Raw genomic sequence first — 144,179 nt, 5'->3', positions numbered from 1 at the left:
AGGTAACTCGTCCACTCAAAAATATGTAGAGACTATGTACCTAAAATATTTGTAATATGTGTACCTCGAAAAATCTAGATAAAAAAGGCAATGACCATAACCCTAGCGAACCCTCTCCATGAGATTTGGCTCTCCTTGATTAAATTGTAACCCAATTTAAAGAATCACAAAATAGAATTAATGAAATTTAATTTTGCATATTTGTTTCATGTTTAAAATATATGTTTCAATTGAATATACTCTGCAAGGCGAGACATCTTCATATATAAGTTATGTTTTCGGAGAACCAGGCACTTTCCGAGAGTAGAAGAACGTCGAAAGCAGTGAACCAGGATGCCTTTCTCCAGCCCAGATGCACCAATCCCTGATGAACAGGTAACTAAGAGGCCTACTTGCCTTGCAATTGCTAAACCTTTGTTTCAAAGCTATTTAGTCTCTCTGTAGCATGCAAGGTTCCTGTTAGGCGCACTGACACTTGTCGATACCATCCCTTAGTCTCCCATGATAGCTATCTAGCTGACACGCATTCCTCCTTCTTTGCTGAGCTATCGTTCTATATTAGCAATTTTATGTTTGGGGTGACGGTTTTTGGCCTGTTTCTCCCTCAACACCCTCCTCATAATCAGAGGCAAAACTCTGGTGTCACCTTTTTCTGGTTTTGGTTCTGCTGGAGGCAAATGGACGCTCCCCTCGGCAGGCGCCTGGCACGAGGTTAGTAATTTTCATTTCCCTCTCAGTATTTAGTGTTTGTTTCTCTGGTTCTGTTTTGGTCTTTAGCCCCTGGAAGTATTATTGCTACTTCACTTCTAGAATGCATAAGCTTTTGTGATTTCGAAGAAGTTCAAATTACCAAAAATCTATTTCTTCAAGTTCTGAGATGGAAAGGATTTAAGTATTAACAGGGTATGTAGATATTAGCATTATTCATAAAACTCTCAAGCTATGAATGGAAACACATCACTATGGTCTGGGCAATCTTTAGCATCCTGAAGAAGCATTTTGTAATTCACAAGCCGTGCACAGACTTACGGTTTAGAATAGGGGGTGGTGGTGTATAGTTGAATTATATTGTTGCTGCTTACTGTGTCATGATACGTCAACCAGTTAATCCCTTTAGGAAGACGGTTTACCTTCTCTGAGTTGCATTCAAAAGCTACAACTAGCTTGATCTATTTGAACTAGAATGGTCATGGCCTGCATCCAGTAGCCACAGCCATCAACCGGAGACTCCAAATTTTTCTTGGACCGGAAAATTTTTCCGGGATCGGATTTCTTGGCCTCATCTTCAATATTTTTTCAAAATCTCATAGGGATTTGAACTCTGTCCTTAGACGACGTGTATTGGTACTTGAAGGCTCAGGCATTTCAGGATTATCCATCCATAGTAATTTCCTTTCTGCAAAACCGTATCCCTAGAGTTATTATCTATGTCCCAAAAGATGGTACTTTTCTCCAGGCCTGCCTCGGATCTTGAATCCTTTCTTCACGAGTCTTCTAAGTGTTAGTTTCATTGTCAGAGCTGGTGTAACATCATTCAAATTCCCTCATCTAGCATTTACTCTATCCAGGCTTTATGCTCAGAGTGTGGACAAAGCCTGACTAATTCTCTGACTCCAAATCGATCTGCAAATCCTTTTGAGGACAAAGGTACTATCCCTTATTTAGTGATTGGGGATTTACGAGGCGCATGGAGGGTGAATCTGACGAGGGGGCCACGGAAGCTATGGTCCAGGTGGCTATCCAGGATGAGAAGGCTTGGGTGGATGCCTCGACATCAGGAGGATGGCAATCCACCCTGGATGACGTGGTGGTCAACCCGACGATGTATGATGGTGAAAGGGATCATAAAGGCATGCACAGAGACAAGTCATCTAGGGATGATGATAGGAGTGGCGTTAACCAACAGGAAAAGTTAACGCGCGAACATGCCAGCAGTTTCAACAAATCCCGTAAACCGGTCAAAACCTCTCCCCCACCCTCTGCAATTTCTTTAGACAACATTTTCCTGACTGAAAGAATTGAGAGCTTACAGGACCTTGCCTTGGTGGGTAAGTGGCATTTCCCAGAAATGGATGATGTCGAGATGAGAAAGTGGCTGGAGATACAGTGGAAACCCATTATTGGATATATCCCCATCATTTCAAACCTTATGAAAGAGTGGTACTACTTCCACTTTCTGAAGACCAGAGATGTAGAATCCATCCTGAAATGTCCCTGGGTTTACAACAGGAGCTTTCTCGCCCTCTACAGGTGGTACATAGGATTTGATCCTTTAAAAAATACTGCATCAAATAACCTTATCTGGGTAAAGCTCCCAAACTTTCCCCTAGAGTTATGGTCCAAGGAGACACTAGCTGAAATAGGAAATACAATTGGAAGTTTTGTTTATGTCGACCCAAGATGCCTGGGCTATAAGGACAAGAGAATTGCGTGGATTCTTATCGAAAAATCCTATAGGGGGGTTCCCTAAACATGTCGAGATTTCTTGGAGAGACCAGAAGATCAATCAAAGGCTTGATTTTTGGGGCATCCCCTTCAGGTGTTCTGCATGTCACAAAACAGGTCACCTCATTCAAAACTGCTATCGGCGCCAGTCGTCAAAAAGCAGATTGCTACATCGCAAAAACAGGGTAGACTCCCCCTTGCTCACGGAAAAGGAGATCCCATCTCCTTCAGCCTCCCTCTCCCTGACTGAACTTGTAAACGGGCAAGGCTCCAAACATACGGTAAACACTATCTCTGATTCTCCGCAGTCTTTAGCTCAGGTAGTCTCAATTGATCAAGAATTACGACCAGAAGACCCCAGAAAGTTGAAAGACTCTCCCCACCCCATCCTTATTTCCTCCTCTTCATCGCCACCCAAACCGACCAAAGGAAAGGAGCCAAGAGAGGTTGTTACCCCTCTAAAATCTCTGAACTCCTCCCCAATTAATCCATATGACAGTGACCTCGACTTCCTCTTAAACAGGAAATCTCTGGAGCTGGAACTCCTGACTATCCATAAACCTGATAACCCTAGCACGCCTTTTATCAGCCCGACCTCAGCAAGGAACATTACTGTCAGAAAAAAGCAAAGAGGGGGCAACAGACATTTTAGGGGGAGAACAACTGTTACAGATGGTGGCATAAGGAACCTATCCCTGACCGAGGTTCCCATTATCGACATGTCAGAGACATAGCCTCTTAGAGCAAGCATGGCTGGTAACTGTTCCAAATGACCTTTATGATATCCATGAACATTCGGGGTCTGGGAGCAGACCTCAAATTTTTGGTGCTAAAGGATCTTTTCTATTCTCTCAGCCAAAAATCATTTTAATTCAAGAAACGATGCACAGTATTCATGTGTCCATTGCCTATTTTAGGAAAATGTTTCCCTCGTGATTCCTGGTAGCTTCAGAGGCAAAAGGCCTATCGAGAGGGTTCGTAGTCCTGTGGAACCCTGACTGGATCAGGGCAAAGGCATTTAAGTGCTTCGCTGGTATTCTCATTTTAGCGTCCATCAGGGGAAAAGACTGCCATATTAATATTTTGAATACCTATGCTCCCTATAAGAACAGGCTAACCTTCTGGGATAAACTCTTCGCTTCAGAAATTTTTGATATTGAATCATTGATGATTGCAGGAGATCTTAACGTTACCCTTAGCTCTGAAGAAAGATGGGGAAATTGCAGAAATAGAGACCCGCTGGTTGATTGCATAAAGTATGAATTACTGCAGAGAAATTTTGTTGATATAGATCCTTCTAAAATGATGCCGACGTGGGATAACGGTAGATCAGAAAAAGCTTATATTTCAAAGAGGATCGACCGATTCATCGTTCATGGCAGCATCATTGACAAAATAGGAATGCCACTCTCATCCATTGGGACTGTTCTTATTTCCGACCATAAACCAATTTTCTTATGCTGGAAGGAAAATGGTATCAGAAAAGGGTTCCCTTTTAAATTCAATAGATCATGGCTACAGGACCCAGAATTCAATGAAGTGGTAACTAACACCTGGAAGGACTTCTCTGCAAAAGACTTGGCCCCCCCATTTATGACATTCAGAGACAAGATGTGCACCATGAGAAATGTGGTCAAAGATTGGCAGTTCAAAAAAAGACAGAGGGATAGAGCCTCCCTTCAGGAAACGCAGTGGGAGCTGGACAAGAAGCTTTCTGGAAACTCAAAAGCAGAGTAACTTGGCTTAAGGAGGGTGACAGGAATACGAAGTTTTTTCATAAATATGAAAATTCCAGGCGACAGAAAAATACCATATGGAGGATAAGCGATGGTCAGGGAGGCTTTTATGTCTCTCAACAAGATATCACAAAGGAAGCTGTAAGACACTTTAAAGGGAAATATAAAAGAAGAGAAGGAAGCAGAATCCAGGACATTCTGTGGGGTATTGACCTGATGCCTCAAATGTTTGATGAGGAAAAAAATGAGAGTCTCTTTCAGCCCATAACAGAGGCTGAGCTTATGGGGGTTCTAAAGGCCTTTAAAAAGGATAAATGTCCTGGCCCGAATGGCTGGACAATCAAATTTTACATCCACTTTTTTGACATTATCAAGCAAGACCTGCTGAGGATGGTTGAAGCATCAAGAATTTTGGGCAGTATTCACCCAATCACATCCTCCACTCCAAGGATAATTTTAGGGGCGAATGTTCGCCCTTTGGCGAAATTAAGGGGTTTTAAATTTTTAGTGGGCGAATATTTTGTATCAGAGTACATTTTTACAAATCACCTCAAATAGCCCACCTTATTTTAAGGGAGAGGGTAAAAAAGGTAAATTTAGCCCTTGAAATTAGGACTTACAACCTTCCATTCGCCCATTTTCAAGAATAGGCTTTATTTAAGTGAATCCATTCGCCCATTTTCGAGAATAGGTTTTATTTAACTGAATCCTATGGGCCAAATACCATATTTATAAAAGAGGTATGGTAAATTAATAAAAATATAAATAAATGAGAGGTATGGTAAATAAATAAAACATTTTTTATATTTACTCCATAAGTCACCTTATATACATGTAAGGGTGTAAACAAATAAAAATATAAGTAAAGTGGAAGTATGGTAAATAAATAAAACGTCTTTTTATACTTACTCAAAAGGTATGGTAAATAAATAAAAATATAAATAAACTAGACGTATCGTAAGTAAATAAAACCTCTTTTTATATTTAGTCCATAACCCTCATTCTATTTATGAAGGCTCAAGAAAGAGGTTTTATTTAAGTGAATCCTATGGGCCAAATACCATATTTGTAAAAGAGGTTTGGTAAATTAATAAAAATATAAATAAATGAGAGGTATGGTAAACAAATAAAACAATTTTTTATATTTACTCCATAAGTCACCTTATATTTACGAACACTCAAAAAATGGCTTATATTTAGGTGAAACCTACGGCCAAAATACTATGGGACAAATACCATGGACTAGATTGTTATTAATACCATGCAAAAAACCATTATTAACCCTAATATTAGAATTAACAAAAATAAAGATGGCACATGGTATTGACCCATGGTATTCACCAAAATGGCACATGGTATTGACCCATGGTATTCACATGGAATGTAGCCTATTTAAATGGGGGAATTAAACTAGCATGTAGCCTATGCTAAGATTCACTAGGACTTTACAAAGTTTTATTATTTAGTGAAAGACTCGCCAAGATCTTACAAGATTTTATAATTGAGTAAAATATTCGCCATGCCTGGTGAGAGATTCGCCAAAAAATTATATATACATATTATATTATTGATAAAATCGCCTTCCATTTTTCCTATATACCATGGAGATTCGCCCATTTATTATATTTATAAATTTAAGGGGGGTTCTTAAAATTTTCCCTGCTCCACTCATATTGCTCTTATCCCGAAAAAAATAGAGGCAGTTTCCTTCCAAGATTTCCGGTTGATCTCCTTATGCAACATATCTTTCAAAATCATCACCAAAATTATTGCAGAAAGGATAAAAGAGACTCTGGCCACTTTTCTCACTAAGGATCAACATGCTTTTTTAAAGGGAAGGAGCATATTGGATGTTGTTGCCAATACTCAGGAGTGCTTGTTTACTATGCTCTCGGAGAAAACAGGCGCTGCCATAATGAAAATAGACTTACAAAAAGCTTTCAACTGCTTGGACTGGGGATTTCTAAAATGCTTATTAGCAAAAATTGGTCTGAAATCAAACTCCATAAGCTGGATAATGTCTTGCGTGGAGAATGTGAACTATGTGGTTATCATAAATGGCATGCCCTCTCCATTTTTTCCAGCTGAAAGAGGACTTCGTCAAGGGTGCCCCCTATCTCCTCTATTGTTTATCATGGAAATTAAATCACTGAGCCTTCACATCAACAAGGCGGTCTTAGAAAACATGTGCAAGCCCATCAAAATTTGTAGGAATATTTTCATGTCCCACAATCTATTTGTAGACGATGTGCTTGTGTTCGCTATGCTCTGTAGGGCATCGTGGTCCTGCCTCTTTGATATCCTTAAAATATTTCAAAGTGCAACTGGATTATATATAAACAGATCCAAGTCCATTCTTTACCACAACGACTCCAACACCGAACTGGTTAATTGGATCTCACAGTTATTTGGTGTAGAATCAAGGTCGATCAAGGATGGTGTAAAGTATTTGGGGTTCCAACTAAAGGTAAAAAGTTACTCAAATGCGGACTGGCAGTGGTTGATTGACAGATTCTATAAGAAGATCTCTGCGTGGGAGTTCAAATGCCTTTCCTTGGCGGGCAGAATTATTCTAACTCAAGCTGTCTTAGCGCAGCTAGCTGTTCACTGGGCTCACATTTTTCTCCTTCCCGCAGATATAATTAACAAAATGAATAAGATCTCTGCAAATTTTATATGGGGTGGCAAATCTCACCAGAAGAAATACCACCTATCGAGGATGGAAAAGATTGTCGTGCCAAAAAGCTTAGGAGGCTGGGAATTACTAGATATGAGGATCTTTGGTAAAGCTCTCCTTTGCAGGTCTTTGTGGAGGGGGATCTTCGGGGATGGGCCGTGGAGCAACACTATAAAGAACAAATATATGAAAGGAAGGGATATAGAATTTTGGTACAGGAAAGGTAGAATTGGAACTAAATATGGTTCGCCATTTGGCTCAATTTTCGGAAAATTGAGGAATTCTTTCTAAAGAACTTGAAGTGGAAATTTCAAACAAGCAACAAAATGTTTATTAGAATCGATCCCCTTGTAGGAGGTCGGGAGAGCATCTCCATTCCCGAGCAGCTTCTCTGTTTCTTGCACAGAATTGTATTTTTACTTGCGATAAGCTCATCTTCGCCTGGCACAGTCCTATCCCCCAATGGAAGGAGGCCTATGATCTCGGCATGCCAGCTCCCCTGGATGGCCTTTGGAACTCCGTCATCTTATATCTGAAAGGTTGTGGTTTCCATCGTTCTAGGACTACAGACTATCTGGTATGGTCAGTTCCTAATGCAAAATTGGCTGTACAAGTAAAAGGCATCTACTCTAACCTGATTAGTCCTAAGGCCCTTTACTGCAATTCGACTTTTCCTCCACTCTTTTGGAAGTCAAGCTGCCCTCCGAAATCAATTTTTTTTCTCGTGGCTTGTGTTCTACAACAAAAATTTGACATGGGAGAATTTGAGAAAGAGGAACTGGCACGAGCTGAGCAGGTGCGCGATGTGTGACTCTCACAAAGAATCCAACTTTCACATGTTTTTCCAATGTCAATCTCTACTGCACATCTGGCAAGTCTTGGAAAATCTTTATGGTTTTCATCTCATTGCTTTCAGTTCCACTCAGACAGCGTTTGAGTGGTGCAACACGCAAAAAGCATCATGGAAACATTTGATTATTATCATTTTATGGTGCGCCTGGAAATGGCGAAACAGCAAGATATTCAAGGAATCAAAATCCCCTCTCATGTCTATAATGCAGCACATCATCTCGGTCTATGATTCTATTCCAAAAAATCCACCCAAAATGCAGAAAGGCCACAGTACTGCAAATATATGCCCACGCTTAGAGTTTCCAAGGGCGTTTTTTGACAGTGCAGAACAACAAAATTTTTTATGGATGCAAGGTTCACATCATTATGGACAAGCATATGCAATACTTCATTTCATGGAATGGAGGAAGGGGCTCAAATAGCTTAGCGAAGGTGCGAGCCCTTGCAGGTCTACTTGCTTTTTGCACTTTTTTTGATATCCAGTCTATTTCTATCTTTGGTGATTCAAAATCTGTGATCGATCATGTCATGGGTTCTAGCCACATCAGATGCTCCCACCTAGCAGGCTAGTTGGACAGGATTAAGTTTTACTGGGGTCTCATGAAAGACAACTCAATTCAACACATCTGCCATGATCAAAATCAGCAAGCAGACTCTCTGTCAAAGGAGGGCTTGCTTCTTGGAACAAGGTCCTGGTCCCTGAAGGTTTCTCTCGACGAAAATTCCTGGCTCATCTAGGATTTTTCCATTCCTGGCTACTGACCCTTTCTACATCTTTTCCTTATTATCATCTTTGCCTCTTTTTGTTTTGATCATCTCATGATATTGATGCCCAGTGGTATCCCTGATCTAGTTTCTCTTATTTGAATAGATCTAGTATGTGCCGCTTATGCTTGGTATTGTTTTATGTATGATACTCTTTTTGGGAACTTTTGTTATCTGTTTTTGCATCCTAAAAATCAGGATCACACAGCTACTGAATGCTGTCATATGTACAATCTGGAACTTATATTTTCTCAATATAATTAATATGATGCTTTTTCATTCTGAAAAATATATGTTTCAATTTTAAATAGATAATGAACATGTGTAAGAGTGAAAAAAATTTTACAGATTGGGCAACTAAAGATTTATTTTAAAATTTTATCTATATTCGTTATGATTCCAAAAATTATGTGGAAATGTATTTTGTATTTAATTTTATATTTAACGATATTTTTTTCTAAGCTATATTCGTTATGATTCCAAAAGTTCGTGGAAACATATTTTGTATTTGATTTTATATTTAATCTATTTGTTATAAAAAAATTATGTATTTGTATGATAATAATGTCTTAATTTTTTTAGCTATGATTCCAAAAGTTTGTGGACACATATTTTGTATTTGATTTTATATTTAATATATTTATTATAAATTCTTATGTATATGTGTGATAATAATGTCTTGATCTGTATATGTAATATGCAAGGAAAATTTTAAGGATAGAAAATTTTCTTGAAGTTTAGAAATATTGGCGAATCTCACTAATCCCTAATATGAAAACTATAAAATGTTTATTGATATAAATGTAAAATTATTCAAATTTATAATGGTTTTATATATAACCTCTATATAATGTTGGTGATTTTTAAGGTAAAATAATTTTGTATTCTAAAATTTGGGCGAATCGTCTTTTATAAAATTGGAAATTAGCGAATCTTTTTTGTGGAAAAATCATGGAAAATTAGCCCACTGGGCGAACATTAGCCCCTAAAATTTTCCATGGTAATATGGATATGGATATACCTAGAAAAACTTAATCCCATTGAATTTATCCATTTCCACAAATTTTCAGTTGTTTGTGGTACAAAATGTAAATATAATTAGTTAGTTCTCTGAGCTTAGTGAAAAAATCACAAAGTTTACACAAATTTTCACATGCAATCTAGCACTTAATATATTAAATGTTATCTTATAATGATAACATTATATTAGCCCCAAGGGATAGCTCAAATGGTCGAGTTCCCGTTGCTAAGCACATTCCCAGTTGGGAGGTCACGGGGTCAAATCTCCTCGACGCCCTCGGGGTTAGGCCTATTAAGATTGGCCAACGGGCAGATCCCTTTGGGTGGAACTGCCCCGATATTTACCGTGGATGTAGCGGCCACTCAGTGACCGTGAACCACAACTTAAAAAAAATGATAGCATTATATTTTATATTATGTTATATTTAATATTATATTATATTCAATACTCTTCAGTGTTATATAATATATTAATATATTATATTAGTATTGGCTAGATTGCATTTAATATATTTCTTTTAGCAATATAATATGTAATATATTTTATATTAATAACATTATATTTAGTATTATATTATATTTAATTCTCTTCAATATTATATAGTATATTAGTATATAGTTTAGATTCATTTTAACTTTCGATTTATTAAGCGTTGAGAAGGATTAAATCTTTCAAGGTGTAAACCATTCCTCAAGTTTTGCACTCAAAAAACAAGTTTTCACCTCTAGATATTTGATCCCTCTCGTTGCTTGATAGATTCGGAGTTAAGATGGATCTACATTGGTGCATAGTTCTATGTCTAGTGTTATCGTCATATGTTATGGATTGGTTATCTCTTTATGGAAAGAAGGGATGAGTATAGTAGGAGAAAGGAAATAGTAGACTACCAATCCCACTTGGTATTGCATATGTCATTCAAAGGGACCAAATGTATGGGTTCGCAACAATGTGTCATAATACCAAGGAGTGAATTGGGCTATAGTGAACAAATGCTCGTCGAGATGAAATTGGGGTTCAACAACATAATTATCAAAGGGATTGTATCATTAAGGTAGGAAGTAGGAATGACTAAGTGGATCATCATAAGGGTCATCTAGATTAATATGGGACTCTAGAAGTTCTTCCACTTTGATTAGGACATTATGGAGTCATCTAGATTAATATTCGGGCCTGAAATCCTCATTCTTATAGCAGAGAGAATTGCTAGTTAACTAGGGAATTTGCATCACTTGTTGAGCTCAATTTTGGCTTAGAGTTGGGCCAAACCCTTTCTGCATATTTCTGGGGTTTTGGAGGGGAGTCTGTGGCTACGATTTCAGGATGATCCGAGCATTCTTCAAAGCAAAATCTTCAGTTCCATTCCAACAACAGTTGCTGTAACTTTTAGGGTAGTGCATGTACCAACGTGGGTCAGTATTTCCTTAAAATTAGACTTGTACTACATGGGGTTTGCATAGAATTCATAGCAAGCCCGGGTTCCAAAACTTCAACTCATTTTATGTACTCTTTTTTCGTAAAATCAATAAAATGGCCTAAATTGTGTTGTTGGACATTTTGGTGTTTTAATTATTGTGTATGAATTCCAATTTGTTTATTTTTCCTAGTCCATTTATTGGTATTAGTTGTTAAATTCCAATTAGGAATATTACAAAGACTAGAATGTGAGACCGCGAAGTACCACATGATGTAGATGATGATGGATTATTTGAATCATCATAATGAGAGACATGCTTCACATGCATGGTATTTAACAATATAGACTAATGACTAGTGGACTGAAGTTCCTCTGATGTTTAGACTAAAGCAACATTGGATATAGAGGTATGCCCAAATGTACTTAATCAATCACTCCCATGGGGTCTAAATATCTCGATCCCATAAATAATAATAAGGAAAGAATATGTATGGTATATTTTGTCATCTCCACATTAAGGGGGCTAATATCTATGATGGATATATTGGCTCCCTGCCCTAGCATAGAAGAGGTGTCGGAGGCCATAAGTAGTGGTGTGGAAACTCCATTACGAGTTTCTTTGATTTCGCTAAAGATGATGAGTGTGTCCTGAAAAATGTGGGAGTTGAGTCAAATGGCGTGAATAATGTCCATACATTTTGAAAAAAACACATCGGTGGTTTGTGTTTAATTCCTTATTTTTCATACATGACTCAGGGAGAGTGACTTGCACTACAGAGACCAATAGGTTTGGATGAAGTTCATCCAAGGTAATGATACCCTTTAACTCAAGGATCTTGGGATAGTTGTTGGCAGCATGGCTTTGAATATTTCATAATTCAAATGGATGTAGAGGCCTTAGCGTAGGAAGTTGGGTGATCGTGTTTAAACCTATCTTGTTAGTCCCCCGCTTCTATCGAGTCCTTCACGTCTTCGTAGTTTCTTTCACAACAGAAGTAGACTCCTATTGAGGTTGCAATGGAAATAAATTAATAGAAGGGGTCATCAAGATAGTTTGGATAGGCATTAAATCTGTATATGGTTTAAGGTGGTTACGAGGAGTTGAAGAAGGAGGATCCAACTACCAAAATAGAATCCCAAATGTAAGGTTAAGCAAATTCAACATAGCCATCATGGGTTATGTTGAATACTCTTCGTGATGGGAATAAGAAAGATATTTAGCAAAATAGATAGTGACTAGGGGGAACATCACCAGTTTCATGGGTTGAAGTTGCATAAACATGCTTATGATAAGTTGGATTCCATAAGAAGGGACCAAGTTGTTGAGCAGCTTGGGACCCTAACACCATGTAAACCTATGAGGTGCTAGGTGTGGTATGGATAGGAAGTGAGCCATAATATTACCCAAGCAAAGAGGAATGTTTATATCACCCATGAATATTCTCATTTTGAGAAGCAAATGTGTTTTTTCCAACCATTAAGGAAATTACATTGCTAGGATGAACCTAAAGATGTCGATCATAGTATGTTAAGTGGTCGATAGTGATAATATTCCCACTATCTGGGAAGCAAATTGTATGATAAATGGATGAACAAAACACCTTCATTATGTACATAAAACTACATTCTAGTAGGAGATTATAATCTAAAGGTGCATAAATAGCCTCCATGTTGATCAAGACTTGCTTGTTGGCTAACTTGATAGGTTAATTTTGATACAAGCCTTTGGGTTGTGAAGGGTGACCATCATATGCTCTAAGTGTTATCATGGATGGTTGGATGATCTAGGTGGATACTGGTAGCCACTTGCCTATTCCACTTGGACCCCCACCATTATTTCTTTTGAATTTCCTTAATTGTAGCACAACTTCATATTTTTTGCAGTTTTTCGGGTCCTAAACTTTTGGAGTTGTTTTGAGGGTATGAAGATGTTTTTAGGAAAAACAGAGAGAACAAAAAAGTGCCAAATTGGTTTACCTATTTATTTTTAGCCTTCTCTTCGAGCTCTTCAACATGAGGTATTATAATAACCAAACGAAGATTGTATGCCAAAGTTATGACCCTAGGAAGTTGACGTTCCAATTTACCTAGACAGGGCCCACAAGCTTTTGTTGCTTCATCTCCTAGGGTTAGGATTTTAGATGTTTATGGTTTCTCATTATTTCTCAATGATAAAAAGGCCACTGAGTCTCATTGTAACACATTTCAGAGGCATGTAGCTGCCACATCTCTTCTCAGAGATAAGCTACCATCACCCAAGCTAGTTTATTTCCATTTTGTATGTAATAATATTCCAGTTCTTTGATATTAATGAAATGAAGTTTTATTTATGCTGCATCTCGATTCTTATGTTTGTACCTATATTTTGTTGTGTTCTTATATAATTCTGAATCAGTGGTATCAGAGCGGTATGTTATTTCTCTATTTTTCTTTGTATGTCCCCAACGAGCTTAGGACGTTATGAGTTAGGGCTCGAACTAGTTGAACCTTTGGAAGACCAGCCTTGCAAACATCGACAACCTCCCATGGTGGAAGAAAATAAATACGAGGGAGAGGGAGATCCTTTCAAAATATTTCTTGAGGAAGTCCTCGAGCAACAGAGGAACGCGATGATGGATAAATTTTCACAAATCCTTCGACGGCTACCCACATGTGACACATCTTCATCCAGCAGACACTTTGGAGGTGCCACTCCCTTTAAGTTAGAAGCCAACTTTAGCATCCCATATTTGAAGGCCAGATAGATGCACATGTCATAGATAGATGGTCAAATCTGTTGGAAGGATATTTTTCAGTTCATGAATTTTCCAATCGGGAAAATATTACTTTTGCACTCCTCAAAGTCGCCCCCATGTTAAGGAATAGTGGGAAACCTACTATGGACAAAAGGACAAGAGGGAATACTTACTGTTTTCAGCCAAACCTACTTGGAATTCTTTCCAAGATGCCATCAAGGAACAATATTACCTTATCAAGAGCTATGAAGATAAATACATAAAGTGATCCATGTTGCGTCAAGGAAGGGACCAAGACGTGTCGAAGTTCACAAATATGTTTCATACCTTTAGCACGAGGCTGGGTATCAAGGATTCTGAGCAGAATTTGGTACTCAAGTACCATGGTTGTCTGCAGAAATACATTCAAGATGAGATGGAGTTCCTATACATCTCCTTGCTTGATGCTATTTCTCAATATGCCATCAAGATCGAGCATAAATTTAAATAGAAGAAGTGAGACTTTGAATCTATGAATTTGAAGCAAGGGAAAGGTGCCCCCAAACTAGAAAACAAAGGATAAATCCAAGGCAGGACAACCTAGGACAACCCCCCAACCCACAAGCAAAGAACAACACCATGAATAAAAATAAGGACACAAGGAAATGATGTGAGTTCCATAAGAGCCCTACTCATAACACAAGTGAGGGTCGAGACAAGGAGTCACTAGTGGCCAAGATGAAAGCTTCCAAATCAAATGCACATTTTGACTCTGAGTCAGAACCCAACAAGGGGAACTAAAAAGGGAAGCATATTATTAATGTGGATCCTAGTGCCACCATTACCACCACCAAGCTCTAGAAGATTGTGCCCGAAGACCCAGAGGAGGGGGAGCGACTCTTCCACTCAAAGATGTGGGTGAAGGGTTCACCGTTGTAGTTCATTGTCGCCAACAAAAGCCAAAAGAACCTCATTTCAGTAAATTTTCATGAAGCAGTTAGGCTAACCGACCACACCACACCTAGAGTCATACACCATTAGGTGGCTTCACTAAGGATTAGATCTTCACGTCAACCAGTAGTGTCACCTTCCCTACAAAATCAAGTGCTTCACATATGAGGTATTGTGTGATGTTTCTCCTCTTGAATTTTTTGATGTATTATTAGGCCGACTATACTTGTGGAAGAGTTATGTTGTGTATGAGTCTAGGTCTCGCACTAATATTATTTCTTTGGGAAATACATTATACAGCATACCAGAGGTAGCACCACCTATTTCTATCTCTTTGATCTTTGTGAAGTAATGCAATAAGATAATTTCCCACATTGGGAAATGTGTCTTCCTTATGATTCGCCTTTAGGGAAAGAAGAAGGTTGTGGCCACATCTGCATCCTCTAGACATGGCTTCTCCACGTGGAAGTATCAAATGGACAAGGTTATGGCAGAGTACAAGGATATCTTCACCTCACCCAAAATGGTACCCCTACACTGTCAGATCAAGCACTCCGTTGATATAACCCCGGGCGAACCACTACCAAACAAGTCGATCTATCAACGCTATGTTCTGGATAACGATGAAATCAAGAGGCAGATTTAGGAGTTATTTCATAATGTCGAGTTCATCACCCTGTGGGAGACCGATCTTGTTGGTACAGAAGAAGGACGCGACATAGAGACTCTGTATTGACTATCAAGATTTGAATAAGATCATTGTCTAGAATAGATATCAAATCCCACAAATTAATAACCTTTTGTAGGAGCTCAAAGGGGCCAAATATTTCAGCAAGATTGACTTGAATTCTGGCTATCACTAGGTACCAATCGAACCCTATGATGTGTGGAAGACTGCCTTCAAATCCAAGGAGGGCCTTTCTGAATGGTTGGTCATGCCTTTTGGGTTGACGAATGTCCCCACAACCTTCATGAGGATGATGGATGAAATCTTTTCACCCTTCACCAACTAATTCGTGATAGTGTTTCTAGACAACATCTTGATCTTCAACCATAGTTGGGAAGAGCACCTCCACAATATTCGATAGGTCCTCTAAACCCTGCGACAACACAAATTGTGTGCCAATTGGAGAAATGCACTTTTGGTATGAACCAAGTTCAATATTTGGAGTACATCATTTATGAGCGGGGTGTGCATGTGGACTTGGCCAAGATACAAGTTATTAGGGGATTGGCTAGCCCCAACCACTTTAAGAGAGCTCTATAGCTTTTCATGTCTTGCCAATTTCTACCACAAGTTCGTGTTGGGATTCTTTCATATCACTTGGCCTTTGTTTCAAGTCACCAAGTGTGGAGCGAAAGAAAAATTATTTTGGTATGAATATTAACAAAAGGATTTTGTCAAGTTGAAGCATCATCTCTACTCTGCATTAGTGCTCACATTACCAAAACTACAGCAACAGTTTGAGATTGAGACGAATGCATCTAACTATACTATTGGTGCAGATCTTACTTAGCAAGGGCATATCACAGTGAGACACTTTCAGACATGGTATGAAACTATCCTACCTATGATGAAGAGATGTATTCCATTATACAGGTCTGCTAAAAATGGAAGAATTACATTCTGGTGAAGGAAACGACCATCCACATAAACCACCGGCCCCTGCAATTCATATAGACACAAGGAAAGTTTCAGAATGATTACCATCAGAAATGGTCCACATGCTTGCAATAGTTCCATTTCAACATTAAGTACAAGAAGGGCATCACCAATAATGTTGCAGACTGCCTTAGCCGACCATTGGTCATGACGCTGACCATTGTGGTCAACTCTTGTGGACACGAGACTTTGGTGTGGTTGCATCTTTACAAGAGCGATCCATAATTCGACAACACATACCATATTCTCCTACAAGGTAAGAAAGTTCTTTATTTTCACCTCCAATGTGCACATTTATGCCACCTAGGAGACCTATGTGTTCCTTCAAGAGAGTGTGCCAAGAGGATTTGGGAGGCACACTATAGTCAGGTCATCGGGCATTTCGGAGTAGAGAAATAGTGGCAGTGTTGCAGAAGTATTTTTATTGGTCGAACCTTTGAAAAGATGTTAGGAAGTACATAAGATCCTATAATTCTTGTGCCATTTCCAAACCAATCATTAAGAAGCAAGGCCTATATACTCCTCTGCCTACTCCTAGTCTGCATTGGAAATCCATCTCCATGGATTAGATGTCGTGCCTTCCTTCTACTAAGCATGGAAATGACTGTGTTTTCGTGGTCGTTGATAGATTCTCTAAGATGGCCATTCTGGTGGCTTGCAAGAAACATATCAACAACAAAGGCCACTACTAAACTCTTCTTTGAATGAGTGTGGGTATACTTTGGGATCCCACAATCCATTATCTCAGATCGAGACAGTAGGTTATTGAGTACATTTTAGTCAAGCCTCTGGTCATTGCTGGATACCAAGCTCACTAAGTCCACGACCTTCCACCCCCAAACTGATGGCCAAATAGAGGTCGTCAACGTGATGATCGTGCACATTTTGCACATGTACAACTCAAAACATCCACACACATGGGATGAAAGCCTCCCCTATGTATAGCACAGTTACCATAGATCTCTCTATAGCTCAAATAGAAACAACCCCTTTAATGTGGGATTCAGATTCCAGCCACTATATCCCATTGACATGGCCATACCATTTGCAGCTACTTAGGTAGATTTGGCTCATGTCCAGATCGAAGACGACAGGGCTAATAACTTCATTGAGTGCATTCATCACACCCGCCAGTAGGTCCATGACATATTGGATGAAGCCAATGCTAAGTACAATCAGTGTTATGATCAACATCAGGTGCCACATAGGTTCCAGTTGGGCGTCCAAGTTTGGTTACATTTGTAGAAGGAACGTCTCAATGGGGTCCATCATAAGCTTCGCCCACTCCAATATGGGCTTTACACCATCACTAAGATTATGGGAGAATATGTTTTTAAGCTCAACCTTCCCCCATTCCTTGGCCTACACCCAGTGTTCAATGTGTATTGACTTCAGCCATACTTTCCACCATTATTGGACACATCAGACATTGCAGAACAAGTCACACCAAAAGAGCTAAACCTAGACTACATGGAACATGCCATAACTGATCGAATCATGGACATGCAGATCAACAACATTCACCAACAAAATATCTGATTATATCAGGTTGTCAAAGTTGGCCAACTCCTGCACTAAGGCAAGTGTCTCACCAGGGACCAAGTTCAGCAAAAGTTTCCTCATCTCATGGAGGCACTCAAAACAGTGGGGACCATTACTTCCTAACGGGGGATGAATGATATGGGTGCGTACTATTGGCCACCTTCCTATTCCATTTGGACCCCCAGTTTTGTTTCTTTTCAATTTCCTTAATTGTAGCACAACTTACTATTTTTGGCAGTTTTTCAGGTCCTAAACTTCCGGAGTTGTTTTGAGGAGATGCTTTTAGGAAAAACAGAGAAACCAGAAAAGTTCCAAACCATTTTACATGTTTATTTTCAGCCTCCTCTTTGAGATCTTCAAAACAAGGTATTATGATAGCCAAATGGAGATCGTATGCCAGTTACAACCCCTAGAAGTTGATGTTCCAACTTACGCTAACGGGGCCCACAAGCTTTTGGTGCTTCATCTCCTAGGGTTAGGTTTTTTTATGTTTAGGGTTTATCATTATCTCTCAATGATAAAAAGGCCATCGAGCCTCATTGTAACATAGTTCAGAGGCATGTAGCTTCCACATCTCTTCTAAGATATACGCTACCATTGCCCGAGCTAGTTTATTTCCATTCTGTATGTAAGAATATTTCAATTCCTTGATATTAATGAAATGAAGTTTTATTTTTGCTACATCTCAGTGCTTATGTTTGTATCAGTATTATGTTACGTTCTTGTATAAGTCCGGATCATTGTAGTTCTAGCAATCGTATTTGTTTCTAGACCTAAGTGGACATCGCACATGTGGATGTCCCTTCATTAATGATACACCACTACATAATGACATTCTTAATGGATATAGGGATCTGGAAAATGACATATGGCATTAAAGAAATTTTGAGATCTAAAATGGGCCTCAAAACAAAAATGTACAACGAAAATTGACTTTATAAGAACTGATAGGATTCAAGATGATGATGTCAACCATGGGGGATGATTACCATTTTTGGAGTTAAAAAACAAAAAGATTAAAAAAAAAAAACTTTTTAAACTCATATTTTCAACTGAACTCCCTATAGTTTTACTCAAATTTAAAGTGAGAGCACTCATTGGATGCATAATTTAATTCATCATCCAACAAGTACCCATGTTGTATACTTTTGAAAAACATGATCACAATCATGTTTCTTTCATGTATTTCTCATTTTCCTTGTAGCAGGGTAGATTGAAAGTATGCACCATGGGTACTTCTTGGATAAAGAATTAAATTTCACATACAATGAGTGGTCTTGCTAAAATTTTTAGTAAAGCCATATGGAGATAAGTTGAAAATACAAGTTGAATGGTAGTTTTCTCTTTTTTCCCTCTAAAATTTGATGATGTAATCTAATCTTATTTTATTATTTCCACTATTATTTTATAATATTCCTTAGGAGGCCCATTTTAGACCTCAAAATTTCTCTAATGGGGAAAATGAGGAGACTCTACTTTATCAACATCAAATATAATCATATGAAGTGTTGGATGGGTCCACAGTGTCTAAAGCAGAGAGTATATCCTTTTTCTATGAAGGGGATGTATGAAAGACCTCTAGCACTGACATGGAAGCATGGGACTATGCCAAGTGATCTGGAATGCTATAATGAAGGGCAGTTTGTGAAAGGGAATTGATAACATTTCAATGTAATGTATTCTTGGTTATCGTAGGAGGAACATTAATCATTAGTCAATGGATCTATAGGGTTCAATTTATTGATGATAAAGGATCTATGTTGGGAGTTGGTTACATTTCAAAAGGGGTATTTATTAACACAACTGAGTGGAGAGGTTGATGTTAGTAGAATCCATCATTAGGATATGATATGTCCCATTCCTAAGTTGTTGGGAGGTGGAGTGACAGGGAATTTTGGCCATCATGAATGGCCACATACCCTTGGTTAGGGAACAAGTTCTAAAGCACAACTGGTTTTGAAGGGGATGGAGTGGAGGTACAAAAAGGTTAATTAGCCCACTTTGAAGTCTCTTGATTTTCCCATAGCCTATTCATTTTAGGGAGGATGAGATACTCATGATTTTAGTGACCATATGTACCAAAACAAGCACAACGTTTGTCTTCTAGGATGGAATTAGTATTTTGACCTTGGTTACCTTGATTACCTTGATTTTTGGCATTTTTCTTTCCCTTTCCCTTGTTCCTTTCCTTTGGATTGGGAGAATTGGCAACATTTTGTCAGGCATACAACTGACCTTGCTAAGAAAGTGCATGTTGAGGCATGATAGATTGAAGTACGTGTGCTGGATTGTCTAGGGAACTCAAATGTGGATATGGATAGTAAGGGTTTGGCACTAAATTCTCATAGGTAGGTGACGTACACAATTTCCCAAGTATAGGTTGATGTGGATGGGCATAGGAATTAGAGGTACCAGTGCCTACTTGTGTGCAACATTAGAGGGATCTAAGGGAGGATAATTGTAAGAGGTAGAAGGCCCACCTAAGGTTGGCCATATCCCATGTGTCCTAATGGGTATGGAGAAGGTTGGTAATTTTATATAGACCCAATCACAACATTAGTGGAATGAGATTCCCCTCCTATTAAATAATCACCTCGGTGACAACGTGGAGTATTTGGGGAGAAAGTGTATCAATATCACAGTTGGGAATAGATTAGACCATAATTCATGGCATTTTGAATGGCCTCTTCCCTTATCAACATCCTTATTGATGGGAGGAAAGAGTGATTTAAAAAACCAATCCATGAAAAAGTGGTCATTGAGCTCCAAAGATTTTTACAAGCTTTTTCATCTACGCTACTCTATTTATGATCAGTGATGTGAGTGGTGGTGGTTTGGAAAGAAGTATTTAAGATTTTTATATCGATGTCATGGTGGAAAGGTAATTGAAAATAATACAGAAAAGCATTTTCAATAGTAAAGAACACCCAATGAGTTCCATGGGGTTGGTCGACATACCATTTTTCCACAACACTAGTCAGTGTGCATTGAAATAGATAGAAACGAATGTATAATTCTATTATGGGATTTGATGAACACCACATATGAAAAGAAAGGATATGGTTAAATTCCCCCCAAACTTAAGGATGTTCGATAGAAGTTGGGTTGGCATTGGGGGCCATGTTGGGTCCTAGATAAGAAGATCATCAATGAGCTAACTTATAGATTTAGGTAAGCCATGAGAGGGAGAAATGGTTCGGCAAAAATTCTTCTAGTAAGTGATCCTACATTGGTTCTAGGATTAGGTCTGATATTATTACTAGCATTAGCACTAGAATTTCCACCACTATTAGTTCCAATAGTGGGACCAACATTTCCATTGGGGTTAACATTAGCCATGGTAGCAGGTTGGGGTTGGATGGATTCATAAGAAAAGTAACTACTAGAACACTCAAAGGAGTTATAACCAAAAGGTTAGTTAGGGTCAGAGACTCTAACTCCTTGAGTAGGTGAGATGGGTTGTCCTAAAGAAAATTAAGGGTGAAGACATCTCAATCTTTATGACCGGTGCTTGATGAGCACTATGGTGTTGGGATGGGTATGAATCTAAAGGGAAAAGGGATGAAAAAGTGAATCAAATCAATAATCAACAAGATGAAAATGGTGTACAGTGATGCAATGTGGTTTTCTAACTAAGAGCTTATGCTAATATAATTCAAGAAATCTTGTGTTATCCAAGAAAAAGAGTTTTCCTAGATGATCAACTATGCCTCAAACAAATCATAAACTATATTTAATTTAAATATGTCCTTTCAAACAACCAAGCTACAAGATTATCAAGGCCATGAACAAGGTTAAGTGAAAGTATGAATAGGTTTGGTTGCTTCCCACGACCATCACCTATAGGGTGGGTTTACCTATAATAATGGTTACTATGGTTGCCTTCATCCAATGAAGGTAGGAGAATCTCAGCTTCTGGGTGTCAACTTTGGACCCAAATTCTTGACCAAGAGTTGGGAGCCTTAAGGATAACTGTCAATATGCACAGTCTAAGCCTTACCCCCTTCATGTCTTTCTTCTATGCACAAATTTTTTCCATTGGATGGTGAAGGATATTAAGTTCATTATAGAAAAGCACTATGTTTCAATGTATAATTATTGATGGGAATTATTTGGATTCATATCCCACTAATCCTAACCTAAATAATATATTGTTTTGATGACCAAGTGGACTTAATCAATGTGTGTTATGTTAGGGTTGATTTTAGGGGCTCAACTTGGGGTCTTGTGCCTAGTGTTTTTAATACTTGTATGTGTGATAATACTTGAAATTAAATTACTTTGCATTGAAATAAAAAATAATAAATTGCATATGGCAGTAAACAAATTGTTGCAATAAACAAAATTCACTTTATTCACTAAAACAGTTCATTGCCCACCCTTTGGAGGTTTTTGTGCAGAGAGAAAGAGACTAAAAAATGGGCAAAAAGGAGGTGTTAAATGGTGAAAAATAAATCAAGGGTAATAATTAAATCTGATTTGTTTTCCTACAACTAAATTTATGCAAAGGTTGCAACTGGGAAATAGAGGTTTTAGGAATACAAATAGGCCTTTAAGAAATCTACCAAAATGGAGGTTCAAATGAGAAAAACAAAGGGAAGTTCAATACTAGTGAAAAGAGGGCTTTCTTAATATACAACTCTAATGAGGAAACAAGTTCTTAGATTTGTAATAACAATGGTGACAAGGGTTTTCATAGCCTATGATAATAAACTACCAATTTAACTTATCAACTTATCTTGGTGGCGAAATACTAGAATCCCTCAAGGGGCATCTTTCTTCCTCCTAGGGTTTAGAAAGTGGAGATATCAAGGCTTACTAATTGCTTGTAAACAAGAGGGAGCCCAGAAACCTAAAGCCAAAAAAGGGAAATACCCAGAAAATTCAAAAACTTTCACCAATGTAGAAAAGTACCTATGTTTGGATTGGGTCCCTTGGGACCATTTTGGGGCAAAAGCCCAATTTTTGATGTAAAAAGATGTAAAGTCTTGCAAATTGTGAACGCGGAGCATGGAGTTAGTTAAGAGTCAAAAAGGGTTTTTACCCTCAATCATGTAAAGTTGAGTCAGCTTTCGAGATCTACCCATGGTCTGCAGACCATGGGATTGTATAAATAGGTGTGTCTCAGAGAGTCTAAGGCAGATCGATGTTTTTGTCTATGGGTATGAACGAAGAAGTCTAGCGCAGAGAAGTAAGTCTTAGAGGGGAAAAAGTATCTATAGCTGAGTGCACTGAGGCCTAGAGTAGTGTCTGTAGCTGAGTGTGTGGACCCCTACAGCTAGGTGCACAGGGAAGTATTGAGTCTGCGAACCTATACTGAAGATCAATAAAGAAGATTGTTGCAGAAATTCCTGTGTTTTATCTCTTTATTTTTGTTATGTATGATTGCGATATATGTTGTGATAAAATGATGTCTTTATAAAATAATGATGTATTGATGCGTGAATTTACTTGATCCTTCTTATTATCTGAATTCAATTAATGTTAAGTGATTACGCGAAGATCATAACACTCTCTGTTAAATTTAACGACCAGTTAGGTAGATCTGAGTAAATATTGATCTAAGGGTAATCTATGGTGCGTATAAGTAGTTAATTTTCCTATTCAAGGTCCACAAAAGCCAGTCGTAGACCTTCGCGGAGGTCTAGAGGCCAATTGAGGGGAGTTGCAGCGCTAAGCCTTAAAGGCTTAGAAATCTGCACGAAGGAAGATCTATGTCATAAAAATACATCACACTGATCTCTGGATGCGAAAACTTGGTTCCATCATCCCCCCATACTGCTTCAGGTGAGACTTCATTCCACGCTACACAGATTGATGCCGAAAGGTCCAGTAGTGTAGGGATTTGTTTGGTGAAACTAACTCTGAACCTGGGTTAGGAGCCCCTAAGCCAACAAATGGTTTTTTTGCTGTGACCGAGATCTGCATAGAGAGATGTGTGATGTTGCATTACTGAAATATGACCAAGAAGAAAATTAAGAAGTAGTTGGATAGAAAGATCCACGAATTTGCGGCACAAGAAAACAAGAATCCATGCAAGACATAAGAACAGTGGTTGGATAGATATTTGTACATAGAAATCCACAAAATTTTCTTATGTACCTTCCCGATTGAACTATACGAGTGGATAGATAAATTGACATACGACCAAGGAAGGTGGAGGTTGGATGGTCCAATAGTGTGGACTCCAGAGCTAGTGCGGAGGTTGGAAGCCTTTAAAGATAAGATCACGCATGTTGTTAACTATTGGCTTGATCGGGTTATAGGAGGATTTGTTACAAAGTTCGTGGTTGATACCTCGGTCAGTTACAGTGAAGCAGAGTGATGCTTCTTTAAAGGACCGCGAGGTAAGTATTTGAGATCTTTGAATACCTGGATTAAGATGCTCTTGTGTGAAAAATAGGTTATGTCATTACCTTGATGTTTGGATCTACGTGAAGTGGACAAAGCTTTAGAAACCAAGAAAAAGTAGGTCCTGAATGCAGCCCGCTGATTGGACCTCCTTCAAGTGATGACGAAGGAGTGGTGTAGGCCTCGCCACGAAGTGCTGTCAAGTTGATAAGGTAGGGTTTTCTGCAAATACATCATCCATCCACACCACCTCCACCTTCACCTCCACCACATACACCTTTGCCCACACCGCCACCACCACCACTTCCATTCAACATGTCGAATATAATGAAGTTGTCAATTTTCAAGGGCTTAGGAAGTGAGGGTCCAGATCAGTTTTGGTTTGTTGCGAACGCTGTGTGGACAGTACAACATATTACATATGATAACATAAAGAAGGCACAATTGGTTACCGCTCTATAGGATCACGCGCTTGTTATCACTCAGAAATTTTCCCTAGAAGTTATCAGAAGAAGGAAAGGACCGAGGTAACCTTAAACCAATATCTTAGGCATAGGCTCTAGCCAAGCTAAGTCCAGAGAGGGCTCTCTCTATATAATTTAGCTTTGTTTCTATGGGATTTCAGGCTAGTTCTTAATGTCCATTGGAGTTTTGGTTTTGAATTGAAGGTTGGGTGGTGGAATTCCTGGAGCCGATGGATAGAGCTAGGTCTTTAAGCCATTGGGCTATGGAGTCAACAAATGGATAGCATAACTGGACCAAATCATTAAAGGGAATGTTCACAGGGCAGGCTAGCAAAGAAAAATGTAAATCTTTAGGCCTAATGGGTGAAGTAACTCTAACCAAGGTGAAAGGGCACTTAAGAATCCTTGGACCGGGATCAGAATGAAGAATAGAGGATGATCATGAACAAAGGGCAATTAAAATCCTTTGATATAGACCAGAGGAGAAACTGCAGAAGCTAAGGAGCAATTAAGAATTCCCTAGCTAAGATAGTGAAGAAAACATAAAATCATGCATAGCCGTCAGGATAGAGTGTATTTAAGCAATTTCTAAAATATCATTCCTGGCTATACATTTATATTTTAGAAATTCACACAAAAGATTATGGAAAAAAAATAAGGAAAAACAACATTGAACATGGGAGAACACTTATTTGTATTTCGCTTTACACAAGAATCCTGTAAAATATCTAATCTTTATTCCTTCATCTAGTAAGCCAATCCAATCATTGATACAATAGAACTTTGATTTGAAAGAAAAATTCTATAGAAATGTCTTGGAATCCACACAAAATACTTCAAATGAATAAGTATTTATACAAATTCTAAACTAAAATATTTTGAAAAAATATCAAAATTGGTTTTACAAATATCTCAAACTGTTTTACATTAATAGAACTCAAATAAAGGACACTGTTGTAGATCTAACCCAGAATATTATAGATCTGATATAAAAGTATAAGATAATGCAAAATAACCCAAGAAATAACAAGATCTGAATATAGATAGAAATGATTCTTTATTATCAAAACCCTTATGGTAGGGCAACACCATATATTCACTCCTTAAGGAAGGAGAACACTCCACAAGCCATATGCCTGTTCATACAATAATTCTTTTCTTCTTCTTCCTATGTGGAGTCTCTAGCCTTTATATAGGCCTCATACATACAATACCATGTACCATTACCATGGTTTCCTTATACCATCTACTAATACCATGAGCCCATTACATTATTATTAACTACTTGTGGTCCCTTACATGACATGGGTTAACCACCTTATTTATTACTATGGCCCATCCCATTATTACATTATTACCTTGGGTACCACCCTTGGTACCCCATATTATCCCCCCTAGGTACATAACATTCCACCCCCCTTAAACATGTTTCGTCCCCGAAACATGGGAAGAACATAAATAATAAGATCTACTCAAAAGAGTAGTCCACTGATACCATGCACGTGCATCTAGCCATCCAAGAGAAAGGTGAACCTTCGATCTCGCTGGTGCCTCGCTCGCTTGAGATGGAATTTGACCGTGGCAGCTCTTCTGTGTTGATGTGTTGTGGGTGGATCTTCTCTCCTTTATATCCATCATGTGACTACTTGGTTTCCATGATGGTTGTCTTGCGGGGTGATGTGGGTGATGATATGTTGAAGTTTTAACCCACGATGGCTTTTGCTTGACTTCACCCTGTTGTGGTGCCTGTTGTGGTGTCTTCTTTTTCAATATGACTTCAACCACTGAGCCCTCCTCTGATGTATCATCACCTGTAACCTTTTCTTCTGCAGCCTCTGTTTGTGTTTGATTGTCGATCATCAAAGGCTCATCATCTGATATGTCAGTCCCTTGAACATCTTCTGCTACAGCCTCCATGTGCTCTACCTGTTTATGGATGGAAATATCCTGTAATGTAATTTTCTTCTTTTTATACCAGAGCTTCAGGAATTTCTTCTGCACATTAATATTGATAGTACCCATGGATTCCATCCAAGGGTATCCCAAAACAACATCCATGTTATCCATCTCTGAAGCATAAAAATCACCATGCAACACATATTTATCCATAGAAATCTTCAAATCCTTGTACACTTGAACATCCTTATCATCAACCTGTGTATGTTCAATTTGTTTTGCTGGGACTTGCAATTTTTTTGCCAAATTAACACTGATAAAATTATGTTTACAACTAGGATTGATAGAAACAATGATGTTCTCTTTCTGAATCAATCCATGAACCTGCAATAAAGATATACCAGTAGGAAATAACCCTTTACGTGGCTCATTCTCCTTTTTTCTAGCACGAGACCATTTGTCTAAAAGTACTTTTTCAAATTCTGCATCTGAGAGTTTGGTCAACTGTTTGTTATCAAGTGAGAGATACCATTTGTAAGCCTCATCTTTGAAACCATACCACCATGAATTCCTCCAATTTTTTTCCCATGCCCACTTCTGGTGTTTTATGTATTCTTCAATAGTAGGACCATCATCTTTTCCTGTAAAGTATAGAACCTTGCTAGAAGCCATGAATGGTTTGGGAAAAAATTCAGTTACTTGGCGAAAATTTGAAAATGTCACAGTTTCGTCAATATTGCTCAGAATCCCTATTATAGCCTATTTTTAGAAATGGAACAACCATTCTGCATCTTCCCATGTGATAGAAATCCTGATTCAGACACTGGAATTTCAGATCTGCGCTGCTACTCTCCCGACGTCACCCAAAATTTCTGCAAAAAGAGCTAATTTTAAATCAGCGATATCTCCCTCATCCGGACTCTGATTCGACTGATTTTTTTTTTTGAAATTATGTGTTTTTTCCCAAATATTCCAGATCTACAATTAGATCTTGCAGATCTGGCACCAGGACTTCTAGATCTGCGCCGCAAAATCGCTGCCCTGAAAATTGTCTGCAACCCCACTGATTTTTAGATCAGCGATATCTCCTCCATCCGGACTCCGATTCGACCGATTTTTTTTTTGAAATCGGGTGTTTTTTCACAAGTAATACAGATCTGCAATTAGTTTTGGCAGATCTTGCACCAAAACATACAGATCTGACCTGCAAAGTCGCCGCCCCCGAAACCCTGCAAAAATAAAAAATATCTCCACTTTTGTGCCCAAGAAAGAGCTCTGATACCAATTGTTGTAGATCTAACCCAGAATATTATAGATCTGATATAAAAGTATAAGATAATGCAAAATAACCCAAGAAATAACAAGATCTGAATATAGATAGAAATGATTCTTTATTATCAAAACCCTTATGGTAGGGCAACACCATATATTCACTCCTTAAGGAAGGAGAACACTCCACAAGCCATATGCCTGTTCATACAATAATTCTTTTCTTCTTCTTCCTATGTGGAGTCTCTAGCCTTTATATAGGCCTCATACATACAATACCATGTACCATTACCATGGTTTCCTTATACCATCTACTAATACCATGAGCCCATTACATTATTATTAACTACTTGTGGTCCCTTACATGACATGGGTTAACCACCTTATTTATTACTATGGCCCATCCCATTATTACATTATTACCTTGGGTACCACCCTTGGTACCCCATATTATCCCCCCTAGGTACATAACATTATACCAATTGTTGTAGCTCCGATACCAATTGTTGTAGATCTAACCCAGAATATTATAGATCTGATATAAAAGTATAAGATAATGCAAAATAACCCAAGAAATAACAAGATCTGAATATAGATAGAAATGATTCTTTATTATCAAAACCCTTAAGGTAGGGCAACACCATACATTCACTCCTTAAGGAAGGAGAACACTCCACAAGCCATATGCCTGTTCATACAAGAATACTTCTCTTCTTCTTCCTATGTGGAGTCTCTAGCCTTTATATAGGCCTCATACATACAATACCATGTACCATTACCATGGTTTCCTTATACCATCTACTAATACCATGAGCCCATTACATTATTATTAACTACTTGTGGTCCCTTACATGACATGGGTTAACCACCTTATTTATTACTATGGCCCATCCCATTATTACATTATTACCTTGGGTACCACCCTTGGTACCCCATATTATCCCCCCTAGGTACATAACAGACACTCAAAACTAATGCATCTACTTGGCACTATATTTATGGATTTATGGTGATAAAAGAAGAGAAATTCGAATTTGATAGCAACTCTTAATTGATGATCAGGCATCCAAGTCATTAACTACATCCTTTCTTTGTGCATTCTGCCCCAACAATTCTGAAAAATAGGGTCCATTGATACCTTTTTATATCTCAATCCAGGATATATATGTAAAGAGTGAAAAAGGTTATTGTAGATACTTATGTTTTTGAGATAAACCTCTCTCAGTTTTTGAAAATTCAGCTCCAGCTATTCACAATATTCTCTTCAAAAATATGTCAAAAACAGGACTTTGCACAGTCCGAAAAATAGGCTGTGAATACATGCACTTATCTCACTTTTGGTAATACCTGTTTAAAAAGTGAGATAGGTTTTTGTATATTAGCATTTTAGGAACACAAGTCTCTTCTAGTTTCTCAAAATTCATCTTGGATTGGCCGAACTAGTTTTTGAAAAACTATAACTTAAACAGGAAATTTCTGAAGAATGTACCATTTCTACTCCGATTGCATCTTTTAACCTTAAATTTATTTTAACTGTTTTTCACTTTTACTTTGGATAAACTTCATTGTTGCTGGTGAAAGTGTTTTCATATCTGTTTAACCATTACTACCTCCATTTTTACCTTTACTATTTAGTTTTACTGTTTACTTTTACCGCACTGTTTTTTCATCTATCTTCACTTTGACATGAATCTATATGCTTTGTAATTGTCTTCCCTTTTATTTATCTTCATGCTAGCTACTTTACTTGACTTCTTCTTCAATCTGGTACTCTTTAACCCTTATACACTTCGACTATTCTTTATTGTGTCCTTTTACCTTCATTGTATATTTTAGGCTTTTACTGTCTATTTCAACAATAAATCATTTAATTTCATGTTTCCTCTGCTTGTCTTTTAACTGTATGTTTTATTTTCCATTTCTGTTTGAATAGACTTGATAACAATCTTAGAGTAAACAGGGCTTATGACTTGTATTAAGACTATTTATCCAAGGGCACGGTCTTTTGATCGTCTGTAAAATAAAACAAATTGTTAGGAAAACGTTGGGTTGACAAGGAGGATCATTAATGGCTCTATCGAGCTTTATAGGTCTATGGAGTGAGTCCAAAGTGATTTTGGGAGGTAAAACCTGCTTGAATTGGTTAGAAGAGGCTTCAAGTGGCACAGAAGGGTTACACAGGGTTTTACTACACAAACAGGCAAAAACGAGCAAAACTGGGGTTTTCGTGTTTAAACGGGTAAACATTTGATTTTTTTGAATTTTAGCACAAAGTGAATAGCAGACAGTTTTTTCATTTAGTGATAGGATGGTAAGAGGTTTATTTCACACCACTTTTATGGGCTTGGTGGTATTCGAGAGGCATCGCCCGATTCCATTCAATGAATGACATGTAGCATCGGGGGTCGGGCGGAAAACCAATTTTTTGGGTGGGTATCATTCAATGGATGATCCCACCCGAAATGGCTTATGAGCATTGGATGTGGGCCTTCAGATCGGATGGTGATCGTGCTACGAACGAGTGTGGAGGGTAATGGGGGAGGGGGGCGATGGGTTAATTGTGGCGGTATGGTGATTAAGCATGGGTTAATGATGAACTTAGGCGGTGGGGGTGATTTGCAGAGTTTTACTTAACGTAATCATGAATCGATCAGTTAATGAACTTTGTTGGGGTTTGGGTGAAATTCGTAGTTTTATAGTTAAAACTAGGTCTAGGGATATTAATGTAAGGGATTTAATATATACATACGGGAAAGGGTATTAATGGGAATTAATATATAAAAGTTAGAAGTTAATATGAAAATGGTGGAAATGAATTGTGCTAAGCATAATGTATTTTCTGTGATTTGTTTGCTTTTCGCATATATGCATTATAACTTAGGCTAAAGTGTTTTTGTGGGTTTTTGGGAAAAAGGGGTTTTACATGGGGGTGATTACTTTCCCTAGGAAAATAGTGTTTTAACCTTAGGAAAAGGGGTTTTATTAGGTAAATGAGGGGGAGTGAAGGGAGATGAATTTTTGATGAGGGGGAATCTAGTACTTGTTGTCCTTAAGTCATTAAGCCGAGGGTTCGGTCCTTCCATAAGTCAAAGAAATTCTCTGAGCCTATTTGACTTAAAGAATTTAAGTACTTAGAATTTATATATGGGAAATTAGTAAAGTAAAGGGGTGAAATGAATGGGGGAAGTTAATTAATTGACTTTGTAAACCTTATGCATGCTTAATTGCCCATTCACATTTGAAATACATGTTGAAAGATGATAAATGTGCTTTTTTCTAATCAATCATCATACTTCTGCAACCTTTCTTCTACTTACCCATCTACTCATCCTACCATTTTTTCTTCATTTTATTTTGGTGCATTTCGGCTAACAAACCCTTATCCATTTTCTTTTAAAGCAGGAAACTATCTAATTCTAACATTATATCATCCAAGGGCTCAGATTAAACTGATGAGCTCTTTTTATTTACTCTACCTATCTAATGATCTGCCAAGATTAAACAATTTGGTCAGATTTTATTCTCTAACTATCAACATGAAATTTAAAGCATGGCATACTCAAGATTAAATAGTTTTATTACCATGGATTGTGGCATGAATAACAAGCTACACACAATCATTATTATGCATAAAAGTAAATAGTAGTGGCATTTTGACTTGCACACTTTCATGGTCTTTTGTTTTTGGGGTTCATATTTTTCACTTTTTTAGACCTTTTCTTATTCTTTTTGTCCTTTGATTTTTCTTTTAGGACATACCCTCTTTTCATTTTTTTGATTTTTTTAAATGGAAAACATTTGTAGAAAGCAAAGGTATGTACATATTACAAGCCTTAACCTTAGCCATTCAAAATTATGACTCCTATTGGTATAGGAACCTAACGGCGCTGACATGGTACATTAAGTACTGCACTGATAATTCGTTGGCATCATAAGTAGATACTCATACTGGTTTGAACAAAGAATTCGATAAGTCTAAGTCTGCCTCGCAATCGGGAATTGGATTTAAGGAAATCACGATGAGGCCTGGTGAAACACCCTAGGAGCTATATCAAAGACTAAAGTGTGGGATCCACGAAGCTAATATGAATCTCACAGATAGTTAGCACCGTGACTGGTTTATAGCCGCGCTCCTTCCCCACCTAAGGATTGCATTATCGTAGCGAAAGATAGAAAGTCAGGCGGAAGCTCTAGAAATCGCGATGAGATTGTATGAAACACCTATTCAGGACGCGTCTTTGGGAGTCCAACAAATTCACTCGTAGTTGCAGAACCTCTGTTTGGAATTGGAGAGCTTGAAAAAAGAAAAGGAGGTTAGGACAAAGGTGCACGAAGAAGTCTGGTGCCTCAAGTGTAAGAGCCAGGGGCATGATAAGGGTCATTTCCCTATCTTCACGAATTATATCATGGGGGGGGGGGGGGGGGGAATGCCTGTAAGGAAAGAAGCTCCAATAGGACCAAGTATGGGGCCCGCGCTATGGTGCGCTATTTGTCAGGTGGTAGGGAAACATGTCACAGATAATTGTCATTTGTTGTGAAATTTTGTACATACACCACAAAAATTGCTCTGTGATTTCTGTAAATTAGTGGGCCACAATGAGCACCACTGTCGTAGCTATGAACTAATGATGGAAAGGATGCCTATGTATCAATGCAAGCATAAAGTTGGCCTTTGGATCAAGGCGTTGGGGGAGCGTGTGGAGGATATCAGGGGCGCGGATGAGGCTAAGGAGGAGGAGGACCTGGTAGAGGTTAGGGACAGGTCATTTGCTATAATTTCATAACATCGAGGTACTACACATAGGAGTGTATGAGTTAGACACACCCATCATGTCAATGTTGCACTCAATTTGACCACACAATAGAAGAATGTCCTGTGTTGATAGCTAAGATGCAGGAGAAGAAGGTGCAGCCTCAGCATCCTACCCAGAACTTACAGATGATGAGGGTTGAGCCCTGCAATGAAGATCCAAATGTCAATATCATGTTGCGAAGCAAAATAACGACTGGTGATGATAAATGAAAACAACTTGAAGAAAGTAGGTGAGTCTGTCAAGCCCCAGAAAAGGAGGTTGCATTTGATCTGGAGTGTGCAAAGGAAACGTTTATGGAGGTGAAGAAAAGCTTTGTTGATGCCTCTACCTCTGGAAGTCAGGATAAATTTCTAGCAATCAACGCACCTACAGAGGTTGACCCCTTTGTGCTTACCACATTCTTGGAGACTTGTATGAAACTACTGCGTGATATCAAGGCTGTAAAAGGGCTACAAGAATTTATAAATAAGTGTGTTGGGAAGGAAAATGCTCCTGAAGGACACCATGTAGTCAGAAAGATTGGTAAACATAAGATAAGGACAGGGTGCGAGATGAGGCTCACTGCGCAAATAGGAGACTATGAGATGGATCAAGTTATTTTGGATCTGGGATCTGATGCAAATGTTTTACCTAAACAGACATGGGAGAGGATGGGGAGACCTACATTGCAGTGGTCTCCAATTCAATTGAGGATGGCGAACCAACAGAAGATTATCCCTATGGGACATCTGCATGGAATTATCATAGATATAGAAGGTGCGAGTGCGTTAGCTGACTTTGAAGTGATAAAGTTTGTTGATGACAACAATCCATACCCCATGCTCTTTGGTATTGATTGGGCTATTGACATGAATGGGGTCATCAATTTGAAGAAGCAGACGATGTCGTTCGAAAGGAAATCACTTTGTGTTGTAGTACCATTGGACCCTACAGAAGGACCATGCTATACTGAACTAGTCTGCGACTATGAGGAAAGTGATGATGATTTGGATAAAATCAACAAATCATAGTGAGAGACCAAGATTAGGTTAATACAACAGTCGATGGATGGATTTAATGGGACTGCGAAATCTCTTTTACCTCAAACTCAGATGAATAACTGGAGCATTGGAAAAATAGGCTGCATGAAGCATCTACATTATGCTGCAATATGATTACTAAATCACTACGTTGTGTGTCATCGGAGGTAATAAATTTACCTTATTACGATGGTTTAACTGATGTAGATAATTTTTTGGAAGCTTTTGAAAGAGAATTCCTGGAGGCTCATCGTTTTCAGACATTGGATTTGGCACTGCGTGCTACGACCGCTTGATGGTGGGGTACGCACAAGGACAACTTTGATGAATGGCACAATTACAGGAGGATGATGAGGATGTGATTTGGTCATCCTCAATTGTGGTTAACTGAGAAATATGATGGGAGAAATGATCTGCGCAATCATTTAGCAAAGTGGGCTAAATTCTATGGAATGGATCCGTAGCCAAAGTGGGTGCACTTATTCTGTCACACTCTAGATATAATCCCTATGAATTGGTACCTGGAAACAAAGCTGCGCCAAGGCACCGCAAAGTGGGATATCTTAAGGGAAGGATTTTTTATGACCTTCAATTTTGAAGATAAATTTGAAAGCATTGGTGAGGCATTGCAGGAGGTTAAGGTAGCGATCCTCAGAATTCCTCAGGATCCTTTGGAATTGGTTCAACCGGATTGGAGCACCTAGCAGTGCCATGCACTAGAATGTTATAATGTGACTGCTGAAGGGGAGGATGAGCATCCAAGGAATATCAATATCCCAAAAACAGAAGGTCATCGTGAGGTTGAAGGTCCGCATATAGAGAACCTAGATATCACTACGTCGTTGAAGACTAGGCAAGTAAACATTGATACTAAAGCCAAGTCAAAATTTGCGAATATTGGAGATTACTAGGATGATGCCATAGTAGATAAAGTTGTTGAGTTACTCCACGAGTACCAAGACATTTTTCCTATGAAATTTTCGGACTTGAAAGGCATCATAAGTGATTTGGGTGTGATGAAAATAACTTTGAAACTAGACATGAAGCCTGTCAAGAAAAGGCCGTATCGCTTTAATCCCAAATATAAGGAAAAGGTATACTTGGAGTTGGACAAGATGCTTGAGGTGGGCATTATCGAACCTATGGAGGAATCCGATTGGGTGAGCCCAATTGTGGTCCAAGAAACGAAATAAAAGGGAAAAATACGGATTTGCGTAGATCTTAAGAAACTTAATGATGCTTGCATCCATGATCCTTTTCCAACACCATTTACTGATGAGGTATTGGACAATGTTGGAGGACAGGAAGCCTATTCATTTACAGATGGGTTCTCTGGATCCATCAAATTAAGATCACACCAGAAGATAGGAGTAAAACAACCTTCACGATGGAATGGGGTTGTTTTCAGTACACGATGATGCCATTCGGACTTAAGAATGTGCCAGCGATATTCTCTCGCGTAGTCATCGCAACATTCAAAGTGTTCATTCACAAATTCTTCGAGGTATATTTTGATGACTGGACAGTGTTTGAGTTAGTAAAGTGCCATGTAGTCAGTCTATGCTTAATGTTGGATACGTGCCGAAGATATCAGATCGTGCTAAACCTGAAGAAATGCTTATTTTATGTCCCCTTTGGAATTTTGTTGGGTCATGTGGTGTGCAAGAAAGGACTGATGGTGGATCCTACCAAGATTGTGGTAATAGTCAATTTGGAGGCCCTAAGGAGTGTTAAAATATTTGTTGGAGTAAATCAAGATCTAACCAATTTTGGTATTTTATTATTATTTGTCAGAGGAAAAGGTACAAAAATATGAGAATAACATAAAAATAATGAAATTAAGGGTTATTCTCATGTGGGTGAATTAATTAATGGAAATAACCTAGGAAAAGTGGTTCCTTATGCTATTTTCATAGGCGAAAGTGGGTTTAATGTGTAAAACCCAAACTACATGGTGTATTTCAATCCACCTAATTAATTATGGATAGATGATCACTATTTATGTGATAACATATAAAATGCCTCAAATGGGTTCATATTCAAAGATTCTTGGTTGATCTGAAAATGAGATCTTAGACAATTATTAAGGTATTACAAACTCATGTGTGTGGATTTGCCTATGTTACTTTGTGCAATGGATCAATAAGATTGCGAAATACATAGAAAATGAAGCATTTAAAGAACATAATAGACAAACACACATAAACACAACAAGTTTAATAAGGATTTCACCCAACACTCCTGGGCTACATCTCCTGGTCCAACCTTTAGTGGTGTCCTCTCTATTATGTCTTTAGAAGTAGAGTTTTTACAAAAGTGAGCTCAATTTGAGTCTCACACAACAGATACAAAACAAAAAGGCTTTAATTGGAACCCCCAAGTCTTTCTGAGTACACAGACTCTCCTCACTGACTCTATGTCTCTGTTTGCTCTCTGTCTCAGCACTACTTGCCTCTGTCTTCTGTCTTATGTGGCTTTAAAGCCAATCGGCGTTGTCTGTTCATTTCCTCTTCTCGGGCTTTCTATCTCCCAGCCTCTGTCCACTCGACTCCTCCTTCTAAGCATTAAATAATCATTGCTAACACCTTTAGGGGAGGTGGCCACCTGTTATGCAACGGAAGAGTGCATCGGGCCTTTGAAATCCCTGAAACAACCATTCTCTGTTTACACAGAGAAATGCATTCAAGCACGAGAAAAACTACCAAAACATTGTTCATCAGACATCAAAAGTCCTCAAATCCACTCTATACTCCTATTGGGTCCGCTTGAAATCGCTTATCGCATGTCATAAATGCCCGTTCCATGGTTTCCCTTTGTATTTTTAAAATATATTAAAACATTGCAAAAATCCAGCAAAACGGCCCATATCGGACTTGAAACAATATATATTTTCATTCAAAAAACCTTTCGGGTCTAGTTTTCATTACAACGACACTTCCCTTCGTATTTCGTTTAATAAACGAAATATTCGAAATACATAGAAATCTGTCTTTTGACAGATCTCAAATTTTATGGAATATCGTTTATAGCTCTATCGGGTCAGGCTATCGCATCGCATATATATGTGTGTGTGTGCGTGTGTATAGCCCCACTCCTCTATGGTTTGCTGATGTGATATTGTGATGCAACGTGGGCATCGATCTGCGCACTTGATCGACAGTCCTCATTGATCCCGCTGATCGTTGTTGCATATACCATGTGGTCTTTGCCAATAGCCTCCACTTTCCACTAGCAATTGAAATTTTCCAATCGAATCTAGACCGTTGATCGGCCAGATCTGATGGCTCCTATGCATTGCTCCTTTGACCATCGATAAGCCTATTTTCCACTATTTCTTTGTGTTTTTGGCTCCCGATAGTGTTTTCTACCTTTTCTAAGGATTTTTCCTCATGTGATAGTTTTGATCTTTTAAATTATTTCGAAGACGTAGAGGGTGTTTGAATCTGTTTTGGATCATTGGTACCCATTATTATAGAAAACTCCACAAAGTGCAAATACTCTTTCCACTTGCATGTTTTTCCCATCATATATATTCTTAGCATATCTTCAATCCCATGATTAATTATTTCTGTTTGACCATTTGATTTTGGATGGTATGTGCTAATGTTTAAATTAGTTCCAAATCCCTTAAATAAACCCTTCTAAAATTTTGATGTAAAATTGGGATCCCTGCCTAAAATAATGGCCTTGGGCACGCCATGTAGCCTGGAAATTTCCTTCATATGAATTTTAGTAATATTTGCTACTTTTTGTTTTGACTTTATTGGAATAAAGTGGGAAAATTTAGTGATTTTTTCCACCACTACCATGATGTAATCATGTTGCCTCACATTTTTCAGTAGATTTGTAATAAAATCAATAGAAAAAACTTCCCATTTCTAGTTGGACGTCTATGTTCATCTTTAACTTATTGAAATTCAAAACATCTAGTTATATAATCAACCATCCCCTTTTTCTTACCTAGCCAAACTTGTATTGCTTCTTTACTATTGAGATCGTCTTTTGTTACCCTGGATGCCTAGCATTAGGTATCTTGTGCATCTCATTCAACACTAAATTTTTTTTCCCCTGAGAATTTGGCACATAAATCCTACCGTTGCAAAAAAGGATTCCATCTTTTTCCATTTCATAATTCTTGTAACTTGGCTATAAATTACCTTGTTGTAGGTTTCCTTTTATTTCCATGTATTTCTAATCTGAATTTTTAGCCTCTAAAATTCGAATTTTTAAATTAAATTTCCATACACTTAGGGTTATAGCATGCATTACATGCACCCTCCTGCTGATTGCATCAACCACCATATTTTCCTTACTTTTTATATGATTAATTTCAAATTCATAATCATCCAAAAGATTTAGTTGTCTAATTCATCTATCATTTAAATTTGGTTGTCCAAATAAGTTCTTCAAGTCATTGTGGTCGGTTCTCAATTCATACCTTTTCCCCATGAGGAAAAGCCTCCACATTTCTAAGGCATGTATAATGGCTTATAACTTTAAATCATGAGTGGCATAATTTATTTCATCATCTTTCAACTTCCTTGATTCATAACATACCACATGACCATTTTTCATGAGAACCCCTCCAAGACCCTCCTTACATGCATCAATGTACACAATCAAACCTTCATTTGGATTATCTACTTCAGTATAGATGCACTTGTCAATAAAAATTTTAAATGTTGAAATGCCTCTTAACATTTATGAGATCATTCAAATTTCACAGGTCCTTTCTTTTGAAAGTGATAACATGGGATATTTTTGAGAATCCCTTAATAAATATGCTATAGTACTCTACTAAATCCATGAAGGATCTCACCTCTATCATATTTTTGGGTGTTGGCCACTCTTTGATTGATTTGGTATTTCTGGGTCTACTGCTATCTCTACCTCTAAAATGATATGACCCAAATAATGAATTTGACTTAGATAAAATGAAGATTTACTTAGCTCGACATACAATTGGTGTTACCTAAGTACCTGTAACATCATCCTCAATTACTGTTAATGCTCTTCATCATATTTGGAATACACCAAGGTGTCATCCAAAAATAAAATAACAAACTTATCCAAATTATTCCAAAAATATGTCATTCATAAGGCACATGAAAACACATGGTGTATTAGATAACTCAAATGGTGCCACCACAAACTCATAATTCCCATATCGAGTTCGAAATGCTTCCTTAATGATATCTTCTTACTTAATCCATACATGATGATACCTTGATCTTAGATCAATTTTCGAAAAACCTTATTTTCCTTGAGTTTATTAACCAAGTCATCTATTCTTGGCAAAGGATATTGGTTCTTCATTGTTACTATGTTTAGCTACCTAACATCAATAAACAATCTTAGTGTACTATCCTTTCTTTTAACAAAGAGTAATGGGGAACCCCAAAGGTGACAAAATTGGGTATATGTACCATTTCTTTATCGGTTCTTCTAACTGCATTTATAATTCTTTAAGTTCTAGTGTGCTCATCCTATGTGGTATTTTGGGCATTGAGGCAACTCCAGATACAAGGTCTATAGAGAAATCAATATCTATTTTAGTTGGTAACCTTGGAATTTCGGAAAATATATCTTATAATTCCTTAAGTACTCGATGATATCCAATGCTTGGTGCTTGATCCTCGGCTATCTCATCTAAGTGGGTTGCATGGATTTGGCACGTTTCTAAAATTTCTCTTCAATTTCATGGTTAATATTTCCCTAACAGAAACTGGCCTTGGAATTTTGTGCACTTTTATTTGCTTCCCTTCTTCATCAAGGAAAGAAAATGATTTATTGTAATAGTCTAGTATTGCATGATATTTTTCCAACCAATCCATTCCAATTAGGAAATGATGTGTTCCTAATGGTATTATGCTCAAATATGAAATTGTGCTCATCCCATTTATATTAATTTGAAATTATTTTACAAGTTTGGTTACTATTCTTTTAATTTCCATAGCTAACTGAACTAAGCAACTTCTACCATGCTTGGTTTTCTTCAATTTAAATATTTCCATGGGCTTAGAATCAAGATAACTATGGCTAGCTCGAAAATCAATTAAATGGGAATGGGTTGGTTGTTTAAATGGCTTTCAATTTCAATCATATGTGTTTGATTATCATCTTCCTATTGTCCAATGTTGCATAGATCCTTGGAATTCTTCTACCCATACCCTCCATTGTATTGGCTCCTTGGATGTGATGTGAAATCCTCAGGTTTCCTTATTTGTGAGGGAAGTCCCTATACCTTTGTATCCTCCATAACCCCAACACCTAATGGTTCGTTGAGTTTGTTGATTTCCCTCAGAATCGTTCTTGAAAAATAAAAGTATAACACCTTTTTTTCCTTTATTACGCCTTAGCTCTTTTCTTTTCATCCCAATTTTTTAGAAAGTTGGTTTCGTTTTTACCTAATCGTAAAGGTACATTTCCTTCCTCATAGATTCATCCAAATTCCTTGATTAATTTAATTTAATTATGTTACCATAAATTTATTTTTTTCCAAGGAAAAAAATCATAATTTTATTCAACTTGTAATAAGGAACAAAATTACATTTTGTATATACTAAAAGCATTTAGTAAGATAAGCCTTTCGACTTATGAAAAATAAAATGGGAATAAAAAGCCATAAAAAATTGCATAACAATTTCAAAGCTAAGTGTGATAATAATCAATCAGCTTCTATTTATTTTCTTTCTTTTTCTAGATGTTTTGCCAACCCCTTGAATTTGGGACAGCTAGGACCATTACCTAAATTCATTGCTTGATGTCTATGGTGGAATTTATTTTTCTAATTCTAAGCTCTTAGAAACATGAACTCCCTTTATACCTCCCATCCCATTTGTGTTGCATGCCTCCTTTTTCTATTGTTTTAGTTCTTGGATCTCTTCTAATTCAATACCCTTTTGCATGTGGGTCATGTTGTCTTTCTGGTCTGAAGCACCCCCTTCTACTTTTTTTGTAGGGGTATCTATCATTTCTTCTTCTTCCTCTTATAAGAGGTATGGATTTGAAGATTTTCATCCATTTTTTTTTATGGTCTACCCTTTTACTTTTTCGGTATCTTTTTTGCCTATGGGCATGTGCTCTACAGGTGTCCAGTTTGGTAACATATATGACATTTGAATGTTGTATTTTCATAATCTGAAAATTGGGTTCACTAAACACTTTCATGTTTCAATTGAATGTGATATGGGAAACCTTTGTTAAGGTACATTTCAACACATATTCTAGCAAAGGTGAAAATACCTTGCTGCATTCTTTCAAGGTCCATCTTTTTGAATTTTCACAAGGTGTTCCTAATTCCCTCTAGGAAGTTGTGGTGCTAAAAAGAAAGAGGGAGCTCTAGTAGTCTCCCCCATATTGAAATTTTTGAGACTACCATAGTTGTGGCATGAAAATATAGGAATCGGAGTGTGACCAAGAGGCTAGCTCTTCCCCAAAACCATGGCCCCTCATTTAGCGCTTTCTCCAAATATTCATGAGTATCAAATTTCACTATAGAGAAACCCTAGGAACATAAGTAAATATCACATTTTTTGGTCTAGGTTGTGAAGACCCATTGATATGAAGCTTCAAATATGGACCAAAATCCATTGAACCTACATATCACAGCCCTAGATTGGAGAGTACAAAAAAGGAGGGTTAAATCTTGTAAATTAACCTCCATGGCTAGCACTTGTTCCATTTTTTCTACAATATAAGGCCCTGGGATGATGTGAGGTAGGTTCATAGGTTTATAACCCTTCCCTTGCACTACATCCTTACAAGAGACAAATCCACCCAATTTTTTGGATCCTGGGACACCTCCATCTCCACCATGCAGCCTTGGGTTCAAAATAATGGTAGAATTATGTGTGATATCATAGTCCTTCAACTAGCAGGAGTTGTGAAGCAACTTCGCTTTGAATAAAATTAATTAATGAATTGCATAGATGCCTAGTCTATTCTCAATATATTGTTTCAAAATTTATACCATATCTGACTCCCCAATTGGGAATAAGGAGGAATTCCCATTAAAAATTTAATGAAAATGTAAATTTGATCCTTTTCTGGCTCTATCTGTCTTTTGTACAGATCAAAATGGGGGGGAATATTGTGAGCAAGAAAATAATGGCTACTTTGACATAAATCACTCAAGTATGGGCCTATATGTTGGAGCCTTCATGAGAACTCAAGCTTAACCTGTGAGGTTTCCGAGCAACCGTAGATTGTTAGAGTTTTGAACATGATCGACTCTGTTGAAAATAGCAACAAGAAATGATAAAAATAGAATCCAAAAATTCCAGTTTAATTTCTTTTTGAATTAAACTCAAAATTAAAATCGAATTTTATTCTCATAGCAATTTGTAATAGTTAACTAGAGTGAGTTGACTTAGTTAACTTAGGAATTTCGAGTTGGAAGTCTTTCTGAAGTCAAGTATATATTCTCCCTATATTATAGGGGTCCAAGATGAGTTAAGTATGACTGGTAATTAGTTAACTCAATTTACTGAGTTAAGTCGAGTTAAATTAGTTCCAAAGTGTTTGAGGAACTAATAGTGAGTTAACAATCAATTGATGCGTTACTACACTCAACTAGTGCTACTCCAGTTAACTAAACATTCACTCATTAGAAACCCATCCATGTCGATTTTGAGAAAGACCCAGTTGAGACTAGAGTGCAGGGACAATGTACTATTTGTTGTATATTTTTCTTAGTTGTATAGATGGTGCATGCAATCAAGAACTGAACCTAGAAGGGATTGCATAGTTATGGATGAGGAATTTCTCTTTAAATATGGGCTAATTCTCTCAGGAACTGTGCAAATAATTAGAATCTTGGAGGCTTGGAAATTTGGCTAAGTACTGACCAAAGTAAGTCATCATGCGAAAGATAGGAAATACTTTTGCAAGTTAAGCTCAAGGTTGAGCAGAGCATATTGTATTCATCCAAATTATTTGACCAAGGATGCATTGGAATAAAGACTTTGAGAGCTTGTGAAGAGGCTAAGCTTTGGCCTTGAGCTTGCTTATGATTTGGAGAACGAATTTGTTGAGTGTTGGGATTGTTCTAGAGAGAACAAGCACTGTAATTTCATCTTGATTTTCTAGATTAATACAAAACAGATAGTGGGGTTTTGAGCTGTGGTTTTCCCCAGATATTTATTATGTTATGTGCCTTTGATTCTATTCCTATATTGATTATTTTTTTCTCAATGTTTATAGGCTTTTGCTGTAAAGAGTAGAAGTAGATTCTTGTCTCTTTCTTTAGAAAATTGCATTAGCTTGTGAATCTACAAGATTTTCTACATGGTATCAGAGTTATATTTTTTTGGGCCGTGATTTTGCATAGCGGATATGAAAATTTTCTGAAAAAAATTTAGAAATAAATAACATATCTGGATTTCTTTCAAAAAAATACCCAAATTCAAAAAAAAGTCGACTGAATCAGAATTTGGATGAGGGAGATATCGCTAATTTAAAATCAGCTCTTTTTCTAGAAAATTTCGTGACGGTGGGACAAATGAAACAAATTGGTGTGCTAGCCAAGATCTTGTATGCACTTGAGGTAAAAGATGCATGCAAAGCCTTGATGAGCAAGGAAAAGGTTAGAGACTTGGTAGTTGAAAGGGTGAGTAAATTACCTCTCAACATGCAGCCCCAGAAGGAGCAGTCTCAGAAAATTGTGGAGCAGCGACAACTAGAGAAGCCAAGAGGAGACCGAGAAGAGGCATCTAGTCATGCAGATACCTCTAGTAGGGGAAATTTTGATCCAAATGGGAAGATGTATCACATGCAACCATACCTTTAGGTGTGAGGTGGGGCGATCTGAAGTGATAGTCCCAAGAGTGCTGAAATTGGGTAGGGTCCATTGAGTGGTTTTATCTCATGGATCGTACCTTGCTACGGGAGCCCAAAGTACATAGTAGCGATAGGAATTAGTCAGAGATGAAAGTGAAATAGGCTATAACAATCAGATACTGAAGAGCATAGAGATGGTTGACAAAAGTGTAGAAAGACAGAGCCAACATAAGCACGGAGTTTTCAGTTGACAAAGGCAATAGTAATCAAATACTTTGATGATAGAGGCATCATTTCAATTCATGTTGGATGTTTTTTTTTTGTTTTTGGAGTTGTTGGAGCAACAACACTAGAGAGAAGTGTTGCATGTAGAACATTGCAAAGGTTTAGGATCGGAATCAAGTTGAATTCCTTTCTTGTTGAGAGGGAGTGTTGAAAATAGATAGCAACTTGTAATAGTTAACTAGAGTGAGTTGACTTAGTTAACCTAGGAATTTCGAGTTGGATGTCTTTCTGAAGTCATGTATATGTTCTCCCTATATTATAGGGGTCTAGGATGAGTTAAGTATGAGTGGTAATTAGTTAACTCAGTTTACTGAGTTAAGTCCAGTTAAATTAGTTCCAAACTGTTTGAGGAACTAATAATGAGTTAACATTTAGTTGATGCATTAGTGCACTCAACTAGTGCTACTCTAGTTAACTAAAGATTCCCTCATCAAAAACTCATGCATGTCGATTCTGAGAAAGACCCAGTTTCTCCTTAGTGCAGGGACAATGTACTATTTTTTGTATATTTTTCTCAGTTGTACAGATGGTGCATGCAATCACGAACTGAACCTAGAAGGGATTGCGCAGTTATGGATGAGGAATTTCTCTTCAAATATGGGCTAATCCTATCAGGAATTTTGCAAATAATTAGAAGCTTGGAGGCTTGGAAATTTGGCTAGGTATTGGCAAAAGTAAGTCATCATGCGGAGGATAGGAAATACTTGTCCAAGTTAAGCTCAAGGTTGAGCAGAGCATATTGTATTCATCCAAATTATTTGACCAAGGATGCATTGGAATAGAGACTTGGAGAGCTTGTGAAGAGGCTAAGCTTTGGCCTTGAGCTTGCTTATGAGTTGGAGAATGAATTTTCTAAGTGTTGGGATTGTTTTAGAGAGAACAAGCATTGTAATTTCATCTTGATTTCCTGGATTAATACAAAACAGATAGTGGGGTTTTGAGCTCTGGCTTTCCCCGGATATTTATTTTGTTATGTGTCTTTGATTCTCTTCCTCTATTGATTATTGTTTTCTCGATGTTTATGGCCTTACATTGTAAAGTGTATAAATATATTCTTGTCTCTTGCTCTAGCAAATTGCATTAGCTTGTGAATCTACAGGATTTTCAACAGAATCTAGATTTATCTTATGATAATTAGGGGCTAGAATGTTGGCAATGCAAGAGGAGTGGCACACTGAGATAATACCCCTCTCTAGTTTTGGTGTTTGCAGCTTAACATCCTTCTAGGGGGTTGTCTTGTGTGCCGAATTACACACCACAAAAAATTTATTAAAAAGTTCTATGAGTTTCATCTCCTTCAGTCACTTCTTCTTTGCTTCTCAACATTGCTTGCAAGATTTCTCGTAAATGTTTACACTATTGTTTGGACCTGTTGCTACCATAACATGTCTTAGTCTATAGCTGTCAGTGTTCCTAAGAAAACATAGCCCCAAAGAGTTGAATATCATTTTAAGAATTATGAATCTGACACCATAAAGTTATGGCAACCCACTCATAAATTTGTTGGAATTATTATTATATTGAGAGAAGGGGATGAATTAGTATAATTGCCAATTTAACAATGTAAAATAATTCAAATCACTTAACAAATTGTTCACATAAGCAATGCATGAGAACACTATATGTACATGGAAACCCTTAAAGGGAGAAAACTACAAAACTTCTTTATATTAATATTCTTGTAGGCACCAATCTACAGTCACACCAATTTACTGGCACCAACCAGAAGGATACACCAAATCCCTAATTTATAGGCAACAACCTAAAATAGACACCAATCCACTAATTTATCGGCACCAACATGAAGGAGACACCAATCCTCTTATTTGTAGGTACCAACTTGAAAGAGACACTAATACCTTGATTTACATATAATGTGTAATAATGATTTGTTGTAGTTTGTTTTGTCCTTCACAACCCTTTACACTGCTCTATGCTCTGCAATTTATAGCTCTCCCACCTCTTTTTCCATCATAATAACTTCACATCTCACACTTCCATAACAAGTCTATTCAAAGCTAATAAACTTCTATTTTCAGAGTTTCAATCAACTTCTTGTTCATCCAATCAACAACACCCTTAATTACTATAACATAGACAAATTCTTCTCAGTGTGTGCACTTCAAATGACATTATTACATACCTCATATTTCTTCAACATTGTTCTTCTTACTAGCCGCAACACTTGTCTCTCTAATAGTTGCACTCAGTTTCATGGATAGGCTCCCTATGCCCTAAATGTCTTTATCATATTTCATCCTTAAACTCATTCTTATTCAATGTCACATATTTTTAAACTTCTTGTCTCTTTTGTTCTACATATCTCACAATTCCATTTTTTCACGCTTACAACTTCCAAATTTGGTTATTTAGATATGAATGGTTTAATCAAGGTAAACACAATTATGATTCAAATATGGGCTGAAGCAGGTAGAAATGTGATCTAGGCATACAAGATGCCTTGGAGTCCCTTCTAGGGCTAATACTGTAATCTTCCAAAAAAACCATGGGCTAAGACAACAAGCTTAAGAAATTTTGGGGCCCTAAAATTAAAATACCAAAGTGGCCAGATATCTTAATGACTCATATTACTCTGATTACCCAATTGATGACCCTATCTCCAAGGGCTAAGTCACCAAGCCCTCATGACCATGTGTCAGGACCACTATTTAAACAACTATTTCAAAAAAATCGTAACTTGGGTCCCTTTTAGAGGACACTATTGCAAACACCCAGATTCTGAATTCTCATATTACTTTACATTATTTATGTTGAATTTAGAGTTTGGATTCATCGAAGGGGTTCCATTGTTGTATGTCCAAATTTTTCAACATCTAGATACCAAACCCAAAGCCTACCACATCATATACTACATGTCACACTTTTACACTGTTGGATACCTATAGTAATAGGTTTCATATTTCATGATTGACTATAGAAAATCCAAATATGCTCTGCTTTGGTACTACAAAGATCCCATATTTCCCAGGAAATCAGAGGTGTGTGAAATATTCCAAATATTGAGGACCTTATTTCAAGTTTGGTGGATGATTCAACAGTCTAAACTGGATCATGCCATGTTTCAATTTTGAGTTGTAGAATAGAGAAAGAGGTCTATCCAAACAGCTTAATCTTGGCAGACAAGTAGTTCAGGTAGAGAAGCAAAGGTTCCCAAAAGTTTAATCTGGGACCTTGGAAGACATAAGGGTAGAAGTAGATAGAGAGAAAAGGAAAAAGCCAAAGAAAAGAAAAGGCAATTGAGGGTTGCAAGTCCAAGTGCCCCTCCAAGAAGAAACAAAAAATGCTAGGCAAAATAGTTGGGTAGGCAGTTGTGGTTGCAGAAAGAATATGATCACCATCACACAGGTATCAATAGGTCTCTTGCCAAGGCAATAAATCTATCAGCAAACAAAGTGGTGAATTCCATGAACTCACAGCAAAGAGGATCACTAACTTCTTTTTTTTCCTCTCTAGTCCATCACTAACACCCCCTTTCTAATTCCCCTCCTTCATTCATATTAACTCCTAATTCTACTATATAACCTCCCCTATCTTACCCCCACCCCTAATAATACTAACACTAAGGTGTATAAAACCCCAAATCTTATGTATATTCCCTCCCCTAGGCATAATAGCCGTGTATTTTTCAAAAGGGACCAAAATGGCATCTGGCCACTTTGGTGAACCTATTCCACCCTATTCCCCCTTTGCTGCAAGTTAATTTACCCTCAAATCACCTCTGCATTGATAAAACCCCCTCTCCAAACCCCTTTTGCCTATAAAAACCTTTGCAAAGGTTAATACCCACCTCTGGCACGTTCCCCAATCCTACCACATTATTGGTTAAGCGAAAACATTTGAAAAACCCATAAAAACCCTCAAAACTTTAATCTTTTCCGCCCGCAGTATGAAGCGCGCATCTTTCTCCTTCGCCAGCCGTCGGATCAAGCCCATCAGATCCGACGGTCCACATTAATATCGGAGCGCATCCGATGGCGGCACTTTAACCTCCGAGAAAGTGACGTTGCGCCTTGTCACGCCTCCTCCACGCGTCAATCGATCAACCATCTCGGAGCCGAGTCTGACAGCTTCTGCGCCGTACCTAAACCGCCCCGAGAAACCGCGGCAGTTAAGGCCTTAACCGTGACCGCTGCGGTTTGACTGCCACCTACCCGTCGCTGACTCGCCGCCACGTCCTTATCTGCTCGTACCTGCCTTTGTTATTGGTCCACCTCACTGCTGACTGGGTTGCCACCTCACCGCCCCTTTGACCAGTCACCCACTGCCACGTCGCCCGATGACGTCAGCAGAAAAAAGCGCCAAATTGGTAAAATAACCCATATTTACCAATTTTCCCGTGTTTTTTACCACTTTCACTGTTATTACTGTTGGACGCTCTGCATGACCGTTTGCACTCTAATTTTCGCCAACCAGTCTATTAGCCCGGGCGACCTCCTCAAGCAGCAACTGTGCACCTTTGCTTCAACCTCTGCTCATCGAATTACAGGTATTTAGACCGTTTCGCCCTCCATACGACCTTCATTAAGCTTGAAATTGCTCAGAGGGATAGTAGAACCATAAAAACGGTATTTACACCGTTCATTTCCATTTGTTCATCCACCATTGTCATTGTGAGGGCCAAGAAGTACCTACAGAGCTTTAGAAACCTGCAATTCACATAAAACCACTGTAATTCTGCGTTTTCCCGGCAGAGTTCCTAATAGATATAATTCACCCGATTGGAGAGTTCAGTTAGACCACAGAGAAGTTCTGTCACTAGACTCCAGTAGTATTTCAATTGCTATTGAGAGAATTCCCCTTGGATACTCAAAACATCAACTGTTTCCACAGAGAACTGCCTCCAGACTGTGTTTTTACCATTCCACCTGTCCACCTGCAATTCTTGCAACTTGAAGAGCTATGGAGACCCCTATTGCACTGAATATTAAGCCCATCAATGCTCCTCACCAGGAATTAGCATGGAAAGCCCTGGGAGACATGGACTACCAAATGCTGGATTGGTTCCCCATGGGAACCAAGTACAATATTCAAATGTTGAATGAATTAAGAGCCCAGCACCTCAGTGGGGCAGATATCTTGGGGATTTGGGAGTCAAATTTGCCCATATACAACCTTCCCCAAGTCAATCCTATGCCAGAGCTCATTTATAGCTGCCAGGAATGCTATGACCCCAGCCAAAGAGCAGTCATTAGCCCCACAGGCCTAGTCCTGTTCCAAATCACCCCAGAGAGCATAAACCAGATGCTGCGCTTCAAAACAGCCAAGAAATTGACCCCTCTATCCATGCAGAATCTGATTAACAGAGGGATCAAGCTGTCCAGTGACCAGATTGTCAAAATCAACCAACTGTTTGTCACACCAGGCTCTGAAACAGTCAGAACCCCTCCTATTGGGTACCAATATCTAAATGAGTTGGGCAGAATGTTGGTGGATCTAATTGGCTATGTCCTAGGATTCAAGGGGTTGGAAGATGTAGATGACAGCATAATGGCAATGTTGTCTATATTTGCCCCTGGTAAGCCTCCAGCTGTGCAGTATGATTATGCAACTTACATAGCAGAGAAAATCCATGAGCAGTTCATGAATTTGAAAAGGGAGAGACTGTTCAGGTACACCTCCTATATATATCATTTATTCCTTTTCAACCAGCCAGCTACCTTCTCTGTTCCTTTGAGGCCACTCAATGCCCAAGGAAGCCCAAGATCAGTTGTTTTCTGGACCTCTGTTTTTCATTCTACCTCAGTATCACCCTATACATACTGTGAGTTTATTGATTTATTTGTTCATCCAGCCCTAACAGCGCTGCAAGGTACTCCTCCTCCTAGATTAACCGATGATATGAAGAGGATTCTACATTTGAACAAATCTTACAATATTGGCAACTGGTACTTCTACCAGAACCACACAGTCATTAGGATATATGGCTGTGAATTGAACCCATTTAGGTTGCCGAGGTATGTCCCCATGAGGCTTTTTGCCTTAGAATATTTCAGGCAGTTTGGGAACTCAGATTACCTTCACTTTCAGAGTAGAAACAAGAAGTCACAATTGAAGGTAAGAAACCAGCTAGGTTCCTTCCTATATAACAGGAAAGAAGAAGGGTGGAAAGAGGCAGACAGCATCCTGGAAGGCCTCAGATTGCAGACCAGTTTTGAATGGATTCCCTATGACCCCAATCATTCTATCTCCCTCAGGAGAATTAGATACAAATTGGGCAACTATGCACATAAAAGACAACCTGAAATTGAAAAGTATGCCAATGCACTAGATTGGGAAGAGGGTACACTAGTAGAACAAGTCACTAAGGAAGAATTACTTGAGAAAGAAGCTAGGAATGTGCAAAAAGAAGCTGACTTGGAAACTTGTGGACAGGTGCCCCTCTCCTACAGAAAGCAAATTGGAACAGCTGCTAAATCTTCAGCAGCACAGCAGCAAACTACTGAGAAGACACCCCAGGCAGCAAGCAAAGACAAAGGAAAACAGGTGGAACAGCCACCTATATTGACAGAAGAACAAGTTGACACCTTGCTACAGCAGCAAGAAGAAATGGAACAGCAAGAACTGGGGCAGCAACAAGAAGAAGCACAGTCCAGTGAACAACAGCCCTTGCAGCAGGAAAAGGGGACAGATCTACCTAGTTACACTGAGCAGCAGCCCCAAACAGAGGTGCCTCCCAGGACAGACACCAATGTAGACACCTCAGTCCTCCAAACACCACAGAAGGAGGACTTGACCAGGAAAAGGGAGAGAGAGACCCCCCAGACCTCATCCTTCATCAGAGGAGAGAAGAGACAAAGACTGAATGACTCCCAAGAGGAGGACATAGCAGTAAGGCAAGCCATGGGCATGGGCCCACCCAGTGGAGAACTTTCGGCCAGCTCATCTCAGCGTGGACATGACATGACTATGGGAGGAGAGGTCAGCTCCTCCGGTCAACATAGAGAAGGGCAGTCAAGTATAAAGCAGCAATTCATTGACATCAAAAGGAGGAGTGATCCCATAAAAGTGCAGCTGTATAATCACTTGTTAAACCTGGCTCCTAGCAACCAGCAGAGACTCATGTCTGCTTTCGATGTGAGCGAAGGCAAAATGATAATGAGCCACTTCATGCCCACAACTTTGCATCCTCAGTCCACCTCGGACTATCTAAGAACCAACATGGAGGTTCTTGCCAAAGACATACACCCTATGGACAAGATTGAATTACATAAACAAACTGGTGAAATGGTGTATGCCTCCCTGGCAGATGAGACATTGGAGAACTACAAACTAAAGAGCAGCCTGGATAACACAGCTTCTCAGCTGGAATTAGAAAGAGCATCATCACAAGCCAAGGACAATAGGATCAAGTCCTTGGAAGAGGTAATTATAGATATAGGGCATGATCCTAAAGATGTCAAAGGCATCCAAGAACTCCTGAAGATAAGGGATGCAGACATGGCGGCCCTAAGAAAGAAAATCAAACTCCCGGCCACCATCCATCCACAAACAGATGAAGTTGCCCAGCAAAGGCAAGAAAAGGATACTACAGACCTGCTGGTATCCCTATACAAAGAGCTGGTTAGGATTCAAGACCAGCTAGGACAAACTGAAGCTGCAAAGGCAGCACTACAAGAAGCACTGAAGCAAAGAGAAGAGGGCCAACCATCCCAGCCTCCTCCTGTGATAATAAATCTTGAGGAAGTCCCTCCAAAGACTACTCCTCCTCCTCAGCAAACAGAAGCTACAGCACCAACTACAGCGCCATCCACAGCAACAACAACTACAACATCGGAACAGGCTACTAGTTTAGACATGCAAAAGCTGCAAGCTGAGATCCAAGCCATGGAATCTCAAATGAAAGAGCTGGATGAACTTAAGAAAACCTTGGCTAAGGTAAATGAAAAGTTTGACAAGAGAAAACAGAATGAGGCAGCCAAGGAAAGAGAGGTAAGAGCTCTTAAGAGGAGAATTGCTGAACTAGAGAAAGAGCTTGCACTAGAAAAAGTGACAGCTCAGATGAAAGCAGTGCTATGGAGAAACATTGGGCGGTCCATTGCCAACCAGTGGCAATATATTGAGACCATGGATGAGCAAATGGTGCTCATCACTAAAGCAAACAGAGAAATACAGAGAGCCAGGGCAAGCCTTGGACACATGCCAGAAGCTGCTACTAGGATGATCAATATTCTGAACTATAAGACTAGCTCTCAATTAGCTGTCATGGGAATCACCAACAGGACAGAAACAATTGTTGTAGCCAAAAGAGTCATAACATTGAGGAACTTGGTTGGAACACTGGAGAGGAGGACACAGGATATGCAGACTGAAATCAACAGATTCCTGGAAAAATTCGTGGCACTACAGAACAGAGGCCTCCCCAGCATTTTAAGCAGTGTAGGAAGACTGCTCACCCTAGACAATTACAATAAGAGAATTGATGCCCATGCAGGAGCAGAGATTGCAAAACCGCCCAGCACTTCAGCAGACGCAGGGCCAGCCACCGGGCAGACTATGTATGACAGGGTGGAGAACCTATTTTTCCTCATGAATGAAGTTGAGCATCTGTTTGATACACCACCTAACTTCTTCAAATTCACAGAAGCAGATGAAACTCTAGGGGAAATCTTAGCACACCAACTGCCCACACAGGATGTCTGGAGAAATTTGACACAGACAATTTTGTCAGGCCAGAATCAGTAGCGCTAATTCTCCAGGCAAATGAGCATACATGCGCAGGCACAATTTTGAAGAAAGATATCTACAAGGAAGAGGCAGAGGCTGAGCCAACTCAGCAGGACCATTGACTCACCACAAGCAGCAGTCACAATCACAGGTGACAAGTCCAGGATACAGTGTACAAGCCTTAAAGACAGGTCTTCCAGCATTTATTCAGAATACTCGACCGACTTAGCTGTTTCCAAAGGCTAAAATATCTTCTGACAGAGCATTAAAATGCCTGTACTCTGTAATCAATGCTGTATTAAATTTTGGTCATAATATCTTAAGTGGTTGGTAAGAATGTAAAATCTGAGATAACTCAGAACTCAGATATTTTGTAAATCACCGCAAGTATATATTCACCCTTCACAGCAGTTGAAAAGGGTTGTTGTAATTTTCTTTTGAGAACTCTCTCTTACTGTAATATTTTCAGAGAAGTAATACAAAGGAAGAATGGAATTTCCAAGGCTTGGTGCACTTTGATGTATTGTGGTGAAAGATGAATGTTACAGGATTCCAGGGTGTTGCATAAAACAATAAGTATTCTCAAATCTCTTTGTTATATGTTTTCGAGTCTTTTGTTCTCTTTTGTTGTTTAAATGTTTTACACTTGATAGCAAGGTGAAAGGATAGTTCCAGGACTTAACCCATGATTACCCTGGACTCAAACTGAGCTATTATACATGTTTTCCTCAGATACAGTGACAGAATTGTAATTCTTAATTGCTGCATTTCAAAACTGTGTCTTTTACTGTGATAGGCATTCTCAGGGATTCAATTTTTGCCCCTGAGACCTCTGTCTTTTCCTCTTAAACCTGTCTGTTGGGAATATATAAACAATAAGTGAAAATTCTTAAATGCTTTCACTGTTTGTGTTACCTGTTTCCAGTCATTTAATCAAAAAATCTGTTCTATTAAGCACTCAAATGGCCTTGTAAGTTCCATCTTTCATCTCAAAGTTTCAAACACATATAGCCACAGACTCCATTGCCCAATGGTACTCAACCTCTCTGAAAACTACATCATTGGAATCTAAAAGGAGTTTCATCAACCAAAACATGAACAAAACCTATGCTCAATACCTAGCCTAAAACACTATCATTGTAGATACAAAATCATAAAGAGAGAGCCCTCTCTGATCACAGTTTGGCTAGAAACAGTGATTAAAAGATTGGTTAGTGGTTACCCCGGCCGTATTCCCTTGGGAGTCATAGGGAACAACCTGGGTGTTAACATAAATGGCGACCCCACTGGGGAATTAACATTTTGCAATTACTAACTATCTTCCAAAGCTACCATCAAGCCTGAAACTAGCCAAGAGGCCTTAGGACTATTTCTCTAATACAGGGACAGCTTTAGGGAAGAGCTAGCTAGGGAAACTTCATCTTAGCTTTGAGACCTATATAGTCATTCCAGAATGCTTGTTCAGTCCTTGTACATATAAAACTTCTGTATAAAGTTCTAAAAGAATACTTAGAAGCTGGCTCCCAAAAGAAACCCAAGGCACACTAGGGCAAACCCTGACCCTAATCAACCCATCATTGTCGATAACCCAAATATCATACCAAAGAACATAAGGAGACAGCAAAAGCAGGACAACCCTACTGATTCAAATATAAGTTCGGACCAACCTATCCTCATTCCCACTCCTTGCAAAGTTCTTTTCCGTTCCACACCCAATTCCCCCAGTTCACCATCAACCCCTCAAAGTCCTCTCCTTCCATCTTCACCATCTGCACATACTCCCTCAACCAGTTCCCCACTTATTACCCATCCTCTTAACCCGGTTACACCTGTAATCCCTGTTGTCCCATTTGTTCCTATTAACCCTATAAACCCCATAAATATGGCTAACAGATATGCACCTCTGCAGATACCAGCCAATGCTCCAGCTCTACCCCAAGACTACCAAACTAGACTCTCATTTTTTGACTCCCATGGCCCTTTGACAGCCATCCAGCATGCTAAAAAGATGCAAGACCACTTTGAGACCTATGAAATAGATGATGACAGTGTCAGGATGAGAATCTTTGTTCAAAGCTTAACTAGGGATGTCAGAACTTGGTTTAGATCCTTAAATGCAAATTCCATTGCAACCCCTGAAGTTCTATACCAGGAATTTACCAACAGATGGGAGAAAAAGAGAGATCCGCACCATATACTTGGTGAATATAACACTATTAAAAGAGGTCCCCAAGAAACGGTTTTGGAGTATTGTGCTAGGTTTAACAACATATACAATGCTATCCCCCAGAACTTAAGGCCCCCTCCTGATTTGGCCCTTTATAACTTCCCTGATGGTTTTGATTCTGATATGGCCTATCAGTTGAGAGAAAGAGACCCTCCAACCCTTGCAGAAGCCCAAAGGGTTGCAGTCACTGTAGAGGCCAACCTAATTGCCAAAAGAAACAGGGCAAAGCTGGAAAAGAAGACTGGTTTCAAAGAAGAACCCTCGGGTTTTGATCAAAAGTTAGATGCAATTCTAAATAGCATGAAGAGATTGGGAGAGAGAGTGGAATCAGTAGAAAGGAAATCATCATGGGAGGCACCACAAAACAACCCTCCTAGAAACCCAAATTTTAGGAGAGTCCAGAACCCCAATATAGGAAAGACAGGTGCTGACCAAGATATCAGACCCCCTTTTCAAGAAAACTATGCAGAAACTTCCTCAGCAAATCAGCTCAATGAGGATCTTGAAATCAACCTAATAGGTCTGGATGGCAAAAGTCATGTATTCTTAACTCAGGAGGACCATGAGGAGGATGAAAGCAAAACATTCCAAACTCAATCAGGAGAATCCTTTGACTTTAAACAAGGATATGATACTGCTGTCTATGAAGTCCATAAGCAATACAAACTAAGGAGTAGGACTGTGAACGTGAATCAGCCCGAAAAGATAAAGGAGAAACAACAATCTAAAGAAACCTTAGTCACTGAACCTAATGACAAAACAAACTTGCCTACAAAGGAAGTAGTGGTTGAGGAGGTCACTGAACTACTGTCCCCACCACAACAGCCCATGGCAGCCTCGTCCTCTCACCCTAACCCAAACATTAACCCACAAGACATCAATATAAGGGGCAGGTTCCAAAATCAGGATGAAATCCACCAAGAAGATCTAATGAACAGAGAAAGAACTGCTACCCGTGACTCCAAAATCCAAATTGATAAACCCTTTGACCTAGGAATAGAGATTGGCAAGTTAAAGGTAGCAATCCCCCTTTCAGAGCTAGCCAAGCATGACATATACAAACAACAGATCAAAAAATCCCTTCAGCTCACCAATAGCAAAGATGATGTAAATGTGTTAGATGACACTCCAGAATTACTGTTTGGCCCAGAGGTAGATGGAAAAGCAGTAGTCACAGGGGTTTTACCGTTTTATGTCAGCTTGCATATACATGACAAAACACTGCACAATGCAATGTTTGACTCAGGTGCCTCTCATAACCTGATGCCAAAAGCAGTCATGGAAAGATTAAACTTAGACATCACAAGACCATACAAAGACCTGTTTTCTTTTGATTCTAGTCAAGTCAAATGCTTGGGCCTAATTAAGGATTTATGTGTGTCCTTGGTTCAATTTCCCAACAAAACCATTTTAATGGATGTTGTTGTTGCTGATATCCCACCCAAATATGGGATGCTCTTATCAAGATCATGGGGAGCGAAACTCCAAGGCTCCCTGCAATTAGACATGTCATATGCAACCATCTCTGTCTTTGGACAACCAAAGAGACTTTATAGGGAAACACTCATGAAATATATGGTCAGCAGTGAAGAGAAACCCCAAAATTTCCCAATATACGCTGTTCATTCGGACATAGACTCCTTTATCCTCTTTAATGACAGTGCAGGCCTCTCAAGCAGTGATATTAAGACGGAGACACTTATACAAGAACAAAACCTTGATCAAACAAGTAGCACCTGTCAAACATCAATCAGTTCAACAAGACACTTTAGCTCTCCTCTAGTGGTCAAAGATGGTCAAGCAAATGATGAAGTTATCCTAGAAAACAAATGGGAGAACAAACCCCAACTCATGCTCACACTACCATCCCATGAACAGAATTTGAAATCTCCTGACCAGCAAGGCATCTGGTGGGTCCTAGAATTTGATGGCTCAGTTAACAAGTTAGGAGCAGGAGCTGGAGTATGGATACATAACAAAGAGAAAGGCTATGCAGAAGGCCGGGCTTATAGATTGAACTTTAAATGCACTAACAACATGGCAGAATATGAAGCTCTGCTACTAGGCCTCAAGATTGCAAAATCATTACAAGCACATAGCCTCTCAATCATGGGGGACTCTGATCTAGTAATTCAACAAGTAAAAGGGAATTTTGTCACCAATGACAAAAGGCTGAGGTCCTACAGATCTGCTGTAATTGAAATATTAGAGACCTTTCCTGAGTTTGTTATCACAAAAATTTCTAGGGGCCACAATCTCCATGCACATAGCTTGGCAACATTTGCCAGCACCTTCAAATTTCCATTAGAACCCAACAATTGTTTCATGACCGAGGTCAGATACAGACCCTCTATTCCAAACAACATCAGAGAATGGCAAGTATTTGAGGATGACATGCAAATAAACAATTTTTTAACCTTGCAACAAGAGTTCACAGGATTAAATATCGATCTTGAGACAGCAAGTCAATCACAAATGCTTGAGACAGCATGTCAATCACAAATACAGTTTCAACAATCTGCTCACCCAATGTCACCTAGGACAGCAAAACAACTACTCAGTCCAACCATTTTTAACAATGAAAACATTCATCAAATTAACCAAATTGACTGTGAAGAGATGAGTAACGTTGAAACTGAAATCATACAACTCAAAGACAATTTCCTCCCAGTAGGCCTTACCCCATTAGAGGATATTTTTGACTCAAATGACATCCCTAGGAAGCCAAAGATGCAGCCATTAGATGCAAGAGTCGAAGAATGCAATATTGGTAATATTGACAAACCTAAGATAGTAAAGCTATCTGCCTCTTTACCCCCTGATCAAAAGCCCAAATATATTGATCTCTTTAAAGAGTTCCAAGATGTCTTTGCTTGGGGTTATGAAGATCTAAAGTCCTATGACACGTCTGTCATCCAGCATACCATCCCCCTCAAGCCTAATCAAAAACCATTCAAACAGAAATTGAGAAGGATCAATCCTGTGCTCCTCCCTTCCATTGAAAAAGAGTTGCATAAAATGTTCAAAGCTGGTATTATAGCACCAATCAGGTTCTCTGAATGGATTTCAAATTTGGTCCCTACAAGAAAGAAAACTGGTGAGATCAGGCTTTGTGTAGACTTAAGGAATCTGAATCAAGTATCACTCAAAGATAACTACCCCTTACCCAAAATGGATCACATTCTTCAGAGGGTAGTAGGGGCTTCAAGGATATCACTGCTTGATGGATTCTCAGGCTTCAATCAAATTTTAGTGCACCCTGATGATCAAAACAAAACTGCATTTACTACCCCATGGGGAACTTTCAAGTATGTGAAGATGCCCTTTGGATTGAAAAATGCAGGGGCAACGTTTCAAAGAGCAATGGACATTGCTTTTGCAAAGGAAATTCATGATTTCTTGGTCATTTACTTAGATGATCTTACACCCTTTTCAAAATCTGACCAAGAACACTTGAAACATTTAAGACAAATCTTCATAACATGCAGAAAATATGGCATTTCCTTAAACCCCAAGAAGTCATTATTTGGTTTGGAAGAAGGGAAACTTTTAGGACACATCATTTCGAAAGATGGCATAAGAATTGATCCAGATAGGATACAAGCTATCCTACAAATGCCTCACCCAAGGAATGTCAAGGAGCTGCAAGGATTCTTAGGAAAAATCAACTTTTTAAGAAGGTTTATCCCAAATTTAGCTGAGTTAATCAGATTACTAAACAACATGCTAAAGAAGGATTCAAAGGTTAAGTGGACCGTTGAAGCAAAGCAAGCCTTTGAAAGTATAAAATTGGCCTTGACTCAAACCCCAGTGTTAACTAATCCTCAGTTTGACAGAGACTTTATTATTTTTTCTTTTGCCTCCCAGCATACTATTGCTGCTGTATTATTACAGAAAGATGACCAAGGGAATGAAAAGCCCATTGCTTTTTTCAGCAGAGCTCTTAGAGATGCTCCTCTAAAGTACCAAATAATGGAAAAACAAGCCTATGCCTTAATCAAAGCTATCAAAGACTTTAGGATTTACATCCTTTACTCCCATGTTGTGGCTTATGTACCAAGTCCTATTGTCAAAGACATTCTCACACAAGAAAACTTAGAGGGTAGAAGAGGAAAATGGATTGCAAACATACTTGAATTTGACATTGAAATAAAGCCTACAAAGCTGATAAAAGGGCAAGGTTTGGCCAAGTTAATGACAGAAGCAAATTTCCAAGCCTTAGATATCAACCAACTGGACAGTGAAACAGAGCTGGCGACTCCAAAGATCAATGTAGCCTTTGAACAATCTCCTTGGTATTCTGATGTCTGTTATGTATTACAAAACCTGTGTGCTCCCCCAGGACTGTCCAGAACTAAGTCTAGGTTCCTAAAAATGAAAACATCTAAATTTTGTGTGATAGATGAGAATCTACTCTGGAAAAACCATGAAGGTATTTTGCTGCACTGTCTTCTTGAGAGTGAAACTGACAATATCATGCAAGAATTCCATGCTGGAGACTGTGGTGGACATTTGTACTGGAAGTCCACTGTAGACAAGATATTAAGGGCTGGTTATTACTGGCCCACTATGTTCTCTGATGTGAAGAAATTCACAACATCATGCCACAAGTGCCAACTGTTTGAAGGCAAAAGACAGTTGCTGCCACTTCCTTTGAGGCCCATTGCAACAGAGAGACCTTTTCAACAATGGGGCTTGGATTTCATTGGAGAAATTCATCCCTCATCTTCAGGACAACACAGATGGATCTTGACAGCAACAGACTACTTCACCATGTGGATTGAAGCTGTCCCATGCAGACAAGCAAATGATTCAGTAATCATTCAATTTTTGGAAAACAATATACTGGCTAGATTTGGCTGCCCAGACAAGATAATAACAGACAATGCTGCTGCCTTCAGATCCAAGAAAATGGTGAACTTCTGCCATAAATTTCACATTACCCTGGGCCATTCTACAGCTTACTATCCTCAAGGAAATGGTCTTGCTGAATCATCAAACAAAAGCCTGATAAACATCATAAAGAAAGTGCTGGAAGAGAACAAAAAGAACTGGCATAAGAAACTAGTAAATGCTTTATGGGCAGACAGATTAACCACTAAAAGATCAATTGGGACCAGCCCATATGAGTTAGTCTATGGATTAGAGGCCAGATTTCCTTCATCACTAGGAGTGCCGGTTATGAAACTTCTGCAAGAAAGTCAAGCAGAGCCAAATAATATGCAAAGAAGGATTAACCAGATAATCTGTTTACAGCAGACCAGAGAACAAGTTTTCAGCAGAGTGCAGATACTACAAGAGAAACTAAAAAAGGCTTTTGACAGAAGAACTAAAGCAGAAGATTTCAATGTAGGGGACAAAGTTTTAAAGTGGGATGCAAGAAGAGAAGAGAAAGGAAAACATGGGAAGTTTGACTCTTTATGGAAAGGACCATTTTCTGTCCAAGCAGTACAAGGTAATAACACCTACTTCCTAAAAAGTTTGACTGTAACTGAACTGGATGAAGGTCCTGTCAATGGCAGGATGCTGAAGCACTATTTTGACTGTTCACTATGATAGAAATTCAGAGGTTCATTGTATATATGCAGCCTTACATATTATCTTCTATTTTAGAATGTAAAAAGAGGTTTTTCCAAATGCTGCACCTAGCAGCAACAAGCAGATAGAATCAGAGGTTCTCCAAGAAAAGGCACACAATTTTGACAGATTATATGCAGCAAATTTCAAAGATTAAGATGGGCAGTCAAGGAATAAGGCAATCTGACCTACTGTTCTTGGTCTTTCAAAAGAAAAACCATCCCCATGTGGAGCCACTGTTGGATACCTATAGTAATAGGTTTCATATTTCATGATTGACTATAGAAAATCCAAATATGCTCTGCTTTGGTACTACAAAGATCCCATATTTCCCAGGAAATCAGAGGTGTGTGAAATATTCCAAATATTGAGGACCTTATTTCAAGTTTGGTGGATGATTCAACAGTCTAAACTGGATCATGCCATGTTTCAATTTTGAGTTGTAGAATAGAGAAAGAGGTCTGTCCAAACAGCTTAATCTTGGCAGACAAGTAGTTCAGGTAGAGAAGCAAAGGTTCCCAAAAGTTTAATCTGGGACCTTGGAAGACATAAGGGTAGAAGTAGATAGAGAGAAAAGGAAAAAGCCAAAGAAAAGAAAAGGCAATTGAGGGTTGCAAGTCCAAGTGCCCCTCCAAGAAGAAACAAAAAATGCTAGGCAAAATAGTTGGGTAGGCAGTTGTGGTTGCAGAAAGAATATGATCACCATCACACAGGTATCAATAGGTCTCTTGCCAAGGCAATAAATCTATCAGCAAACAAAGTGGTGAATTCCATGAACTCACAGCAAAGAGGATCACTAACTTCTTTTTTTTCCTCTCTAGTCCATCACTAACACCCCCTTTCTAATTCCCCTCCTTCATTCATATTAACTCCTAATTCTACTATATAACCTCCCCTATCTTACCCCCACCCCTAATAATACTAACACTAAGGTGTATAAAACCCCAAATCTTATGTATATTCCCTCCCCTAGGCATAATAGCCGTGTATTTTTCAAAAGGGACCAAAATGGCATCTGGCCACTTTGGTGAACCTATTCCACCCTATTCCCCCTTTGCTGCAAGTTAATTTACCCTCAAATCACCTCTGCATTGATAAAACCCCCTCTCCAAACCCCTTTTGCCTATAAAAACCTTTGCAAAGGTTAATACCCGCCTCTGGCACGTTCCCCAATCCTACCACATTATTGGTTAAGCGAAAACATTTGAAAAACCCATAAAAACCCACAAACTTTAATCTTTTCCGCCCGCAGTATGAAGCGCGCATCTTTCTCCTCCGCCAGCCGTCGGATCAAGCCCATCAGATCCGACGGTCCACATTAATATCGGAGCGCATCCGATGGCGGCACTTTAACCTCCGAGAAAGTGACGTTGCGCCTTGTCACGCCTCCTCCACGCGTCAATCGATCAACCATCTCGGAGCCGAGTCTGACAGCTTCTGCGCCGTACCTAAACCGCCCCGAGAAACCGCGGCGGTTAAGGCCTTAACCGTGACCGCTGCGGTTTGACTGCCACCTACCCGTCGCTGACTCGCCGCCACGTCCTTATCTGCTCGTACCTGCCTTTGTTATTGGTCCACCTCACTGCTGACTGGGTTGCCACCTCACCGCCCCTTTGACCAGTCACCCACTGCCACGTCGCCCGATGACGTCAGCAGAAAAAAGCGCCAAATTGGTAAAATAACCCATATTTACCAATTTTCCCGTGTTTTTTACCACTTTCACTGTTATTACTGTTGGACGCTCTGCATGACCGTTTGCACTCTAATTTTCGCCAACCAGTCTATTAGCCCGGGCGACCTCCTCAAGCAGCAACTGTGCACCTTTGCTTCAACCTCTGCTCATCGAATTACAGGTATTTAGACCGTTTCGCCCTCCATACGACCTTCATTAAGCTTGAAATTGCTCAGAGGGATAGTAGAACCATAAAAACGGTATTTACACCGTTCATTTCCATTTGTTCATCCACCATTGTCATTGTGAGGGCCAAGAAGTACCTGCAGAGCTTTAGAAACCTGCAATTCACATAAAACCACTGTAATTCTGCGTTTTCCCGGCAGAGTTCCTAATAGATATAATTCACCCGATTGGAGAGTTCAGTTAGACCACAGAGAAGTTCTGTCACTAGACTCCAGTAGTATTTCAATTGCTATTGAGAGAATTCCCCTTGGATACTCAAAACATCAACTGTTTCCACAGAGAACTGCCTCCAGACTGTGTTTTTACCATTCCACCTGTCCACCTGCAATTCTTGCAACTTGAAGAGCTATGGAGACCCCTATTGCACTGAATATTAAGCCCATCAATGCTCCTCACCAGGAATTAGCATGGAAAGCCCTGGGAGACATGGACTACCAAATGCTGGATTGGTTCCCCATGGGAACCAAGTACAATATTCAAATGTTGAATGAATTAAGAGCCCAGCACCTCAGTGGGGCAGATATCTTGGGGATTTGGGAGTCAAATTTGCCCATATACAACCTTCCCCAAGTCAATCCTATGCCAGAGCTCATTTATAGCTGCCAGGAATGCTATGACCCCAGCCAAAGAGCAGTCATTAGCCCCACAGGCCTAGTCCTGTTCCAGATCACCCCAGAGAGCATAAACCAGATGCTGCGCTTCAAAACAGCCAAGAAATTGACCCCTCTATCCATGCAGAATCTGATTAACAGAGGGATCAAGCTGTCCAGTGACCAGATTGTCAAAATCAACCAACTGTTTGTCACACCAGGCTCTGAAACAGTCAGAACCCCTCCTATTGGGTACCAATATCTAAATGAGTTGGGCAGAATGTTGGTGGATCTAATTGGCTATGTCCTAGGATTCAAGGGGTTGGAAGATGTAGATGACAGCATAATGGCAATGCTGTCTATATTTGCCCCTGGTAAGCCTCCAGCTGTGCAGTATGATTATGCAACTTACATAGCAGAGAAAATCCATGAGCAGTTCATGAATTTGAAAAGGGAGAGACTGTTCAGGTACACCTCCTATATATATCATTTATTCCTTTTCAACCAGCCAGCTACCTTCTCTGTTCCTTTGAGGCCACTCAATGCCCAAGGAAGCCCAAGATCAGTTGTTTTCTGGACCTCTGTTTTTCATTCTACCTCAGTATCACCCTATACATACTGTGAGTTTATTGATTTATTTGTTCATCCAGCCCTAACAGCGCTGCAAGGTACTCCTCCTCCTAGATTAACCGATGATATGAAGAGGATTCTACATTTGAACAAATCTTACAATATTGGCAACTGGTACTTCTACCAGAACCACACAGTCATTAGGATATATGGCTGTGAATTGAACCCATTTAGGTTGCCGAGGTATGTCCCCATGAGGCTTTTTGCCTTAGAATATTTCAGGCAGTTTGGGAACTCAGATTACCTTCACTTTCAGAGTAGAAACAAGAAGTCACAATTGAAGGTAAGAAACCAGCTAGGTTCCTTCCTATATAACAGGAAAGAAGAAGGGTGGAAAGAGGCAGACAGCATCCTGGAAGGCCTCAGATTGCAGACCAGTTTTGAATGGATTCCCTATGACCCCAATCATTCTATCTCCCTCAGGAGAATTAGATACAAATTGGGCAACTATGCACATAAAAGACAACCTGAAATTGAAAAGTATGCCAATGCACTAGATTGGGAAGAGGGTACACTAGTAGAACAAGTCACTAAGGAAGAATTACTTGAGAAAGAAGCTAGGAATGTGCAAAAAGAAGCTGACTTGGAAACTTGTGGACAGGTGCCCCTCTCCTACAGAAAGCAAATTGGAACAGCTGCTAAATCTTCAGCAGCACAGCAGCAAACTACTAAGAAGACACCCCAGGCAGCAAGCAAAGACAAAGGAAAACAGGTGGAACAGCCACCTATATTGACAGAAGAACAAGTTGACACCTTGCTACAGCAGCAAGAAGAAATGGAACAGCAAGAACTGGGGCAGCAACAAGAAGAAGCACAGTCCAGTGAACAGCAGCCCTTGCAGCAGGAAAAGGGGACAGATCTACCTAGTTACACTGAGCAGCAGCCCCAAACAGAGGTGCCTCCCAGGACAGACACCAATGTAGACACCTCAGTCCTCCAAACACCACAGAAGGAGGACTTGACCAGGAAAAGGGAGAGAGAGACCCCCCAGACCTCATCCTTCATCAGAGGAGAGAAGAGACAAAGACTGAATGACTCCCAAGAGGAGGACATAGCAGTAAGGCAAGCCATGGGCATGGGCCCACCCAGTGGAGAACTTTCGGCCAGCTCATCTCAGCGTGGACATGACATGACTATGGGAGGAGAGGTCAGCTCCTCCGGTCAACATAGAGAAGGGCAGTCAAGTATAAAGCAGCAATTCATTGACATCAAAAGGAGGAGTGATCCCATAAAAGTGCAGCTGTATAATCACTTGTTAAACCTGGCTCCTAGCAACCAGCAGAGACTCATGTCTGCTTTCGATGTGAGCGAAGGCAAAATGATAATGAGCCACTTCATGCCCACAACTTTGCATCCTCAGTCCACCTCGGACTATCTAAGAACCAACATGGAGGTTCTTGCCAAAGACATACACCCTATGGACAAGATTGAATTACATAAACAAACTGGTGAAATGGTGTATGCCTCCCTGGCAGATGAGACATTGGAGAACTACAAACTAAAGAGCAGCCTGGATAACACAGCTTCTCAGCTGGAATTAGAAAGAGCATCATCACAAGCCAAGGACAATAGGATCAAGTCCTTGGAAGAGGTAATTATAGATATAGGGCATGATCCTAAAGATGTCAAAGGCATCCAAGAACTCCTGAAGATAAGGGATGTAGACATGGCGGCCCTAAGAAAGAAAATCAAACTCCCGGCCACCATCCATCCACAAACAGATGAAGTTGCCCAGCAAAGGCAAGAAAAGGATACTACAGACCTGCTGGTATCCCTATACAAAGAGCTGGTTAGGATTCAAGACCAGCTAGGACAAACTGAAGCTGCAAAGGCAGCACTACAAGAAGCACTGAAGCAAAGAGAAGAGGGCCAACCCTCCCAGCCTCCTCCTGTGATAATAAATCTTGAGGAAGTCCCTCCAAAGACTACTCCTCCTCCTCAGCAAACAGAAGCTACAGCACCAACTACAGCGCCATCCACAGCAACAACAACTACAACATCAGAACAGGCTACTAGTTTAGACATGCAAAAGCTGCAAGCTGAGATCCAAGCCATGGAATCTCAAATGAAAGAGCTGGATGAACTTAAGAAAACCTTGGCTAAGGTAAATGAAAAGTTTGACAAGAGCAAACAGAATGAGGCAGCCAAGGAAAGAGAGGTAAGAGCTCTTAAGAGGAGAATTGCTGAACTAGAGAAAGAGCTTGCACTAGAAAAAGTGACAGCTCAGATGAAAGCAGTGCTATGGAGCAACATTGGGCGGTCCATTGCCAACCAGTGGCAATATATTGAGACCATGGATGAGCAAATGGTGCTCATCACTAAAGCAAATAGAGAAATACAGAGAGCCAGGGCAAGCCTTGGACACATGCCAGAAGCTGCTACTAGGATGATCAATATTCTGAACTATAAGACTAGCTCTCAATTAGCTGTCATGGGAATCACCAACAGGACAGAAACAATTGCTGTAGCCAAAAGAGTCATAACATTGAGGAACTTGGTTGGAACACTGGAGAGGAGGACACAGGATATGCAGACTGAAATCAACAGATTCCTGGAAAAATTCGTGGCACTACAGAACAGAGGCCTCCCCAGCATTTTAAGCAGTGTAGGAAGACTGCTCACCCTAGACAATTACAATAAGAGAATTGATGCCCATGCAGGAGCAGAGATTGCAAAACCGCCCAGCACTTCAGCAGACGCAGGGCCAGCCACCGGGCAGACTATGTATGACAGGGTGGAGAACCTATTTTTCCTCATGAATGAAGCTGAGCATCTGTTTGATACACCACCTAACTTCTTCAAATTCACAGAAGCAGATGAAACTCTAGGGGCAATCTTAGTACACCAACTGCCCACACAGGATGTCTGGAGAAATTTGACACAGACAATTTTGTCAGGCCAGAATCAGTAGCGCTAATTCTCCAGGCAAATGAGCATACATGCGCAGGCACAATTTTGAAGAAAGATATCTACAAGGAAGAGGCAGAGGCTGAGCCAACTCAGCAGGACCATTGACTCACCACAAGCAGCAGTCACAATCACAGGTGACAAGTCCAGGATACAGCGTACAAGCCTTAAAGACAGGTCTTCCAGCATTTATTCAGAATACCTCGACCGACTTAGCTGTTTCCAAAGGCTAAAATATCTTCTGACAGAGCATTAAAATGCCTGTACTCTGTAATCAATGTTGTATTAAATTTTGGTCATAATATCTTAAGTGGTTGGTAAGAATGTAAAATCTGAGATAACTCAGAACTCAGATATTTTGTAAATCACCGCAAGTATATATTCACCCTTCACAGCAGTTGAAAAGGGTTGTTGTAATTTTCTTTTGAGAACTCTCTCTTACTGTAATATTTTCAGAGAAGTAATACAAAGGAAAAATGGAATTTCCAAGGCTTGGTGCACTTTGATGTATTGTGGTGAAAGATGAATGTTACAGGATTCCAGGGTGTTGCATAAAACAATAAGTATTCTCAAATCTCTTTGTTATATGTTTTCGAGTCTTTTGTTCTCTTTTGTTGTTTAAATGTTTTACACTTGATAGCAAGGTGAAAGGATAGTTCCAGGACTTAACCCATGATTACCCTGGACTCAAACTGAGCTATTATACATGTTTTCCTCAGATACAGTGACAGAATTGTAATTCTTAATTGCTGCATTTCAAAACTGTGTCTTTTACTGTGATAGGCATTCTCAGGGATTCAATTTTTGCCCCTGAGACCTCTGTCTTTTCCTCTTAAACCTGTCTGTTGGGAATATATAAACAATAAGTGAAAATTCTTAAATGCTTTCACTGTTTGTGTTACCTGTTTCCAGTCATTTAATCAAAAAATCTGTTCTATTAAGCACTCAAATGGCCTTGTAAGTTCCATCTTTCATCTCAAAGTTTCAAACACATATAGCCACAGACTCCATTGCCCAATGGTACTCAACCTCTCTGAAAACTACATCACTGGAATCTAAAAGGAATTTCATCAACCAAAACATGAACAAAACCTATGCTCAATACCTAGCCTAAAACACTATCATTGTAGATACAAAATCATAAAGAGAGAGCCCTCTCTGATCACAGTTTGGCTAGAAACAGTGATTAAAAGATTGGTTAGTGGTTACCCCGGCCATATTCCCTTGGGAGTCATAGGGAACAACCTGGGTGTTAACATACACTACCACATATCATTCACAAACCATATATTTGGTCATCCAAAAAGGCCAAATCTGAGTGCCACGTGTCACCACCTCAAACATTTCCATGTCATTAACATTTCCACCTATATGTATTTCATGTTGTAAATTGTATGTTGACAAGATGATTATATACATTACTTGGTTGCACTTGTATATTATTAGTTGGGTCTGGTTTTTCATCACATCATCCTGACACCAGTTGCTCCCCATTGTTGCATTACATTAGCATTATGTTGGGGGTCGGTGGTTATTACTGAAACCTACTAAGTCCCTCCAAATATGCCTAGGTTACTACCACATGTCCTAGTAATTTACCATCTAGGAAGTATATTAGATCTTCCCCCCCAACCCCTCCCCACCCCCCCCCCCCCCCCCCCCCACCACACCTTGGTTAACTAGTGGATGCTATGGGGGGTCCCAAAGTGGACCCTAGCTATGTGATATTGGCATGATAGAGATACAACCAACAAAAAATATGACCAATTAAAAAATTAAAGGTTTTACCATTTCACATTAATTGGCAAGCATGTTGAAGGCACTAAAACAATCCATGGTCATTGATCTTGACTGGTCGATGATGCATTTTTTGAAACCTTCAAACTTGCATGATCCTTAAAAAACTTGGTGTTTGCCCCTATTTCCTTTTCTCCTTTATATTCTCATCAATAAAATTGTAATTAATGACAACACATACACTTTCTTGGACATCAATGATACTACAACAATGACCTACATCAATGACACCACAATATTTCCTTTGACATAAATGATAATACAATTCCAACAATCTCCTCCTTTGGCATTGATGTTAATACTAGACATAGTCTAGCCATCAATGTACTACTACTGATAAATCCCCCTATCCGTTGGTTCTTTTCATGTCTACTTTCATGGTTTTGTTCTCACTATTTATGCTTAATTGTGCCCCTTCCACATCAATGGAAAAGTACTAAATCTAGCTGCAACTTATTTTGTTCCTGGATACATATTTTTTTCTTTAATGAGGATTTCCCATATCTATGATCTCTCCTTATATATACATATTCTCCCCCTTTCATACTAGTGAAAAAAGGGATTTTACTTCAGGCCTCAATATCTTTTACTGAGATAAAAATTATTTACTTCCTTTGATAGTCTACTTCTCCATTCACCACATCTAGGCTCCCCTGTCAAGTTTGTGTTGATCTATCTTAGCATGCAACATTTCCTCTTCTTTTACTCTATTTTTGAGACTTCTCCCCCTATTCTTACACTTTATTTTAGTTTCCTTTGAGTCTAGCATGATTCCCATGACTAGAAACGTTGATTTGTTTTGGTAGTAAATATTCCATTTTTGCAATTTTGTTTCACTGATAGATTAATTCCTTTGTCAAAGACACCTCTTACCTAAAAACTAAAGGAATGAGCAAGTAAAATTAATGGGTTTCTCCTTGTTTTGAAGGAGATATCACTCCCAAACTTTGTCTAAGATATTAAAAATTCTCTCTCGCAAGAGGTTTGGTGCATATGTTTGCAACATGCTCCTTTATTGGCATGTATTCCAACTTAACAGTCTGATATGGAACACGTTCTCTAAGAAAGTGATTTTTGATGGGAATATGCTTGGCCTTTGAGTGTATAATATGATTTTCAAATATGTTAATAGCATCATTTTCATCACACATAATGGACACAAGTTGATCACAATCCTCTTGAAGATCCTTGATATTTTTATTCGTCCATAAACTTGAGTACAACATGATACAACTACAATATAGTATGGCTTTAGTTGTGGATAGGGGAATTGAAGTTTGCTTCTTTCTGAGCCATGAGACTAAATAATTTCCTAGAAAGAAGGCTCTACCCTTTCACCATGACCACTATTATTATTTAACTTATTATCTTATCACATTCAAACTCTTTCTACTAGTTGAGTTCCTTTTTTCTATTTTAATTTTCTTCCTTTTGTTTTGCTAGCCCTTTGGAGAGAGAGGGGATCTTAATTTGTAGGTATAGGATTCACAATAAACCCTCCTAAGGAGGTATATGAAACCATTATTCAATGGACCTCACCGCAGGTGACATAATTTTACTAAAACACCATCCTTGGGTTATATTTGGAGTTACATTGCACATTATATATATATATCTATATCTATATATATATATATATATATATATATATATATATATGTATATGTATATGTATATGTATATGTATATGTATATGTATATGTATATGTATATGTATATGTATATGTATATGTATATGTATATGTATATGTATATGTATATGTATATGTATATGTATATGTATATGTATATGTATATGTATATGTATATGTATATGTATATGTATATGTACATGTACATGTACATATACATATACATATACATATACATATACATATACATATATATATATATATATATATATATATATTTCTATTCTTTAGTTGCTATTTTTAGATTTATTAGACTAACATATTAATGTGAAAATGCTCTCAAGTTTAATGAATAAAATCTTCACAATTTACTTGTTGGACATTTTACGACCTATATTATTATTCTTTTTACTAAAGCTTGTTGTAGCAAGACACCAATACATTATAAAGAGTGTAAATTGATAGAAAATTTATCATGGAAATTTCTAATGAGATTTTAAAAAATGGCAAGATATATAGTTACAAAGGCTTAATTAAAAGTATTATTATTATTATTATTTATACCTATATAAAGCAAGAAATTTTTTTACACCTATCCAAATTAGATCTAAATTTATGGAAGAAAATCTTAACTCATAAAACTAATAAAAATAAAATGATTTCCTTTAGGGATTGAAATTCATATTGTAAGAAACCTTATGAATTCCCCAATGTCATGGACAACTTTCAAACCTTTATTATAAATAAAGAGATTTTTACTTTAGTGGACACAAATTTTGAGATTAATTAGTTCAGAAAAGGGAGAGCTAAGGACATCAAATACTATCAAGCAGAAATCATGCATATGTGGTGCCTTTTACTCATCCCTCACATTCACAAGCTCTCTAATCTATCAATCAAGAAAATTTTCCTTAAACCATGGACTCTAAGCCTCATTGTTTCTAATTTTTAAATTAATATTAAAAAACCCTTTTAATTATAGGACCATTTGTATATGGTATCAGAGCTGGAATCACTATAGAACAAAGATTTCAAAGTTGTCATTGCAGGATATTCGAATTTGCAGATCATGGTTGCAGGTTTTCTTCAATACTAAGAAGATGGATTTCAATGGAATAAGGCTTGAGTATGCCCTTGATGGAAGCTTGAATTATGTTTCATGGAAGGACCACATGGAGGCAGTACTAGAAGATAATGGGTTGAAGGAATTCATTGATAATGATATTCTGAAATCAACAACATTTGATGCTAAGGATATGGAAGAATGGAAAAAGTTTGTTTCCAAGGCAAGGAGAATCATATTGGAGGGAGTAAGAGACCATATTGTCTCAAATCTCCACGAGAAGGATAATTTGTATGCAATGTGGAAAGAACTAACAGATTTCTTCCACAATAGTAGTGACCACAGGAAGTTGGAACTCAAGGACAAGCTTCAAAATATCAAGATGCAGAGGAATGAGACTAATCCATAGTACCTAAGCAGGTTCACATAGTTTTGTGATGAACTTGGTCAAGTTGGTGCTACTGTAGTAGAGGATGATTTGGTGATACTAGCCCTTCTACACCCTCCCAAAAGCTAGCATAGCTAACAAGAATTGGTGAACGAGAGAGAGAAACTACCAAATTGGGAATGCTTGTGGTCTGATTTGGTATAGGAGGAAATAAGGTGGAATACCAGAGAGGAGACTTCATCCAAGTGTGAGGATGAGGAGAATTGTTCCTTAGATGGAAAGGAAAAGAAAGGGAAAGGGAAGAAATCGCAATCCAAGGATGAATCTAGTAAAGGGCGAAAGAAGATAGACAAGTGCTTTCACTGTCATGAATTCGGGCACTATGCCATGAAGTGTCAACACAAGAAGGCAAGAAATAAGACCTGTTAGGCCCCTATAATACTAGTGATTCCCCCATTACTATTTTCATTATATCCCCTATTGTTATTTTTGTGCCCTTGTGTTATTACTGTTATATCGGCTTGATTATATTGTGACCCCTTAGACTCCTATATATAGAAGGGAGGTTTAGTCATTTGTATCATCCAAGAATTGTTCATTTGTGTAATGTAAAGGAGGTTACCCCGTTGAAGAAGCCTAATTCTAAGGTGTTCATCTATCTTTTTTATCTTTTTGTGAGCTGGTTTCCTAACATTTGGTATCAGAGCTTTGGATTCTAGGGTTTCGCTGCTCCAAACAGGTCATCGTGGAATTTTCGCTATAACTTTTTTTCTGAGACATTTCAGAAGCTAAAAAAAAACCCATTTGAGCCAAAATCGTTCTGAACTTTGGGTCCTAATTTTAGATATTTTATCTCTATATTTACAGATATATGATCTGAGGAAGTTGGGGTTGTGGCAGACCCCCGAATTACATTCCAAAAAGGTGACCTGTGGAAATCGTCATAAGTTTTTTTTTGAGCATCAGATTAAAATTGTGTAAGAAGTTTTAGAAGAGGATGGCCTGTAGTTTTTTGTGTATCCATTTCAGATACTAAGGTCGAAACAGTGACACGTGGCACGTTGTACAAGTTTTCTCTACTGAACTAGTCTATAACCAAGTCACCGTGGGAGATTTGGCATAAATATTCCTTGGAGAATCTAATCTTGATCAGACTTGCGGGGTTAGAAAGAGGACTCAAAGGGCTACCGCAAGACGAGATTTCAGATATTCAAGATTTGCAGTTACAGAGATACAACAGATTCAATATCAAGCTCTTACAAAGTGAAAAAAAGGGTGTGTAGTTTTTTTTAATTTTGCATAAGATTGGTTTGAAAAATTAGTTTGAAGGAATTCAAAGGGAATAGTGAAGAATTATTAGTATTAATTAATGCCCCGAAGAAAGAAAATGGAAACACCTAGTAAGCAACCTGAAAGCTCTAGCATGACTCGTGAAGAAGAGGAAGAAATGCAACATGATATATCAAAATTACAAGACCAAGTACAACAAATTTCACTCTCACTAAAGCTAAATGAAGCCAAGATGAATGGCATGGAAGCTAATACAAATGGCATGCAAGTTAAGATGGATGGCGTGGAAGCTAATATGGATGGCCTGGAAGCTAAGATGGATAGCATGGAAGCTAAGATGAATGGTATGGATGCTAAGATGAATGGCATGGATGATAAGATGGAAGAATTGAAGATAAATTTGAATAAGTTGCTACAAGAAATGGTCACTAATGGTGAAAGAGTAGTAAAGGAAACTCATGATGAGAACAAAAGAAATTTTAATCATGATTTCATAGACTCTAATTTTGGATTGAAGAACCACCATGTTCCAAAAATCGATAAGAGGAAGTTTGGTGGCAAGGATCCCAGAACATGGATACTACAGATGGAGCAAATTTTAGATCTCCATAATGTGAAAAACGCACAAAAGGTATGTATTGCAACTTTATATTTGGAACCAAATCAGTTTGTATGGTATCGATGGATTTTCTCTTGTAAACAAATTGACACTTGGGAAATTTTTATGGCAGAAATGATAGCACATTATGAGGATACAAAAAGCAACACTTTTTTAGCCAATTGATAAATCTCAAACAAAAGGGTTCAATGATGGAGCACATTGAGGACTTCCAAAAATTGAACATAAGGGTAAAAGATATTCCAGAGGAGCATAGGATTGATGTGTTCATAGGGACTTTAAAGGATAATATCCAACATGAGGTTCACCTTTGGGAACCTGATTCATTGGAGAGGGCATTTAGGTTAGAAAGAAAAATGGAAAGAAAAATTATGGACTAGGAAGCCTACCACTCACAACTGTAAAGATGGAAGTGTTGTTGCCCCTAGCCTTCCACAACCTACAAGTTTGACACCACAACAATTGGAAGAAAAAAGAGCAAAAGGGCTTTGTTACAATTGTGATAGCAAATACAGTATAGGTCATAAGTGTGCTGAGAAGAAATTATTCTACATATATTGTGAAAAGGAGGAAGAAAAGGAACAAGAAATGTCAAAAGAAGAGGATATACTCTAGGAACAAACCCTAGATAAAGAAGAAATGAATCCGACCATATCTTGTAATGCATTGGCTAGAATTACCACTCCTTAAACTATCAATATAGAAGGACATATCAAGAAGAAAAAGGTGATAGTGTTGATTGATTCGGGAAGTACCCATAATTTTATTTATTGTAAGATAGAAAAGGAATTGAATTGATTCCTATGTCCAACTCCAGAGTGTCAACTGATGGTTGCAAGTGGAGGAACCATAAATTTCTCTGGAAAGTTCCATAATATCAAGCTACCCATGGGAGAATATGTATTGAATAACCCAATGCTTCCCATTTCAATGGGTGGTGTTGATGTTGTACTAGGAGTCCAATGGCTACAATCCTTGGGTACAATAGCTTTTAATTTTCAAGAACTTTTCATGAAATTTTGTGCAGAAGGAAACGAAGTTGAATTAAGGGGTATTGCAAGGAAACTAGGAAAGATAATCAACTCTAACGGTATGAAAAGGCTTCTAAAGAAGGAAGAACGAGGTGTAATTGCACAATTATGTTCGCTAGAGGCTCCCACATCGAAATCATCTATTTATCCAGATCTCCAAAAAGTCTTGGACAATCATTACAAGGTATTTGAGACTCCCAAAGGTCTCCCACCTATTCGTGATCATGATCATGCTATTCATTTGATTCCAGAAAGTGTTCCTCCAAACATAAGGCCGTACAGATATCCCTATGCCCAAAAGAGTGGAATTGAACGTATGGTTGTAGAAATGCTAGAGGCTAGTATATTTCAACCTAGTCAAAGTTCTTTCTCTGCTCCAGTAGTATTGGTGCACAAGAAGGATGGATCATGGCGCATGTGTCCTAATTATAGGGAACTCAACAAGCTCACTATTAAAGATAAATTTCACATTCCTGTCATTGATGAATTATTGGATCAATTGCATGGATCAATTTACTTCACCGAGTTGGATCTTCATTCAGGATATCATCAAATCAGAATGGAGACTGAAGACATTCTGAAATCAACATTTAGAACTCATGAGGGTCATTATGAATTTTTGGTCATGCCTTTTGGTATTACCAATGCACCTTTTACATTTCGAGGTTTGATGATTTCCATTTTCAAACCCTTCCTTAGAAAATTTATGTTAGTATTTTTTGATGATATACTAATCTACAACAAGTCTTGGAAGGATCATGTTGAACATGTTGATAGACTGCTCAAACTATTGATGGAGAAAATATTTTATGCAAAAAACTCCAAATGTTTCTTTGGAGTACAAGAGGTGGAATATCTAGGTCATGTTGTATTTCATGAAGATGTTAAGGTAGACCCTAGCAATATTAAAGCCATTAAGGAATGGAAAATCCCCACATCCATAAAGCATCTACAAGGATTTCTCGGGTTGACAAGGCATTATCACAAGTTTGTTAAGAATTATGGGAGAATAGCAGCACCTCTAACAAGATTATTGAAGAAAGATGCATTTTCCAGGACTCCAGAAGCAACAAAGGCCTTCGAACATCTTAAAGAGGCAATGTGCCAAGCACCGATCTTAGCTACACCGAACTTCAGAAAAACCTTTATTGTGGAATGTGATGCTTCAAGAAATGGAATTAGTGTTCTTTTAATGCAAGATGAAAGACCCATTGCTTTTGAAAGTCGTCCAATCAAGGGAAATTATTTACACAAAGCTATTTATGAGAAGGAAATGTTGGAAATACTACACGCACTTAAGAAATGGCTACCCTACCTAATAGGAAGACACTTCAAGGTAAAAACAGATCATGAGAGTCTTAAATACTTTTTAGAACAAATATTATCCTCTGAAGAGCAACAAAAATGGGTCACAAAGATGTTGGATTATGACTTCGAAATCATCTACAAAAAAGGGAAGCAAAATGTTGTGGAAGATGCACTCTCAAGAAAGGATGAGTATGTGGAAGCATTGTTGTGTGCCATTTCTATTATCCAACTAGATTGGATAACCAAAGCAAGGGAGGAATGGAAGAATGACGAAGAAGTTTGGGCACTCATTCGAAAGATACAAAAAGATCCCAGTAAATCTGATACATTTAGCTGGAAAAATGATTTGTTATGGTACAAAGATCGCTTGTACCTATTTAAGAATTCCCAACTCAAACAAAAGATTCTTATGGAATTGCACACTTCTCCCTTAGGAGGGCACTCAGGATTTTTAAAAACTTACCACAGGGTTAAGAAGGAATTTTTTTGGGATGGCATTAAATTGGATATTCAAAATTTTGTGGCAGAATGTTTGGTTTGCCAACAAAATAAAGTTGAAACAATTAAGACCCGAGGTCTATTACAACCTTTATCCATTCCAAGCCAATGTTGGTAGGAGGTTTCAATGGATGTTATCACAGGTTTACCCAAGTCTAAAGGAAAGAGTGTCATCATGGTGGTAATTGACAAACTTACCAGGTATGCACACTTTTGTGCATTATCACATCCATTTAAAGCTAGTACAGTTTCTATTGCATTTATGGAAACAATTAAAAACCTACATGGAAACCCAAAGATTATTGTAAGCGACAGAGATCCCATTTTCACCGAAAATTTTTGGGTAGAATTATTTTCTTGTCTCGGTACTCTGTTATCTCATAACTCATCTTATCATCCTCAATATGATGGGAAAATAGTAAAAAAATGTTTAGAAGGATATCTTCATTGCTTTGTATCTAATAAACAGACACAATGGATCAAATGGTTGCCTTTGGCTGAATGGTGGTATAACACTTCCTTCCATACTACAACAAAAATGACCCCATTTATGGCACTTTATGGATATCACCCACCATCCATCACATCATATTTAAGAGAAAATTCTAAGGTTCAAACAGTGGAACATCACATCGAGCATCAACAACAAGTTCTACAACTCTTAATGGATAACCTCATGTTGACGCAGAATAGAATGAAACAATAGGTAGATCAACATCACAGCGAAGGAAGTTTTGATGTAGGTGACTGTGTATTCCTACGGCTACAACCATATAAACAAATGTCCCTCAAGCAAGCTAAGAAGGATATTAAATTATCACCAAAGTATTATGGTCTGTACAAGGTGTTGCAAAAGATTAGTACTATGGCATACAAATTGGAGCTTCCTGTAGCCTCTCGAGTGCACCCAGTTTTCCATGTTTCATGTTTAAAGAAGGTTATAGGTGACAAGCTCCCAATTTAAACAATATCGCCAGAATTTGACGAGTACAGAAAAATCATATTGGAACGGGAAGCAATCACAGAAACAAAAATGCGACAACTACGAAATCGATCAATTTCAGAGTATCTCATCAAGTGGAAGAACTTATCCACTAAATATTCCACATGGGAGGATGAGAATTTTATATAGAAGCATCCAGAACTACTCAAGCATTGAGGACAATGCTTTTCTAAAGATAGGGGCATGTTAGGCCCCTATAATACTAGTGATTCCCCCATTACTATTGTCATTGTATCCCTTATTGTTATTTTTGTGCCCTTATGTTATTACTGTTATGTCAGCTTGATTATATTGTGACCCCTTACACTCCTATATATAGAAGGGAGGTTTAGTCATTAGTATCATCCAAGAATTGTTCATTTGTGTAATGAAAAGGAGGTTGCCCCCTTGAAGAGGCTGAATTATAAGGTGTTGATCTATCTTTTCTATCTTTTTGTGAGTTGGTTTCCTAATGGGAAATTAGCACTCAAGGACAAGCTTTGAAATATAAAGATGCAGAGGAATGAGACTAATCCACAGTACCTGAGCAGGTTCACATAGTTTTGTGATGAACTTGGTCAAGTTGGTATTATTGTAGTAGAAGATGATTTGGTGAGACTAGCCCTTCTACACCCTCCCAAGGGTTGGCATAGCTACCAAGAATCGGTGAACAGGAGAGAGAAACTACCAAATTGGGAATGCTTGCTGTCTGATTTAGTACAGGAGGAAATAAGGTGGAATACCAAATATGAGGCTTCCTCCAAGTGCGAGGATGAGGAGAATTGTGCCTTGGATGGAAAGGAAAAGAAAGGGAAAGGGAACAAATCCCAATCCAATGATGAATCTAGTAAAGGGCGAATGAAGACAGACTTTTCTAGAATCAAGTTCTTTCACTGTCATGAATTCGGGCACTATGCCATGAAGTGTCAACACAATAATGCAAGAAAGAAGACCCCGTGAGGAGAAGCAGGTGAAGTGTTGGGTTGACAATTTGAGATTGAATTTACTCTCATTTCATGCATGGCCAACACAATGATGGGAAGTGTGTGATATCTCGATAGTGGTGCCTCATTCCATATGATGGGGAATAATTATTTTTTCAGTGATTTGGAGGAGAAGGATCTCCAGATGCACATCAAGATGGGAGATGATGGAAGGTACAACATGATTGGTATTGGTACAATCACCTTTCAGAGAGATTTGGGCTCCCCTCTCAAGCTCAAGGATGTGATGTTTGTTTCGAGTCTAAAGAAGAATCTTGTCTCTGTTGCAGTTTTGGAAGATCATGACTACGATGATATTTAGTGAAGGAAAAGCATTCTTGAGACACATAGCCATAGGATAGGTGAAGCATATCAAGGTTAAGTGAAGAACCTCTACATGATAAATGTGGATGATTAGTTTTCATTGAGCACAAATGCAGACAAGGTGCAGAGACATGATTTTGATGAACTTCGACATAGAATACTTTGCCATTTGCATCATGGTGCTTTGAATATCATGCAACATATGACCATAGGCTTCCCCAAAGGAGCACTGGAGCAGCAAGACACATGCAAAGGATGTACCTTGGGGAAATACAAAAAATCCACCTTCCATGATCAGGATAGCAGAGCACATGCAGTCCTTGAAAGGATCCACTCTAATGTTGGTGGACATTTCTCGATGGCCTCCACTACTAGGCATAATTATTTTGTCATGTTTATTGTTGACTATTCATGGAAGTGTTGGATCTTCTTCATGTGGAAGAAGGTTGAGACTTTCTCCAAGTTCATAGAGTTCAAGGTATTAGTGAAGAAAGAAACAGGCAAGAAGGTGAAGGCTCCAAGGAGTGATAATGGAGGTTAGTTCATGTCGAATGAGTTTAAAAATTTATGTACAAAATAAGGCATTCGACAAGAGTTGACATCACCCCACAACCCACAGAAAAATGGGGTGGCCAAGAGGAAGAACCAAAGAATTATGGGAGCAGCACGGACGATTTTGCATGACGAAAGCCTACCTCTGCACTTGTGGGATGAAGCATGCAACACATTAGTCTATTTGCAAAATAGGAGTCCTCATCGGATCCTTAGCATGATCACATGAGAGAAGGATTTCTCAGGAAGGAAGTTGGATGTTTCACACTTTAAGATATTTGGAGCTTATGTCTATTGCCATGTCTCCAACTAATCAAGGAAGAAGTTAGAGTTGATAGCAGACTTGGGGGTATTTGTGGGTTACACAGAAACTCCCCGCAATTATCGTGTGTATTTTCTTTCCCTTAGAATGATAGTGGTGCAACGGGATGTCAAATTTGATGAAGACAAATCCATGTGATGCTCTCTAGAGAGGGAGCTTCATATTCCACAAAAGGAGGAGCTTTTAGCTCCAAAGGAGGAGCCCCATGATGTTGTGGATCAGCCACAAGTTGACGAGAAGAGAGTGGAGATAACCACTCAAGAAGAACCATCTAGATAAGGAAGGAAGAGAACCATAGAAGCTAAGAAACTTGTGCAGGATGATAGGGAGAATGTGGGTGCTCCTTCACATCAACACAGGCAAAGAAGGTCACTAGATCGTTACACAAGCTACATGGCTCTAATGACTGAGCTAGTAGAGACTGAGTCATCCTCTTACAAGGAAGCAGAAGAAAAACCAATATGGGTTGATGCAATAGTGGACGAGTACAAATCCATTATGAATAATAGTGTTTGGGAGGTGGTCCCAAGACCAATAGACAAATCAATTGTAGGTTCGAGATGGATCTCCAAGGTGAAGTAGGAAGCAAATGGAAGCATAGAAAAGTACAAGGCCAGAATGTGACCAAGGGGTACGCTAAGGTGGAGGGGATTGACTATGATGAGACCTTTTCTCCTATAGCAAGGTACTCATCCATAAGATCAATCCTTGCTTTGGCTACATAGATGGGGTGGAAGATCCACCAGATGGATGTGAAAACAACATTCATCAATGGAGTTATTGAGGAGGAGGTGTATATCAAGCAACTAAAAGGCTTCAAGACTTTTGATAGAGAGTCTCATGTGTGCAGACTCAAGTGAGCATTGTATGGTATTAAGAAAGCACCTCATGCTTGGTACACCACGATTGATAGTTATCTCACCGATTTGGGCTTCACCAAAAGTGAAGCAGATGAAAACCTCTATCATATTTTGGTAGAAGGTAAATTATTGATTATTGTTTTATATGTTGATGAATTGATCCTAACTATTGATGAGCAATTGATCATATCTTGCAAGGATGATCTTGCAAGAGGGTTCGAGATGAAGGACATGGGTCTCATGCACTATTTCATTAGATTAGAAGTATGGAAAGGTGACAGGGAACTATTTGTCTCCCAGTTAAGGTATGCTAATGAGATACATCAGATATTTTAGATGGACATGTGCAAACCCATGGAGACTCCTCTAGCGACCAACTAAAGGAAAGAGGATGCCACTTTACACGAGGAAGTGGATGCGATTATTTACCAGCAATTGGTGGGTTCACTCATGTATCTTGTGAACACACGACCATACATGTTTTATACAATCAACCAGCTGATTCAAGCTATGGTTAGGCCAAACAAACTATTTTGGAGGGAAACAAAGCATGTTCTACGGTACCTTAGAGGCACTACTAAGTTTGGAATTTGGTACAAATAGACAGAGGGAGTGAAGTTGTGTGGCTTCACAAATGCAAATTGGGTAGGAAGTCCATCAAACAAGAAGAGTACATCAAGTGGAATTTTCAATTTTGGGTCTACGACAATTTCTTGGTACAACATGAAGCAGAGATTAGTGGCACTCAAGTTAGTAGAAGCAGAATACATGGTTGCAAGTCAAGTAGCATGTGAGGTGATCTGGATGAGGAAGATACTTGTTGGCTTGTTTGGTTAGATGATGGATCTTATTATGATTTACTCTGATAATTAGATTTATATCAAACTCTTTGAAAACCTTATTTTTCATGGTCGATCCAAGGATATTCATTAGGGGAGTTTTGAGGTCTAAAATTAGCCTCCTAAGGAAATTATAAAATAATAGTGGAAATAATAAAAGAAGATCAAATTATGTCATCAAATTTTAGAGGGAAAAAAGAAAAAATTGTTTTTTCAACTTATCTCCCTATGGGTTTACTCAAATTTCGAGTGGAAACACTCATTGGATGCAAAATTTTATTCCTCATCCAAGGAGTACCCATGTTGCATATTTTTGATGGACCTTGCTACACACAAAATGAGAAATACATCGAAAACGTGATTGCAATAACATTTTTTCATGTATTTCTCATCTTTCATGTAGTAGGGTCCATCAAAAGTATGCAAAATGGGTACTCCTTGGATGAAGAATTAAATTTTTCATCCAAAGAGTAATCCATTCAAAATGTGAGTAAAACCTTAAGGAGATAAGTTGAAAATACGAGTTGAAAAAGTAGTTTTATTAATTTATTATTTTTAACCTTTTCACTTTTTAACTCCAAAAATGGTGAATCATCCCCCATTGTTGGCATCATCATCTTTAATCCTATTGTTGCTTATAAAGTTTATTTTGGTTGTACATTTTTCTTAGGAGGCCCATTTTAGACCTCAAAATTCCCCTAATGGATATCTGGTATCACCATCTATGGGATTGTGTGCAGACGTGGATAATTTTGTTTTAGTTGTTGGGTGTGTTTTATATTCTTTTCATGACTATCCTCAGGTGTGAAGCCGTGGGGTTAGAGGGGGGTGTGACCAGTCCCCCCTTCATTGTGCCGAGCAAAGTGGGTGGGTCATAGGGGGGTGGTAGCCCCACCTCTTCAGGGGGGTTTGTAGGGGGATGGTAGCCACCCTGCACATGGTCTGAGGCATCACCCCATGGATTTTTTTTTGGACCCTATATTAGGTGGGAAGACATACCTATAGTTTTGTGCATGGATTTCACACATGCTTTTGGGCATGATGGTATTCTACCCATGGTATTTTTTAGATCTGGTCAAGGGAACTACGATTATGTTCTAATCTAGGGTTAACGGATTCGGGTTTATGGATGCTTCAGCAAGTATATATATGTATTGTAACATTGAAAGGAATATAATGAAAAAATAATTTGGTAGTCCTAGTTTTAGGATCGAGGGGAAATATCTGTGTATTTGTTTTTTGTTTCTCGCCATTGTATATTTTCTGTTTTTAAGAATTAGTTTGCGGGTAATTTATGTACAAGCTTAAAACCTACAACAATACATTCCAATAGAGGAACAAGATGCTGATATTTTGAGAAAGGCCTTGTCAAGAGGGAAGTTTGAGTTCCACAGGGGCAAGATAGGGGTGGTTGATAATCCCTTTCTTGTTAAGAGGGAGCATTGAAAATGAAATAAGAAAATCCAGTTTTGCCCTTGCCTTTGTCAAAATAGATTAAATTTAGAATTTCCACATCAACAGACAACTTGGATGATGTTAACTTGTGTGACATGGCTTGTGTCACCTAATTTACTCAGTAAATTCGAGTTGGGAAATCTTGATTTCAATTTAGCATGATTGATTTTTAATTTGTAGTGATCTATTTTAGTTAATTTGATTTATTGTTAGTTTAACTAGTTATAATTGTCAGAAGAACTAGTGGAGGTCAAGTTGTGGAAGTGGAACTTCAACCACACTTAGTGATCAACTAGTTAACTAATCAATCAACCCAAAATAATTTTTGCATGCAAATAATTTGAGTTAAGATGGAGATTCCAAGGTAATGTACTATCATTGTAGAATGTTCCAATGTGTAAAGGTTGTGCATGCAGTCATAGAATGACATAAGGAAATTGCGCAATTCCAAAGTGTGAAATTACTAAAAAAATAGGAGCAATTTCGTAAGGGAATAACATAAGTAAATAGGAGCTTGGGAATGATTGAAATTGGCTAAGTGTTGGCCAGAGTCACTCAGCTAGTCAAGTAGAGGGATAGGCTATACACTTGCAGGGTGTGCTCAGTGTTGAGCAAGCATATGCATTTCTTTTCTATTCTCTGCTTAATGCAATATAGATAGTAAGGGGTTTTGAGCAGTTTCTTTCCCCTAGATAGATATTTGTGCATGTGTGATGTTTCCTTTTGCATGTCTATGATTCTTGTTTTAGATGATGAATTAACTTCCTCAGATCAGTAAAGAAGCTTCAAGTCTCGTCATTTAGCAAATTTCATGAGAAATATTGAACCTACACATCAATTTATACATTAACTTAATAAAAAAGTGCATACAACATATTTGTTAATTCTCTTAAAAAAGATATAAAATTTCCTTCTTAAAATTTTATCTTTTTTAAAATTATTTACAAATTGAAATTTGTTATTTTAACATGTATTCACCAAGAAATTGCTCAAATAATAATAATAAATATGAAAATATTTTAAAATGATCAATTTTGAACCAAGAGATAATTTAAAACAACTCACGACAAAAAAATAATATCAATTAACCATTTTTAAAGGGAATTTTAAGAGGATCTCAGACAATATAAAATAACAAATTTCTAAGTCGCAATATTTTCAGTAATGTTTGAGCTAGGAATTCCACTAACTATTAGGTGGTGGTGTTTCTAGAAAACTAAAATTATAATTTTTACTTTATAAACACACAAACCATAAAAATAGTTTATTGAAAAACCACTCTTTGCATTATAGGAAAGAATAAATTCTTGGACATGTGTACTAAGGTACAAGTTTTAACTTGCAGCAAATCACTTGAGGCAATAGTCATGTTGATCCAGTAGGAGCCTCAAAACATGTGCCTCAATAAATTAAGGACATTTGGGGACCTAAGACATGTTATTTAAATAACCAAGACCTAAACTAATATAGAAGGCTCAGTAAATATCCTAATTAGGATGCCTAAACCCAAATGGATTGGTCAAAGCACCTATCATAGTTAATCATGCAACTAAGGAAGACCAATGATAAAAGAAGAACCTGCCATGCAACTAAATTTCAATTAGGAATCCACAGTCATACATCTATGTTATTATAAGGGTCTTAAAAGTAGGAGGACTTCAATACACTTGGACCCGTCAATATGATGGATAAGAGGACTTTGATGTTGTGCTAGGGTGAGCCATATAGGGTTAATGCACCATGAAGTCCCCACACAATGTTACCTAATGGGATATATGTGTATGGTTTGTATCAAACACATAAACCACACATTATTGTCAATTATAATAGTTTCATTCTTTATTTTTCTATAGCTTATTATTTCAGTTTCGCATCCCTTGTTTGCATATCCCTTTGACTTTTGCACACCCCTTCACACAACAAATATTCTTTTGTTTGTTCTTCCATCATGTACCAACAAGTTGTCTTGATTCTTATCATGTGCATAATATTTTATCATTCCCTGGTTCTTCATAATATGTGCTAATTACTCCTTGAACAATCAATCTATCACTTACCAATGTTTCATTTGGTGCATGCGCTCACATTTATGTATGTTTATGCACTGATATATTCGACACAAACAATCCACTTTTTTTGTGCTTAACCAAAAAATATATTTACTCGTGCACATGACTCTCCTCTATCGGTGCCCAATTACACCAACCTTTACATGAACACACATCATTTATGTGCATTATGTTGCAATGATAGGTTACTATAGAATTACTCTAAGGTGATCACAAATACATTCGTTTACAATAAGGAAAACCATATTATGACTATAGGGAAATATGTCTACTAATTCTCATTACTTGGAATATAATTCTCATGTAAATAATACATTTTATATATGGAAAATTTTAGGGGTTAAATATAGCAAATGGGCTAATTTTCCATGTTTTTTCCAAAAAAAAAAATTAGTCGACTTCTTTTTTTCTAAAAATCATTTACCCAAATTTATAGGATGAAATTATTTGACCTTAAATATCACCCAAAATTTTATAGAGACTTCGAAATTTGTATATTTTCATGAAAATATCACTAAGAATTTTATAGTTTGGACACTAAAGAATATTGAAATTCATGAAAGTTTTTCACTTTATTATAAATGTCCATCCTTAAAATTTTCCCTGATTTTATGCTTCGTAGGACACTATGCCACGAAGTTTCTATAGAAGAAGGCCGGAAAGAAGCCCTCAGGAGGAGAGGAAGGTTCTAGTGAAGAACCTCTACAAATTGGATGTAGAATATTGTGCTACTTTGACCAAAAAGGAAGATAAGGTGCAGAGTTGAGACATCGGTGAGTTGTGGCAGAATATTGGGTACACTAGAGAAAATAGATACATGAAAAGGGTGTACATTAGGGAAGTACAACAAATCCACCATTCATGATAAGAAAATTCAAGAACAAGCAATCCTTGAAAGAGTTCACTTAGATGTGTGTGGCCTGTTCTCGATAGCCTCCATGTCCAAGCACATGTATTATGTAATATTTGTAGATGATTTCTCATGTAAATGTTGGATTTTCTTCATTCAAAAGAAAGATCAGAAATTCTCTAAATTTTGTGAATTTAAATCACTTATTGAGAAAGACACTAGCAGGAAAGTGAAGGCTCTTAGGAGCGATAATGATGGAGAATATGTGTCGAATGAATTCAAGAACGTATGTGCCTCATAAGGAATTCAATGGGATTCAATAGCACCCCATAACCCACAATAGAATGGGGTGGCTGAAAGGAAGAACATAAGTATTGTGGTAGTTGCATGCATAATGTTACATGATCAGGGCCTATCATTGCACTTGTGGGTTGAAGCATGCAACACAACTGTATATGTGCATAATAGGAGTCCTCATCGGATTCTTGGGATGAGTACACTAGAAGAAGCCTTTTCAGGTAAGAAACCATATGTAGCACACTTCAAGATCTTTGGTTCATCAGTTTATTGTCATGTTACCAAGGATGCAAGGACAAGGCTAGAGCCAATAATTGAGTTGGCCATATTTGTGGGGTACATTGATACACCTCACAATTAGCGAGTGTACCTTCCATCTCACAGGATGACAGTGGTTCATAAAGTTGTGTACAATGAAGAGAATGCCATGAGAAATTCCCTTGAGAGGGAGCTTCAGTTGCATGTAGATGAGGAGTTTTTAACTCCAAAGGAAGAACCTTACGATGACGTGGAGCAAGCACATGCAGAGGAGCAAAGAGTGGAAGCACCCACTCATGTAGATACTTTCAGAGATGGAAAGAATCACACTAGAGAGGCTAGCAGATTGATGCATGATGCTAGAGAGAATGTGGGAGCACCCACATCACGGTGCAAGTAGAGGATCTCACTAGATCAGTACACTGGCTACATGGCTTTGATGAGCAAGAGTGTAGAGATTGAGGCATCCTCATTCGAGGAAGAAGTGCAGCAACCAGTATGGATTGATTCCATTGTAGAGGAGTATGACTTTGTTATCAGAAACAATGTTTGGGAAGTGGTCCCAAAGCCACCTATTTCCATCTCTTTGATATTTTTGAAGTAATGCAGTAAGATTATTTCCCACACAGGGAAATTTGTCTTCCTTATGATTTGCCTTCATGGAAAGAATAAGGTTGTGACCACATCTGCAGCCTCTAGACATGGCTTCTCCACATGGAAGCAGCATATGGACAAGGTCGTGGCGGAGTATAGGGATATCTTCACCTCACCCAAAAGGGTACCCTACATTGTCAGATCAAGCACTCCATTGATTTGACCCCAGGGGCACCACTACCAAATGGGTCGATCTATCAATGCTATGTTCTAGAGAACGATGAAATCAAGAGGTAGATTCAGGAGTTGTTTCATAATGTCGAATTCATTGCCCTGTGGGAGACCGATCTTGTTGGCACAGAAGAAGGATGGGACCTAGAGACTCTGTATTGACTATCAGGAGTTGAATAAGATCAATGTCTAGAATAGGTATTAAATCCCACAAATTAATAAACTTTTTTACCAGCTCAAGGGGGCCAAATATTTTAGCAAGATTGACTTGAATTCTGGTTATCACCAGGTAGCAATCGAACCCTATGATTTGTGGAAGACTGCCTTCAAATCCAAGGAGGGCCTTTCCGAATGGTTGGTCATGCCTTTTGGGTTGGAAAGTGCCCTTGCAACCTTCATGGGGCTAATGGATGAAAGCTTGTGACCCTTCACCAAATAATTCGTGATAGTGCTTTTAGACAACATCCTGATCTTCAGCCATAGTTGAGAAGAGCCTCCACAATATTTGACAGGTCCTCAAAACCCTGTGAAAACACAAATTGTGTGCCAATCTGGAGAAATTCACTTTTGGTATGACCCAGGTTCAATATATGGAGTACATCATTGATGAGTGGGGTGTACATGTGGACCCTGGCAAGATACAACTTATTCAAGATTGGTCAGCCCCAACCACTCTAACAGAGCTCTGTAGCTTTTCGGGTCTTAACAATTTCTACCACAAGTTTGTGTTGGGGTTCTTTCATATCACTTAGCCTTTGTTTCAAGTCACCAAGGGTGGAGGGAAAGAAAAATTATTTTGGTATGAATCTTAACAGAAGGATTTTGTTAAGTTGAAGCATCGTCTCTACTCTGCATCAATGCTCACATTACCAAACCTATAGCAACAATTTGAGATTGAGACGAATGCTTCTGACTATACTATTGGTGTAGTTCTTACTTAGCAAGGGCATCCAGTGGCATATCACAGTGAGACACTTTCAGACATGGTATGAAACTATCCTACCTATGATAAAGAGATGTATTCCATTATGCAGATCTGCTAAAAATGGAAGCATTACATTCTGGTGAAGGAAACAACCATCCACATAAACCATCGTCCCCTGCAATTCATACAGACACAAGGAAAGTTGCAAAATGATTACCATCAGAAATGGTCCACATGCCTGCAACAATTCCATTTCAACATTAAGTATAAGAAGGGCAACACCAATAATGTTGCAGACTGCCTTAACCGACCATTGTTCATGACGCTGACCATTGTGTTCAACTCTTGTGGACACGAGACTTTAGTGTGGCTACATATTTACAAGAGTGATCCATAATTTGACAACACATACCATATTCTCCTACAAGGTAAGCAAGTTCTTGATTTTCACCTCCAAGGTGCACATTTATGCCATCTAGGACACCTATGTGTTCCTTCAAGCGAGTGTGCCAAGAATATTTGGGAGGAAAACTATATTCAAGTCACTGGACATTTCAGAGTAGAGAAAATAGTGGAAGTGTTGCAGAAGTATTTTTATTGGTCGAACCTTTGACAAGATGTTGGGAAGTACATAAGATCCTACACTTCTTGTGCCATTGCCAAACTGATCATCAAGAAGAAAGTCCTATATACTCCTCTGCCTACTCCTAGTCTGCATTTGGAATCCACCTCCATGGATTACATGTTGTGCCTTCCTTCTACTAAGCATGGCAATGACTATGTTTTCGTGGTCATCAATAGATTCTCTAAGATGGCCATTCTAGTGGCTTGCAAGAAAATTATCAGCAATAAAGGCCGCTACTTAACTCTTCTTTGAACGAGTGTGGGTACACTTTGGGATCCCACGGTCCATTATCTCATATTGGGATAGTAGGTTCTTGAGTACATTTTAGTCAAGCCTCTGGTCGTTGTTGGATACTAAGCTCACTAAGTCCATGACCTTCCACCCCCAAACTAATGGCCAAATAGAGGTTATCAACAGGATGATCATGCACATTTTGCACATGTACAACTCGAAGCATCCACACACATGGGATGAAATCCTCCCCTATGTCTAGCACAGTTACAATAGAGCTCTCTATAGCTCAACTAGAAACAACCCCTTTAATGTGGGATTTAGATTCTAGCCACTATGTCCTATTGATGTGACCATACCATTTGCAGCTACTCAGGTAGATTTGGCTCATGTCCAGATCGAAGTTGACAGGGCTAATAGCTTCATTGAGTGCATTCATCACACCCGCCAACAGGTCCATGACATATTTGATGAAGCCAATGCTAAGTACAAGCAGTGTTATGATCAACATCAGGTGCCACACAGGTTCTAGGTGGGTGACCAAGTTTGGTTACATTTGTAGAAGGAACATCTCAATGGGGTCCATCATAAGCTTTTCCCACTCTAATATGGGCCTTACACCATCACTAAGGTTATGGGAGAATATTCTTTTGAGCTCAACATTCCCCCATCCCTTAGCTTGCACCCAGTGTTCAATGTGTATTTCCTTCAGCCACACTTTCCACCATTATTGGACACATCAAACATTGCAGAACAACTCACACCAACAGAGCTAAACCTATACTGCATGTAACATGCCATAATTGATCGAATCATGGACACATAGATCAATATAATTCACCAAAAAAATATCTAATTATATCAGGTTGTCAAAGTTGGCCAACTCCTGCACCAAGGCAAGTGGCTCACTAAGGACCAAGTTGAGCAGAATTTTCCCCGTCTCAAGGAGGCACTCAAAACAATGGGGATCATTGCTTCCTAAGGGGGGAGGACTGATCCGGGTGCATATTGTTGGCCACTTTCTTATTCCATTTGGACCCCCAGCATTGTTTCTTTTTAGTTTCCTTAATTGTAGCACAACCTACTATTTTTGGCAGTTTTTCGGGTCCTAAACTTTCGGAGCTGTTTTAAGGAGATGTTTTTAGGGAAAAAAGAGAGATTGAAAAATTTCCAAACCATTTTACATGTTTTTTTCAGCCTCCTCTTTGAGATCTTTGAAACACGGTATTATGATATCCAAACAGAGATCGTATGCCAGTTACGACCCCTGGAAGTTGATGTTCCAACTTACGCCAATCGGGCCCACAAGATTTTGGTACTTCATCTCCTAGGGTTAGGTTTTTTGATGTTTAGGGTTTCTTATTGTTTCTCAATGATAAAAATGCCATTGAGCCTCATTGTAACACAGTTTAGAGGCATCTAGCTACCACATCTCTTCTAAGATATATGCTAGCATCGCCCGAGCTAGTTTATTTCCATTCTCTATGTAAGAATATTTCGATTCCTTGATATTAATTAAATGAAGTTTTATTTTTGTTGCATCTCGGTGCTTACGTTTGTATTAGTATTATTTTACATTCTTGTATAGGTCTAGATCATTGCAGTTCTAGGAATCGTATTTGTTTCTAGACCTGAGTGGACATTCTTAATGGACACAGGGATCTAGAAAATGACATTGGGCATTAAAGAAATTTTGAGGTCTAAAATGGGCCTCAAAACAAAAATGTACAACCAAAATCAACTTTATAAGAACCGATAGGATTCAAGATGATGATGTCAACCATGGGGGATGATTCACCATTTTTGGAGTTAAAATACAAAAAGATTACAAAAAAAAAAAAAAAAAAAACTTTTTAAACTCATATTTTCAACTTATCTTCCTACAGTTTTACTCAAATTTAAAGTGAGAACACTCATTGGATGCGGAATTTAATTCATCATCCAACGAGTACCCATGTTGGATACTTTTTAAAAACATGATCGCAATCACGTTTTTTTCATGTATTTCTCATTTTTCTTGTAGCAGGGTCGATTGAAAGTATGCACCATGGGTACTCCTTGGATGAGGAATTAAATTTCACATCCAATGAGTGCTCCTGCTAAATTTTTTAGTAAAACCATAGGACATAAGTTGAAAGTACAAGTTGAATGGTAGTTTTCTATTTTTTCCCTCTAAAATTTGATGATGTAATTTCATCTTATTTTATTATTTCCACTATTATTTTATAATATTCCTTAGGAGGCCCATTTTAGACCTCGAAATTTCTCTAATGGGGAAATGAGGAGACTCTACTTTATCAACATCAAAGATAATCATATGAAGTGTTGGATGGCTCCACAGTGTCCAGAGTAGAGAGTATATCCTTTTTCTATGAAGGGAATGTATGAAAGACCTCTAGCACTGACATGGAAGCATGGGACTATGCCAAGTGATCTGGAATGCTATGATCAAGGGCGGTTTGTGAAAGGGAATTGATAGCATTTTAATGTAATGGATTCTTGGTTATCTTGGCAGGAACATTAATCATTAGTCAATGGATCTATAGGGTGCCATTTATTGATGATAAAGGATCTATGTTTGGAGTTGGTTACATCTCAGAGGGGGTCCTTATTAACACAATTGAGTGGAGAGGTTGATGTTAGTAGAATCCATCATTAGGATATGACATGTCCCATTCCCAGGTTGTTGGGATGTGGAGTGATAGGGAATTTTGGCCATCATGAATGGACACATACCCTTGGTTAGGGAACAAGTTCTAAAGCACAACTGGTTGTGAAGGGGATGGAGTGGAGGTACAAAGAAGTTGATTAACCCACTTTGAAGTCTCTTGATTTTCCCATAGCCTATTCATTTTAGGGAGGATGGGATACTCGTGATTTTAGTGACCATATGTACGACAACAAGCAAAATGTTTGTCTTCTAGGCTGGAATTAGGATTTTGACCCTGGTTACCTTGATTACCTTGATTTTTGATTTTTCTTTCCCTTTCCCTCGTTCCTTTCCTTTGGATTAGAAGAATTGGCAACATTTTTTTAGGCATGCAATTGACTTTGCTAAGAAAGTGCATGTTGAGGCATCATAGCTTGAAGTACTGGTGTTGGAGGGTCTAGGGAAATTGAATGTGGATACGGATAGTAAGGGTTTACCACTAAATTCTCATAGGTAGGTGAAGCACACAATTTCCCAAGTATAGTTTGATGTGGATGGGCATAGGCATTAGAGGTACGAGTGCCTCCTTGTGTGCAACGTTAGAGGGATCTGAGGGAGGATAATTGTAAGAGGTAGTAGGCCCACCTAAGGTTGGCCATATCCCATGTGTCCCAATGGGTATGGTGAAGGTTGATAATTTGATATAGACCCAATCACAACATTAGTGTAATGAGATTCCCCTCGTGTTAAATGATCACCTAGGTGGCAACGTGGAGTATTAGGGGTGAAAATGTATAAATATCACAACTGGGTATAGATTAAACCATAATTCGTGGAATTTTGAATGGCCTCTTCCCTGATCAACATCCTTATTGATGGGAGGAAAGAGTGATTTAAAAAAACAGTCCATGAAAAAATGATCATTGAGCTCCAAAGGTTTTTTTCAAGCTTTTCCATCTGTGCTACTCTATTTATGATCAGTGATGTGAGTGGTGGTGGTTTGGAAACAAGTATTTAAGATTTTTATATCGACGTCATGGTGGATAGGTAGTTGAAAATAATACAGAAGAGGATTTTCGATAGTAGAGAACACCCGGTGAGTTTCATGCGGTTGGTCGACATACCATTTTTCCACAACACTAATCTATGTGTGTTAAAACAGATAGAAGCAAATGAAGTCTTCTATTATGGAATTTGATGAACACCAATTATGAAAATAAAGGATATGGTTAAATTCCCCTCAAACTTAAGGATGTTCGATAGAAGTTGGGTGGGAATTAGGGGCCATGTTGGGTCTTAGAGAAGAGGATCATCAATAATCTAACTTATAGATTCAGGTAATCCATGAGAGGGAGAAATAGTTGGGCAACAATGCTTCTAGTAAGCGATCCTACATCAGTTCTAGGATTATGACCTGTATTATTACTAGCATTAGCACTGGCATTTCCACCATTATTGGTTCCAATAGTGGGACCAACATTTCCATTGGGGTTAACATTAGCCATGGTAGCAGGTTTGGGTTGGATGGATTTAGAAGCAAAGGAACTACTAGAACACTCAAAGGAGTTATAACCAAAAGGTTAGTTAGGGTCAGAGACTCTAACTCCTTGTTGGCCAGATAAATCGATCTTGTGGACAAGGCTGATCTCCCTAGTATCTAAAGATATCTAGCAACAAGCATACAAGCAAATCTATCTTTCTCTAAACATATACAATTCATTAATAAAAACTATATAGGTTTAGACCCTACCTTAAGTCCAATGCTAGTTTGTAGCAGGCAACCTTCAACTGTCCAAAAGAGTTTCCTTTTGAAAACCTACAAACACAAACAAGCAAACATCAAATAACACCTACATAGCTAATATCAGGATAAATCGATCTTGTGGAAAAGGCTGATTTCCCTAGTATCTAAAGATATCTAGCAACAAGCAGACAAGCAAATATATCTTTCTCTAAACATATACGATTCATTAATAAAAACTATAGAGGTGTTTAGACCCTACCTTAAGTCCAACGCTAGTTTGTAGCAGCCAACCTTCAATCGTCCAAAAGAGTTTCCTTTTGAAAACCTGCAAACAAAAACAAGCAAACATCAAATAACACCTGCATAGCTAATATCATAAATCATGTTCATTATGGTGATCAAGGAATCCATAAAATAAACCATAAAACACAGCTTATTGAGAAAAACAAACTTAATTGTATTAACTTTGAAGTAGAAGAACCTTACAACCTTTTCAGCCTTGATGTTGAGCAAGCTCTTCCCAGGGTCCGAAACAGGAATCTCCTTTACTTTGACAAGCCTTACACTCTTCCAAATGAGATCAAAGAGGTATGTAATCTCTCCTCATAAAAGCTCAATTAGGAAGACTAAGTTCCAGTAGAATTTCACCTCAAAAATATTCATCTTTCAACCTCTCCACTAACCAACCCAATGCTTCATTTTATAGTGCAGAGGAAGGAGGTTACAGGTACACCTATGAAGGGATAGAGTCCTCCTTCAAAGGGATAAGCTCCTCACATCAAGGGGTTAGCTCCTTAAGGTATGGGATGCATGAACCTTAAGGGAGCGAACTTGCCACCTCAAGATTCCTTCCAGAAGCTTCTAGAAATGACTCAAAGTGAATTTTTAAGAATATACTTGTGCCTTTTTTACTTTCATAGGGGTCCGCACCCATAACATAGAGACAGAGCGGTCAGGTGGGTAGGAGACATGACCTTCAGCTACGGGACTACAGGTAATGCTAAGAGAAAGTGTGGAACCAGAGTTTTAGAGACTTTTGAGGACTTTCTCTTATTTGCAAGGCTTGATATGAAGAACTGAGGCTTAAGACTTGCAAAGGAGGAAAGTATGAGTGGTAATGGACTCACACAGATTGCAAAATGTCAAGGTGACAATTTTTGTGCAACAGATTGCCCCCTAAAATGCGAAGTCTATAATGGATGAAGATAGAGTTTGTCATCTAAGAAGAGTGAAGTACTTTATCATTTCAAGGATCATCCTTTGGACACCCAAGTCGAAAATTGTAAAAACATTCAATGAAAATATATATATATATATGTGTGTGTGTGTGTGTGTGTGTGTGTGTGTGTGTGTGTGTGTGAACATATTATCGCTGAGGTAGGCATTCCCATACCCAAGTTAAAACTGACTAGAAAACTGACTAAACTGTTCTGATACATGAATGATTTTGTAATACATCAAGAGTATAGACATATGTAGACACAGTATGGGCGCAACCATCTGTTTATGAATAGTCTACTGTATAATGAATAACAAAATTCCTCATAGCCTAGATGGTGGAAACTAGATCCAGGGTCTTGATTTTTTCTTCCCGAACTAGTACGATTCTATCCATGTGAATGAATGTGTCGAAGTCGAACATGGTAGAAACCACTTGATTACCAGTCAATGATGTGAGTTGTTAACAAGTGTGAGAGAAACCACCAGTAATGTCAATGGCTCTCAAAGTACTCAGTATAATCCACGAAATGTGAATAAATGAGTTGATGTCGAACATGTCATAGAGTCCTTTGATCGAAGTTCAATGATGCAACCTATCATCGAAGGCAAGAAACCTGCCATTAGGGCATGCAAATTCCAAGGTACTGACGATTTCTAGATCATCTTTCTAGATAATGAGCTGAAGTCAATAGAAAGCGATCTGTCGTAGGCAAGCCCACAACACGAAATCATAGATCAAGTTTTGAAGAAATATATTTGGCAAGGACTAACTCAAGGATGGTCAAAATGGATGACAGATATTTTGTAGATGAATGGTTTATTTGAACTAACCTCTTGAACACATAACGACACTGCAGATGGTCTGGTGACAATTGACCCAAAGCTAATACCCAGAAACTGGCTGAAGACTTTCAATATGGTTTGATTAACTATTAGACAAAGGATTTCCCAACCCAGGTGAACAAAAAGTGTCATGTTCAAGAGTGGTTAACTGCTTTTCTAAAACACAAAGTGTAACAAACAAGTTCATTTTTCTCTCTTTTCCCCCACCATTTCTGGCAAGTGCCCCTTTATTTTTGACAAGCTTGAGGAGGATAACATTTGCTTGTTTATAAGATCATCCTTTGGATGAGTTCAACTTAGTTTAAAATTCGAACCCTAAGAAGGAGTGGTTCGTTCCTGTTTAAAATTGAACAGGTCCTTTACTATTAAATTTTAACGAGTCCAGTATAGGAAAAACTCAGTGTTTTTCAATTTTAGGGAGTCAGAAGAAAAACTTAAGGAAACTCCTTGAGTGTCCTTTTTCGTAAATTTGTGTCCCCCAAGCCCGAAAAAGTATAAAATAATACTTGAGAGAACCGCTTGACCATTACGATCAAGGAGTACTTTTCATAATTAGTGGCTCTAATCTGAAAAAGTAAAAAAGCAATCGAAGACACGTTGTTTTAGAACCAGTATCGAACTTGAAACGACAAAAATCTGGCGATCTTTTCATGTTTATATGGTCAGAAAAGAGTTGTAAGTGAACCGCCTTTTTAATTCAGATAAACGAGTTTAAAAAGGAAAAAACTCGGCAATCTTTTCATATTTTACAAGTCAGAAAAGAGCTTAAAGAGGACTCCGATGTTTCACTTTTTCGTAAGTTTTTGAAAGAGTTCGAAAAAGTGATAAAAGTAATCTTTGTTGAAAATGATCAATTTTCCCCGAAAAATCCAATATTCTACACAGAAACTCAAAACATTACTCATACCTGTTTAAGATAAATAAAAACGTATCAAAAAGTTACCTTTTTAAAGTGAAAAATAAATAAATTAAAAATTCATTTATTCAAAAAATCTTATAAAAAGGGCTTTTGTAAATTCATTTTTACCATTTGATTTCAGAGTGAGAAGTGAGAGCTTTTGGGTAAGAAACTTCCTGTGAATATTGCAGAAAATCTGTCCATTGGAATCGAAAACCGTCAGCTCCAGGTAATCCACATCATCCTTATCTTGCATTTCAACCATTTACATTTCATTTTTAGGCTTTAAAATTGATTTTTAAAGGAGAATTTGGTTTAGAAAATCGCTCGCGGGGGTCCGCAGGTGCAACATGCGGCCCCTGCGGACCCCGACTTTTTTCTACAAAGAAAAAAGTCATGGATCCACACCTGTTTCTTACGACGCATGCAGACCTACGCACTGTTTGTAACCAGTGGGTGCAGACCCTGCGAAATGTATTTAAAAATTCAAATTTCTCCATTTCCGCCCAAAAATTTTCAAACTAAATTGTTCTAATACGTCTTTTTTGCATTGTAGGACATACAAAATGCTTATTTGGCAGGAACACGAGCATGAGGATGTGGATCTTGCCGCAATAAATCATCCACCCACATTGAATGCATTGAGAGCATGCAGACTGTTTAAGTTTTGGGCCATACCAGGCATGAGGGCCCAAGTAGACTTCTTGCAATGGCTGGTAGACAAGTGGAGCATACAGGACCAATGTTTCATGATTGGTGGCCACTGGCTCGAAATTGAGCTAGAGGACATATATTTTTTGACTGGTTTGCCCAAGAGAGGCGAACGATTATCTCTTTTCGGGACTAGGCCAGGTGGCCAGTCTGTTGCTAGTCTCCGATTAGAGTTTTGCAATGATCAAACAAAGGACAAACGGATCGATATTAAAACTATCGACCATCCTGAACTTAAGGTTATTGCATTCACTGTCACCAGACTATGCGGGAGTGCAGCATTGCATGTAGCTACTAGATCCCAGATGCAAATGGCTGTAGACTGTTATCGAGGTACCATATTCAATTGGTGCGAGGCTGTGTTGGTGAATGTAAAAGGCCAACTAACTAGAGCAAAGAACGGACAACTAAAAGACTTTGGATATGGTTTCGTGGTTGTGAGCTTTGGTCTAGAGAGGGTCCCTATGCTGGTCCCATAGCATCTTTTTGTTGAGGCCGGTCTTCCTCGAGAACCTAGGATAATGCATTGGGTTGCAGTGATGGCCCATCACCCTGACGAGGGTTCAGAGGTTGTTCGATTTCTGCCTGAGTATTTTCGTTGGTTGAGGAACCAAATTTTTGTGATTCTAGATTTTCCATATGCCGGGATGGATTATCGCGGTGACCCAGACATGATTCTTCCACCAGGAGAGCAGTGGGATGATTCAGGTAAAATCATTTTCAACACTTTCTAAGTTTTAACTAATTTCTTTTGTTTTTTAAATCGTCCAAAACTGACAATAAAAAGTTTTAAATGTAGATGTGGGTCCACAACAACCAACCGTTCTCCAGCCTTATGAGAGGAGACACCCAGCTGCAACTATACTGACCCACAGGACCAATCTACAGGGATCCTGACCAATTTGGAGAATCATCTAGAGCGTTTGACAGCAGATATTCTAGAGACTGGCATAGATGATATTCCACTTAGGTTACAATGATATGTGATTGGGTCCCACGACATTTTAGGAGGTTCCTTTGTAGGGTGGCCCAAGCAGTGGTTTCTTATCGTGATCATCACCAGGGATAGGATGATCGCTTTTGTAGAAACATACGACATTTTATGTCTTTTTGTACTATCATTTTTGCCGATCATAAGGTGTTTTTCAACCTATGATCAAAGACGATGTATATTTGACACACTTCTATGCTATGATATGTCACTATTACTGGCTATCCTGTGTAACATGTTATGGAATGTTATAAATTTACTGTTTTGATTATTGCAAATGTCTATTTATCATACGAGAAGCAACTGCATCTGCTAATGTATTTAAATATCTTGGAATATGCTGATATTCAATGTAATTAAATTCACGTTCCAAGAGACGAACTCTCAAAAATAATCTTAATAACACTGGATTTCTAATGGCATAAACCCTGTTAAGCTGTAATACAACGGGTTCAGAATCTAACCTAACAATCAAACTCCGAATGCCAAATGAGATGGATTCAGATAATAACTCAATCACTGCACTATACTCTGCAATGTTATTCGTTGTTTGACTGAGGCTTACCCCATGCATAGATACTAACTCACCAGAGGGTGAATAGATAACCCAAGCTGCGGAAGAAATGTTCCGTGTATTACGACAAGCACCATCAGCAAAACCAATGTATGTTTGAAGAGACGTTGACATCTGCAATATCAAGAGTAAAATCAAGATAAGCAGGAATAATGATAAAAGCACTGTCTAAACTAGGCACACTTTTCTAATCTAAAACACACCAGCTAGAAAGAAACTAATCTAACAAAAATTTCCACACCAAAATTTAAGCATAATATCTCTTCAGATAAAGCCCATTTCTGGGTTTACACAAAGAGACACCGTCAAAATCTACCAATTCATAGGCCCCTTTTGCTATCTTTCACTTAACAATATAAGGACCATGCCACATAAGTACAAATTTTCCAGCCCCTAGCTTATCATTTGCTTGATCATATAGTAAAACTAGGTATCCTTCTAAAAAAGTACGAGGTGTAACATTTCGGTCGTACTGAGCTTTTATTCGTTTCACATGAGTTTCGATTGCTAATGTAGCATTGCGTCGATTCTCATCTAGCTGATCTAAGTACAAAAAACGTTTCTCCTCTTCAGAAGTGGCTGGGATTAATTCTATGGCTATTTGCAATGACGGAATTTCGCATAGGTAACACTGCTTCCAAACCATAAACCAGCTGAAAAGGAGTGAAACCAGTTGATGTTTTTACTGAGGTTCGATATGCCAGTGCTGAAAATAACATGTTATGTCAATTCAACCTATGAATACCAATGATTCATTGGATCATAGTGACTAGAACTTTATTGATAGCTTCAACCAGACCATTAACTTGTGGGTAATATGGAGTAGAACTATCATGACATAGGCCAAGTTGATCTGTCAGTTCAGTCATCATGATGTTTCGAAAATGACTCCCATGATCACTAATAATAGCTTGAGGAACACCGAATCTAGCAATTATATGAGTGAAAATGAAAGTTGCAGCAATTTTTCCGTCTACCGAAAATGTAGGCATCGCCTCGGCCCACTTAATAAAATAATCTACCGCTAGGATGATATATGCATGCCCCCCGGCCGAGTGAGGGTTACATGTAATAAAGTCAATACCCCACTTTGCAAAAGGATTGACAACAATTATAGGGTGGAGAGGAGCGGGTGGTGCACGCATCTTGCAATAAAAAATTTGACAATTGTGGCATTTCCAGACTGCATAGATACAATCTTTGAATAAGGATGGCCAAAAATAACCAACACGTAATATCTTTTGGGTTGTGGCATACCCATACATATGACCGCCACATGCTCCAGAGTGACAGTCATTCAGAACCTTTTCAACTTCTTCATGAGTTAGACAACGTCGTAAAACAGAATCCGCCCCACGACGATAGAGTTTATCTCCAATAATATTGTATTGTTGAGATTGGAAACGTATTTTCCGTCACTGAGATCGTGAGATTTCAGGCTGAAAAGATTGGGTTTGGAGATAAACAATAATATCTCCATACCATGGATCAAGAGTACTGATTAGAAACAAGGGTTCATCTGCAATGGGCTCTTCCGCCACAGTTTCAGTATCAGTACACGGGAAATCACACATCAGTTCCACAAAAACCAAAGATTTCTTTGCCTTGGATTTTTCAAATTCTAAGTCAAATTCTTGCAGGATAACTATCCATTTGGAATACTTGCCCCCTAGCAATTGTTTGGTCAAGATGTACATCATAAGGTTACAGTCAGAAATTACCGTGGTTTTTCGTAATAAGATGTAGTGACGAAATCTTTGGACAGCTTGAACAGCTGCCAATGCCAATTTCTCCACATGCGAATATTTAAGCTCAGTCAGGTTCATAGTTCGACTAAGATGGTAAATCACATGTTCATTATTAAATTCATCTTCGTGAACTAAAACCATCCCAATGGTGGAATGAGAAGCGGCGAGATACAAGAAGTAATCCTGATTGTAATTGGGAGGATGCAGTAATGGTGCATGGGTCAATGCGTGTTTAAGTGCATCAAAAGATTTGTCAGCGATCTCATCTGAAAAGAATGAGGTATTTTGTTTCAACAACCTGGTAAAACCTTTCGTTATCTCGGCATAGTTAGGAATGAAACGACATAAAAAGTTTGCTTTCCCTTGCAAACTTTCGAGTTGGCGAAGAGTCGAAGGAGGACGTAATTTGACGATAGCTTCAACCTTCAAGGGATCAACACGAATGCCAGCTTTTGAAATGACAAATCCCAGTAAACAACCCGTTTCTATATAGAATACATATTTGTGTGGATTCAGCCTAATTCGATAATGCCTACATCTCATAAATATTGCTCGTAAATGAGTGAGATGATCGGCTCTACGTAATGAATGGGTAGGTAAATCATCGAAATAAGGCTGCACAATGTGCTTGATGTCATGAAATGCATAACACATAGCCCTTTGAAAAGTTGCTCCAGTGTTCTTCAATCCAAAAGGTAATTTGCAATAAGAAAATGTCCCCCGTGGACAAATGAAAGCCATTTTAGGTTGATCAGCATGGAGTATGTTGATTTGATTATAACCGGAAAAACCATCCATAAAGGAGAACATTTCACTGCCAGCACAATCATCAATAATTTGATTGATATAGGGGGTTGGATAATTGTCTTTAGGACAAGCTCGATTAATATCCCTATAATCGATACATATTCTTATCGCTTCTTGCTTTTTGTTAATAGGAACAATATTTGATACCCAATCCGTTAAAGGAATTGGATAAATGAAACCTGCTCGAAGTAATTTCTCAACTTCAGCTTTAATAGCAGCAACTTTTCTTGGATGTATCTGACGTAAATGTTGCCAGACAGGTTTAGCATCCAGGTAAGTTTTAATTTCATGGACAACAATTGATGGATTGATTCCTGGCATTTCTTCATATGACCAGGCAAACACGTCACAGAATTCTTGAAATAGGGCTTTATAAGTTTGGATTTCATCGTCCGTACAGGAAGCACCTATATGAATGTTTTCAATAATTCCGGGTTTAACTGAAATGTCAATAGGAACCGTTCGAGAGATATTTCCCAAATTTAACTCAGAATCAGGATGTTGCAATGGATTTTGTGGTTCTTTGACATAGTTAGTGGTAAAAATAGATGAAAAATCATTTCAAAATGATCAAGCTCAGGTAAAAATGAAGATCGATGATGAAGATCTTCCCATGGTAAATTATCAACAGACAAAAGTTCACAAATCTACTCATCAGTATGAACAGGATCAGAAAATGTTGTTGAAGCTGAGGTTGATATTGAAAGTGATTCCCCGTGGACCACATTAATTGGATCAGTTTCGGTTGAACAAGAGTCAGAAAATGACTATACAACCTAATATGCAATTTCAAAGGGACTCAAAGGCATCGTGTTACCAAATGAATCCACCTCAAAATCAGAAGGTACGATCCAAGGATCATCAAAAGCAATAGTGTTCAATGAAATCATATGAATAGTTGCAATAGAAGGTGATACGTTAGGAGAAGGGAAAGAAAAAGTTCCTAGTAAACCAGAATCTTTAATCAAACCTACCCCAACATCCTTGTAAGGGATAGTTGTTTACCAACATGCTGAATACTATCTAAAGAGGCTGGGTCAGATGAAAAATAAGTTAGCTAGTCTATCATAATGATCTTTCCATTATGAGGAAACTTGATAAGCTGAAAGACTGGTGAAACAATAGCAATCATAGCGTAAGACCAAATGCGACCCAAGAGGAGGTTGTAATCTAGAGGGGCATCAACCACTTCCACATCTAGATTTACAGTTTTTCCTTCGACCCCTATAGGTAAATCTTGCAGAATGCCAAAAGGATGGAACCCTCGGCCATCAAAACCCTTTAGTATCGTCGGAGACTGATTGAGTGTAGGAGAACCAAGTGATCTCCAACATTGGATCGACATAATACACGTAGAAGCTCCCTCATCAATCACAGTCCAAAAGCATGGTCTATTTTTTACTAGCGCTTGAATCTGGAAAGCCATTTGATAAGGTAGGCAGGGTGTACTATTCTCTAAATCGAAGATTATTAGGTTTGAATCTTGAATATCAACAGCTCCTATAGCCGACAATAGTAATTTACATTGTGCTAGGCATGATTGCAGCACCTCCAAAGCTGACATTGTTGAAGGGGAAATAGCTAAGTCTTCAACAATGTTATAATTCTAAGAGGCTCTTGCATGTGGATTGAAAGCTGATTTCCGAAGTATGCCTTTAGAAGTATGCCTTTAGCAGGCGGTTTGATTACTAAGTCAGGGTTAGGTTTCTTGATCTGTAGCGGATCAGAACCAGGAGGAGTTGTAGTTGATGGGTTTGAATTAGAAGATTCTGCTTCCTTACCACCAACAGGATTTTTACTACCATAATCTTGCGATCGCGTCGCAATCCTGACATGAGACATCATCATAATGGGTTCTTCTAAGGCATTTGAGGAATAAACGATCATCTTACTATCTTGATTAGGAAAAGGATCCTTCAAGACAAAAGGTGTTTGAGAACCTTTGATAATTTTCGAAACCTCTGCTCGATGTGGGCAATCTCTTGTAAAATGCTCCTTGTCACAAATGAGACAAGGATAGCGAGGTTTACGTTTCTCGTCAGTAGATTCATTTTTATCTGTTTTCTCTTTTGATTTTTGTTTATTTTTCTTCTTCCCCTTCTTTTTACCACCGGATTTTGATTTGGCCGTAGATGATTCTACGACATGGATATCGGCAGGAATTTCAGCGGAAGAGTCTCCTGTCGAGGAATATGGTAAAGTTATAATAGGAGAAGAATTATTTGAAGATTTATTCTTGCTTTTGGTATTAACTGAACCAATCATACCATTAGCGGCATGAGACCCTAAAGGAGCTGTAGTTATTTGATTGTGTTTCGGAAAGTCGGGGATTTTTTCATGTAAAGTACCTTACTGCGTATAGACGAGGTGAAGGTACTAAGCCTGAGCAATTACTTGCTCTTCAGTAACAACTCCTGCCTTAGCTACATCTTCAGTGATTTTAGGTAATAATGATTTTACGAACCATTCTGCTAAAATTTGATCCGGAATAAAAACTTTCACTAAATGCCTTCTACATCGCCATTCATGAATATGATCAGAAATATATGTGGAGGTGGATTGTTTTAGTGAAGTTAATAATTCCGTGCCATTGTCGTATCTGACAAGCAACTGAAAATGAGTTAAGAAAGAAGTAGCTAACTGACTAAAATTATAAAAAGAGCCTCGTGGTAACTCAATGTACCATTTGGCAGCAAGACCAATCAGAGTGCGTTGAAAAATACTTAAGCGAATTGAATCACCAATAATGGAATTAGATGCACACCAAAGGTGATAAGTCATCACATGATTTGACGGATCCTCTCCTGACTTACCCTTGAACTTCAGGATATCACTGGGAAACTTATTAGGCAATGGTGGCCAATACGGAAGATAGTAAATCGGATCATTCGTAAGGCGCGACAAATCAGGTAAATCCAAAGTTGCAATAAATGGTAACTGATAGTTAGGGTTGCGAAAACCTTGGGTAACAAGACCAACCCCAGGAGGAGGATATCCAGGATAACCTGGAATTGGATTTGCATTAGGAATATTATAACCTCCCCTTAAACCAAGATTAACTGGACCAAACTAGGGTTGCTAAGGCTATTGATAAGTATAGCCAGGGTATGGTTGATACTAATAAATTGGGTTTTGTACAATAGGACCGAATTGATATTTTCCCTGGTATGGTTGATAAGTGAATTGCGGTTGACTTGTAACAACTGTACTTGGACCAGCTTGTCCTGTAGGCATCTGGACCGAAGTTTGAATTGTAGGTCCTGACTGTGGTAAAGAGGCTTGAAGAGTTTGCACTGACGCAGGAACAGTAGAAACCAGAGCTACTGATACTCCAGAAACAAGTGTAGTATGTTGAACAGAAGCTGCAGTAGTTATAGCAGCAGTTTGAGGTGGAGTTCGAGACGAACTAGGCCCAGGCTGTTGAACTAAACCAAGTGCAGAGGTTTGAACAGTAGGCTGGATAGGTTTCTAGGTTGGACCAGAAACCAAAGTTTGTCTAGGTTAACTTGATAACTGCACATTAGGTTGCATAGTCTGTTGAGTTTGATATGGATCCCACACCATATTCATTCCGGGGTATGGACCCATAAAAGGTTGTGCATATGGAGGACCATAACCGAGTTCAACAGAGGGCTGATAATTAAGTGGTATATTTCCAACTCCTTGTACAAATGGTTGACCAGAAGGTGGTTGGAAACCTTGAGTTGGATACTGACCTTGAGGTTGATAACCTTGAGGCACGTACTGAAACTGGGGTTGACCTTGAGGTATATATTGATACTGGGGTTGACCTTGAGGTATGTACTGAGTCTAGGGTTGACCTTGAGGTATGTACTGTCCTGATGGTATGTACTGTCCTTGAGGTTGCCCCCCAGGCGGTAACTGACTACCTTGAGGTTGCCCCCCAGGCGATAATTGACTACCTTGAGGTTGCCCCCCAAGCGGTAACTAACTACCTTGAGGTTGCCCTCTAGGCGGTAACTGACTACCTTGGGGTTGCCCCCTAGGTGGTAACTGACTACCTTGAGGTTGTGGATTTGGAATAGTACCAGACATCATAAGAATTTCTTCTACGCTCAATGCTTGAGTTCCATTATTACCAGTTGATATCTCATGTTCAATTGGTTGAGGAGATGCTCCTGAAAACATACCAGTGAGTGACTAGTACCCCGAAGGAACAGAAGGACCGCCATATAAAAATGTTTCCAGTGTTTGGGCAAACATAGATGACCGTTTCGACATATTCAAAGGAGGATAATAACCTCTAGGTGTTGGATGAAAAGGAATTCGAGGTGGTGAAAAACTAAGACCCAGGTTTTCTAAAAAATTTGTCAGTGACACGTACCAAGCATCACTCCTAAAAGGACTGTAGAATATTGATTCACACTACCTAAGCTCTAAAGCTGGTTGATTTTCAGGAAGAATTATATCTTCGTCCAGACTAACAAGTTCTTCAATAGAAATGAGGCCATAAGGAAGATTTTGGGTAATGATATTTCCTACCCTGGGTGAACCAGGACCACTAAAAGTTGGAGAAGCAAATCCTGAAGATGGAGTAGTAGCAGGTTCAGTTTCAGGCTCAGAAATTTCAGGTTCTTCAACTAATTCACTAGTAGGAGAAATACTACTAGTAACTTCAGAAAATGAAATTGGTTCAGAAATATACTATGTTGCTTGTACATGATAATCAGGATGAACAATTAAAGATGACTCTCCAACTTCTGGTGACCCAACTCTACTACCACTAGGTGATACAAGAGCTCGTAGCCCTTCAAGCTAGCTTGGTGTATACTCAGGAGGTTGCCCTGGGAGTCTACGAGATTTTCTCGGTAATTCAACCACGATTAAATATTTAATTACTCACATGCAAACAAAGAAAAATTTCAATAAAACCACCTAAAGTCTCTAAAGAAACAAACAATTGAATCACACGCCTAAAAAATCTAAGAGTTCAAACCACACATAAACAGTGACTTCCCATACTAAAAACACTAGTTGGTGATGAAATCCAACATCGTAGAATTTTAATACAGAAAGGGCGATTGGAATAGTTACCCTGACAACCTGCTTAATGAAACAGACTGGCACAAGTTTCTTCACAAAACCATCTCGAGTGAAGAGAACCCCCAGAGAGTCCAACTGAGTCTAGTTGACATCTGCTCCAGGTACAGTGAGACCCGTCCTTCACCGTCACCTTAGGAAATAATCTTAAGTTTATGGACACTAAGGTTACCAACAACAACAAATACAACTGGGGGAACAGTCTACGATCCGATCTACGTGCAAGGACAGAGTAACAAAGCTCAATCCCCTTGGAGGCTCCTCGACATGATCAATCCGAGTTTTACCAACAAGTGACCCAAGCTCCTCGACAATGGTTAATCCGAGGTTTACCATTTATAATAAGTGTAAATCTTCTATCTTTCCCAATGAAACAGACTTGATTGTCTCAAAGGTTTGGACATGATCTCATGATTGACTCCTTTAAGAGAAGCTTCCCAGAATGTATCAATTACAATTGGATTTATTTCCTACCGCAAGATATAGCTACTTGTTTGTTTTAACTATCTTGGAGAGTTAATTACTCCCTACTCCAAGATACTAGCCTAAGTTATATTGGTGATAAGAGCCCTAGAAATAAAAAAGATTGCTAGATCAATTTTAATTAAGCGTTACATTTATGGGTTGTTCCTTAAGTCAATAGGTATGGAAATGAAACTTTGATGGTGTGAAGACTTGACTCCAAAACACTAAAAAATGCACCTAAAATGATAAACAATCCGTTTTTTCTTTCAATGAATTTCTAGCTAAAAGAAAGAGTTCGAGAATGCAATTCTTTGAGAAACAAATCTTTGTTTCAACATGTAAATGAAAAGAAAATATTTTTGTCTTTTTCAATAAGAACTCAAAACAAGACTACTAATTATGCTCACAATAAATCCCTTTCTTTTTCAAAACTCAAAACTACAAAAAAAAACAATTTCTTTCGAAAGAGATTCTACAATTTCTAAAAAACACTCAAAACTATAAAAACTAATATTGAGATCTAAAAACTTCTAAAAACCTAATTGTATAAAAGCTTCAATTCCTTTTTAGGACATTTTACTTAGTTTTTCAGTAAACTAAGGATTAATTCGTTCAGAATAACAAATCAATCAAAAAACATCCAAATACGTTTTCTTTTATAAAAATGAAATTCAAAACTTATGACCAAGTTCGTTCAAAAATTTGTAAAGAGAAAAGTAAGTCTATTTCTCACAAAGGAAAATTTCACAAACCAGTCAGACTCATCAAGAAGACAAAAAGACACCAGGGTAATCTAAGGTTTCTCAGGCTTCTAATCTTTGAGTCACTACATAGACCAAGTGAAAAACCACTCCAGGCATGCAAAACTTCTAGAAAATCATCTAAAACAAAAATTCCAATGGATCTCACTTATAAGAGATTTTTGACAGAACACATGCAGATCTAGGTAGACACTAAAAGCCGTAAAGGAAACCTAAACTTAACTGGAAGAAAACATTTTAGGTTTTTCAAAAAATTTCACAGGGTCTGTAGGATTCCAGAAGAACCAGATGCGGTACTGCTCTGTGTACTAACGAAAAAGTGTAGAGATGCCCGCATTGTCTGTAAAGAGAAAGTATGGTCCCCTGAAAACTTCGAAAAAACAAAAAATAATCCAGATCCTAAAAACTACCCAATCCAACACACATCAAGCAAAAACCAGAAACGAGAACAAGTTTCTCAAGTCAAAGACAAAGGAAAACCAAAAACCAAATTAAGTTCCCCAGTGGAGTCGCCAATTTGTTGGCCGGATAAATCGATCTTGCGGACAAGGCCGATCTCCTTAGTATCTAAAGAAATCTAGCAACAAGTAGACAAGCAAATCTATCTTTCTCTAAACATATATGATTCATTAATAAAAACTATAGAGATGTTTAGACCCTACCTTAAGTCCAACGCTAGATTGTAGCAGCCAACCTTCAACCGTCCAAAAGAGTTTCCTTTTGAAAACTTGCAAACACAAACAAGAAAACATCAAATAATATCTGCATAGCTAATATCATAAATCATGTTCACTATGGTGATCAAGGAATCCATAAAATAAACCATAAAACACAGCTTATTGAGAAAAACAAACTTACTTGTATTAACTTTGAAGTAGAAGAACCTTACAACCTTTTCAGCCTTAATGTTGAACAAGCTCTTCCCAGGGTCCGAAACAGGAATCTCCTTTACTTTGACAAGCCTTACACTCTTCCAAATGAGATTAAAGAGGTATGTAATCTCTCCTCATAAAAGCTCAATTAGGAAGACTAAGTTCCAACAGCATTTCACCTCAAAAATATTTAGCTTTCAACCTCTCCAGTAACCAGCCCAATGCTTCATTTTATAGTGCAGAGGAAGGAGGTTACAAGTCCACCTATGAAGGGATAGAGTCCTCCTTCAAAGGGATAAGCTCCTCACATCAAGGGGTTAGCTCCTTAAGGTATGGGATGCATGAACCTTAAGGGAGCGAACTTGCCACCTCAAGATTCCTTCCAGAAGCTTCTAGAAATGACTCAAAGTGAGTTTTTAAGAATATACTTGCACCTTTTTTACTTTTACAGGGGTCCACACCCATAACACAGAGACAGAGCGGTCAAGTTTGCAGGAGACATGACCTTCAACTACAAGACCATAGGTAATGCTAAGAGAAAGTGTGGAACTAGAGTTTTAGTGACTTTTGAGGACTTTCTCTTATTTTCAAGGCTTGATATGAATAACTGAGGTTTAAGACTTGCAAAGGAGGAAAGTATGAGTGGTAATGGACTCACATAGATTGCAGAATGTCAAGGTGACAATTTTTGTGCAACACTCCTTGCATAGGTGAGATGGGTTGTCCTAAAGAAAAATAAGGGTGAAGACCTCTCAATCTTTATGACTAGTTCTTGATGAGCACTATGGTGTTGGGATGGGTATGAATTTAAAGGGGAAAATGGATGAAAAAGTGAATCAAATCAATAATCAACAGGATGAAAATGGTGTGCAGTGGTGCAATGCAGTTTTCTAACCAAGATCTTATGCTAATCTAATTCAAGCAATCTTGTCATATCCAAGAAAAAAGAATTTTCCTAGATGATCAACTATGCCTCAAACAAATCATAAACTATATTTAATTTAAAGATATCCTTTCAAACAACCAAGCTCCAAGATTATCAAGGCCATGAACAAGGTTAAGTGAAAGTATGAACAGGTTTGGTTGCTTCCCATGACCATCACCTATAGGGTGGATTTACCTATAAATAATGGCTACTCTGGTTACCTTCATCTAGTGGAGGTAGGAGAATCTCAACTTCTGGGTGTCAACTTTGGACCCAAAATATTGACCAAGAGTTGGGAGTTAAGGAGAACTACCAATATGCACAGTCTAAGCCTTACCCCCTTCATGTCTTTCTTCTTTGCACAATTTTTTTCCATTAGATGGTGAAGGATTTTATAGAAAAGCACTATGTTTCAATGTATAATTATTGATGGGAATTATTTGGAATCCTATACCACTGATCCTAACCTAAATAATAGATTGTTTTGATGCCCAAGTGGGCTTAATCAATGTGTGTTATGTTAGGGTTGATTTTAGGGGCTCAACTTGGGGTCTTGTGCCTAGTTTTTTTAATACTTGTATGTGTGAAATTGTACGTGTGATAATACTTGAAATTAAATTACTCTGTATTGAAATAAAAAACAATAAATTTCATATGGCAGGAAACAAATTATTGCAATAAACAAAATTCACTTTATTCACTAAAACAATTCACTGCCCACCCTTTGGAGGTTTTTGTGCAAAGAGAAAGAGACTAAAAAATGGGCAAAAACAAGGTGTTAAATGGTGAAAAAACAATCAAGGGTAATAATGAAATATGATTTGTTGTCCTACAACTAACTTTATGCAAAGGTTGCAACTAGGAAATAGAGGTTTTAGGAATACAAATAGACCTTTAATAAATCTACCAAAATGGAGGTTCAAATGAGAAAAACAAAGGGAAGATCAATATTAGTCAAAAGAGGGATTTCTTAATATATAACTCTAATGAGGAAACAAGTTCTTAGATTTGTAATAACAATGGTGACAAGGGTTTTCCTAGCCTAGGATAGTAAACTACCAATTTAACTTATCAACTTAGCTTGGTGGCGAAATATTGGAAGCCGTCAAGGGGTCTCTTTCTTCCTCCTAGGGTTTAGAAAGTGAAGATATCAAGGCTTATTGATTGATTGTAAACAAGAGGGAGCCCAGAACCCTACAGCCAAAAAAGGGAAATACCTGGAAAATTCAAAAACTTTCACCAATGTAGAAAAGTACCTATGTTGGGATGGGGTCCCCTGGGTTCGTTTTGGGGCAAAAACCCAAAAGATGTAAAGTATCTGCAAATTGTGAATGCGGAGCACGAAGTTAGTTAAGAGTCAAAAATGGTTTTTACCCTCAATCATGTACAATTGAGTCGACTTTTGAGATCTACCCATGGTCCGCGGACCATGGGATTGTATAAATAGGTGTGTCTTAGACAGTCTAAGGCAAATCAATGTTTTTGTCTATGGGTATGAACGAAGAAGTCTAGCGTAGAGAAGTAAGTCTTAGAGCGGAAAAAGGTTCTATAGCTGAGTGTGCAAAGGCCTAGAGTAGAGTCTATTGGGTGTGCAGCCTGATTATCTTCTATATTTAAAGGTATCACCGAATTGGACCCTAGTTCATAATGGGGCAGCAAAGCCACCCATAAAATATTCGCTGCAGGGGCCAATCTGGGCCATTCATTAGGCAAAGATCTGACGATAGAAGTTATTTTTAATTTAGGGATTTTTTTCCCTAGAAGGAAACCCCTTGCTATATATGAGGGAATTGTATTCCGTCTATGTATATCTGTATTCTGAGTGAGGAAGAGAGAGGAGATTGAGAGTGAAGAGGGAATTACAACAGATCTGTTGTAGGTTGTATCTCTTCGGTTTGCTGGATAATATAAAAGGAAGGACTAACTATTTCTCTGTGGATGTAGCCCAAATTGGGTGAACCACATATATATGTGTCTCTGTTGTTTTATGTGTTTTCAGTGTTTATATTTCTGCAATATTTTATGTGTTCCATTACTCTGTAATATACATTTTTCTAATAACTAGTATCATAGCTGAAGGTCTATTTGGCTGATAAACTCACAGGAGAGAAGGGTTCCTGGTTTGAGTGGGAGAAATGGCGGAAGATGGTAGGTTTAGGGTCGAAAAATTTAACGGCCAAAAATACCAGCTATGGAAGATGCAGATGGAATATTATCTGTATCAGAGAGATTTGTACCAACTATTGAGCAGAAAAGGTAAAGAAGCCGATGAGTATGACAGACACAGAATGGGATATTCTCGATAGAAAGGACTTGGAACAATACAGCTATGCCTAGCAGTGTTGGTAGCGTTTAATATTTCAAAGGATATGACAACGAAGGGTTTAATGTCAACATTCACCAAACTACATGAAAAACCCTCGGCCTCAAATAAGGTATTTCTTATGAAGCGTTTATTTAATGTGAAAATGTCAGAAGGTGGATCTGTTACTGATCATTTAAATGAATTTAATACAATTACCAGTTAGTTAAGTTCTGTAGGGGTAACTTTTGATGATGAAGTTAGGGCTCTGTTATTCCTGTGCTCATTGCCAGAAAGTTGGAATGGTTTAGTTATGGTCATTAGCAACTCTGTCTCTAGATCTAGTACTTTAAAGTTTGATGATGTTTTCAGTGCAATACTTAGTGAGGAAATGCGACGGAAAAGCTCCAATGAGACATCAAGTAATGCTTTGACTGCAGAGACTAGGGGAAGAAAAATGGAAAGAGGAAAGAGCCCTGGATATCGCACTATGGAAAGAGGAAAGAGCCCTGGATATCGCACTAAGTCAAGAAAAGGCAGATCCAAGTCCATATCAGGGGTAGTGTGCTAGAAATGTGGGAAGAAAGGACACCTAAAGAAAGATTGCAAGTCTCAAAAAGGAAAATAAGTAGACGCGCAACAAGAAAATAATAATGAAGCAAATGTAACAGGTGATGTGTTGAAAAATGCTTTGATTCTTTCTTTACAAAATATTGTTAATGCCTGGGTGGTAGATTCAGGGGCCTCATTCCATGCCAAACTTGATAGGAAACATTTTCATGATTATGTTCAAGGAGATTTTGTACAGGTTCGATTGGGTGATGATAAACCCTATAAAATCATTGGAATGGGTACAGTTTTCATAAAATAGAAGAATGGAAATCAATGGCTATTGAAGGAGGTAAGGCATGTTCCAGATCTGAAGAAAAATATTATTTCAACAAGGCAGTTGGGAGGTGAAGGTTATGTGACTAATTTTATAGATAAAACCTGGAAAGTCACTAAAGCATCCCTGGTAATAGAAAAAGGAGAAAAGGTTGGTACATTATATTTATGCAATGGTATTTCTAATTCTGTTAATGCTTTAACCTCTACAGAAGAAGATACAACGTTGTGGCATCATAGGTTCCAGCACATGAGTGAGAAGGGGATGTAGATTCTTCACTCAAGAAATTTGTTGCTAGGTTTGAAGCATGTTGATTTAAAATTCTGTGAGAATTGTGTTTATGGAAAACAGAAGAGAATCAGATTCCTTAGAGTTGGGAAAGGAAAGAAGAGCAAAAAATTAGAGCTTGTGCATACAGATGTATGGGGACCTGCTTAGGTATCATCTTTTGGTGGCTCTCGTTATTATGTTACTTTATTGATGATGCAACCAGAAAAACCTGGATTTATTTTATTCGAAATAAATATGATGTATTTGATACTTTCATGAAATGGAAATCTTTGGTTAAAAATGAGACAGGAAAAAGTTTGAAGTGTCTCATATCAGACAATGGAGGTGAATATTGGAGAAAAGAGTTTGATAGGTACTGTTCAGAGAATGGAATTCGTAGAGAGAAGACAGTTCCAGGAACACCACAAGAAATAGGTGTGTCAGAAAGGATGAACAAGACAATCATGGAGCGTACAAGGTGCATGAAATTGCATGCAGGATTTTGTTTACAATTTTGGGTAGATGCTGTAGATATTGTTATTTATCTAATAAATAGAGGTCCTTTAATTTCCTTGGATGGTGGTATTCCAGAGGAGGCATGGATAGGTAAAAAGGTAAACTACTCCCTTTTAAAGACTTTTGGTTGTGAAGCCTTTGTCCACATTAATAAAGAAAATAGAACAAAGCTTGAGGAAAAATCAAAGAAATGTACCTTTATTGGATATGGTGTTAATGATTTTGGTTATCGATTTTATCATTATGGAAAACAAAAAATCATTAGGAGAAAAGATGTCATATTCAATGAAAAGGTTTTGTATAAATATCAGCTACAGGAAAAGAAAACGGAGAATACACAGTGCTTGACGAGATCACAGAAAAAGTGATGGTGCCTGAAAATCATAATGATCAACATCCAGAACAACAACCACAACAGCAACAAGCACCTCAAACACCTTGTTGGGCAGCGGAGCCCCCATAGCGAGTTTTTGGGGCTTAAAACCCGAGTTTGGGTCCATGGAATGTAAATACCTCGCGAAATGCGGGCGCGGAGCGTAAGAGTCTAGGGTTGTCCACCCTAAAATAATGTAAATTTAATATAGAGTGTGTCGGCCTACCCACGGTCTGCGGACCATGGGATTATATAAATAGAGTGAGGCTCTAAGTGTAAAATTCAGTCTTAAGTCTTGAATATTTTGGAGATGTAATAGTGAGATGTGGAGTTCTAAGTAGAGAATAGAAGTAGATCTAAAGGTATTGGGTCGTAGTAGTAGGGTAGAGGCTCTGCAATTAAGTGCGCAGAGGCCTAGTAGAGTCCACAGCTAAGTGCACAGACCCTTGCAGCTGAGTGCGCAGGAAGGATTCAAGTCTGTATTGGATCAAGATTTGAAGACATTATTAATAAAGATCAATTGGTTTGATATACTGTGCATTTAGTTTATGGAACTGTAATTGAATGTTATTTATTGATGGTACTTGTTTATTTATCTGTGCGCACTTATATGTATGCTTATAAGTTAGAATCTTCTTAGTAATTAACGAACCAAAACCTAATTAAGGAAGAAACGGGTGATTAATATTGATCGCACTACGACAGAAGCGGTGCGAAGGTGGTTCTACAGAACCCCAAAAGTTGTTGAGTACGCGTAATCCAGTAAGCACGAAGGCTGGATCGGGCACTAATCTCCCACATCTAGACATCCCTAGGATGTGGAAACCTGGTTCCAGCACCCTCCCATACTACCTCGGATGAGACCTCAGTCCGCGCTCCATAGATTGTTGCTTAAAGGGCCGATAGTACCGGGATTTGCTTGGCTAAACTCACTGTTGAACCTGGGTCAAGCCCCAAGTAGCCAACAAATGGTTCCGTTACCAGGACCGGGATCTGCCTAAGGGATGTCTAATGTCGGAACATTAGAATCCCGTGAAGAAGAAAATTGAAGAGTGGTTGGATCAGAAGATTCACGAGTTCGTGACACAGGAAAACAGAACTCCGCATCTATCTAAGAAAAGGTGGCTAGATCGCTACATGTATACGGAAATCCACAAGATTTTCTTTGCATCCTTTCCATGAATGTTGTATGATTGGATCGCGAGATTAGCCAACAGCCAGGGAAGGTAAAAGCTCGACCAACCGATAGTGTGGACCCCAGAGTTGGTGCGTAGACTAGAGGCATCTGAAGACAAGATCGCGAGATTTGTGGACCACTAGCTTGACCAAATAATAGAGGGATTCATCAATGAGTTTGCAATAGACACAACCGTTAGTTAAAGCGAAGCAGAGTGACATTTCCTCAAGGGACCATGAGGTAAGTACATTAAGTCTTTGAATACCTGGATTAATATGTTGTTATGTGAAAAGAGGGTTATGCAAATACATTAATGTTTGGGACAACACGGAGCAAAAATATCTACAAAGGTAGCAGGGAATTAGAAAATAGTCCCTTGATTTCACCTTCGCGAGAGAACAAGGAAGAGCTCGCTCGGTTCTCTCTAAGAAATGCAGTCCATTTGATAAACCAGCGCATTCCACAGTTACCACCCCCACCCACGCCACCACCTGCTTCACCTCCCTCACCTCCATCTCCTCCCACTCCACCTTCATCAACCCCATAGTTCAAGATGGCGAACACGATCAAGCTACCCATATTCAGAGGAGTAGGAAATGAGGACCCAGATCAGTTCTGGTTCGTGGTAAGAGTAGTGTGGGAAGCACAAGGGGTCACAGATGATAACATCAAGAAGGCTACATTGGTGAGCATGTTGTAGGATCACGTGTTGACTTGGTATATCAAGCACTCTAATGATCACCTAAATGCGGGGATAGCTGAGATCCAGAATGCGCTGAACAGAGAATTTAGTCGACCAAAGTCTGAGACATAGTCAATCATTAGGTTTAAAGATATTGCGATGCTCCTGGGCAAGACCCCCTGTGATCTAGATCAGCGACTGAAGAGTACAATCCACGAGGCTAATATGACGCTCACAGATGTGCAGCACCATGCATGGTTTGTGGCATCCCTGACGCCACACCTGAGCATGGCGCTGTCACAACAAAAGCTTTCAACCCAAGCTGAAGCATTGGAAATGGTGATGAGGTTGCATGAGACTCTGATACAAGATACTGGTTTGGGAGTTCAACAAATCCACATGCAACTATAGAATCTATGCTTGGAGATGCAAAGTTTGAAACAGGACAGGGCACCGCAACCAGAGGCATGCGAAGAAATATGGTGTATAAAATGTAAAGGTCAAGGTCTCGACAAGGATCACTGTCCAGTATTTGCGAACTACTTGGCAGGAGGGGGGCCAATGCCACTGAGACTAGAAGCACAGGTAGGGCCAAGTACGACACCAGGGTTATGGTACGAGATCTGTCAGATAGGAGGGAAACACATGACAGACAACTATCACTTGTTGCAGAAGTATATGCAGACTCCCCAGTAGCTATTTTGTAATTTTTGTAGGTCGATAAGCCATGAAGAGTGCAGTTGTTACAGCTATGATCTATTTGCTACAACTGCGGAGGACCAGGCCACTACGCCCGTGATTGTACTATCTCGACGAGGATGTCTTGTTCATATTGTGAATAGTTTGATCATGAAATGATAGATTGTCCTACGTTGATCACACAGATGCGCAAGAAAGGGTCCTCCAGTCCCCTCTGACTAAAAATATTCAAATGATGAAATCTGAACCCCGCAACGAAGACCCCAACATGAACATGATGCTCAGAAGTGGCATGACCACAGGGGAAGATAAGGGGAAGCAGCTTGAGGAAGATACATGGGCTCGCAAGGCTCCTGCAAAGGAACCTGAGTTTGACCTGGAATGCGCAAAGGAGACATTTATGAAAGCTAAGAAGAGCTTCACAGAAGCCTCCACTTCAGGTAGTAAGGACCACTCAGAGCCAGGGGTGGAAACTTCCATGCTTAGTACCTTTCTAGAGACCTACATGAATTTGTTGCGCGACAATAAGGCAATTAAAGGACTACAAGAACTGATCATTTGGTGCGCGGGGTCGGGAGAACTACATGTAGTTTGAAAACTGGGGAAGCATACATTGCACACCGGGAGGGAAATGAGATTGACGGCATAGATTGGTGAATTTGAAATGGATCAGGTTATCCTGGACCTAGGGTTGGACACAAATGTGTTACCTAAGAAAACTTGGGAACGCATGGGCAAGCCCACGTTGCAGTGCTCCCCTATTCAATTATGAATTGCAAACCAACAGAAGATCATGCCCATGGGAAGGTTGCGAGTAACAGTTGATACCGAAGGCGCGAGCACGCAGATGGACTTTGAAGTGATAGATATTGTCGATGACATAAATCCTTATCCCGCGTTGTTAGGAATAGACTGGGCGACAGATATGAATGGAGTCATCAACCTGAAGAAGAGGAAGATGATATTCAAGAAAAAGTCACTATGCGTGGTAGTCCCATTAGACCCATCTGAAGGAGTACGCTACACTGAACCCGTGTGCGACAATGAAAGCGATGATGAGCAGGATTTCATTTACCAAATAACTGCATAGGACCAGGATCGGGTGAGGTCGACTACGGATGGAAGAATCTCGTGGGAGTGCGACAGATCCTGCATGTCGGATTCAGACAAGGAAATAGAACACTGGAAAAACCAGTTGCATGAGGTCACGACACTAAATTGCAACTTGATGATTATATCACTCCGTTACGTGACATCTGAGGCAAGGGAACTGCGAACACAGGATGAGGTGACAATGATGGATAACTCCCTAGGCAAGGTTGAAAGCGCAGTACTGGAACATCAGCGGTACGTTGCGCTGGAAGAGATATTGTGTGCAACACCTGTACATGGATGAAGTACATATCCAAAGACCATGATAAGTTGGCACGAGGGTAAAAGGTGAGTGAGATTAGGGGTGGGAAGCCCCCAGCACCAAATGAAAGTCAAGCAGCTAGGACAGAGAAGGTTGCGTGTTCCCTTCTATCGACGAATGTGGATTGTGCCATCTACAACCAGACTAAGGATCGACACTCGAAACTAGCTGCAATAGCAGAAAAAACTACGTGCACCGCAAAAGTGCCATGTAGAATCATTCAAGAAGATATTGGAGACTACGCTAACCAAAGTATGTAACACGTAGTGAAACTATTGGGACCTGTGCATACCTGCAGTATTATGGGCATACAAAACAACGTGCAAAAAATTACAGGTCAAACTCCCTTCAGGTTAGTCTATGACACGGAAGCAGTCATGCCAATGGAATACATCGTACCTAGTTTGTGAATAGCAGCACTTACAGGCATGTCGGACCACGAAGCTTTGGAAGAAATGCTCGCGCAACTAGAAGAACTCGAGGAAGAATAGTTTCTAGCAGGATTCCATTAGCAGGTCCAGAAACAACATTAGAAAGCCTGGTACAATCGCCATATCAAGTTGCACACATTCAAAGAAAACAATTTAGTGTTGCTGAATGACAGCAAGTTCAACAAGTTTCCCGGAAAGTTTTGAATGCATTGGTCGAGACCATATGTGGTAAAAGAAGTCACCGACGGAGGCACGGTCTAGCTAGTCAAACTTAATGGAGAACCCTTTCTAGGAAAAGTAAATGACAGTCACCTGAAGCCTTACACGAGTGGTTCAGTTATCTGACTAACCATCAAAAGAACAATATTCGTGACCTGAACAACCAGAAAAGGGTGCGAGACTATAAACACAGGTGCTAGAAGCCGGCACCAGAGAGGCAAATCCCGTCGAATGCAGATGATTCAGAAGCGGCTATGGAGCAAATATAGCAGACAACATAACAGTGCGTCGCGGACCTTCGCGCAGCTCAGGACTAGTTGGTTGGACTTCGCGTAACGATCATTGCACCAACCGAGTGACTCGGGACGAGTCACGATGATTGTGTTGGGGGCATGTTGGGCAGCAGAGCCCCCATAGCAAGTTTTTGGGGCTTAAAGCCCGAGTTTGGGTCCTTGGAATGTAAAGTCCCCGCGAAATGTGAGCGCAAAGTGTAAGAGTCTAGGGTTGCCTGCCCTAAAATAATGTAAATTTAATATAGAGTGTGTCGGCCTACCCATGGTCCATGGACCATGGGAATGTATAAATAGAGCGAGGCTCTAAGTGTAAAAGTCAGTCTTAAGTCTCGAATCTTTTCAAGATGTAATATTGAGATGCGGAGATCTGAGTAGAGAATAGAAGTAGATCTGAAGGTATTGGGTCATAGTAGTAGGGTAGAGGCTCTGCAACTGAGTGCACAAAGGCCTAGTAGAGTCTGCAGCTGAGTGCATAGAGGCCTAGTAGAGTTTGCAGCTGAGTGCGCGGACCCCTGCAGCTAAGTGCACAAGGAGTCAAGTCTGTATTGGATCAAGCTTTGAAGACATTATTAATAAAGATCAGTTGGCTTGATATACTGTGCATTTGGTTTATGGATCTGTAATTGAATGTTATTTATTGATGGTACCTATTTATTTATCTGTGTGCACTTATATGTATGCTTATAAGTGAGAATATTCTTAGTAATTAATGAACCAAAACCTAATTAAGGAAGAAACATGTGATTAATATTGATCACACTATGGCAGAAGCTGCACGAAGGTGGTTCTACAGAACCCCAGAAGCTATTGAGTACGCATAATCTAGTAAGTGCGAAGGTTGGATTAGGCACTGATCTCTTACATCTAGTCATCCCTAGGGTGCAGAAACCTGTTTCCAGCACCCTCCCATACTACCTTGGGTGAGACCTCAATCCGCGCTTCGCGGACTGTTGCCGAAAGGGCCAGTAGTACTGGGATTTTCTTGGCTAAACTCACTGTTGAACCTGGATCAGGCCCCAAGTAGCCAACACACCTAAAAGTGGTGTTAGAAGATCTACTAAGATATGTAGACCCCTTGAAAGATACTCCCCTTCATTATATTATGTATTGTTGACTGATTCTGGTGAACCAGAATGTTATGAAGAAGCAATACAGGTAGAAACAAGGAAGAAGTGGGAGCTAGCCATGAAAGAAGAGATGGACTCCTTGGCACATAACCAGACTTGGGACTTAGTCAGATTGCCTCCAGGTAAAACAACATGGCAGAATAAATGGGTTTACAAGTTGAAGGAAGAATATGGAGGTAGAAAAAGGTATAAAGCTAGACTTGTGGTGAAATGGTTTGCACAAAAAAAGGGTATAGACTTTGATGAGATATTTTCTCCTGTTGTTAAAATGACTTCAATCATAACTATTTTAAGTTTAGCAGCAACTGAAGATTTTCATCTTGAACAGTTAGATGTAAAGACAGCCTTTCTCCATGGGGATTTGGAGTAAGATATATATATATATATATATATATATATATATATATATATATATATATGTAGCAACCACAAGGATATGAGGTAAAAGGGAAGGAGAAACTAGTGTGTAGGTTGAAGAAGAGCTTGTATGGCTTAAAACAGGCTCCAAGGCAGTGGTATCTAAAATTTGACAGGTTTATGTCTGAACAAGGTTATACTAGATGTCACTTTGACCATTGTGTTTATCTCAAAAGGCAAAATGATGGAAGCTATATTATATGGTTATTGTATGTAGATGACATGCTTGTTGCAGGTTCTAACATGCATAAAATAAATGTGCTCAAAAGAAAATTGGTGAACTCATTTGCAATGAAGGATTTGGGTGTTGCAAAACAAATCCTTGGTATGAGAATAACTAGAGACAGGAAGAATCGCAAATTAACATTGTCTCAAAGTGAGTACATAGAAAAGGTGTTGAAAAGGTTTAATATGCAGAATCAAAAACTAGTTAGTATACCTTTGGCTAGCCATTTCAAATTAAGTAAGGAGGAGTGTCCCAAGACTTAGGAAGAAATGGCTCATATGTCTAAAGTTCCATATGCATCAGCAGTTGGAAGCTTAATGTATGCAATGGTATGCACAAGGCCTGATATTGCACAAGTAGTGGGAGTTGTAAGCAAGTACATGAAAAATCCAGGAAAAGAACATTGGATGGTGGTGAAGTGGATTCTCATGTATTTGAGAGGTACCACAAATCAAGCATTATGCTTTGGTGGTTCAAACATTGCTCTACAGGGATATGTTGATGCAGATATGGCGGGTGATAGAGATAACAGGAGGAGCACAACAGGGTATGTGTTTACTATAGGTGGAACAACTATCAGTTGGGTCTCAAAACTACAAAGTGTTGTTGCACTCTTAACAACAGAAGCAGAGTATGTTGCTACTACAAAGGCTAGTAAAGAAATGATTTCGTTACAAAGGTGTTTGGATGAATTGGGTAAGAAGGAGTTGGGAAGGTTATATAGTGACAGCCAGAGTGCCATACACCTTGCAAAGAACTCTGCATTTCATTCCAAGACTAAACATATACATCTCAAGTACTATTTCATATGGTCAGCATTGGAAGATGGACAGTTGAAGCTAGAAATGATACACACTAGCTAGAATCCTGTAGATATGTTAACAAAAGTTGTAACCAGGGAGAAAATAGGAATCTGCTTAGTTTCAATTGGTCTTCAAGTATGATGAAGAAGATGGGAAACAGCCAGGTCCAAAGTGGAGTCATTGTCCAGCAAATGAAGCAGCGGTGGAGTTTCTATAATCATTCTCCAAGTGGGAGATTGTTGGGTGTGGAGCCTGATTATCTTCTGTATTCAAAGGTATCTCCGCATTGGACCCCAGTTTGTAATGGGGCGGCAATACCGCCCATAAAATATACATTGCAGGGGGGGTCCAGGGGGGGTGGCTACAACCTTTGGGAGACCCCCCTTGGTGGGGGATCAAGGGTAGCGCTCCCGAAGCTAAAAATAGGTTTAAAATTTCCTTGTAAAATGTTGTAATTTCATAGTAAATATAGGGCATTCATTAGGTGGAGATCTGACAGTAGAAGTTATGTTTAATTTAGGGTTTTTTTCCCTAGAAGGCGACCCCTCACTATATATTAGGGAATTGTATTGCATCTATGTAGATCTGTATTCTGAGTGAGGAAGAGAGAGGAGATTGAGAGCGAAGAGGGAATTATAGTGGATCTGATGTTGGTTGTATCTCTTCAGTTTGTTGGATAATATAAAAGGAAGGACTGGTTGTTTCTCCATGGATGTAGCACAAACTACGTGAACCAAGTATATCTGTGTGTCTCTTGTTTTATGTGTTTATATTTCTACAATATTTATGTGTTCCATTGCTTTGTAATATATAATTTTCTAACAGAGTCCACAGTTAAGTGCGTGGACCCCTACAGATGGGTGCGCAGGGAAGTATTGAGCTTATAAACCTATACTGAAGATGAATAAAGATTATTGTTGCAGAAATTCCTGTGTTTTATCTCTTTACTTCTGTTATGTATGATTAATAAGCCTCATCATTGAGTAATTATCTGGGCCTTAATTGACCTTAATTCACCTCCTAGATTAGTCAAACCAACTATTCTCACAACTTATTGCATACTTTTGATTATATTTTGTTTATGAGATGAGTAGAGTTGGATATTTTGCTTTGTGGTCTAATGTGCATGTAATGCAGGAATAAAGGATAAAAGCAACGAAAATGCAAGGATAAAAGATAAAAGCAAGGAACTATGGTAAATACCTTAGTAAAAACTCAAATGGGACAAGGGACAGGAATTACAGGAGGTAAATCCTCCTCATTTACTACCCATCCATTGGAATATCCCTCCATCAGTTGAAAGTACAAACAACCCCCCTTCTAGAAGGCAGCCAAGCAACTGAAGGTGCAAATAGCCAAATCAGGAGTACTAGAAGGCAGCCAAGCAAGTGAGAGTGCAAAAAAAGCCAATTCATGTGTACTAGAAGGCAGCAAAGCAAGTGAAAGTACGAGTTTATCTTGAGTTGGGAGCCAAGCCTCCCTACTAGAAGGCAGTTGAGCTAGTGAAAGGAAAAGCATGAGTTTATCATTGAATTAGGAGCCGTGCCTCCCTAATTTTGAAGGAATTCATTAGAGACTTCAGATGTATAAGTAGAGAGGCTTAGGACCTCATTTCTTTTAGCTACCAAGAGTTAGCAATAATTCATACTTCTCATTGTAGAACTCTACTTTGTTTCAAGCTACAAGTCTTGTAACAGTTTTTTATTTATAATGAAGAGTTTTGTTTTGAGCCAGCACTGAGTTAACTCAAAGGGCTGAAGCTCTTGGGTTAAGACCCGACCCTAGCAGCCAAAGCTCCTCTTTATTGTATTGTTATGCTATCATAGATTCCTATTTTCTGTTCGTTCACTTAATTAGATGCATTTTCATTACAATAGTAGTACATATTCATGGTTTCCTGTTCATTTTCTTAAGTAGTTCATGTCCATTATAGCACTAGTATAGCTTCATGGTTTAGTTGTTTATTTGCTTAAGTAGTTACATTTGCATCACCACAGTATAGAGTAGATGATTCATGGTTTAACTGGTTATTTGTTTAAGTAGATGTTGGCTTGTTGGGGCTGGGCCCAGGTTCAGAGGTGATTTAGCCAAACAAATCCCGGTAATACTGGCCCTTTCAGCAACAGTCCGCGGAGCGCAGACCATGGTCTCACTCTAAGTAGTATGGGAGGGTGCTAGAACCAGGTTTTCACACCCTGGAGATGTCTGATGAGTTCAAGTGGTCTGCGGTTCGACCCTGTGAACTTGTCGCTACACACACTTACCCATACCTTGCAGCCTGAGATGCTGCATTCGCGCAGCCCTACTTGTGGACCGAATGCTATTATTACCCAATTCCTTACTAGTATTCCACTGTTGGTTGATTAACTTATCTTATTTGCATGCGTAAAGTATACTTAGCAATATAAATCATTCATACAAGTGCGTGTAGTAAATAAACAGTATAATTGCAATTCATATCAAACAGGTAACAACCCAAGAATAGATACACGGAATTAAGATAAAACTTCTCTTTACTATTATCTTCCTTCGGTTACAAACTCGACTCCACCCTGTGCACTCAGTTGCAGGGGTCCGCGCACTTAGTTGCGGACTACTAGGCCTCTACGCACTCAGCTTGATCCAGGTGGATGTTGGTGGCCACCCACCTATCCCATTTGGACCCCCACAACTGTCTCTTTCAGCTTTTTCAATTTCCTAAATTGTAGCACAGTTTACTATTTTTAGCAGTTTTTTGGGTCCTGAACTTCCAGAGCCGTTTTGAGGCCCTAAACGATGTTTTTTTGGGAATCTGGGGCAACATGGGTCCATGGACCCATGTTGCTTCCCAAAGTGCTAGTGCTCGGATAGATCTTTCGAACGAGCTATTGTACGCGTCAAACGGAGATCATATGCCAAAGTTACGACCCCGGGAAATTGATGTACCAATTTACCCAAACAGGGCCCACAATTTGGCGTTTCATCTTCTAGGGTTAGATTTCAGAATGTTAAGGGTTTTCCATTGTTTCTCAACAATAAATAGGCCTTCGAGCCTCATTGTAACACAGTTCAGAGGCATGTAGCCACCACATCTCTTCTTAGAGATAAGCTACCATCGCCCTAACTGGTTTATTTCCATTTCTGGTTGTAAGCATATTTCAGTATTTTCCATTAATGAAATGAAGTATTATTCCCGCTGCATCTTTGTGTATATGGTTATCTCTATAATTTGTTGCGTTCCTGTTTAAATCCGGATCAGTGGTATCAGAGCGGTCTGCTTTTTCTCTGTTTTTCTTTGCATGTCCCCAATAAGGTCGGGATATAAGGAGTTAGGGCTTGAACTGGTCGAACCTTTGCAAGACCAGCCTCGCAAATCCCGACGGCCTCCCATGGCGGATGAGAAGAAAGACGAGGGGGCAGGAGATCCCATCAAAATCTTGCTCGAAGAAGCCCTCGAGCGACAACAGAACGCGATGATGGACAGCTTTGCCCAGATCCTTTAGCGGCTACCCAGAAGCGACGCATCGGCTTCCAGCAGCTACTCTGGAAATGCCACACCCTTTAAGGTACAAGTTAATTTTGAAATCCCCATATTCGAGGGTCAGATAGACGTAGATGTCGTAGATAAATGGTTAAATCTGCTAGAGGGTTATTTTTCTATTCATGAATTTTCGAGTCGGGAAAAGATTGTTTTCGCTCTTCTTAAAGCAGCCCCCCACGTCAAGGACTGGTGGGAAACCTATTGCGAGCAGAAGGATGAAAGTTCTGGCTCACTATTTTCAGCCGCACCCACCTGGAATTCATTTCGGGATGCCATCAAGGAGCAGTACTACCCTGTCGAAAGCTATGAGGATGAATACATAAAGTGGACCACAATGCAGCAGGGAAGGGACCAAGACATGCCGGAGTTCACCAATCTTTTCCATACCCTTCGCACAAAGTTGGGTATCAAGGATTCAGAGCAACATTTGATACTCAAATACCGTGGCTACCTGCACAAGTACATCCAGGAAGAAATAAAATTCTTGAACATCTCCTCACTCGGCACAGCATATCGATACGCTGTCAAAATCAAGCAAAAGTTCAAACAAAAGAAGCGAGACTTTGGATCTGCAAATCCGAAGCCCAAAGGACAAAGCCAAGGCGGGGTGACCCAAGACAACCCATCAAAGCCGCAAGAAAAGAACAACACCACGAAGCCGAAGAAGGACACAGGAAAGTGGTGTGAGTTCCATAAGAGTCCCACTCATAACACAAGTGAGTGTCGGACCAAGCAGTCGCTAGTGGCCGAGTTGAAGGCTTCTGAATCAGATGCATGTTCTGACCCTGAGCCAGAACTTGACAAGGGGAATGGCAAAGGGAAGCAGATCATTGATGCGGATCCCAGCGCCACTGTTGCCACTGCCAAGATCCAGAAGAATGAACTTGCAGATCCAGAAGAGGGGAAGCGTCTTTTCCTCTCACAGATGTGGGTGAAGGGTTCACCGCTACAATTCATTGTCGATAGTGGCAGCCAAAAGAACCTCATTTCAGCAGAGGTCATGAAGCGGTTAGGCCTACCGACTACACCGCACCCGCAGCCGTACAGTATCGGGTGGCTTCACGAAGGATGAGATCTAAAAGTTCGCCAGCAGTGCCACCTTCCCTACAGCATCACACCCTTCACAGACGAGGTATTGTGTGATGTTACACCTCTGGATGTCTGTGATGTATTATTAGGCCAGCCATACTTGTGGTGGCGACATGCTGTGTATGAGTCCAGGCCTCGTGCTATCATTATTTCTTTGAATAATTCATTATACAGGATACCGGAGGTAGCCCCACCTACCGCCACATCTTTGATCACTACTAAGAAAGGCAGCAAGCTCATCTCCCAGACTAGGAAATTCATCTGTCTGGTTCACTTCCAAAGTAAGGGGAAGATCGTTGCTACATCCATGACCCCTGCAAAGGGTTCCTCCACGCAGCAGCAGCAGCAAAGGGATACGGTCATGACAGAACACAGGAACAACTTCTCCTCACCCACAGGGTTACCACATAAGCTTCAGGTGGTGTTATAGACATTTTTGGGCCCTACAACCCCAAGCATGAAATGTCCATAAACCAAGGGCTCCTAAGTTCCTAAAAGTGTTGTTCTAACCCCTAAAGGAACAAGGTCAACAGATTACATCTTCTCCCAGAAGTTCTCCATGAGAAACTGCTCAGAATTGGTCAAAACAGGATCATTACAGCTGCTCCACTGGCTAAGTGCATTGCATCTCACCTAAATACACTGTGAGGGTGCGTTGCATTTCAAAAGTCCCTTCTGTGGGGTGCAATGGGTGAGAAATGACAAATGGCAGTGTCATTCCGCGAGGTGGAGAGGCAATGGAAGCTTCCAGAATCTTCTCCTATGACACTTGCCTCACTGAATTCGACCAAGGATGAGTAAGAGACCATCAGTCTCCAAGTGGAAGCAAGAACTATCAGAGAGAAGACACTAATCAAATCACAAGCTGACTCATCCCCTTATAGATATCTATATATGGATCCCTCATCCCAGAGATCCAGAGGCTGGAATTTTGCATATTGTAAGGAATTGATGTTGGTTTCTTGAGACAAACATCAGATTGTTGGGTGATCTAAGCTTTGTTTGAGGTGAAGAGGGGCTTCTTTGCTGGGAGGTTGATGCTGGGTCAGAACAACTAGTTGTAACTCCTCTTGGCTCTTTTCTTGTTTATCAATAAAAGTTATTCGAGTTTTCCTCCATGCTTTTGTGTCATTGATGCTTGTTACATTTGTATGGTCAATTTACATCTGATCCTAGATTGTTTATGATTATAGATCCATGTCTTTGTATAGTGCTATGCTTCTGTGATCTTACAGGTACTTTGTGAAGCTGGGCGTGCAAGGGAGCAGGTAGCTGAGGACTATCAAACAAGAGAGGGGTCAAATCAGGAGATTAGCGCAAGACAGAGGTTGGTCTTTCTGTTCCTCTCTATCTATAATTCATAAAGGAAAAACAAAAGTAGCTTTTCTCTGTTTGTTTCTAAGGCAGCTGTCACACCTTAGTGGGATAGAGCAGTTCTATATAGACACTTTTCCCTGTAACAAAATGGCGACTTCACTGGGGACCTAATTAGTTTCTTTGTTTATCATTCTTTTTTGTTTGTTTCATAAACTTACAAGTAGCATTCGAACTGCATTTGCCATAACAAATGCAAAGTAGATAACTGCTACTCCAATCCATCTACTGGATCTGTTTATGATTTAAACAACTGATTCACAAACTATCTGATTGCCCTTGTGATAGCTCTTAGATCCTCCTTAGATCTACTCCTGATTGTTGCATTACTAATTGCTTTTTGCTCGGCCAAAACCCAAGAACTGAACTGCAAACTGTGACCCGGAACCCGAACAGAGTCTCGTTTCTGGCCCAGCGTAGGTACTGTTCAGAGACTCTGAATTTCAGCGCACTTCCCGAGTGGACAACCTGCGCTACATTTCAGATTCTCTGTGTTACAGGTGCGCTGATCAAACTAGCTCTGTGCAGTTGTGGCTTCTGTGGTTCATTCTTTCCAGTTCTATTCTTGAATTTTGCTGCATATGATCAGTATATGTCTGTTTGAAACCCCTTTTCCTTGCTGTTATTCCGCCTAATTTGTACAAAAGAACTGTAGATGTTTTTGTGTGTTTGTTGAGTCATTTACAGTTATCCTTTGCAAAAGTAGCGTAATCGTACTGTCGTCCTTTGATTTGAAACTGTCACAAGTGTCGATTTCAATCATAGGAAAAAGTTTGATTGCTGTTGATGGTTGATTATCCTGTTACTATTGCTTTTGGTCTGAATTTGTAATTTTCTACTGTCGAGAACAAGTATTCAGTTCAAAATCGTAAAGTGTTGTGATCGTCTCCATTTTTTATTTCGAAAAGAAACTTGTTGATATTTGTCGCTTGAAAAGAAATTCAGATTTGTACATCAACTTTCTTTTTAGCATTCATACACTAAGAAAGTCGAAAACAAATACATGCATGTGCATTTGCATATAGACAGTCTGATTGGCTTGATTTAGGAAAGTGAATTTAGAGTGTGCTCTTTGCTCTTTGTGAAAAGATTCTGTCTTTCTTTTCCCTAGTAGCTAGGATTTTCATTGCATAAAGGAGATAAAAAGTTTGTTTATCATCTTAGATTGCATTTTAGGAATTACATCTACATCTTGTGGTGAACCTGAAAGGAAAACTTCATAAACAAGATCAACTTAAAATAAATTCAATGAATCTAACAACGCTTTGGAACTTAACGCACAACATTTAGAAGTCTAGGCTAGAGACGTATTCCGGCGTCGTAAAGCCTGGTAACTGTTGCTCTCACTGATGGTTGGGTGATTCCTCCACTTTGAGACGATAAGTGCCAGTACGGACTTGTGCTCCCACGTACCGTCGAGTATATTTTGGGAGACCCCAATAGGCTTAATCCTTTATCCATAGGAAGCCGTGTCTGCCGCCCTATCGATCGCAATACACTGAACACAGCATTCGGGAAGATTGACTGCCGTATCGTAAAAAGTATTCTGCAGTTTTGCGATTAGTTTGGTAATCCCTCTACCTAGATTTCCAGAGTAGTCCCTTTCATTCCTTTTCAGACTCCTTAAAGGAAAAGGTCCATCTGAGCACTTGTCACTTCAGGCTCATTAAAAATCGAAGGAGACTAGAGTCATCTTTTGTTTTTTCTCGACTCTTTAAAATTGAAAAAACAAGTTGTGTCAAAGCGTCTAAAATTTATTTTAAACAGAATATTCATTACCCTTTCCTACATTGATCTTGGGTTGAGAAAATGGAATCCACCAACCAAGGAATTCCCCTTGGAGGAAATCCTAGTCCCTTCTCCTCTTGGGGAGATGTTGGTGCACCCCATATGGCCACATTGTCGCTTCCAGGACTGACAATTGGTTTGTCTGTATGGCTCTTCTCAACCTCTATCGTTCAGAACACCACTATTCCTGAACAATCGAATCAGCAACTAGACAAGTCCAGAGTTACTCACCAACCTTCTACTTCCTCTAATTCTTCCTCTCCTCCTTCCTCTTCGCTTGATGGGGCTGGTAAAGCCAAAAGTCAAGTACCTAAAGAGAAGAAGGAAAAGAAGAAGAAAGAGAAGAAGAAGAAGGAGCCAAAAGCGAATGGGGGCAAACGAGTGTCGTCTAGCGAAAATCCACACACTGCACCGACCAGGCCTAAATCGCCATGTGTCATTTGCAAAGGAGACCACTATCACAGAGATTGTCCTTGCATCCCTCAGATCTTAAAGGACTGGTCTCCTCGTTTGCACAACCCAGTGTCGTCAACCTCTAATGGTCATGTTGAAAATGCACCGTCAACTAGTGAAAGTGAAGCCCCAGGACAAAAAGGAAAGTATAGATTTCCTTGTAAACTGTGCAAAGGCGATCATGCCGTCCACCGTTTTCCCTTCTTAGACGAAGCTAAAAGAGTTTTGGATGATCGACCGGTTTCACCGTTACGACTTCCTCCTGGATATAAAGAACTCTTGCGGAGTCCGTCACTAGTTGAAAATCTGGCTGGCCCGCTCAGGTGGTCGGCCGAAGCATCTGTCATTGAAGATAAACCATCTGAACCCATACCAGACGAAAGTCAAAAGGTCGAGGCGGCAGTTGACCCGGTCTTGCCTTCAGAGGTTCCATCTTCATATGATACAATCACTGAAGAGAACAAGGATGACACCGTCCAAATTCTTTTCACAAGCACAGACTCCAACGAACATGGGGGCAATTTACCCGTTCCTTTACCACAGGAAGGAAGTTCGTCAGAGTCGTACCCGGCCGTCTATTCAGTCCCACCTCCAAGCAACCTAGTTGTCTCCTTCGACTAGAATCAACTAGCCAGACCCCGTTTACCAGCTAGTATACCATTCCGAATCATTGTTCAAATATATAGAATGGTTATGGCTGGTACCATCATAGATGAGGGGGCTTCTGTGAGTATCCTTTCCTCAACTGCTTGGAAAGCGCTTGGTTTGCCATCGCTTTTGCCTGAGATGAGAAATCTAACAGGTTTTGATAAAGGAACCAGTCGACCGTTAGGGATCCTTCCCAATGTGCCCATAACATTGAGAGGGAAAACCGTTCACATGAACGTGATGGTAGTTCAAGGACCCCTGGATTACAATCTACTCCTTGGACGAGACTATATTTATTGCATGGGAGCAATTGTCTCCTCACTCTTTAGAGTAATGTGTTTTCCGCAAGAAGGAAGAGTGGTCAAGCTCGTAGACCAGCTTTCATTTCCCGAATCATACAGAGCAAATAGTCATATACCATCCCTAAATGGTCTTTTCATGCAAGAAATGTCTCAATCCCCAGTCCATCCACCCGATGAGCGCGAGTGATTCGAGAGACTTGACTGAAACCCGAGGGGCATGCACCTTGGTCTGCTTCAGCAGGAAAACTCTGGGTATAGGGTAGGTTTCCGCGAGAGAATATCACTAGTCTGTACTCCCGTCCGTGATTGGAAGAGGGGGTTATTCTAGAACAAGATTCTCTTGTCAAAGTTATGTGAGTGGAGTACCTTCCTTCACTCACCTTTGTTTATTTCGGTAAACATCGCCGAAGAAGTGTTTTGTTTGCGCTATGAATAGAACAATCTTTGGGTAACCTAAAAGAGGTATACCTTTCCTGATAAAACAAATGTTTTGTCAGCTCGAATAAAAGGTAACCTTGAAACGTTGTTTTATACCTGGGGGCATGCAAACCTTTTGGAGTGCAAGCAAAGAGCGATCATTTATCTGTTTTTTGGATTGGTCGTTTCCTAACTTACATAAAGAAAGGATGTGGGAAAAAACTCTAAAAGTTGTCGTTTTTATATGAGACATTCTTATCACACGACTGGATTAATCGAGTAGTTTTAGCACATAGTTCAAGCTCGTTAAAAAATAAACATAAGACATGAGCAAATGTTTCCCCCCGCGTTTAAGCTCGTTAAAAAATGAACTATTCCCTGGTAAATAACCATCGTGAATGTAGTACTTCAGCCATTAAAGCCTTGGTCATGTTTGCACTGTCACCTCCACTTTTTCATTGGCCGATCATTCACCTCCATTTGATTGTTTACCCATTTTGAGGAACAGCTGTGAAGAGTGATTTCACTAGCCATCCTTGTGACACTGCCGTGATTGGAAAATTCCAAACCTTACCTGTAATTAGCTGCTACCCATTTTATCACTCGTTCCTCAAAAGACGAGTCTCCTCTAAGCTCTTTTCAACTGACTCGTAAAATATGAAAAGATTGCCGAGGCATTGGCCTCTCCAGCTCGTTAAAGGGACAGGAAGTGCTATCCCTCCTCTAGATTTTAATCTTTTTGGACCTGAGGGATTATTACACAAAAAGATCGAGCGCTTGTTTTGTTCGGCTCGTTAAAAGTATCGAAAATTCATCCCTTCTGTATTGTTTTATACTTTTTCGGAATTAAGGGATTAGATGACGAAAAAGGAATTTTGGAGTTACCTTTATGTTCCTTTTCAGACTCTCTAAAATTGAAAAGGACCGAGTTATCATTGTCGTTAAACTCGTTAAAATGATTAATAGCGACAAACTTGTCTATAGACGAGAATGAGTTTCACTATCGCTAGGCTCGTTAAAACATAGCGATGGGTTTTCCCGAAGGGCAAATTATAGAACAAGCATAAGTTATCCTCCTCAAGCTTGAGAAAAATAAAGAGGTACTGGTCAGCAATGACTGGGGAAAATTGGGAAGAAAACTTGAAGAAACTTTGTTGGTAGCAAGTAGCTCTTGAACATGACACTTCCACTCCGTGTCCGAGTCGGGTTGGGTTGTTTCATTCACCGGCCACATCACCATGGTCACGCCATACCATCCACATTTGGGGTTAATGCTATCAATCCATCACATCAGTGTCGCTGATATGTTCAAGAGAAGTCATTCAGAGAATTCACCTGTGTCTCACCCACTACCATACATTATACTCCATTCTTTCATGACCGCCACCCTGAACCTTATATCACCAGATCGTTTTCACCTCCATTAAAATCATTTGCTCCATTCTGTGTCATTGATGTGGGATTCATTAAGGCCCTCCTGTGACAGATCACTTCTTGTCGACATCAGCTCATTATCCAAGAAGTTGATCTAGGAACACCCCATTCAGTACTTTGAAGCTTGCATACCTCAATGGCAAGTTTCTCACTTCCGGCGACAGGTTTACATCAATGGCCTTCAACCGAAATATTTTGCGTGGTGTTCGATGCCAAGTCCTTTATTCACACCACGTGAATTGTACTGCAGTACCTTGAGGGTCATTATCATTATCAGTGATTCCTCTCGCGCTTGTTAACAATTTACATCATTGACTAGTAATCAAGCGATGTCTTTCCATGTTCGACTTCAGAACATTTCTCACATGGATCGACTTGTACTTCGAGTGAAGATAGGAAGAGATTGAAAACCCCGGATCTAGTTTCATCCATCCGGGCTGCGATATATATTCAGGGAAATAAAGACATTAAATGTACATCATTGCAGCACAGATAATCATCCACTCAAAAGGATGATGGCTCTAATCATCAGTCTACACTCAGACAATTGTCTGTCCTATGTACATGAAAATGAATTTATAAAGCTGAGCATGGGAATGCCCGCCTCAACTAGATCATGAAAATATTATGAAGATAATGTATTGTATTGTATCTTATTACAGGTCTCCTCTCAGCATTGAAAGAACTTCGGATCCTCATAATAAAGCATTTCACCCGACATCAAAAGATTAACGGCCTCATGCTTTAGGGGGCAACTGTTATAGACATTTTTGGGCCCTACAACCCCAAGCATGAAATGTCCATAAACCAAGGGCTCCTAAGTCCCTAAAAGTGTTGTTCTAACCCCTAAAGGAACAAGGTCAACAGATTACAGCTTCTCCCAGAAGTTCTCCATGAGAAACTGCTCAGAATTGGTCAAAACAGGATCATTGCAGTTGCTCCACTAGCTAAGTGTGTTGCATCTCACCTAAATACACTGTGAGGGTGCGTTGCATTTCAAAAGTCCCTTTTGTGGCGTGCGATGGGCAAGAAATGACAAATGGCAGTGTCATTCCACGAGGTGGAGAGGCAATGGAAGCTTCCAGAATCTTCTCCTATGACACTTGCCTCACTGAATTCGACCAAGGATGAGTAAGAGACCATCAGTCTCCAAGTGGAAGCAAGAACTATCAGAGAGAAGACACTAATCAAATCACAAGCTGACTCATCCCCCTTACAGATATCTATATATGGATCCCTCATCCCAGAGATCCAGAGGCTGGAATTTTGCATATTGTAAGGAATTGTTGTTGGTTTCTTGAGACAAACATCAGATTGTTGGGTGATCTAAGCTTTGTTTGAGGTGAATAGGGGCTTCTTTGCTGGGAGGTTGATGCTGGGTCAGAACAACTGGTTTTAACTCCTCTTGGCTCTTTTCTTGTTTATCAATAAAAGCGATTCGAGTTTTCCTCCATGCTTTTGTGTCATTGATGCTTGTTACATTTGTATGGTCAATTTACATCTGATCCTAGATTGTTTATGATTATAGATCCATGTCTTTGTATAGTGCTATGCTTCTGCGATCTTACAGGTACTTTGTGAAGCTGGGCGTGCAAGGGAGCAGGTAGCTGAGGAGTATCAAAGAAGAGAGGGGTCGAATCAGGAGATTAGCGCAAGACAGAGGTTGGTCTTTCTGTTCCTCTCTATCTATAATTCATAAAGGAAAAACGAAAGTAGCTTTTCTCTGTTTGTTTCTAAGACAGCTGTCACACCTTAGTGGGATATAGCAGTTCTATATAGACACTTTTCCCTATAACAGGTGGGCAATAAAGTTTGGTTACATCTGCAGAAAGAACGCCTTATAAGAGCCCATCAGAAGCTCTGACCACTCCGACATGGTCCTTACACCAGTACCAAGGCTACGGGAAACAATGCTTTGAAGCACAGCATTCCTCCATTCCTTCGCTTGCACTGAGTGTTCAATGTGGACCATCGCCAACCATGCTTCCCACCATTTCTGGTCACAGCTGAGATTGCAGAACAGCTCACCAGAGACCCAGCTCAGCAAAAGCTTCCTCATCTCAGGGAGGAACTCAACGCAATGGGGACCATTGCTTCCTAAGGGGGGAGGAATGATCCAGGTGGATGTTGGTGGCCACCCACCTATCCCATTTGGACCCCCACAACTGTCTCTTTCAGCTTTTTCAATTTCCTAAATTGTAGCACAGTTTACTATTTTTAGCAGTTTTTCAGGTCCTGAACTTCTGAAGCCGTTTTGAGGCCCTAAACGACGTTTTTTTGGGAATCTGGGGCAACATGTTTCCATGGACCGATGTTTCCTCCCAAAGTGGTAGTGCTCGGATATATCTTTCTAACGAGCTATTGTACGCGTCAAACGGAGATCATATGCCAAAGTTACGACCCCGGGAAATTGATGTACCAATTTACCCAAACGAGGCCCACAATTTGGCGTTTCATCTTCTAGGGTTAGATTTCGGAATGTTAAGGGTTTTCCATTGTTTCTCAACAATAAATAGGCCTTCGAGCCTCATTGTAACACAATTCAAAACAGTTCAGAGGCATGTAGCCACCACATCTCTTCTCAGAGATAAGCTACCATCACCCTAGCTGGTTTATTTCCGCTTCTGGTTGTAAGCATATTTCAGTATTTTCCATTAATGAAATGAAATATTATTTCCGTTGCATCTTTGTGTATATGGTTATCTCTGTAATTTGTTGCGTTCCTGTTTAAATCCGGATCACAGCTACAGAGCCTTCTCCTACTCTACGACCCAAGACACACTTAGACACTTAGACTCTTTCTCTTTTCTTCTACTTTCTTCGTTTCTTTCTTTTACACTGACAGCCTCGCTTAATTTATACAATCCCATGTTCCGCGGACCATGGGTAGGCCAACATTACATTAAAAGACTAGGGAGGACAACCCTATGACTCTAACATGCTTCCGCGCCTACAATTTGCTGGGGTTTACAACATCATTCGGTCAAAACATGGGCTTTGAGCCCCAAAACATGCCTCGGGGGGATTCCATGCCCAACAGGCCCCCAACACAAACATCGTGACTTGCCCTCGAGTCACTCGGTTGGCACGGCTATCTTGGCAGGGAGTTCCTCCAACTTTCTGCGAACTGTGCTGATGTCGACAACACACTGAGCCACTGCTTGATGAATCTGTTGCATCCTCTATTCTGAGACCTCCGTGTCTGAACTGGTTCCATACATGTGTACTGGTATCTGCTGCATATTTTTATAGTCCTGCACCTTTTTCTGACTCCTCGGAGTTTGAATACTGGGCTTTTGCCGGCTAGTCAAATAGCCGGCCCACCCGTGTAGGGCTTCAAGAAACTTCCATTCACTTTTCCTGGAAAGGGTTCACCATTTAGTTTGACTAGCTGGACCGCGCCTCCATCTGTGACCTCCTTAACCACGTATGGTCCCAGCCAATTCATTCTAAATTTTCCCAGAAATTTTTCAAACTTATTTTCATATAACAGCACTAAGTAATTTGCCTTGAAGGTGCGCAACTTGATATGGCAATCGTGCCAGGCCTTTTCATGTTGCTTTTGTACCTACTGATGAAATCCAACCAAGAACTGTTCCTCCTCAATTTCTTCCAATTGCGCGAGCCTTTCCTCCAGAGCTTCGGGGTCTGTCATCCCTGTGAGTGCTGCTATGCGTAAACTAGGTACGATATATTCCATCGGCATGATAGCATCCACGCAATAAACTAATCGGAAAGGTGTTTTTCTCATCAATTCTTGCACGTTTTCCTATAAGCCCATAGCACGGTAGGTACGCGCAAGTCCCAATCTCTTCGTTGCGCATTGTACACTTTGGTCAGCGCAGTCTCTAGTATTTTGTTGAATGATTCTACAGTCCCATTGGCTTGTGGGTGATACAGTGTACTTTTCTGATGATACACCTAGAACTCTTCTATGAGCGTGCTGATGGTTTCATTCAGGAAATGTGTTCCGCAATCACTCATTAATATTTTCGGACAGCCAAATCGGGTGAACACATTTTCAAACAAAAACTTCACAGCCATAGCGGCCGTGCAGTATTTAACCAACAGCGCTTCCACCCATCGTGTCAGGTTCTCCATCGCAGTGATGATGTAGAGCATGCCCATTTTTCCCTGAGGTTTGATAGGTCCCACGAAGTCAATTTCCCATTTCTCAAACGGTTGTAGTGTCATTTGTGGATTCAATGGCATCTCGTCCCTTCGCGATGGTTTTCTAGTCCTTTGGCATATATCACAGGCCTTACAGTGTGCTTTTGAATCCTAGTGAAGGGTTGGCCACCACAACCCTGTGTGAAGAATATTTTGTGTGGTCATTCGTCCTACATAGTGTCCTCTTACAGTGCCCCCATGTGCTTCTGTGAGGATCTGACTCTGTTCAAATTCAGGCACGTATCTTTGCAATATCTCATCATTTCCCATTTTGTATAGGTGCCCCGTGATGACAAAAAAATCTGTCGCATGCACCACCAATTGTTTCTTCTATTGGATGGAGTATTCCTTCGGTGCAGTCACTGTTGTCAAAAAGTGAATTATATCTTCGAAGTTCCCATCCGCAACGCACACCATAAAGAGTTGTGCGTCAGGTAATCCTTCCTCCAAACTAGTAGGTTCTTCACCCATCGCAATACGCGACAAGTGATCCGATTCTGTGTTTAGGCGTCCAGGTTTGACCACGACCTCAAAGTCATAGTCTTGGAAAAATAAGAGCCACCTACATAAGCGGCCCCCCAACATAGGCTTATTGACCAAGTACTTTAGCGCAGAATGGTCTGTATACATCTTGAAATGTCCTCTGAGAAAATAGTGCCAGTATTTTTGGAGCGTGTACACCATTGCCAACCCCTCGTGCTCGATTGTGGAATAGTTCTTCTCGGCTTTGGACAATCTACAACTTGCAAATGCGATAGGATGATCCAAGCCTTCTCCACCCTCTTGTGTGAGCACTACTCCCAGCGCAATACACAACGCATCAACATGGACATGAAACTCCACATCCCATTTTTGTAAAACTAGGATTGGAGCGGAGGCCAACTTCCCCTTTAGGACATCCAGGCTCTTCATGCAATCCTCATTCCAGCAGAATGTGACATCTTTTTCAATAGTTTCTCCATCGGCGTGGTGATTTGGGCATAGCTTTTGATGAACTTCCTGTAGTACCCTGTGTGTCCCAAGGTAGCCTACAACTATTTAACACTTCGCAGTCCTTCCAAATTTAGAATTACTACAATCTTCGCAGGGTCCACCATTAGTCCCTGTTTGCAGACCACATGTCCCAACAGGTTTCCAAAGGGAACAAGGAATGTGTACTTCTTGAGATTTAGTGCAATCTAGTGTCATCGGCAAGTGTCCAACATCAAGCGTACAGTCCAGTCATCCAGATAGACCTCCAGGAACTTGTGGATGTATTCTTTGAATGCAGCAACAATGATACGCAAAAAGATGGCTGGTGCATTCTTCAATCTAAACGGCATAACGGTGTATTGAAAGTAGCCCCATTCTGTTGTGAAGGTTGTCTTGCTCCTGTCTTCTGGCGCGATTTTGATCTGGTAGTACCCTGAGAACCCATCTATGAACGAGTATGCTTATTGTCTGCCAACATTTTCCAATACTTCATTTATGAACAGTGTCGAGAATGGGTCGTGTACACAAGCATCCTTCAGCTTCCTGAGGTCCATGCATATTCTTATTTCGCCCTTCTACTTTTTCTCCTGCACCACCATAGGGCTCACCCAGTTGGATTCTTCCACCGGATCAATAATTCTGGCTATGAGCATTTTATCTAGTTCTACAAAGACCTTTTCCTTATACTTCGGAATCAAGCGGTAAGGCCTCTATTTAACCAGCTTCGCATCGGATTTTAGGGTGATCTTCATCATCCCTAAGTCGCCAATGATCCATTTTAAGTCCTAATCTTGGTTGAGAATAAGCCTCGGTACTCATGGAGTAACTCAATGACCTTATCCACCGTGGCATCATCCCAATAGTCACAGAGCATTTCATATTTTGGTTTAGCCTTCGTCCCAATGTTTACCTGCTTTGTTTTTAGCGGTGCGATGATGTCAGGGTCTTCAATCAATGGTCCTCGAACCTCGCGACATCCTTCAGTTTCTGGGATGTTAATTTTCTGTGGATCCTCATCATCCTCCTCAATATTTACATTGTAACACTCCAGTGCACAGCTCAGCTGTGTCGCCCATTCCAGCTGAAGCACTTCCATTGGCTCGTAAGGTATTTTGAAAATAGCTGCTTTGACTGCTTGTAGTGCATCATCAATAGTATCCCACCAATGATCTTCAAATGTGAAGGTTAATAAGAATCCTTCATGCAAGTTATCCCATTCGCTCATGCCATGGCGGAGCTCCGTCTCAGTATACCAATTCATAGGTATGACATGCAGGGAATGATAGAACAAATGCACCCATTCAGGTTGTGGCTGTTCCCCGTAGACCTTGGTCCATTTCGCGAGGTGTGTACATGGATCATCCATTCTATCATACTTGTCTGTTAGCTGTATCTGCGGTTTCCAAAATCAAAGGCACATCATCATTTTTCATCCCTTCCAATCCTTAAAATTCCGTTGGTGCGTACCCCACCACCTTGCGGCATAGCGTGCAGTACCCATTTCAGAGCATCGAACTACTGTTGTTCTGGCACCTCTCTTTCAAATTTGTTCAAGAAATCATCCACCGCTGTCAACCCATCATACATAGGTAGATACCTTACATTTGTGGTCACACGGTGCAGTGATCTTACTATCATGTTACAATTTAGCGTGGTTACCTCATGTAACCGGTTCTGCCATCGTTTTATTTCCTTGTCAGAATTTGATGTGCAGGAGCTTTCTTGCTCCCACAAAATCTCTCCATCGGCTATAGGATTCACCCAATCCTATTCCCGAGTGGTTATCTTGTATATAGAGTCTATATCATCGCCTCTCTTGTCGTCGTGCACTTTTTCAGTGTAGCATGATCCTTCCACAGGATCTATAGGTACCACTATGTGCAGTGACTTTTTCTCAAAAATCATTTTGCACTTCTTTAGATTTATCACTCTATTCATATCAGTGGCCCAATCTATTCCCAGTAGCACGAGATAGGGTTTGCTGTCATCAACAATCTCTCTCACTTCGAAATCTGCAAGTGCGCTCGCACCTTCAATATCTACCATTATTCCCTACAATCTTCCCATCGGTAGGATCTTTTGATGGTTCGCCATTCACAATTGAATAGGAGAACATTGCAATGTGGGCCTACCCATGTGCTCGCATGTCTTCTTTGGTAGGATGTTCGTGTCCGATCCTAGATCCAAAATCACTTGATCCATTTCATATTCTACAATTTGTGTAGTCAATCTCATCTCCCTTCCTGTTTGCATTGTGTGTTTCCCGAGCTTCCAGACTACACGTGGTTCCCCTGATCCAGCACATCTATTGATGAGTTCTTTTAGCCCTTTCACTGCTTTGCTGTCGCACAATAGCTTCATGCATGTCTCCAGAAAGGTAGTGAGCATTGATGGGTCCATCTCTGGTTCTAGTTTGTCTTTACTACCTAAAGTGGAGGCCTTAGTGAATCTCTTCTTGGCTTCCATGAATTTCTCCTTCGCACGCTCCAAATAGAACTCTGGTTCCTTTGTTGGAGCCTTATGAACCCAAGCACTTTCTTCAGGCTGCTTGCCCTTGTCATCTCCTGTCATGATACCGCTTTGGAACACGATGTTTACATTCGGGTCCTCCTCGCGTGGCTCAGACCTCATCATTTATAGGTTCTGAGTCAGGGGAGGCTGGAGTGTTCCTTTATCGCACAACCTAGCTATCAGTGTGGGGCAGTATTTCATTTCATGATCAAACTGGGTACAATATAAGCATGATGCACTCGTCGGATTTGTACAATCGTGGGCGTAATGCCCTAGCCCCCTGCAATTGTAACAAATTAGTTGTCCACAACCCCTTCCTAGTCCCATTCCGCCTCGACCTCGTCCATGCCCCCGAAATCCAGTGCGTGCCATCCCTGCATTTTGATCGAGGGCTTGTGTTTCGGTCTGAACGTTGTAGGCAAGAGTCCAATCCATCATCAGTTTGTAACTTCTACAGGTGCGCTCATCATGGCCTACTGACCTGCAGAAATTACAGAACAAATGTTGGGACGTCTGCGTATACTTCTGTAATAGATGGCAGTTATCTGTAGCATGCTTCCCTCCTATCTGAAAAATCGTGCACCATAATGTAGGCATCGTGCTCGGTCCTTCTTGTGCCTCTCGTCTTAGTGGCATTAGCCCTCCTCCCACCAGGTAGTTCGCAAAGACTGGACAATGGTTCTTGTTATGTCCCTGGCCTTTGCACTTTATGCACCATACATCCTCGTGCGCCTCTAGGCGAGTTGTCCTGTCCTATTTCAAACTCTACATCTCCAGACACAGGTTTTCCAATTGCACATGGATCTGTTGGACTCCCAGGCTAGGATCTTGTATTAGGGTCTCATGTAGTCTCATTACAATCTCCAAAGCTTCGGCCTGAGTGGATAGCTTCTACTATTACAATGCAATCCTTAGATGCAACGTTAGTGATGCTACAAACCATGCGCGGTGCTTCCCATATGTTAACGTCATATTGGCTTCACGAATCATACCCTTCAGTCTTTGATCCAACTCCCAAGGGGTCTTGCCTGGAAGCATCACGATTTCCTTAAATCCAAGAATCAACTGTCTCTAATTTTGGTCTATTAAATTCCTTGTTTAGCGCAACTTGGATATCTGTGATCCCTGTGTTTGGATGGTCATTGGAATGCTTGATGTACCACGTCAGTGAACGATCCTACAAGGCACTAAACAATGTTGCCTTCTTAATATTATCATCCATGACTCCTTGCGCTTCCCATACAGCCTTTACCACGAACCAAAATTGGTCTAGATCTTCGTTCCCTACTCCTTTGAATACCGGAAACTTTATTGCGCTTGCCATATTGAACTGTGGTGGTGGCGGAGGTTGTGTGGGTGGATATGGGGGTGAATATGGTGAAGCTGCTGGTGGTGTAGGCGGGGTGTTATGCTCGAAATTCATTGCCTTATCAGACTAATCACGCTTCTTGGTGAAACTTTCGCGAGCTCTTCCTCGCTTTCTGATCGAGGTGAAATCAAGGGGCTCGTTTCTATCTCTGTGCTACCTTTGTTTCTATAGTTCCTCCCACTTCTCATAGCCCCAAACATTAATTTATTCGCATAACCTGCTTTTCACACAGTAGCATCTTAATCCAAGTGTTCAAAGATTTAACATACTTACCTTGCGGTCCTTTGAGGAAGCATCGTTCCGCCTGTAGCTGACTAAAGTGTCTACCGTGAACTCGGTGATAAACCCTCCTATAATTTGGTCGAGCCAATGGTCCACAACGCACGTGATCTTATCTTTTGATGCTTCTAGTCTGAACACCAACTTTGGACTCCACATAATAGGTTTGTCGAGCCTACACCTTCCCTGACTCCCTGCTAGCTTCACGATCCACTCGTACAACTCAGAGGGGAAGGATGCAAAGAAAATTTTGTGGATTTCCGTATACAAGTAGTGCTCTAACCGTTGTTCCTTTGATACTCATGGATTCGTGTTTTCCTGCACTGGGAACTCGTGAATTTTTCTTTCCAACCACCCTTTAATTTCTTTCTTTGTCGGATTCCAGTGACATGACATCAGACATCTCTTATGCAGATCCCGATCCTGGCAATGGAACCATTTGTTGGATTGTTAGGGCCTAACCCAGGTTCAGAGGTGATTTATCCAAACAAATACTTATACTACTAGCCCTTTTGGAAACAATTCACAGAGCACGGACTGAAGTCTCACCCGAAGTAGTATGGGAGGGTGCTAGAACCAGGTTTCTGCACCGTGGAGATGTTTGATGAGTTCAAGTGGTCCGCAATTCGACCTTGTGTGCTTGTCACTACACGCACTTACCTGTACCTCGTAGCCTGAGATGTTGTCTTCACACAACCCTACTTAGGGGTTGAACATTGTTATTACCCAAGTCCTTACTAGCATTCCACTGTTGGTTGATTAACTTAGCTTATTTGCATGCGTAAAGTATACTTAGCAATATAAATCATTCATATAAGTGACTACAGTAAATAAACAATATGATTTCAATTCATATCAAATAGGTAACAACCCAAGAACAAATACATGAAATTAAGATAAAACTTCTCTTTATTATTATCTTCCTTGGGTTACAGACTCGACTCCACCTTGTGCACTCAACTGTAGGGGTCCGCGCACTCAGCCATGTACTACTAGGCCTCTGTGCACTGAGCTACAGAACCTTCTCCTACTCCACGGCCCAAGACACACTTAAAAACTTAGACTCTTGCTCTTTTCTTCTACTTTCTTCATTTCTTTCTTTTACACTTAGAGCCTCACTCTATTTATACAATCCCATGGTCCACAGACCATGGGTAGGCCAAAATTACATTACAAGACTAGGGTGGACAACCCTATGACTCTAACATACTTCCTCACCCGCAATTTTCGGGGCTTTACATCATCATTCAGTCAAAACATGGGCTTTGAGTCCCAAAACATGCCTCAGAGGGATTCCATGCCCAACAGTCGCTGCATTTCCATTACAGAGGTTTATTGTTTAATTGTTCATTTGCTTAAATAGTTGCATTTGCATTATAGTAGTGCAAAGTAGATCATTTATTCTTTCATGCAATTAGCAGGTTAGAAAAGAGAAGATTCATAAGGTTTTCCAAAGGTGTCTCGGCTCCACCTCCTCCCTCTGGGACCATGACGTGAGGAAGAAACCCTGCAGCAACCCCAAAAACATAGAGTTTCAGTTTTGCATGGAGTTTGTTGTTTGATGCAGTTACATGGTTCATTTCATGGTCATTCATTAATTTCTTGGTCATCTGTTCCTTCACCCTCTGTCTAAGACCTCACTCATACGCCCATTCTCCTTTAGCATGAAACGCCTGAGCGAAAGATGTTAATTCATGTTGTAATCGTTTTTTACTCGTAGATTGCCTTACACAGCAAAACACGACCAATCACTGTCCAATTCATTTTCAACACTGACTTTATGCACTTTAAATCCCCACCGTCGATCTTCTTTGTCTGATCCGATGGCTATCGCGAACCCTCTCACCAACTAGCTCGGTCAAATCTCCATCGTTGATCTGTCTCACCAGATCCAATGGCTATCATGCGATATCGCTTGGATTTCTGTCTGATCGTTATCCGCCTGAGGGCATGCGATAAGAGTGGCTTCCCCATTCTACATGTCACTCGGGGAGGCTAATTGCGTAAAATTTTAGAAAATAGCTTACAGATTTGAGGGCATGCGAAATACAACTTAATGCCTTCTAAACCCACTCCCTCATTTTCACATGTTCCTTTATGTGCTGCAATCTCCACCATTAATCTGTCTCCTAATCTGATGGCCATCGCATCACCTTCTCACCACCTAGCTTGGCCCATCTCCACCGTTGATCTGTCTAGCCAGATCCGATGGTTATCGTGCGATATCACGCGGATTTCTGTCCAACCATTATCCACTCGAGAGCATGCGAGAAATGTGGTTTTCTCATGCTACGTGTTGCTTGGTAAGGATAATCGCATGAAATTTCAAAATGCAGTGTATGGTTTTGAGGGCACACGAAATACAGCTTACCACCTCTCAAACCCGCTACCATTTCCACATGTTTCTTTTGCCTGTGATCTAACCTCTGTCGTCCATCTGCCGATTAATCCTTTTCATCCATCTCTTGACTTAGCCTCCGCGATATAATCTCAATCATCCATCTTGTTAGTTAACCATGTTCATCCATCTACCTGTGATCCGATCTCAGCTGTTCGTTCGCCTTTCACCTGACTAATCCAATGGTTCTTATGCATTGTCGCTCCCTTACATCCACTTTTAACCAATTCTGATCTCTGACTGCTCTTCTGCTTAAACTCAGACTTAGCTTAGTTTCCTTTGCTTACCCCTTAGTCTAGTTTTGAGGCTTTTTACTTCTACAACCTAGATAGCATCATTATATTAGTGTTGTTTTAGCAATTCTACTTCACATAGTTAGTTAGATGGTCAGTTAAGGTCTGGTGTGAGTTAGCATTACAAGTTTTTTTCTTCATTACTGTAGTAGAATAGCTCTCCCTTAGAACATATTTCCTCTTCTTCCATCAAAATCAAGCTTCTTCTGACCCTATATAAGTCTGGCTTGGAACCCTTGGGGTCCCTTGCCAGATGAGCAGTGACAACAGGCAGTATCATCACTTCTACTTGTGCATATAGCACTGTCACTTCCAAGTCTGTACAAACCTCAGGTTGATAAGTAAAGTTGGTAGCCTTGGGAGTTGCAGCATTCTTGCTGCAATACCTAGGCTCATCACTTTTTGGTGCCGTTTCTAGGGAGGTTTCAGAGTAGGATGTGAATTACTGCTCCTTCTATTTCTAGTCTCTAACTTTCTTTTCTTCTACTTCTAGTCTTCAATTTTATCCCATTACTTTATTTCTGCAAAAGTAATCTAGTTTCTTTCCTTCATTTGTCATTTATCTACTTTCCTTTCCATTGTGTAATCAGCAATTTCAATTCAGCAAGTAGTTTCCTTTTTGTTAGTAGTTTTTCATTCAATTAAGAAATTTTATTCCGCAAGTAGTTTTCTTTCTGTCAGAAGTCTTTCCATTCAATCAACAATTTCATTCTACAAGTAGTTTCCATTCTGTTAGTAGTTTTTCATTTAATAATAAATTTCCTTTCTGCAGAGTACTTTCCAGCTTTAAAGAAAATCTTACAAAAACCAACCCAAAAACATTTCATGTCATGCCTCGTAGG

The sequence above is a fragment of the Pinus tabuliformis genome, chromosome 2_1 (assembly GCF_031772625.1).
Source record: "Pinus tabuliformis cultivar Carrire ecotype Pingquan chromosome 2_1, CPIR1, whole genome shotgun sequence".
In the NCBI taxonomy this organism is placed as follows: domain Eukaryota; kingdom Viridiplantae; phylum Streptophyta; class Pinopsida; order Pinales; family Pinaceae; genus Pinus; species Pinus tabuliformis.
The sequence above is the reverse complement of the archived record's forward strand: the minus strand, read 5'-3'. Positions refer to the sequence as shown.